Consider the following 144,179-nt stretch of genomic DNA (forward strand, 5'->3'; position numbering starts at 1 on the left):
CTTCTACATCATGAAACTATTCTGGAAGCGATACAGTTCTGTGCTGTAATCAAGGCATTTATACAAACTGACACTCTGGGATTTGTTTGGCCCCTTAAGCCAGATGTCAGTGAAGAGTGACATACACATCATTAGTAAGCATGGGGTCTTCATTTATTCCAGTTGTGCTTCCTTTGGCAGACAGCTGTTATGTTTTACTTTAGTACCATATTATGGATGCCAGAGAACTTGCATTTGCCAAGGAATAGTCTCCTGAGATGCAATGTCATGAAGTAGAATGGTGTAGTCTAACTCAATGAAGTCATCATTTCTTTGCACTTGCTTGGCAGTTTGAATTTTTACCATTTTATACCACGTGTTTTCACTAGAATTCTGCCATATTATATAACCACAGGCAACCCAGGCTAAATGCCAAACTGGCTTCGTTTCTGAAGATATGTTTTCAAAACTGTCTGGAATGTTTTGTGCTTCCAGTGGTTCCTTTATGGATTTGAGTTTTTGATAAAATGTATTATCTTCTTCATCTGGGTTCTTTCCAGTTTCCCCTTCAGATGTGAAACTGACTTCAGGTGCAGTATCTTGTCCCACTGGCAGGTAAAGTACTTCAGCTGTGTAGTTCACTGTCACTTGTTTTTGGATAATTTCTTCCACAGAAAACTTACAGCAATACTTACGTCCTAGTCCTGGAATATCCTCCATGTTGGCTTGTTGGACTGTCTGCACCAGAAACATCTTATCAGGGGTCCCCTGCTGGTAGTTCACGCAGTTCTCCTCCACTGAGGCTACTCTGGAGAAAGGGTAGGTGGTCGGTGGGATTTCTATTCTTGGTGAGTGGCAACCCAGGTGTGCTCCAGCCTAACTGGATGTCACAAGTGAGCCTCCAGCCCCTCCACCATCTGATGCGGGGTTGCTGTTCTGGGTAATTCATTTACTTTTAAAGTGTTTATTGACAGGTACATGTGTATTGTTATTTTACTCTTTATAAATTTTCTTTTTTAAAAATAATTTTTATTGATTATGCTATTACAGTTGTCCAATGTTTTTTTCACCTTTATTCCCTTCTACCCTACTCCCCACTGCCCACCAGCATTTCCCCCTCTTAGTTCATGTCCATGGGTCATACATACAGGTTCTTTGGCTTCTCCATTTCCTATACTATTCTTACCCTCCCCCTGTCTATTTTCTACCTACCATTTATGCTTCATATTTCTTGTACCTTTTCCCCCACTCTCCCCCTCCCTCTCCACACTGATAACCCTCCATGTGATCTCCATTTCTATGATTATGTTTCTGTCTAGTTGTTTGCTTAGTTCGTTTTTGTTTTAGGTTCAGTTGTTGATAGTTGTGAATTTGTTGTCATTTTACTCTTCATAATTTTGATCATTTTCTTTTTCTTAGATAAGTCCCTTTAAAATTTCAAATAATAAGGGCTTGGTGATGAGCTCTTTTAACTTGACCTTATCTGGGAGGCGGTTTATCTGCCCTTCCATTCTAAATGATAGCTTTGCTGGATACAGTGAACTTGGATGTAGGCTCTTCCCTTTCATAACTTTGAATATTTCTTTCCTACCCTTTCTTGCCTGCAAGGTTCTTTTGAGAAATCAGCTGATAATCTTACTCCTAGTCGTACTTCACTTCAACTGATAGTGAACTTCTTTGTAGGTAACTGTCTCCTTTTCTCTTGCTGCTTTTAACATTTTCTCCTTCTCTTTAATCTTGACTAATGCAATTATGATGTGCCTTGGTGTGTGCTTCCTTGGATCCCACTTCTTTGGGACTCTCTGAGGTTCCCGGACTTCCTGGAAATTTATTTCCTTTGCCGGATTGGGGAAGTTCTCCTTCATTACATTTTCAAATAAGTTTTCCATTTCTTGCTCTTCCTCTTATCCTTCTGGCAACCTTTTTATTTGGATGTTGGAACATTTAAAGTTGTCCTGGAGGCTCCTAAGCCTCTCCTTATTTTTTTTTTAAATTCTTGCATCTTCATTCTGTTCTGCTTGAGTGTTTATTTCTTCCTTCTGCTCCAAATCGTTCATTTGAGTAATGATTTACTTCCCTTCACTGTTGGTTCCCTGTATATTTTTCTTCATTTCACTTTTCATAGCCTTCACTTCTGCCTCTATTTTGTGACCATACTCTACCATTTCAGTTAGCATGATGATTACCAGTGTTTTGAACTCTGCATCAGATAGGTTGACTATCTCTTCATTGCTTAATTCTATTTTTTGAGCTTTGATCTGTTGTTTCATTTGGGCCATGTTTTTTTGTCTCAGTGTGCCTGTTATGTAGTAAGGGTCAGACCCTTAGGTATTCACCATGGCAGGGCAACCCATGTCGCTGTGTTGTGGTACTGTATGTGGGGGCGGGGTCCAAGAGGGAACAATGCAGCTTGCTGTGCCATGCCCTCTGGCTTTCTGTCACTTTCTCCTCTATCCACAAGCAAATTGATCTGTTTTGGTGCTGATTCCTGGGTGGGTGGTCCTTTGTATGTTCTAGGTCCCTGTGATACTTTGCAATGAACTCTCCTGTGAAGCTGGAGTTTCTTCCTCCACCACAACCCCCCGAGGTTCTTACACACAGAGGTTTTGAGGCTTTGTTTCCCCATGCTGGAACCCTGGATTTCCCAGTCTGTCTCACTCCCCAGTTGTTCCTTCCCATTTATCCTCACACAAATGTGGGTCCACTTGGTCTGCTATCCTCCACCTCTCAGGCCTGGTTCACCAGCCATTGCCTTGCTTCAAGTCATCTCCCCCCCCCCCCCCCCCACTAGTCTGAATGAATGTTTCCTCTTTAACTCCTTGGTTGTCGGACTTCCATATAGTTCAGTTTTCTGGCAGTTATGGTTATTTTTTGTTTTTAAAATTGTCCTTCTTTTGGTTGTGTGAGGAGGCAAAGTGTGTCTACATACACCTCCATCTTGGCTGGAAGTCTATAATGTTTCTCTCTTCTTTTTATAGAAGTCCCTTTAACAATTTTTGTACTGGTTCTGATGCTTCTTGGGAGGGAGTCTGGTGCAGGTTAGTGTCAAATGCAGCCTGTAACCAGACTGCACCTGCAACCAGGGCTACCTGTCTGGAGTTACCAAGCAATCCACAGTTTATGGCTGCCTCTGTTGTGTCTGAGTGCATATGGGACATGTCCGGCTGTGTACAAAGGTTGTTTCCACTAGCCCCAAGCCTGGAGTCAGGTCAACAAAAGGCTGAAGGCACCCCAAGATCTGCCTCTACCTATAAGCTGCTCTGCTATCCCCTGAGGCTGCCTGTTTTTCCTTGAGAGCCTTTCAGAACAATTCTTTACAGTGGGCCCAGACTGGCTGCAGCCTGCAATCTCCTCCAGAAGGCATGAGCTCAATAGCACAGGGCCACTGGGATTTACAAGGGCAGGGATAGTGAATCTCCTGTGGGGAAAGGGTGTTAAGTGTGTAAGGGAGTGAAATGGCCCCTGCTTCAGTGCCCAACAACTCAGTCTTTCCTAGAGCAGTTTCCCATAATCCTTCCATAAGACTGCCCTGATCTCCTGAAGTGCTCTCTAAGAAAGATCATGCCATGGGCTTAAACAGGGTACAACCAGCAGACTTTTCTGCAGGGCAAGAGCTCAGCAGATTGGGGCCACCTAGAGTCAAAAAGAGGAGGCTACTAGGTCTCTTGTTTGTATGGCACTGTTGAGTTGCACAGGATGGGGGGTGAATGGCCCCCACTGCAGAGCCACACAACTCAGTCTCTTCCCATCTCTGACAATTTCTGAGACCTCCAGGATCTCTTCAAATGCTTTCAAAAGAAAGAGTACACTGTGGGCCCCATATGGGTGCAGCCAGCTGATTTTTTTTGCAGGGTGTGAGCTTGGCAGGGCGAGGTGACCAGGAGCCAAAAAGTCAGGGTTAGTGCACTCCCTAAGGGTAGTGTTCTATGGATGATACTTGATCCAGGGAAGATGGTGTATGTTGTCAATGTGTGGTAGAAATTAAGCATAGGGCCATTGGTGACTGATCCTCCAATTCTCACCTCAAGGCCACAAAGCCCAGTTTTTCTCTATATAGCCTCAATTATCTCTGAGTCATCTTCCATTTGCTAGAGCCCCAGGTGAGTGGTTGATAAGAATTTTTGCACTGACCTTTTAAGAGGATGCCTGAGTTTCTAGCAGACTCTTGTCTTCCCCTGGCAGACAGAATCCCTGCTTATTTTCACAATCAGATATTATGTGGGCTCCTCTTCCTGGCTCTGGTGCTCTGCACTGGAGATCCCAGTTTGGGGCTGAGACCCCCTGCTTTTCAGGGGGACCTTTGCAGTTGAGATATCTCTTCGTATTTTCAACTATCACTTGTGGGGGTGGAGCCAGACATTTTTGCATCTCTGCCCTTCCTACTAGTCTTTATGTGGCTTCTTCTGTGGATCCTTGGTTATAAAAGTTCTGTTCAGCTAGTCTTCAGTTGGTTGTTCTGGTTGATTGATTTATAATTTTGTTGTAATTGTGGTTTGGCACTAGGAGGAGATTAATGTAGCTTCCACCTACTCTGAAACCATATTGGATCTTTTTTTTAGAATATACATTCTTCCTAAGTGCACATTCTGGAATATGTCATTTTAAAATCATTTTAGAAATGCACATTAAAATGAGAAGATATGGTATACACCCATTAAAATGTCTTAGAAAAACAAAACCAAAGTAAAACACAGTTCACAATAATAAGTGCTGGTGAGGATACAAAACAAGAGAAACTCTTATCACTCATGTGAATACAAAATATTATTGCCACTATAGAGAGCAGTTTGGGAGTTTCAAATATATTTTGAAATAAACTTGCCCTGTAAGCCAGAAATGTTATTTCTAAGATATTTTTTCCAATAGAAAACAAAACTTAAATTCACACAAAAATTTGTAAAAGAATGTTTTTATTGACTTTGTTCATAATCACAAATCAAAAGGAAACAACTCAAATGTACTTCAACTTATGATGAATGATTAAACAATAGTACATTCATCCACTGGAATGGCAGGTATTTATCCTAGAAAAATGAAAACTCATGTTCACACAAAAAACCTGTACACAAATACAGCAGGTTTATTTATAATTTTCAAAACCTGGATATAACTCCAATGTCTTTCAATTAGTGAATAAATAAATAAACTGTAACATAGCCATACAATAGAATACTATTCAGTATATTAAAAAAACAAACTACTGATACATGCAGCAACATTGATGAATCTCCAATGTGTGATGCTAAAAGAAAGAATACATATTTAAAAAGGATAAATACTATATTATTCCAAACATATGACTTTGAGGAAAAGCCAGTGTTATTGAAAAATAGATCTGTCATTGTTAGGACTTGGGATAGGTGGAGGACTTGACCACAAAAGGGCAATACAAGAGTTTTTTTTTTTTTTAATGTGATGGAATTGTTGTGTATCTTTCTTTTGTTTTGAGTTGCATTACCATGTGTATTTATCAAAGTTATAAAAATTATAGACTAAAGTAGTAACTTTTACTTAGTTCAAATAAAGTAAGTGAATAAAAAGTACTTATGAACAACTTTATGCTTGTAGAACTGGCAACTTCAATGAAATGATACAATTTCTTAAAAAAAGACAACTTATTAAAAACAGACAGAAGATTAAAATAAAAGTGTGAATAATCTTTATATGTTAAATAGATTGAATGTTTAACTGAATCCTTTTTTTTCCCCAAGAAAACAGATGTAGGTGTACGCACTGGTAATAGCTTTAAAACATTTAAGAAAAAATTATTTACCTATGTTACATAAACTCTTTCTGATAATACAATGAAGGTGAAACATTTTCCAAATTGTTTTATGAGGCCAGATTTAGTCATACCAAAACATGAGAAGGACACTACAAGTAAAAAAAATATAGGTTATTAACTTTCCTGAACATGCAAAATTATAAATAAACTACTTGCAAGTTGAACAATCCCATGGCATGTGGAAAGGATAATACATCATGACCAAGAGAATTTCATTTCAAGAATGCAAGTTAAGGAAACAATCAACAGAGTGAAGAGATGACATACAAAACGTGACAAAATATTTGTAAACCTTATGGGATTAATATCTAAAATATACAAAGAACTCCCACAATTCAACAGTAAAAAACCCCTAATAACCCAATTAAAAATGGTCTAAAAGATTGAATAGACTTTTTTCCAAAGTAGACATAAAATGACTAATAGACATATGAAGAAATGCTCAATATCACTAACCATCAGGGAAACACAAATAAAAATCACAATGAGATATTACATCACACTTGTCAGGCTGGCTATTATACACACACAAAAATACAAATGTCCCTGGCTGGTGTGGCTCAGTGGATTGGGTGCTGGTCTGAGAACCAAAGAGTTGCTAGTTCGATTCCCAGTCTTGGGTGCATGCTCAGGTTGTGGGCTGGATCCCTGGTGGGGGGCATGTGAGAGGCAACCATGCATTGATGTTTCTCTCCCTCTTTTTTGCTCCCTTCCCCTCTCTAAAAGTAAATCAATAAAATCTTTTTAAAAAGACAAATGCTGGTTAAGATGTGGAGAAATTGAAATACTTGCACAGTTGTTGGGAATGCAAAATTGTCACAAGTGGGAACAGGTAACCAGGTTCTTGGTGATCATGGACAAATAATTGAACCAGAATTCTGGCTAAGATGGAGGTATAGGTAGAAACCCTTCACTTCCTTCCACAACCAAAAGGAGAATAATAACCAATCTAAAAACAATAAAGAACGAGAAGTACCAGAAAATCAAACTGCACAGAACTCCAAAAATCAAGGAATTAAAGAAACAGTCAACCAGACCGGTAGGAAAGAGATGGGCAGATGGGCAGACAGAAAGAATCCACGGCAAGGCAGCAGACAGTGAGGGTGGGACTGGCTGAATGGGAAACTGAGACTCAGAGCTGACTGTGGTCTACAGCAGGGGTTGCCACAGTGAAAGAAACTCCCCATCTCACATGAGAGTTTGTTGGAACGTGGGGCTAGAGCCCAGCAAGCAAGCTGTATTGTTCCTTCTTGGATCCCTCCCCCACAGGCAGCACTACAACATAGCAAAGAGGATTGCCTGCCCTGGAGAATACTTAAGGCCACACCTCCTTGCAACTTAATAGGTGTGTCGAGACATAGAAATATGTCCCAAATGAAAGAACAGAGCAAAACTCCAGAGAAAGGGATAAGCGATGAGGAGATAGCCAACCTATATGATGTGGAATTTAAAACATTGTTAATCAAGATGCTCACAGAACTGACTGAGCTTGGTTGAAAAATAAAAGAACAAATGAAGACTCCCCAAAGTGAAATAAGGCAAAATATTCAGGGAACCAACAGTGACAGGAAGGAATCCAGGACTCAAAGCAACAATTTGGAACAAAAGGAAGAAATAAACATCCAACTGGAACAGAATGAAGAAACAAGAATCCAAAAAAAGAAGAGAGGCTGAGGAATCTTTGGGATAACCTCAAATGTTCCAATATCCAAATTATAGGAATGCCAGAAGGAGAAGAACAACAGCAAGAAATTGAAAACTTATTTGAACAAATAATGAAGAAAAACTTCCCCAATCTGGAGAAGGAAACATACTTCCAGGAGTCCAGGAAGCCCAGAGAGTCCCAAAGAAGTTGGACCCAAAGAGGAAGACACCAAGGCACATCATCATTAAATTACCCAAGATTAAAGATAAAAGAGAATCTTAAAAGCAGCACAAGGAAAGGAGAGAGTTAACTACAAAGGAGTTCCCATAAGACTGTCAGCTGATTTCTCACAAGAAACCTTGCAGGCAACAAGGGGCTGGAAAAAAATACTTGAGGTCATGAAAGATGAGGACATACATAGAAGATTACTCTATCTAGCAAAGCTATCATTTAGAAAGGAAGGGCAGATGAAGTGCTTCCCAGATAAGGTCAAGTTAAAGGAGTTCATCATCACCAAGCCCTTACTATATGAAATGTTAAAGGGACTTATCTAAGAAAAAAGAAGATAAAAAATATGAACAATAAAATGACAACAAAATCACAACTACCAATAAGTGAGCCTAAACAACAACAACAAAAACAAATACTAAGCAAACAACTGGAACCGGAACAGAATCAGAGAAATGGAGATCACATGGAGGGTTTTCAGTGGGGAGGTGGAAGGGAAGAATAGGGGAGGAAGGTACAGGGAATAAGAAGCATAATTGGTAGGCATAAAATAGATGGGGAGAGAAGAATTGTATAGGAAACAGAGAAGTCAAAGAACTTATATGTAGAGCCCATGAACATGAACTAAGGGGGGGGGAATGCTGGAGGGTAGGGAGGTAAAGGGCAGAGGGTGGATAAAGGGGGAAAGTTGGGAAAACTGTAATAGCATAAACAATAAAATATACTTAAAAAAAAAGAATTGAACCAAATACACAGGGTTTATAGCAGAAAGAGATAGAGCAGATTTATTAAGCGATAATACACTCCACAGAACATGAGAGCAGGTCAACTCCAAGCAGAGATTGACCTCAGGGGCTGGAAAGATTCTATTCTTATAGGGCGAATCCTTCCTGGCTAGTTTTGGTGGGGTTTTATTGCACATGTATAAGTAGTTGTATTACTTTAAAGATACTGTGAATGTGATTTCCCATGATTTTTCTTGATTGACCACTGGAGAAGGGAGTTGCACAATGTTAATTTATTATAATACTATTATAATGAAGCAGGGGTCATGTAGCATCTTCTTCACAGGTGCATTTATGAGTCTCCATGAGTCAGCGTTTTTCCAGTAAGTGGGAACAAATGGGTCTTAGAACAGGGTTTCTGTCCTGTATCAATGTCCTTTACCTTAGCCCTGGGGCACCTCCAGAGTTTTCTTCTTCATATCTCCTGCCTCAAAATTGTGCAGCTGCTATGAAAAATTATATGAAGATTGCTAAAAAATTAAAAACAGAACTGTCATTTAATCCAGCAATTCCATTACTGGGTATATATCTGAAGGAAACAAAGTCATTATCTGAAGGAAAGAAAATCAATCTTGGAGAAATATCTATAGTCTCATGTTCATTGCAACACTATTCATAATAACCAGATAAATGGATTAAAAATGTATATATGCACAACGGAGTACTATTCAGCCTTAAAAAAGAAGGGAATTTTGAAACATATGACAACATGGATGAAGCTTGTGTAGACATTATGCTATTGAAATAAGCCCATCACACAGAGACAAATCCTTCATGATTTCACTTATATAAGATATCTAGAGACTTCCGGCAAGATGGAGGAATAGGTGGTCGCACCGTACCTCCTCGTACAACCAAGATTAGAAAACCAATAATTTACAACAAAAATTTACTATCAGAATAACACCCAGATCCGGCAGAGGATTTATCTGAATGGAAGTTGGGCAGCCAAGAAGTTGAAGTAGATGCGTTCATCCGGACTGGTAGGAGAAGGCCAGTCGGGCGGGCGCGGGGCTGGCTCGGGTCAGCGGCGCGTGGAGGTCGGGGGAAGGTTTGGCGCGAAATCAGCGCAAAAGCCATCGGGGGCGCAAGAAGGCAGCGGTGATCCCTGAGTACGCAAGCTGCGGCTGGCAGACCCAGAGGGGTAGCGATTGTGGACCAGGGCAGAACTCGTGGCCCGGAAGCCCAGACAAGGGTCTGAGTCCAGGGGAACGGAACTACCGCCATTGTTTTCTCCCGCCCTGCTCCTGCTCCCGCCCCGCCCCCACGCATAACGTCACAATCTAGCGACCGGGGTGCCCTGCCCTGGTGAGCACCTAAGGCTCCGCGCCCCACCGTAACAAGAGCAACCAGACCGGAAAGAAAAAAAAAAAAAAAAGGAGAGACAGGGGGGAAAAAACCATGTATTCAACAGAGCAAATCAGTCCCCCAGGACTCATCCTTTTGAGCGACCAAGAATTAGCCAATCTATCAGATGCGCAGTTCAAAACACTGGTGATCAGAAAGCTCACAGAACTGGTGGGTTTTGGATGAAATTTAGATGAAAGAATGCAGAGTACCATAAAACAAATGCAGGAAGACACGCGGAGGAGAGCCAATAGTGAAAGGAAGGAATATGAGTCTCAAAACAATACAGTGGACCAGAAGGAAGATAGAATCAACCAAGCAGGAAAGCATGATGAAAGAAGAATTCAAAAAATTGAGGAAAAGATTAAGAGCATCCAAGACACCTTTAAACATTCCAATATCCGAATTATAGGGGTACCAGAATCGGAAGGGGAAAAGCAACAGATTGAGCACATATTTGAACAAATAATAAAGGAGAACTTCCCCAATCTGGCAAAGGGAACAGTCTTCCAAGAAATCCAAGAAGCTCAGAGAGCCCCAAAGAAGTTGGACCCAAGAAGAAACACACCAAGGCACATCATAATTACATTAGCCAAGGTAAAAACGAAGGAGAGAATCCTAGAAGCAGCAAGAGATAAGGGGACAGTAACCTACAAAGGAGTTCCCATCAGACTGTCAGCTGATTTCTCCAAAGAGACCTTACAGGCAAGAAGGGGCTGGAAAGAAATATTCCAAGTCATGAAAGACAAGGACCTACATCCCAGATTGCTCTATCCAGCAAAGCTCTCATTTAGAATGGAAGGGCAGATAAAGTGCTTCTCAGATAAGGTCAAGTTAAAGGAGTTCATCATCACCAAGCCCTTATTTTAGGAAATGCTAAAGGGACTTATCTAAGAAAAGAAGATAAAGAAAAGACATGTATAGTAAAAGGACAGCAAACTCACAAATATCAACAACCACACCTAAAGCAAAACCAAAAGAAACTAAGTAAACAATTAGAACAGGAATAGAACCACAGAAATGGAGGGCACATGGAGGGTTAGCAGCAGGAAGGTGGGAGGAGGAGAGAGGGGGAAAAGGTATAGAGAATAAGTAGCATAGAATGTAGGTTGAAAATAGATAGGGGGAGGGCAAGAATAGTACAGGAAATGTAGAAACTAAAGAACTCATAAATATGACACATGGACATGAACTAAAGGGGGAAATGTGGGTGGGAGGGGGTACAGGGTGGAGGGGAGAGAAGGGGGGAAATGGGACAACTGTAATAGCATAATCAATAAAATATATTAAAAAAAAGATATCTAAAATAGTCAAAATCATAGAATCAGAGAGTGGAATGGTTGTTGATAAAGGCAAAGGGTAGGGGGAACTGTGAAGTTACTAATCAAAGGGCATAAAGTTTCAGTTAAGCAAGATTAATAAGCTCTAGAAATCTGAGCTGTACAACATTGTAGCTATAGTCAACAATAATGTATTGCAAACTTACAAGTTTGTTAAAAGGATAGATCTCATGTTAAGTGTTCCTATCACACTAAAATAAAAATAATCATTATTCTGTGGTTAGACTGTAGGTTGTGTGATTTCATTCACAGATATGGGGATTATTTCTTTATTTCTTTTCTTCCTGAGATTTCTCATTGGCACTACATCATACCCAGGCTATTTTTTATGGTTCCACTGGCCAGAAAGACATCAGAGTTTCCATCAGAGTTTTAGCTACCTGTACTGCTCCAATCCATGAGTGGGGCACACTGTCATTGTAAGGCTGAGAAAGAAAAATATTCTGGGGAAGTTACCCTCATGCAGGTCATTTGTCTATGTTTTAACTATCCTCCACCATCTGCCTGCTTTTAGTTACTTCACAGAGACCTCAGGTAGAATTATGTATCTTTTAAAATTTTTGTTCAGGGGAGATCTCCAAGATGGCGGCTGAGGCAATCATGGCTCACCTCCTCTCACAACCACATCAAAATTACAACCAAACTATAGAACAACCATCACTCAGAACCAGCAGAAATGAAGTTGAATGGAGGTCCTGCAATCACGGAATTAAAGAGGAAACCACATTCATTCAGACAGGTAGGATGGACAGAGATGTGGAACTGGCTGGTCCCACATCCATGTATGGAAGATAAAGATCAGGAGGGATGTCTCAGGAGCAAGGGTCCCAGACCTATACTAGGCACCACATCCCAGGGATTCAGTGCCAGAAAGATAAGTCCCCAAAACTTCTGGCTGCAAAAAGGAGTGGAGAATGAGTCGGTGGAAGAAACTGCTGGATTCCCAGGCAGTTCCTCTTTAAGGGCCTGCACATAGACTTACTCAGACTCACACCAGCTGAACTCTAGCACTGAGGCAGCAGCTTGAAAGGTATCACTGGCATACAGGGAGAAACTGAAGTTTCTTGCATCAGGGCAAGAGCTGAGGGATACCTTTCTCCAAGACAGATCTGCTGGCAGGGACCATTGCTCCTCTTATGAGTCCTCCCCACATATGGCCACAGAGCATGGTGGGCACCATATTTGAGACTCCATCAACCTGGCTCACACTGTTTCCCCTGCCTTGGTGATGCCTTGAGACTGTGCCCCACCCAACTTACAGGACCACCGATGTGGTTAATAGTGGCTTTTCTATATGAATGACTTGTCTTGGCTCATGATTCTAGTCTTCCTAAATCCTCTCAAACAAGCAGCAGCTGGCCTCAGCAAGCTCCTGTACCTTGCTAAGTGGTGCCAGGCCTGGTACTAGCAGTAGCTGGCCGCGGTTCACCACCTGGCCTTGCTAGGACACCTCTAAGCCAAGCACAAGAAGCAGCCAGTTGCAGGTCACTTTATAGCTTATGCCTAGTGGCTCCACATAGAACACAAGTGGGCACCAGAATCCTGCTGAAGTAAGCCCTGCTCTGTGGAGTGGGCCCCTGCACAGCTGATCCTCCATGGAGAGTGGAGGGTGGTCAGTGGTCACAGCCAGTCCTCGCCACAGACTGGCCTGGGTAAATCCCTCCCATTGAGCTGCCAATGGCAATCAAGGTTCAACTACAAGAGGACAGTGTACTCAGCACACATGAAGGGCACACCTCAAGTACCTTGCTCAGGTGATAGGGGAGGCTGTGCCACTGAACCCTTCAGAACACCTACTACATTAGGTTATGCTGCCAAAACAGGGACTCATAACAACTCTACCTAATACATAGAAACAAACACAGGGAGGCTGCCAAAATGAGGACACAAAGACACATGGTCCAAATAAAAGAACAGAAAAAACTCCAGAAAAATAACTATACAAGTTGGAGATAAGCAATGTATCAGATGCAGAGTTCCAAACACTGGTTATAAGGATGCTCAAGGAACTTAGCTAGTACCTCAACAGCATAAAAAAGATCCATTTGGAAATGAAGGATACACTAATTGAAATAAAGGACAATTTACAAGGATTCAACAGCTGAGAATAAAATCAATGATTTGGAGCACAAGGCAGCAAAAAACAACAAACCAGATTAACAAGAAGAAAAAAGAATAAAAACAAAAACAAAATCAAACAAGGATAGTGTAAGGAGCCTCTGGGACAACTTCAATTGTACAAACATGATAGGGGTGCCAGAAAGAGAAGAGAAAGAGTAAGAAATTGAAAATATACTTGAAAGAAAAATGAAAGAAAACTTTTCTAATTTAGTGTAGAAAATAGACACACAAGTCCAAGAAGCAAAGAGAGTACCAAATAAGATGGATTCAAAGAGACCCATACTAGGACACTTCATAATCAAAATGCCAAAGGTTAAAGATAAAGAGAATCTTAAAAGCAGCAAGAGAAAAGAAGATAGTTACATACAGAGGAGTTCCCATAAGATTGTCAGCTGATTTCTCAAAAGAAACCTTGCAGGCTAGAAGGGATTGGAAAAAAAGTATTCAAAGTGATGAAAAGCAAGGACCTACAACCAAGATTACTGTATCCAGCAAAGCTTTCATTTAGAATAGAAGGGCAGATAAAGACCTTCCCAGACAAGAAAAAAAACTAAAGGAGGTCTTCATCACCAAACCAATATTACATGAAATGTTAAAGGGACTTACTTAAGAAAAAAGATCAAAACTATGAACTATAAAAAGGCAATTAGTACATATCTATTAACAATTGAATCTAAAAAGCAAACTAAGCAAATGAGCTGAATAGAAACAGAATCATAGTTAAAGAACGGTTTGATGGTGCCAGATAAGAAGGAGTGAGTGGGGGAATAGGTGAACAGATAAGGGAATTAAAAAATACAAATAGGTAGTTAAAGAATATTCATGGGTATGTAAAGTGCAGTATAGGAAGTGGAGAAGCCCAAGAACTTATAGGCATGACCCATGGACATGAACAAAGGTGTGGGGATTGCCTTGAGGGAGTGGGAGGTGCTGGGTGAAGGTACAACTGTAACAGCATAATAAATAAAATAGAATTTTAAAAATATTGTGTTCAGAGTTTATAGATGTAATTAATGGAGAAGTGTTGTCTACTAGGGGGTTTATACTGCCATTTTAAAGGGGAGTCTCCCAAGGGCACTGTATTTTAAGTCTCATTCTAGTTAGTACTCTTTTATTTAATATTACATTGATAAGTCTCCATGTTGTTATATGTATGTTTGATCCTGTCTTGTCATTGCATAAGGTTCTATTAAATGCTCATACAACATTTTAAATATATATTTCATGATTATACAGTCCTAGGTTGTCTTAACTTTTTGCCACCACAACTAATGCTGTAATAAACATACAATACATGTGACTTGATAGGTCTAAGAGAGCTTCTCTGGAGTAGCACGGCTCAATTACAGTGCAAATGGATTCTACACTGCATTTAATACTGTCAGAGTGCTCTTGAAGATGACTTTACTGGTATATATTTTCAACTGAGGTAACTGAAGGTTTCCATTTCTTCATATCCTCACCATCAGCTTACATTATCTGATTTGCTAATTTCCCCATTTCATAGATATTGACCAAAGTCTTATTTTTAAAATTTGCATTTACCTGATTGCCAGTGATAATGGGTGTTTCTCCATGTACTTATTAATTATTAAGTTATATACTTTTATGAAATGTCTATTGATAGTTCTGACTTATTTTGTACACAATTTTTCTAGCAGAAAAAAGATTTTGTGCATCATTTTTTACTTATTTTCTGGAATTCTTTATGTATTCTAGGTATCAGTCAATTTTTAGAGACATTGCAATTTTCTGCCTGTCTTGTACTCATCAGTTTTCTTTATCTATTTCCACCAAAAAATACTTAAATTTGATGCATTTTCATGCATTTTATCATCATAGATTGTGCTGTTTGAATATTGTTTAACAAATTCTTTTCCACCTCAAAAATCATAATATATTTTCTATAATAAAGATATCCTCAAAGACTTTATAGTTGTATGTTCTCACATAAGTATTTAAAACTTAAAATTTCTGTATATAGTGAGACATAGAAATAAGGACTTATTTTTTTACATATATAGAGATCATTTTTCCCACCACCATTTCTTACATAATCTATCAAACCCTCAGTGGTTTATCTCTACTATAAGTCAAGTATCCCTGTAACATGAATCTGTTTCTGGATTATCTACTCTGTTCCAATAATAAGCTATTGATCTGTTATTGTGTTAGTAGCACACTTTTTAGGGAGCGGTGGGGGGCACTAGAAGAATTTAGCCAAATAATGGATAGGCATACATACATAGCCCATGGATACAGACAACAATGTGGTGAAGGCTGGGAGCGGGGCAGGTGCTGGGTGGAGGGGAAGCAAGAGGGAGGAAAATGAGGGACATCTGTAATAGTGTCAACAATAATAAAAATTATGTATTTTCAGTATTCTTTGTATCTGGTAAGGAGACTCTGTCACTTTTGCTTTCTTTTCCAAACTTGTCTTAACTATATGTATCATTATCCTTCTAGATATATATTAGAATTAGTTTGTCTAATTGCCCCTTTAAAAAATTCTTGCTAGGCCCTGGCTGGCATAGCTCAGTGGATTGAGTGCAGGCTGTGAACCAAAGGGTCACAGGTTCGATTCCCAGTCAGGGCACATGCCTGGGTTGTGGGCCAGGTCCCCAGTGGGGGCCACACAAGAGGCAACCACACATTGATGTTTCCCTCTCTCTCTTTCTCCCTCCCTTCCCCTCTCTAAAAATAAATAAATAAAATCTTTTAAAAAATCAGGTCTCTTTCTCTCTCTCTCTTTCCTTCCTTCTTTAAAAAAAAAAAATTCTTCCTAGGATTGTAGCTGAGATGGCACTCAATTTATAGATAAATTTGGGAGATATTGAAATGTTTATAGTGTTAAATCATTTTATTCATAAATGTGATGTATCTTTTTATGTACTCAGGTCATCTTTTACGTCTTTTAATAGAATTTTAGGTTTCACTGTGAAATATTTAAGATGCATTAATGTACAGATTATAATATAACAAAGACTTTTTAACATGCTCTCCATATTTATCAAATCCTAATAATTTATAAGGTTTCCAGAGGCAATATTCAAAATAGTTAAAGACCAGTATGGCATAGACATCAACTAATGAGAACAATCTCTCACTTCCATTTTATGCCAGCACAGTGCCTACTAAGCACTACTTGATTTATATATTATTGAATATGTAGAATATTTTAGAGATAAAGATACTTGGGTATGTCTTTCCAAATTCCATTTAGCTGTCCTTTCTTGTGCATGTTTTCATACTATTACTATATATGTCTGTATCCATAAGTATATATAATGTTGTTTTGCATGTTTTCAAACTTCATATAAATCATTTCATACTGAACATATCAGCATGTAAATATCCATCTTGATACATATTTTAACTGTTTGTAGTATCCCACTGAATAAATATGCCACAATTTACTAATCAAATTGCCTGTTTCTTTGTTTTGAAATTTTAGGAAGCCTTCTAATTCTGTCCTAGTACAAATAGTTCTTCAATAAACATTCATCTTCATGGATCCTTAGGAATAAGTTTTCTTGTATACTACCTAGTAGTGGGATTTTAGGTTCTAGGTTATATTCATCATTAATTTTACTAGATAACATAGTTGGACAAATGTATACCAGCACATATACTCAATGAGATATACTCTCCCCAACACTATGTATTATCAATCTTTCCTTTTTTAGATTTAAAGGGGTTTTTTTTTAGTTGTTACTAATTAGATAAAAGTATTATTTTATAGTAATTTTCATTTCCATAATTACATGCTAATTAGTTTTCACTCTAGCCAGTCTCAGACACAGCTTATTATTTTTGTAAAAACTTTTTTGAGGAAGTGTAGATCTAGCCAACATACTCTCATACTCTACATTTTTTAAAATCCTCACTTGAGGATGTGTTTTCATTGCTTTTAGAGAGACAGGAAGGGAGAGAGAGAAACATCAATGTGAGAGAGAAAAACCAATTGGTCGCTTCCCATATGTGCCCAGACCAGGGATTTTATGAGCTGGGACTGGGGATCAAACCTGCAATGTAGGTAGGTGCCCCAACCAGGAATTGAGCTACAGGATTACACTCCAACCAACAGAGCCACACCAGCCAGGGCTCTACAGTTTTTTTAACTTGTATCTTCTGCTGTAGCCCCTACCAGTAACAACTCGGTACAAATTATTGCGCAAGTATGCTTTTGGCTGCACATAATATAAAATCCAACCTCAAATTGACTTCAAAGGACTGGTGATTGTATTATGTATTAGGAAAGTCCAGGAATAGAACTGGATTTTGGTATAGCTTAATGAAAAAACTGAAAAAATACAATAGGAGAAAGGAATACATAATGGGAACAGAGAGGGGATAAATAGCAAAGGAGGAAGTGAAGATGAAAAGGTAATGTAATATTTCATTCCAATGTATACTTTGTGAAGCAGATCGTGAGTTTTGAGGTCTCAGAGCTAAACCATATCTGCGTGATGAGACTCTCAAAGAGCTCAGAATCCAGCAGATAGGTCAGAGAATAAACCAGTAAGTGGAGAGCTCTCACCCAGTTTGTCAAGTACTCTGACAGATCCGTGCAACAAAGTAAGGGGCAAGAAAAGACTAATTAACTTGGGGTGACCTGAGAAGGTTTCGTGGAGAAAGCAGCATTTGAACTAGTCCTTTTAGGAGGGCAGGCCTTTTAGAGGAAGGCATGGGGGGCTGGAGTGGGGAACAAAGACATTGCAGGTAGAGGAACAGCTTGAGCAAAGGTGTGGCATTGGCAGAAGGCAGAACACGTTTGGGGAATGGTAAGTCATCGACTGTGACTGAGGCCTTGAGAGGCTGGCAAGGGCGGACTGTGGAAGGCCTTGAACAACAGGCTACGGAGCTTGCTTTTAAGTCTGCAGGCCAAGAGATCCCTTGGAGACTGTATGTATGGTCAGCTGTGAGCTTTGAAATATGACTGTGAGAGCCTCTGTGAGAATGGACTGGGCTGGAGCAGACAGGAAGCAAGCACATTAGAGTAGGGTTTGTGTGGGAGCCCAGAGGAATCAAATAGGAATGGGGATGCACAGTGGGGGACAGGCAAATCAACTGGAAAAGAAAAGAGATTGATTGGTGAATAAGAGGTAGTAAGCACAAAAGTGGTGAATAAGAGTTAGTAAGCACAAAAGAGACCATATTGAGGAGAACGGAAAGGTGGGAGCAGGGAGCAGGAAGGAGGTTGACAGGCAGGGAAGAAGACCCCTCTGGAGGCGGAATGAGGCAGGACCACTTCCGGCTGGGGAGGGGGAGTGGACAGGCTTAGACCTAAGGAGAGGCTTGGAGAGAGAAGACGCCTTCTGGACTCAAGAGGACGAGGTGAGCTACGATGCCCAGCTTTAGTGAAAACTGTGGCGCCCTCCGATCAGCAGCTTTGACCTGCTTGATTCCTCACGCCCCTAAGTTTTGAAGAAAACCCGTTAGGCGTTTGGGAGCTAACAGCATGTAAGTGGTTGGGTTTAGAGGTGTCGGGATCCGGTTCGCAAGGGAGAAATGAGGAGGCAGAATTTCCTTTGGGTCACTATATGGAAAGCTGTGGGCAACAGAAAGGATGGATACAGACTCATTTGGTATTGCAGAAAGGAGAGATCAAGAAATAATTCAGGCGGTATAAGGGACGGAGCAGAACCCCATTATGGAGGGAGGTAAGTGATGACAGGAATCCTTAAGCCTGGAGAAAAAAAATGTCAGGGTGATTTGGGCCAGAAAGTAGGGTTGAGAACTTGGAGAAAGGATGAGGCAGAATGCCTTTTGAACAGCTGCAGGGAGCCGGGTCAGACAGGCGAAAAGAGGGGCTAATACGCAGTAGATTCTGGTTTAAAAAGGGAAGGGACAGAACCTGGTAGATTTTGGGAACAAGGAACACAAACGTGTAATACCTTTAGCTTTGTGGGTGAGGTATCCGTGTTGCAGAAATGTTGGGACTGGTCCCTGGGCGATTGCTTTTGGGGAAGGGGCTGTGCAGGGATTTACTGCAGAGCAGAGGGAGGAGGCATATTAAAATAAAGGGGAAGTGCGGAGATGTACTGCAGAGCAGTGGGAGGGGGCAGGTGTTGGAGTGAGCTGAGATGCTGAAGGGGGTGGAGCGTGTGGAATTGAGGTGGTAGAACAGTGTGGTTCTCCAAAGCCGCTTGCGCATTGAGGTCTGGGGATGGGCGAGGCTCGGACTGTTGCGCATGCGCAGTTTCGAGTTGCGGTAGAAGATTTGTGTAGGGTAAAGGGGCGGGGTGGTAGAACTGACTTGTGGTTTCTTAGAAGCAGAAGGAGGTAGGGTTTAGAAACAAGATAGTCTAGGTTTCTAGGTATGAGAACCCAGTAGCTGAAGTGTTTGGGCCCAAGGTTAGATGAGGTTTCTCCCTAATTCAGAAAGTCTGATGAATCTTCCCCTCCCTCTCATTTTCCCCTAACTCAGACTGCTTCACCTCAGGTTCAGCTGTTACTTGGCCTCCCAGAAAAATGGATAGGAGAAATAACTACGGTTATAGGATGCCCCTGTTCCAGGTGAGGCTTCTCTGCATTCTTGCCAGGCCAGCTGTCCCATCTTGAGTTCACTTCTTGCTTTGAGTCCCCTACTACTCTAGTTGCATAATTTCCTGCTCAGCTTGTTCAGTCCTTCCTTGAACGGTGGAGGAAGAGCAGGAAAAAAATACATTATGAGTCTTCTTTTGCTATCTCCCTTTCCCCTCACCCTTCCCTTCAATCACTGCTGAGACAAAGCAGAGAACTTCATGGAAAGGGGTGGGCTGTAAGGAGGTCAGATGGATCAGCAGATGATAATCATAAGTGTATAGGGCCCTCTGCCTCTCCCTGGGAGCTTGGGGCTTCACTTCCCTCCAGATGTGCAGGCTGAGACCACTGAAGAGGACAGTGTCTTGCTGATGCATACCCTCTTGGCAGCAACAAAGGACCCCCTTGGCTATGGACCCACCACTGGCCAACTGGCCTAAGAAAAGCAAGGCCAAGAAGGCCCCTATTAAGGCTATTACTAAGACAATACTTGCTGCCCCTCCACTCCCATCTGCCAATGTGATTACCATCAACAAGCGTAAAATACCTTTGCAGGCTTTAAAACTGCCAATCTCAGATCAAGCAGGTTTCAGCTACCATAGAGGCAGCCAATATTCAGGCTTCTTCAGTCACCACTCAGCCTAAGGAAACCAACAAGACAGAGAGTTACTCCTAAGGCAGCCCAAAGGCCCCAATTTCCAACTGGCAGTGAGAGTGTCACTACACAGATCAAGTCACCCTTGTAGGCCCTAAACCTACCAGTCATCCAACAGACTGTCCAGACTACATTTGCTAGTGAGTCAGCAAATTCCCAGGCTTTCACGAAGCCTAGGAAAGCTTCAAAGGCTAAGAAGGCTGCCAATAAGGCCATATGTAGTGCCACTGAGATCTCATTGGCTTCAAACAGCACCCGTGCAACTACCACCCAAGGTCAAATTATCAATGTACCCAGGCCACAGCGGCCTCCACTCAAACTAAGAAAGCCTCCAAAGCCAAGAAGGCAACTGTTAAAGGCACAAATACTGACACTAAGCTCCTAGAGGCCCCAAACACCACTGAGATAGATATCAGGCAGATTGAGACCTCAGTAGCAGCTATCCGGCCCAAAAAATCCAAAGGAAAGAAGGCTGCCAATAGTGCCATAAACTTGGCCTATGAGATCCCTGAGGTCCCACCTGTCATTAAAATGGTCACAACCCAAGCCCTAACAGACACCCTCTCAGTCCAGAGAGAACCAAGGGCTTAGAAGGCTGCCACCAAGGCCTGGGCAGCTGAAATCCAGACTCAAATTGTTGGCCAAGGAGCCTAGGCCAAGATGGCCAGCTCTCAGACCAACGTAAGTACCCTTGAGACTCAGGTTGCTGCTGCTGTCCAGACCCTGGCAGATGACTACCTGGCTCAGCTGAGTCTGGAGCCCACAACAAGGACCCAGGGCAAGAGGAACCAAAAGGTGAGATGTCTGATAACACCATCCTTAAATTTGCACTTGGTTTTTATTCCTATAATGAACTCTGAGTTTGTTCATTTATTCTATAAAATTTTACTGAGCGTTTTTACTCTGAGACAGTCCTTGTCTTCAGATAGGCTGTGACAGATGCTGAGAAGAATGTGATAAATTGTAGTTCCTGCTCCCTTGCATTTTACAGATTGGTGGGGAAATAAGACATCTATACACTTAGCTACAACCTGGGTATAATGCAATGTATATTTAATTTACATAGTAGTTACCATGTGCCAGGCTTTGTGTTGGGTACAGTCACACAGGCTATGTTTTGAAAATAACACTCACCAGCTAGGGATCACAGATCCAGCTTTACAGCTAAGAAAATTGAGTCACAGAGAGAAGAAAAGACTTGTCCAAGGGGTACAGCTGGCAGAGTTAGTGGTGACCAAAAGAAGAAGAGGAACTCCAGGCCCTGCCTTTGGGTTGTTCCTTTCCTAGCAGGGAAACGAAATTCCTGCCTGGAAGACGGTGAAAGACACCTCAAAGACTCAGGGTGGCCAAAAGTAAGGTCAGGACCTACTAAAGGGAGGATTTAGGGGACTTTCTTGAGGAGGCAAGATAAGGAGACAGAGGCTTTTCTTTCACCTGGTGACTCTGGACCTTCCTTATTTCTGATGATGCAGTTCAAGCATGTGAATGGGAATGAGAGAGGTGGCCATAATTACAGGTGGATCCCATGGGGCCAGAGGTCTCTACCCACCCGAGATGTGGCCATTTTGCAAGAAAGCGTAAGAATCCTATGCTGCTCAGTCTTTTCTTTATCTGCTCTCTTCTCTGTCATTCTTCCAAGTTTTCTGAAAACATACTGAGATTTCTGCCTGTATTCCTTTTCTCCCAGGCAGATAAGTTGGTGAAATATCTGTTGGTTAAGGACCAGACCAAGATCCCCATCAAATACTCAGGTAGAATAATACTAACCCTTTTCCCTGAGCTCTGCATTCCTCTCTCCACCATGGCTTAGGGGTAGTAATTTACCTTTGTGGCCTACTTTTTTTCTCATATGTCTTCCCCTACTCTCCTCACACTATAGTAATGGCATCTCCCACTGAACACAGTTTAAGACTCAGACTACACTGACCCCACAGGGCTAGCATAGGGCTGCTGCTCTGTTGCCCCATCTAAACCCAGTTCCTCCCATCTCTCCCCTTCTGCAGACATGCTGAAGGATATCATCCAAGAATATGATGAATATTTCCCAGAGGTCACTGAACAAGCAAGCTATGCTCTGGAAAAGGTGAAGGGGCAGCCCTGGGGGATGGGCACAATGGCAAAGCCTTGAACTGAACAAAGGTATAAAATGTCCCTTCTGCGGGGACCACAGAGACTCACACCATCTGCCCTTTCACTGTGCAGATGGGCAGACGGTGGCTAGGGAAGGTGCACAGACTTTCCAAGAGTCACACAAGTCAGTGGTAAGGGCACAGCTAGGATATAAGCCACCCAACTTAGTCCTGGCTTCTGTCTGCTTATGGACATGTCCTAGGATGTATTTCAGATGCTCACCTTTCCCTTCCATTCCCCATTCTCTGTCTGCCTACATTCCTGCTAATTACAAGGTTGGTGTTGAATATAATAGCACATTTGTTGCCTGTTTGCTGTGTGCTGGCCTCATAGATAAGCACTTTATGTGCATTAACTTCGCTGATTTCACAGACACACACCCCACCCTGGATACTCAGGGAGCTGTTGGGTGCTCAGGAAGCTCATTGCATAGGCTGACTTTTGTAATCTCACAGGTTATTCTTTTACTTGGCAGATGTTTCAAGTCAATCTGAAGGAAATTGATAAGCAGAGTAGTGTGTATATTCTCATCAGCATTCAGGAATCCTCCGCAGGCATACTGGGAACGTAAGCTGGGGAAGGGCTGGGGTGGGAGGGAGGCTTCTGCTTTTGTCCCTGGTACTCCCCCATCCCTGTCTTCTCTCCCCACACCCTCTTGGAGAGTCAGGAAAGATGGGGCCTGAAAAGCCCCTGTTCTAGCTCCCACATGTAGTTGGAACCCTGCACACAAACGTGGTGCCTGATTATGATTGACTGAAGGGTGTAGAAGCCTGGGATGGGGCATTCCTACTGTCAGGTTGTCTGTCTGGAAGCTTCCCAGGAAAGCAGACCTGTCCTTGCTTGTCTCTTCCTGCTAGCCTTGGGAGAGTGGTTCTCAAGGGAGGGCTTTGTGGTGTGGGTGGCTCATGATGCTCGAAGGGCAGGATCACCAATGGGCTGTGCCTGGAATTCGCTCATGGCTGAGGGTTCTGGGAGAGAAAGAAGGGACTCATACTGACTGAGTGCCTGGGTCATGCCAGGTTGCTAGGATTTCTTCCATCCTCTTTGGCAACCTGGGGAGGGGAGGATGTGATTTTTCCCATTTTGCTGAGGAGGAGACTGAGTCTAAGTGTCTTGCCCAGGTTCACATAGAGCTTGAAGCCTAGACTGGGCAGAACTCTTCTATACCTGAGGAACCTGGGAGAGGCTAGCCTAGTGGGCTGGCTGGTGTGTTTTTTTGCAGATGGCTGTGGGGCATAAACCTCTTTGTCCTATTGTTCCCCTAGAACCAAGGACTCCCCGAAGCTGGGTCTTCTCATGGTGCTTCTTAGCATCATCTTCATGAATGGAAATCGGTCCAGTGAGGGTGAGTGGCTGGGCATGCAGCTGAATGGGTGGCCACTGTTGGAACTCACGTGTTCACTTCCTGTCCCTGTCTCCTCTGCCCCCCTTGCAGCTGTCATCTGGGAGGTGCTGCGCAAGTTGGGGCTGCGCCCTGGGTATGATTGGGCTCTCTCAGCGCTTGCTGTCCATGTTGTCCTTTGGCAAGAGAGGATGGTCCCAGGATTGCATCAGCCTGGTGGTCTGGTGGAGTGGGCTGGGGTGCTGGACTGGGTAGAAGGCCCATGGCTCTGAGCTGGGTGGATGGGGAAATGGTCCTGAACTCCCAGGTCCCTCTCTCCTTTATGTGCCCTTTCTATTCTAAGATGGAATATAAGATAGACATTCAGGGTATCCCTGACAAAGAGCCATTTGGCTTCAGCTGCCCGCTTCTAGTGACCATGTATGTGTTTACTACTTTTCTGGTTTCATTAAGATAGCCACATGTGCTAGAAAGTTCTTTTCCATGTTAGGAAATTCCCCTGCCCTCATCTGGGAAATTCTGATCTCTATTCCTGGGTTATTTCCCCCATTGTCAGGATGAGGCACTTGCTCTTTGGGGAAGTGAGGAAACTCATCACAGACGAGTTTGTGAAGCAGAAGTAAGTGGCGGTTTGGGCCATTATCAGTCCCTTAAGTGTTCTGAGTGTGTTGGTCTTGTTCAAAAAGTGCTTGATAAGCTGTTTTCTACACTAGCTTTACAGGTATCAGCATCCTGTGCCCTAAAACTGAGCCCTGTCCACAATTCCCATGGGTGACCATTCCAGTGCTGAGCCAAATCAAACCCAAGGGCTTTATTTCAGGGTGTGCTCAGAGCAGAGTGCCTGAAGAATGGCTCCTCTGTTTACAACACACCCAACAGGAACTTGGGTTTACTCCTCACAGGTGGCAGGATACTTTGGCCTTCCTGTGACATCATGCCCTATACATGCCTCCCCTGCAGTACCAAGTGACTACCTTGCACATAGCCAATGGGAAATGGCTTCATATTAGAGGCCAAGACCGTGAACTGTGTTTAGAAGTGAATCTGAAGAAGGAGGGTGTTGAAAGTCTTTCTCCAGGAGCTGAGTTTAGTATTTGTTTGAAGGAGGTTGCCACCGGTATCCAGTGGTTAGACAACAGATTTTGTTTAGAAGGAAGTTTCATTTCCTTTCCAAGGTACCTGGAGTACAAGAGGGTCACCAACAGCAGCCCACCTGAATATGAGTTCTTCTGGGGTTTGTGTTTCTACCATGAGACTAGCAAGATGAAAATCCTGGAATTTGCCTGCAAGGTAATAGGACACCTCCCCTGACTTGGTATATTAAGGGTAGGGGTTACCCTTGTTAGGGCAAGTTGTGTACAGGGATGGGCATGTACAGGGCAGCCTGTAATTCATATATAAACATGTGGAAGTTCATTTTGTTGCTCAGCATAAAGTTTACTTTGTTTCATTCATTCTTCATATTTTGTATTAGTATGTTCAGAATGTTATAACACAATAGACTGGATGGCTTAAACAACAGAAATTTATTTGTTCATAGTCTTGGAGGCTGTGAGTCCCACATCAGTCTCTAGCAGTATCAGTTTCTGGTGAAGCCTCTTGCCTGGCTGGCAGATGGATGCCTTCTTGCGATGTCCTCACATGGTGGGAAGAGAACCTCTTCTTTTGGGGACACTAATCCTATTGGATCAGAGTCCCACCATTATGACTTTATTTCACTTCACCTCCATAAAGGCCCTATCTCTAAAAACAGTCATATTGAGGAGTGGTGCTTCCACGTATGAATTTGGGGTAGGGCACAACATTTAACCCACAACATATATGTACTCTCTTATCATTTCCCACATTACAGATGAAGACGGGCTCATTGAGGTTAAGTAACTTATCCAAGGTCACCCAGCACCTAAGTTAATAGAGCTGAAATTGGATCTCAAGACTAATTCATCATAATAGAGCCCCAGAAACTAAGAATTTTAAAATAAACTGCTGTTGGTTTTATACAAAGTCCATAGTATGTGCTACTTACTACATCATTATAATGTTATTTTCCTTATAATGATTGTCATTCCCATTTCAGGTGCAGAAGAAAGGCCCCAAGGACTGGGCTGCTCAGTACCAGGAGGCAGTGGAGATGGAGGTCCAGGCTGCAGCTGTGGCTGTGGCTGAGGCTGAGGGCAGGGCTGAGGCAAGAGCTCAAATGGGAATTGGAGAGGAAGCTGTGGCTGGGCCCAGGAATTGGGATGGCATGGATATCAACTGCCTAACAATGGAAGAGTTAGGCAATGATGCTGAGGCCAGAGCCCAAGAAAATGCAGATGTCAGCACCAACATCGACTTCAGCAGAGGAGATAACACCAGAGCTAGCTTACACAATGGTGCTAGTATTAGCTTATGTGGTGCACCCAGTCCCAGTGGTGGCTTTGGTGATGGAACTGGCATTAGTTTTGGTGGCACATCCACCACCTGCTCCAATATCAGTGGTAGAACCAGTGTTAGCTTTGGTGGCATACCTTGTACCACTACCAGTTTCAGTGGTGGAGTCAGCTCTGGGTTTGGAGGCATACTCATCCCCGCTGCTAGCTTCAGTGGTGCGCTCATTACCAGTGCCAGCTTTGGCAGTGCACCCAGCACCAGTGTAGTCTTTAGTGGTGCACTTAGTACCAGCACTGGCTTTGGTGGCACACTCAGTACCAGTGTCTGTTTTGGTGGCCCTCCTAGCTCTGGTGCCAGCTTTGGTGGCACGTTCACTGCTAGTGTCTGCCTTGGTGGTTCTCCTAGTACCAGCACTGGCTTTGATAGCATACTCAGCACCAGTGTCTCCTTCAGTGGCTCTTCCAGCACTGTTGCTGACTTTGGTGGTACACTAAGCACCAGCATCTGCTTCAGTGGCTCTCCCAGTACTTGTGGCAGCTTTGGTGGTGCAATCAGCACCCATGTTGACTTTGGTGATGCACTCAACACCAGTGCTGGTTTCAGCAGTGCTGTCAGCACTAGCAACAGCTTCAGTGGTGCACCCATGACCAACTCTGACTTTGGAGGTATGGTCAGCACTAGTACTGACCTCAGTGGACCACTTAGCTCCACTACTGACTTTGCTTTTAGCACCAGCATTGGCTTTGGTGGAGGTCCCAGCACCAGCCTCTGCTTTGGCAATGTGTCTAATACCAATCTATGTTTTGGTGGCCCTCCTGGCATCAGCACCTGCTTTAGTGGAGCTACCAGTGTTAGTTTTGTTAATGAACTTAGCACCAGTGTGGGTTTTAACTTTGGCAATGGATTAAGTACTGACACTGGATTTGGTGGTGGACTGACCACCAGCACTAGCTTTGGTGGTCGACTAAGCACCTCTGCTGGTTTCAGTGGTGGACTGAGCACCAGTGCTGGCTTTAGTAGTGGACTGATCTCCAGCAATGGCTTTGATGGTGGACTGGGCACCAATGCTGGTTCTAGCAGCACATTTGGCACCAGGGCTGGCTTTAGTGGTAGCCTCAACATCAGTGATGGCTATGGTGGTGGGCCTAATACCAGCTTTAATGGAGGACTGAGTACTGTCATTGGCTTTGGCAGTGGTTCCAACACCAGCATTGGCTTTGCTGGCGAACTCAGCACCAGCATTGGCTTCAACGGTGGACCCAGTTTTATCGTTGGCTTCAGTGGTGCACTGAACAGCAGTGCTGGCTTCAACAGTGGACTGAGCAACGGTGCTGCCTTTGGTGTTGGAGTCATCAGCCTTGGTGCCTGTAGTTTCTTCTATGGCTAGAGAGGTTTCAGGTAATTACAGCATTTCTACAGCTAAGGCCCATGGGTATTAATATAAGTGTTGGGAGATGTTATAAGAATTTCCAAGGTGGGAGGGCAAGGTGGGGAGATGAGGATAATAAAGAAGTATGAGAAAACAGTATATTTGGTATTAAAATATGCTCCTTTTTGGTGTTTTGTTTTCAGGTTTATTTCCCATGTTTACAGATACCATTAATGAGTTGCAGCAGTCCTTCCTTCTCGTGGAGCCAAGGTACATCCTTGAAATCTTTGTTCACCCAGCAGTCTAAGCAAATACTACCGATCAGCTGAAGTTGGCATGCTATAAAAAATTGGGTTGCCAATCTTGCTTTATTGTTTGCTTTTTGTGTGCTGTCATATTTGGTATCACAGTTACATTAAATTTGCAAAATGACTTGGAGTTGTTTTTTTTAATTGTTCTTAGGTTGTTGTGAGTAATATTATGGGCTCACAGAAGAGCTAAAGATCAGCATAGCTCTTGAGAGAAGGTGGGCTAAAGGGCTAGGTTAGGCTAAAAGGCAAGTATGACTTCAATGGGATAGAGACCTAGGAAAAGCATGGCAGGAAGGGGATAATAGCTTGAACAAAGTGGAGGTGGAAGACCTGGAACAGAATGCAGAGGGACAAGGTTCTGGATAGTAAGTATAGATTCATTTTGAGATGTTTGTGTAAGAATGGAGGGAGGAAGAGGGTGGTCATGAGAAGTGGACATAGAAACAAGGGAGGGTTTTATTGGGATAGGAAAGAGACCCTACCATGTTTCATAGACCATGGGGGCAAAAGCCAATAGAGAAGGACAGTAGATAGAAAAGGAATACTCAGGAATTGACTGAAGTAGTGCATCCCAGAGAAAGTGGGATGCAATAGAGTGCCAGAAAATAGAAGGTGGATTTTCAAAGCCAAAGATCCTGACTTTGAACAGGATTTAAGGGTGGCTGTGGAAGCAGCTCAGTGAAGATTTTCTTCAAGCAGTGATCAGCAACCAAAAAAGCAATGTGGGTTATACAAGGTTTGGGTTCCTGGTGGTTGTGATGGAAGGGCAAAGGAATAAACACAGTGAGTGAATGAATGTTTTTTTCAGCATTGGGTTGCTGGTACCTGCCCAGAAATACTATGTGCATGCCTACTGTGTAGGAGGCATGCTGCTAGGGATCCTGTGGATGACACAGAAAGTTGTAAAGACTAGGGGTCAGTGGTCAGACAGTGGTATGCTTATATTTAAGAAGTCAGACTAGGGAGAAGTCTACATGATGTCAATGTCCATGTAATGGGTGATCAGTGGAATTGAGGAGGGCTGGGAGGCCAAGGTATTGTTTGGATTATTTATATGGAAGGTGATAACACTCAGAATGGCAGCAAGAATTGGAGAAGAAAGGAGTACAGTGGTCCACGTACAGCTTCTCTGAGTATAAGGATGATGGTGTCATGCCCCCAGCCATACTGCCCACTAAAGAACAAGGCCAACAAGCAGTTACAGAGATCTATCTCCCACCTCACTTTTGGAGATGCTACCCCAGAACTCTTTCTTCCAGGAAGCTCTCTCCCATTCCATATCTCGACAGTACCAGAGCCACTTCACAGGGTCAGGATCTTAAGAAGACCCTGTGATAGAAGCCTCACAATGGCCATCTCTCCCCTCTAAAAGGCAGCAAGAGAAGTTTTCATTGATCAGAGAATACAAATTAAGAAAAAAGTTTCATCCAGAGGTAGACAGCTCCTTGGTCGTACCTAGAAATCAAGACCTGTTCTAGAACTGCTGAGGGCATCTTCACTGAGAGCAGAACTCTCTCAGTGAGGCCAGATCCAAAGTCTTCTCAGTGTAGAAGAATAAGGATAGAAGCTTCTAAAGGTGGAAGACAGGAAAGAGGTAGTTTGGACTCCTGGGAAGGACTCAGTAGTGGGCAGGGACGGTGTCCAGGGCTTCCTCAGGTTCTCGGGTAATGTCCACATTCTGAGAGGAGAAAGCCCAACATTAATAGGAAGGAGACAGCAGTGTGGAGCCCCAATTCGTCCCTGTTCTGCTGTCCTCGCTACCACACTCTCTTCCAGCTGAACCTGGATCCTGACCTTTTTCCCAGGCAAGTCTCGAGGAATCTCAGCCTGGGGCCTTTTGGCATGGGCTGCTCTAGCCCTGCATCTCCATCTACAGCCTCCAAGTCTGGGCTGTGATTCCAGCATTTCTGGGTGCTGGCTGTCTACTTGATGGTGTGAAACACCCAATGTCTATGGGACTGGGGTGGCCTTTCAGTGCGGGAGGGTGCTTTTGCCATGTGTCCACTTAGACCACGGAGTCCCTCACTTACCTCAGGCTTCTCCCTGTGTGTGTTTACAGCCTCCACATTCAGGTAGATGGACTCCATTTTGCAGCCTCAAAAAGAACAACCCATGCATCCATGAACCCCCAAGGAAAGCACAGGTCTTCCCTGAGGTGTCATCCCTTACCACCTCCATCACCACCCACACCCTCAGCTCCACACTGTGTGCAGTTGTGACTTCCCTGTGGGGAGAGGAATTTGGACCAGCTCTGTGATGTGTGGGGACAACACCAGGCCTAAGAGGCAGCCAATGGGACATCCTCCCAGCTCTTCCCCTAATAGTCTCAGTGTTCTCCGAGCCTCCGTTGCTCAACTGTCAGTGGGAAGATGGAAAGAGATCATCTCTGGGGCCTCCCCCAACTCCTGTGGTTTGTGAGACAACAATCTAATGTATATAATAATGGAGCTCTGCGGGTCCTCCAAGGTGAGTCAGGTGGTGAAGTGGTAGAAGAGTCCTGAGGCCACTGCCTTGGGACCATCAGTCCCAGGTAAAGTTTATTTAGAGGACAATGGTCATGGCAACATCCAAGGTGTGGAATGTCACAAGGGAGTTTTGGGGAGCCTGAAGAGGAAGGTGGTATCATTGGGGCCTGGGGCTGCCAGAGGAGGCCCAATGCCTGTGGAAACCCCCTCCGTATAACTCCATCTCTGAATTGAACTCTACTCTGGGCTTCAGTACACCAGCTGCCCTGTACACTGTCCAGAAGAGATTTGAGAGTGTCCCCTCCCTGCCCATGAACAATTCACAGCTAACTAATGCCACAAGAGAGAGTCTAAAGTGCCCAGGCTAGTCTTTGAGCCCAATCTTAAATCTGGCCCCAACATACACTTGTTCCTCTGGTCTCATTCAGGGATACCCTGCCACAGCTACAGCTTGGTGCTCTATGCTCAGTGCTCTCGTAAAGACAGAGGAAGTTGCGGCTAGAGGCCATCCCAGTTTTTCCTCATGCTCATCTTGCCACCAACAGTCCTACCTCCACTAGCAGCCAACTACCCACCCAAGAAGCCTCCACCACGACTCTACTGAGGATATGCTATGTACTGGAGGCATACTTATGGCCTATAAGTGCCTTTCCCAAGATGAAGGTGGAGGCTCTTACCATAAGCCACAGGTGTGAGTTTGAGCACTGTGTGCAGAGGGCACTTGAGATATGGCAGCTCATCTGGAAAGGAGAACATGACCATCAGGGACAGAGCACCGGGGAGGTCACCAAGTCCCCAGGCTTGTGGGTTTTCAGCATTCTCCCTTGTCCACACCCCTTCCCCATGGTCAGGCCCCCCAGGGGCCCACTGCCCCGCACCCTGCAGGGTGGTCAGGGAGGAAGAGAGCAGGGAGGAGGCTGGAGGGCCCTGGGGAATGCAGCCAGACTGTGGGCCCCCCAGGACGGTCAGGCTGGTCACCTTGGAGGTGGCCCACCTCCTCACCCACAGGGCAACCTGGACGACAAGGCAGGCCTCCCACCTCCCGCCAGCCCCGCCCCAGCCCCAGGCCTTCCACAGGCTCCCTGGCCACAGAGGCCCACATCACCTCTCCCCGAGCGTTCCCTGAGAACCCACTGTGCACCAGGCCCTCAGAGGAGGTGTGCAGGTACCCGGGCAACTCCACAGCGTTTTCCCCCACCCGGGCCTGTGCCCTCTGACTCCTCTTGCTCTTGTTGACCCACCAGCATTCCTCAATTCACTTGTTTCCAGTTATTGACTATTATGCAAACAGTTTTGTGACTATTCCCTTGCCATTTCTTCCACGGGCTTACATGTTGTTACCAGACATCGCTGCGGGGAGGGGATGATCAGGCCCATTCAACGGTTGAGGAAAGTGAGGCTCCGAGAGTCAAGACACTTGCCCTGAGGCACACAGCCAGGAAGAGGCAGCGCTGGGCCTGGCACCCAGAACCCTCTGAGTTCAGATATGTGACCAACCCACTGCGGTCTGCCACCGCTGCCCCGAGGGGCTCACGGTGTCTTGGGGGTGATGCCCCCACCTCTCAACACTCTCTCATGACACCCACCTGCCCACTCTCCCAAACTGCCCATACCACTCCCCATCTCCCTTCAGTGAGGCAGACCCCCACGGTTCACAGCTTCCCAGCCCTGAGGTTCCTCCTACCCAGGTTAGGGCCCTGCCAATGCCCTCCCAGCCCCCTGAGACATCCGTTTTGGCACTTTCCTGGGCATCTATCCTGCTCTGCCTCCTCATATTTGTCACCATCACCATCAGGCCCTGTGCCCCACACTTTGGCGCACTATCTCCTTCCCTCCCCGCCAATACTCAATACTCTGCAGGAGTTACTGTCCCTTGTGGCACACAGGATGCAACAGACTCACAGTAGGGAACTCACTTGCCTGAGGTCTCTGACTCTGCTCTGCCACCGCCCCCACAAGTGGCCTGGCCCTGTCTTTTCTCTCTCTGGCCCTTAGAGGTCCCACCTCTCACAGCATGGGATTGGACTAGGCTACTCTGAGGGGGCCCCACGTCTGCGGTCCCGTGGTCCAGCATTCCTAGCCACATCATGTCTCTGGGCCTCAGTTTCCTCACCTGGGTAATGAGGGTAGGAGCATGAGCTCAGCCTACCTGGCTCAGCTCCTAGGGCAGCTGTGAGCAGCTGGTGTGGCCCACACATGAAAGCAGGTAGGAGGTGGGTAGTGTACAATCAGGACATGCACCGGCTGCTGACACACTCCATGCATGTCTGGGGTGGGGAACACATCTAAAATTTATCTCGGATTGATGTCCCTGCCAGCTCTTCTGAGGCCCATGGCCTAGGTAGGGTCAGGCACTTCACCTCTCAGAGCCTCCCTTTCCTCATCTGCACAGCTAGGTTACAGCATTCACCTCAGTCTCAAAGAGAACATCAAGCAGTAGATATGTGGACAATATCAGAAATCTGGTAACACAAGGACTCCTACCCCAGCCCCCATCACTTTTTTCCAGTGAGGAGATTATGGACCTGTTAGAGGAAATGATTTGTCCAATGTCAAGTTCTCAAGTTCCTTGGGTTCCAATTCTGGATGACTCCATATTACAAGTGTCCTTGATTTTGAAACTAACTATATAGAAATGATGCAAATCCTCAAACATTGCACAACACTTCAGATATGGCTTTGCTCTGTCCTCAAACACCCTCACAGTGTCCTGGAGATGCTAATACTGCAACATTCACATCACAATGGCAATCTCACACCTGGGGGTGGTACAACAGTCCCTTACCAGGCCATCTGCCCTAGTTTGTGATTCAGTATATGTTGTCAGTGCATAAATACTCTGCAAATTATAATGTTTACACATTTTTTAGAAAAGAAATAATCATTTAAATTTTAAAAAATGAAAACACTATCTTGAAATCACCTCTACAACAAAATATGGAAACCTGTAATCAGAATCATGAGGCCATAAAAGGTCCATTACCACCTGATGACAGCATGCTTCAGAAAAATACTGGCTCAGCTTTTCCAGATTGAGGCAGACTGTAAAGGCCAGGTTGGAAGACATTAGCTCAGATTGGTAATAATACTAATAATAGCAGATAACACTTATGTAACCTGTGCTATGTGTCATGAACTGTTCTAAGCTGTTTACAAATGATGATTTATTTAAACCTCATCATTATTCTCCCCATTTTACAGATGAGGAAACTGAGGTCAGAGATTAAAGTAATTTGCCAAAGCTAGTATGTGATAGACCAAGAACTTGAGCTCAAGCATCTTTGTCCTAGTGTTCCTATTCCTGTGTTCTTAACTACTAAGATATAAACTACCACTTGCTGGTGTCAGGGTCTCAAATCACACCCAACCCCCCATGCTAGGAACAGAGAGAACAGTGGTACCTGAGCTCTTATCCAGGAAGTAGGCTAGGAGGCACCGCATGACAGCTTGGTGACAGATCACCAGTACATTTTCCTGCCGTTCTAGCTCCATTATAACTGGCTCCAGACGCTGAACCAGATCCTCATAGGACTAAAAATAAGAAAAATACTTGAGTAAGAAAGGGACATGAGGCACATTTGCCCACAGGAGAGGAATTCTAGGCTAGGAATCAGGAAAACTTGTTGTGGTACCAGTTCAGTTGTTGACTCAGCAGTATGACCTTAGGCAACTCACTACCTTCTTAGGGTCTTGGTTTGTCATCTATTGAATGGGAGGGGCAATCAATATATTCAACTAGGTATCAATAACAATAACAAAACTTCCCACTACAAAAATTCCTAGAAAAGCCAGATAAAATAAATTCCTGTGTTGCTGACTTTTCAAGAAAATAAAGGAAATATCATAGAGTTCCACCAAAACACTAATTTGAGAGAACATAAGCTCCCCTATGTTCATTGCAGCATTATTTACAATCACTAGGATATAGAAGCAGCCAAAGCGCTCATCAGTAGATGAGTGGATAAAACAACAATGGGACATTTACACAATGGAATACTACTTGGCTGTAGAAAAGAAGAAAGTTTTACCCTTTGTGACAGTATGGATGGACCTGGAGAACATTATGCTAAGTGAAATAAGCCAGTCAGAGAAAGACAAATGCCATATCATTTCACTCATATGTGAAATCTAATGAACAAATTGAACTAACAAGCAAAACAGAGACAGATTCATAGATAGAGAGCAGATGACAGCTATGGGGAGATTAGGGTGTAGAAAGATTGAGCAGAAAGGAAAAAGGACTCATGGGCATGGACAACAGGGTAGTGATTGTGGGAGGAAAGGGATATAAGGGGAGTAAATGGTGATGGAAAAATATAATAAGAAATAGAAAATAAAATCAATAAATATAGGCTTCCAAAATGAATAAAACCTTGGGGAAAAAGAGTGATAAGCGGATGTGGAAGCTACAACTACCCTGGGGGCACTTATCAATCATGCTATACAAGATGCTTGAGTTTTTAAAACCTTTTAGAGACAGGCGACAAGCCTTAGGTATGCACAAGTTAGGGAGTTGTGACTGAAATTCTCAAATAAACCTGAGAACCTCAAAGGGCTACATCCTCAATAAAGGTATAAAATGAAAAAAAAGTATATACAGGCAAAGAGAAACAATAAGAGCATGTATCTGTGTCTGCTTGACTCTTAGTACAAAAAATTAGGAAATGCTTCCTGTAAGAATGTACAACCACAAGTCTGCCCTCCAGTCGGTTTGTGGTTGAGCATTACACTATCCACGTGTTTTAAAAAATGTTAAGTTGAGATTTTAATAAGAAGTGATTTCCAATTATTAGCACCCAGGAGTGTTTGGAAAAAGCAAACAGAAATTTTCTCTGGACTCTCTCAACTCAGATTGCATGGGATTCCCACAGTTAAATTTTTATCAAACTGAAGATCACATAGTATGCAAGGAAAATAAACTATTCTGACTGAAAATAAGCAGAAGAAAAACAAGAAGGGAACCTTAAAAACTTAAGATAAATAATGCAAAATATAAAACAAACATGCTTAAAATTTTTAAAGAAATAAAAGAGGGAGTAAAAAATGTTAGGAAGAAATGAGCTGCTACCAAATAAATGATGTAGATTTGAAACAAAACTAAATAGAATTGTAGAAACAGAAAATCCATCAAAATTGAAAAAATGGATGGAGTAAACAGAAGTTTAGATACAATTTAAGAAATAGGAATTTGGAAGATAGATGAAAAAGTTACTTCAGTTACAACAAAGAGGTCAAGAATAAGAAAAAAAGTAGACCTTAATAATAGAGACAGGACTAACACACATCTTTTGCATTTCCAGAAGGAGATAATACAGAGCATGTGAGAGAAGAATAGTTAAAGATATAATGTCTAAGAGTTTTTCTGGAACTGATGAAGAACCCCAATACTCAGATTCAGGAGTCCAAGGCAAGCAAGATAAATGAAAATAAATTAATAATTAGACATATCAGACAACAGCTTAAAAGCAATAAAGATAATAAAGACCCTAAAAACAGCCAAGAGAAAAGAAACATCAATTAGACTGATAAGAGACATTAGAAGTTAGAAGACAGTGAAGATAATATCTTCAAAGTACTGAGAGAAAACAACCATCAAACTAGAATTTTATACCCAAAATATCATCTAGGACTGAGCCTCCACCAAGACCTTTTTTAAAAAATATTTTATTTTTATTTATTTTTAGAGAGAGGGGAAGGGAAGGAGAAAGGGAGAGGAACATCTATGTGTGGTTGCCTCCTGTGTGCCCCCTACTGGGGACCTGGCTCCCAACCCAAGCATGTGCCCTGACTGGGAATCAAACCAGCAACATTTCAGTTCACAGTCCAGTACTCAATCCACCGAACCACACCAGCCAGGGCTATAATGTCATTTCTGAGGATGAAGATAAAAATGTGAAAATGCTTTCACACTGGATATCAATTGTTTTATCTTCTCTGATGTCCACCTTTTCTGATAAGTGTTCCCAGGAATTTGTATCAGAAATGGAATATGACTAACAAATAATCTAAAATGTAGAACTGTCTAAATGGAGGTTGGGTAGAAAGCAATGAGGATTTACCTCAATGGGGATAGGGAACCATTAGTTCTGGTTCATGTAGTAGCAAAGAAGTGGGTTAAAATTTTAGCCATTGCCCATATGGATTCTAACCCACTGCCCAGAAAGCCTGGAGCTTTATACAACTTGACAATAAAATGTCAGGAAATTAGAGTATGTTGAACTATTTCAAGTGCCTTTAGTGAAAGGATACTAGAGACAAAGTCTATGATAAAGTGAGTCCTCCTAAAAGCAGAGAGGAAATAAGCAGGCAATTATGTAGCTTTTAAAACAGAGGAATCTCTTGCCTATAGGCAAGAATCTGAGACATCCAAGGGCCAGATAATCATGTGCCTTGTGAGATGGAAGTTGCTGAAAAGTACACTTTACCTTGTTTCTAAAGCAATCTAGGAAACTATGGAACCTAACCACTGGAATGGAGACTTTGGGGAGGAGTTCTATGAATCAGCCCATCCTTCAAACCTTACCTCTCCCTTGGGATAGCGGTAGCGATATTTATCTTGGTCCCTTAGTGCAAATTCTTCAGGGTAATGTTCCTGAATTTCTTCGTAGGTCATCTCCTCACACACACCCTGAGGAAAGTTATTTGGGGACAAAAATATTTACAAGGTGAAATCCACACAGTCTTTAGCATAGTTTTGAGGCCAAATGATTGTTGAACAGTAGCATCTAGGTTTCTGTGAACACAGCTCTGGGTTTGTGCCCGCTGAGTGTGTGTGTGCACAAAGTGTGTGGCTGTGCAGATGTGAGAATGAGTGCAGGTGCATAGGTGTGTTCAGGGTGAGTATATGGTAGATCTCTGTGATATGTCATATGATTGTCCTAATATGTTTTTAGGTGCACATTGTACATATATGTATGGGTTTGTATCAATAGTTGAGCTTAAGGATGTGTGACTTTGCATGTGTGGATGCAGCATTTTTATGGTGTGTACCTGTGGTATGTTGAGGGACCTATGCTTTGTGTTTGTGTATTTATTTCATTATATGTAGTGTACTTGTGTGATTGTGTGTGTACAGGGTGTCTGAGCATCTGACAATGTGCCTGCATGGTTGTTTCTATGGTATGTCTTTCCATGTGTGTCTCAGTGTATCTGTGGCATATGTATTTGTGAATCTGTATGTCCCTGATTATGTTTCTAGTGTATATGTGTGAATATATGTGTGCCTATGTCTGATATCTGTGTGAATTTGTGGTAATATGCTTGAGGCTGTGTGTCTGTACTGTGTATGTGTCTATGGTATGCCTCTGTGTTCATGTGATGTAGAAATATGCAAAGATAGCACGTGTGTCTGTGGTGATTGTGAGTGTGTCTATATGTATCTCTGGGTGTGTCTGTAAGTGTGTATGTGTGCATGCATATGGTGTAGGTGTTATTGGTAGATATGTCTGAGAGAGGGCCTGTGTCTGACTAGTGGGTCCATGTGTCTGTGAAGTGCATGTCTGTGATGGTAAGCATACATGGGGTGTGTGTATGACTGTGTATGCAAGTTTGTGCATCCACAGCAGGTTCTTCCATTTTATAGCATTTCTCATCCTTCCTGCCCCTACCTCTGCTCTAGAACCTCTGGCAGATAAAGAAACAGCCATCTACGGAAATCTCAGAAGGCAAAGATTAGTAAATCCCTAACAATTTCAGAGTGGGCCTAGGGGAGATACACTCTCCCCACCCAAAGAAGAAATTGGGAGCCAGAGATTGTTCCTCAGGGGCATATAAGAGCTCTGAGTCCACTGAGAAGTCTCCAGAAGTGATGTGGCTGCTGCTGGAATAGGAAAGTGATGTTGGGTTTATGTTTTCCTTCTGGATTCCAAGGATTGGACCTTCCTATAGGGAAAGCAGAAGGCTGTGGCTGTTGTCTTTTGATCAATCTACCAGGTTTCCCTTAGGGGTGAGGCTCACCTCTGCCCTAGCCCACAAACAACTTTGCATTGTCAAACTTCTCCAACTAACAGTGCCCATGAGAGGAAGTGTGCCTTATGGAATACCCAAGGTCCTTCTAGATTGGCTTCAGCTTTATTCTGAAGCATTCTGGCAACCTGTTGCCTGTGGAAATAGTCACTGATTCCCTATTGACTTAAGGAAAATTGCCTAATTTCTCTGAATTTTATTTTCCTTAGCTGCAAAATGAGGAGAATTACATTATCCCACAAAAATGTTTTGAATATTAGAGGTAGTATGTGCAAAAGAGACTAGTACAGGATGTACAAAGCACATTTTAAAGACTCAATCAATGGAACTGATTATTAATATATTACTGATCATGGAAAACAAACCAGAAACCTAGGCATCATTCTAAATTCTTGCCTCTTCCTGACCCACCCCCTCATAATGGATTACTGATACTCTACCTCCTAAAATTCTCTCAAACCTATTCCTTTTTCTTCCCTCTTACTCTCCACTGCTCCAACTTTAGCAGTTCTACATACACACAATACCCTCTTTGCTTAAGCTGTTCTCTCTGCTTGGCAGCCATTCCTGATCTCCTCTACCTGGCTCAATATTAACCCTCCAAGTTAACACTGGCATCATTTCCTCCAGGCAGATAGTGGTTGAGCCAGATGCCCTGCCCTGACATCAGTGTACCTATAGCAGCATGTCAGAACCTGTATTACACATACTGTTGTGTACTCCTTTGTTTATTTATCTGTCTGCCCTGTTTAGTCTGAAAACTCAGTGAAGACAGGAACCAATCTCCATCTCCAGTACCACCCCAATGGTGAAACAAAGTAAGTTTCCATGAAATGTTTACATCATGTATGTGCTAGAAACAAAGCATAACTCTACTCTTATGATGAAGCACTTACATGTTTTCTTGCATGCATTTTATAGCAAATACATGTGATATCTAGAACAATGCTGTACATACCTTTTCTATGTATGTGTATCACTGTGCATGTATAGTTAAGTACATATGTGTGTATGTATGTATGTATGTATACACATATACTTGTCTGTATTTGTACAGGTATATTTAGTAGAGAAGCAAGTTAACCTACCTACATTCAAGTTATCCACACCTGTGTTGAAGCTTTTACTCTGAGATCTAACAATCATAACCTGTGCACTGCTACCTGATGTGAACATATATATAGTGCAGGTGAGACAATGGAGAGGAAACAATGCCTTTTTCAAAGAGCTCATGAGAAAACCTGAAGAGAGATTGCCATGTCATGAGGGTCAGATGACATATTTCCTAAGTGTTTATTCTTTCCATCTCCAGTGCCACCCTTGCCTCTTGCCTGGACTAATGCAGCCATCTCCATACTGGTCTACATGCTCATTCTGGCCTTCTTCCTACCTAGTCTCCACACGTGGCCAGAGTGGTCTTTTTATTTGAAAAAATGTGAATCATGTTCAAGCCACTCCTCCTTGACTTAGACCATATCAATGGCTTCCCTTTTATAGGGTAGCATCCAAATCCTTCAACATGATATAAAGCCATATAAGCTGCCTTCCTTTCTAACCTTTTCTCCTTTATTTCCAGACCTTACAATCATAGCCCCAACCTCTCTACTATTCTATCCTCAGTTCTTTGTACATACCATGCTCTCTTATCACCTCTTGGCCTTCACATGAGCTGTTCCTTGCCACTGAAATTAAATTTATCCTCTCCAGCCCATTTTGCCTGTTTCTTTTCTCACCTCTAGCTTCATGTAGGAAGCTTTCCTTGTAAACCTCCCATCAGCAAGTCTTGTCAGGAGCACCCTCACCTTCTGAGCCTCCACAGTCCCTTGTACTTCCCCTCTCACAATCCTTTGCACATGAGATGCAGTGTCTTATTTACTGTCTGCCTTTGGGCTCCATGAGGAAAGGAAACTTGTCTGTTCTGTTCTAGCCTTCACTGGATCCTTAGCATACAGAATGGTGTCTGGCACATGGCTGGTTGTTAAGAATTGTTTGTTGAATTAATTAGGTTACCATAGAAGCCAAAACAGAGGCAACCCAGGGTATAAGCCCAGAGTCAAGTCCTGCCATCCACCAGGAAATGCATTCCCCTACATCTCACCGCATCAATCTCGTTCAGGGCCTTCCACTGCTCATAGGGGACGCCGAGGGCCTCAGCTGTCTGGATAGTTCTCTTCATGTGGCTGGTCCACACTTTCAGGGAGCTGATGCCCTGGGACTGAATGAAGTTGGCCAGGGCATAAGCATACTGTAAAGTGGGGGTACAGTTGAGGAGAGGAGGGGAGAAAGAGAAGAGATGAAAGAATATAGGGTAGCCATGAGAACAAGTTCAGATCTCACAAATGGTAGAATGATGATGTACAAGCATGAATACAGAGTTTAAATATTTCCAATTTTTAAAAAGGTCATACTCTTTCCCAAGAGAATAGAAAAGAGTATATGTGTTTATGTGTGTAAATGTGTGTATGTTTGTTCACTGATGCTTGGTCACTGAACCCTCTACTCAGTTATTCATTTGTACAAACAGCCCACCTGTAACATTTGTAGAGACTAGGACAAGAGGACAAATGAAGGCACTCTACCAGCAGTCCACCTCCCTTCTCTTCCTGCCTCTATCCCACCACTCATAGATGTTTGTAGATCATCTAGTCACATCACCAAGTTCTGTCCAGCCCATATCTTCACCAATTCTCCTTGATCCACAAACTGATCCTTTGGCCACCCCTTCACCTAGGGGTGAATACTCCTGTTATGTGGCTTACTCTTACATGGACAAATCCTGGAATAAGGTTTCATGTTTTCTAGTAGAAACACACTAGACCACAAGGGCAGAGATTTTCTAGGGTCTGGGTACTCAGAGTATGGTGTGGATATGGTATGGTAGGGATTTGGGGGAATTTCTCTTTGATCCTTTGAATTCTTATTGCTTTAGTAGGGGTCCAGGTACCCAGGTTCTAAGAGCATTCAAACATGTACTGAGTGTATGTGGACCTATGATGGGTAATAGGGTGTCCTGTTCTCAAGACACAATCAGTGCAGGGAGGGAAACAACAACAGCACCAAGAGAAACCACACAGGGCCGTGGGAGCCCAGATGAGCAAGGGATTCACTCTCCTTCTGTGTATACGCATGTTACTAGTCACAGATGGTGTGTGAGGAACATCTTCACAAATGCAGAGACACAGGCACACATTTAGAAGCAGAAACATGGGCATTGTGTACACATATCCTAATGGTGCATTCTGAGTCAGCAGGCAGTGTGTTCTGATGGAAGGAGCCCTTGGCTGGGAGGTAGGTGATGGGGTTAAACTGCTCCAGCTCCCTTACACAGTCCCCATGTGCCTGGGATGCGTCCCAGCACCTCTCTGGCCTTGGATCTCCTGCCTGTAAGATGTGAACAGCATGAGGTCGCCCAGCCTGGTCTCTGTGAGTGGAGATCAGAGAGTGTATGGGCAGCACCCAGAGCTGAGAGCTGCTGTGACTGATGTGGGTGACAGTCCATGGGAAATTGCATGGTGCACTGTGCCCATGAGCGTGAAGGTTGGGCTAGGCAGTGTGTGCACATGCTCACATTTGTGTGGAGGGAGGCATGCCATTTGTAGATGGCCACATGTCCAAACTGGGTGCTGAGCTATGCAGGCAAGGCCATGGCCAGCCCCAGCTAGGAGACCCCTGGCTGTTGGTGGTGCCACAAGGTGGGGCTGATGCCTCCAGTGGCCTCTGACTCTGCTGTAAGGAGTGAGAGAGGTGAAGAGTCAGAGGTCAGGGTCCATCTCGAGAGGAGGCTGGCAGTCTGAAGGCAACTGAAAGGGAGCCACAAGGATGCAGCTGCTGGTGAGGTGCCTTGCCTGTGGCACCACCACCTGTGGCAGTGGGGGATGCTGAGAGGCAGGCAGAAAGGCCTGGTTTTCAGTCCTGGCTCCAGCTGTGTGTGACCTGGGGCTGCTCTCTACTCCTGTATGGGGCTCAGCCTCCTCATCCACAAACCGGTGACAGTACTGTCCAGCCTGCAGAGCTGCCTCAAAGATTAAGTGAAGCCACACAGGTGGAAGCAGATGGTGCTGCGACTGTGCACAAGTGTCCCATAAAAGAGGGTACTCACTCCATCCTGCACCCCACTTCCCACTTGTCCCATCCCCAAGCGATTCCCTCCAGCAAGAACCTGTGCTAACAAGCCCACGTTCAGGGCTGAACCCTGGGGAGGATGTGTCCCTTGAGCCAGCACCCATAATGTGCAGCACCCATAATGCTTGGCTGAATAGAAGGGGCTCATGCCATAGAGTCAGAGATTGGCCAGTACTGGGAGAGATGGTGCCCAGGTCCTGGTGACCTGCCTGGGGGCAGGAGAGGACAGGGGAAGGCTTCCTGGACCAGATTGGGGAGCAGGAACTATACTCTGCAAGGTGGTGTGGAAGGTAGGGGAGGAAAGAAGCAGTGACTAATGAGAGGTAAGTACTGACAGTGTGATGACCTGCAGTGGCGGGGGGGGGGGTGGAGGTGGTGTAACATCAGCCCTGGGCAACAGAGGAAAAGATGGATTCAAGGATGGGGCACTTCAGCACAGCTGTCTGTCCAAGTAATAGCCACTAGCTGACAGAGGAAGGTAGCCTAGGTGAGGAAACTGCACAAGTGAAGGCGCATAGTTGTCAGAAAGATGAGGGGACCAGTCAGGTAGGGGCAAAGGGAGCTCATCATACTGGGGCTGGAAGAACAGCTAGATCTGGGCAGGCCTGGAGTGCCAGGACCAAGTTCTCAGACTTGCAGCTCCTATGGGCACATGATTACCCTTCAAGTATGGGTCAAGACAGAGTGGCTGACAGAGCAGAAGAATGGGAGTGACCTGTCACTGAGTACCCCCATCCTCAAGACCCAGGCAGTGGCCACTCCACTGCCCATGGTCCACCTAGCTCAGTTCAGCTAGTGCCTTAGTGCACGGTGTACTCCCTACCTGCTTGCCCCGAGCTGAGAGGCCAGAGTCACCTCCAATGCGGCCTCTGAGATTGAGTTCACTCTCACCGTGCCGGCATAGGTAGATGGAACGGGGTGTGACATGGATGTTCATAAGATAGTATACTGTGCGGCTCTGGATGTGGTCCTGTACTCGATTCACCATGTAGCGCGTGCCCACGTCGAAGATCTTGATGTAGGATAGGTGGCTGGGTCAATCCAAGCAAGAGCAAGGAAAATTCAGGGGCTGAAGGTGGAGAGAGTAATCCCAAGAGAAACTCCCAACACCTACCCGACTTCAAGCCTCCCCCACAACCCAGCTCTCACCTACCTTTCTTCTAACAAGATGCTATATGTTGTCTTTTTCTGGGTACCTGTTCTAGAGACTTGGTTCCTGACCACCTTTAGGAGCTCACTGCCTACTACCATCTCCCTCTGTCTCCTTTTCTCAGTCTCAACTTGAGCCAGGTTGTCTTTTCACCTTCATTCATCACACTCCAGGCATCTATGATTCCCTTTTCTGTGATTCACATTCCTGACATTCTCGGAGAGAAGAGGTAATCCTCTGTGTCCCTGGATACCTCCAACATCTCATTGGCAGCTCCAGATTTGTCCACTCCCTTGCTCTTTCAAGTCATGAGCCAAGCTCTGCCTCTCTGTTCTTTGAACCTCTGCTATGATATATTGTACTTTACACTCTGTAGGCAGTTACCAGATTATGTATTTGTGTGCTTGTGTCTCTGTGTATGTCTCTTTCCTTACTCAGAAAGGAGAGTAAGTTGGGTTCTTTACTTATCTTCCATGAAGTCAGCACACACACCCTTGTCTGTTCTAAGCATTGTGCTTGGGCTGAGGACTCAGCATTTGCCCTTTGGGAGCTGTTAGGCCAGGTGGGAATACATATTTAGAAATGCATGATCAATGCTCAACACCTATTCTCCAAACAGTCACTAGTGACTTACTTTAAGGTGTGCCAAGTGCTGGCATGTGGGAATACACAGATGGTTTACAGCATCAGGGGGAAACTTGTGGTCCTTGCTTAAAGCCCCTGTTTAATCACCTCAGTTCTGTGACTTGTCATAAACTAACTACTATAAACAGAATGATAATCAAATTATTCAACAACCTCTTTGCTGAGAGCTCAAAATGGGAGACATTGACTAATCAGAAGACTAGAACCATGGAGCAAGACTTCTGAGGCACTTGCTGTGCCAGGCATTAATTCCTAAATTGTCTGATTATAAGGAGTTCAGGGTAATCACTGTAAACAGGTGGGGGAGGCTGGGGCAATGAGGTGACACACCAGGAACCCTGTGTGCACAGTAACAAAACCCAGTGAATGGGAATAGCTGCACTAACCCAAAACAGGTAAGGCTGATGGGTTTGGTTTCAGAAAATTTCTCTGATGTTCCTAAAGAAAGCATTTCTATCTGCACCATGCTCATCATGCCCATCCCTATCATTCATGTCTAATGGGTCCCACAGGGCATTCATATTTGCTAAATATTTTGGGGGCTTCTGGCAGGGAATGCAGAATTTCAAGTACATGAATCCATATAACAATCCTAGAAAGTGGAGATTATTATCTGTGTTTTATGGTTGAGGAAGCTGAAACAGAGAGAGGAAGTGATTTGCTTAAGGTCATCCTCTCCAAGGACTCTCAGAGTTTACAATTAGAAAATAGATAATGTAGCATTGTTGCATGGTTACTGTCTGTTCCTGACACTAGGTTCTTGGTGGCTCCAGGAGAATTTCCAAATCCTTCAGCTTAGTCTGATATTCTAGGTGCCTTCACATACTGGTCCTACTTGGCCTCACCTCACTATTCCATGCTCACGCTCATAACTTCTTTGTTTCACTGCAGCCTTTATGCCTTTGCTGGAATACTCTCTGTACTCCTCTACTCTTATTCAGATTTAACTAGGCCATTATGAAGTGCTATTCTCTTTGCTTGAAAACGTGTTCCTTGCCTGGCCTCCAAAGTTGAGGTCCTATGCCTCCATCTGTCAAGAGCCAGTATGTTCACTCTCTCTAGAAGGCTTCTTTGAGCCCAGGATCAGAGGTGCTTCACACCAAAAGTATTACAGTAGCTAATACTCATACATACCATGTAAAATTTAAATAAAATTATAAAGTCTATTATAATATCAGGAGGTTCTACCAAGTTCTGATTTCATTTTTTTTTCCATTTTGACTAACTCATGCTGGAAATATAAAATATTAAAATATTTCAAGATTATTTTCTTCTTATTTTTGGTAGCCTCTGCTTTGCTGGTGCCGTAAACACATCTAGTGTACCTACTAGGTAAACTTGCTCTTCTAGACCTCTTCCAAAGAGCCAGGCTGGGTCCCCTCCTCTGTGTTCCTCTAGCACACTTGTTCTACCATCACCACTATTCTAATCAACTGCATACTCACTGTCTACCAAGTGGTCATTCTATTAGAGCAGGGATGGACCTTTCTTCTTTGGGTTCCTAGGACACAGATTAGGGCTGGGCCCTGAGGCATGGGCTGTAATTGTCTTCTGATGGAAAATAATTAAATAAAGCCAACCCTCATAATCAGTCATCTTAATGCCTGAATTGATTCATTAAACATCTGAACACCTGCAGAAGAATAGGTTGAAGGCTATGGGGCTTTCTCAATATCATTATTTACCTTGAGCTCTTCTCCTTCAAACTTCTTCCACCATGTGCTTCTAGCCCTTTTGTGGAAATTTGAAAAGGTAACACTTTCCTCAGGGAAAAAACAGCCCCACTCCAGCATACGTGCTATGGTGAAAGAAGTAAGTGCACACTTGGCCTAAATGCCCATGCACAGAGAACAATCCTCACACTTGTACATAAGGTCTTGACTCTTGTACTGAGTGTCTAAGCCTCATGTGACACTTTTTATGATGATATTGAGATGTGATAAATGAAGAACCAGGATGGAAGTTTGAAGATAAGGTTTGAGTATATATTCTGCTATTGATTCATTATGTGGTCTCAGGTAAGCCCTTTCCCTACTCTGGGTTTCCATTTCCCAATTTGAGGATTAAGGCAGTAACAATGCTCACCTCTTAGGACTTCAGTTAGACAAAGCTGGAAAGATATTCTTTAAACTTCCTAGTATAGTATTGACTGTTGAAACCTCCTTACCCTTCTTACTTGGGTTCCAAAAAATCTGAGTGATGTGAGTCTCTTCTCATCAAAACCCATTTTGAAAGAGAGTAGGGTTCTGGGAATACCTTGTGTCTAAAACTTAACATCTTCCCTATACTGTCAGCTAACACCTCTCCTATATTTACCTGGTATTTTGAATGAAAGCTTCAAATTTTTCAGGTGTCTTCCCACATTGCCAGGCACTATGGAAGCTACCTGAGGATAGAATCCACTTCTCTTGTCCTTATTTACACTTCCTATGTATACCACAGCCAAGAAGGATGAAATACTTATTTATTGAAAAGGTATATGTGGGTACTGTAAGAAGAGACATGGCTAGGAGACAGAATATGTGGTTAGAATCCCAGCTCTACTATTGAGTTATGGTGGGAGCTTTGGCAAGTGTGTTCAGCTCTCTAAGACTCAATTTCCTCTTCTTGAAATTTATGATCATAAGACCTATTTCACCCCTATTCTACAGGGGTGCTTAAGGGATTCAATTAAACAAGATGAACATATTTGAAAACTGAAGTACCATTCATGAGTAAAGAACACTTTTCAAAAAATAATAGCTATAAAGACAGGAGGGAGGCTCCCCCTGCCTCCTCACCCTGAGATCAGGTCCCTGATATGTCCATATTGGTCAGGAAAGCACTCCTTCAATCCTCTCATGAACACCTTACACATCAAGGAATGACCACCTCATTGATAAGTAGAGCTAGGAGCATCCTTGACAAATCATCAAGTCAAACTCCCTAATGTTACACATAAAGAAGTTGAGGCCAAGAGAGGGAGGAAATTTTCCTAGGTTCTACAGGACATCAAAACATGGCTAAGGATCCCGACCTGGATTTTGGGGTTCTGGGCTCTTACCTGTCCAGTTCATCATCCAAGGGTTGGTAATTGAGCTCATAGCATTCAATTCTTTTTAGAAAGTCTTCCAGAACCTTTTCTCGGTCACAGTCTATGTAATCAGGGCTTCCGAGTTTCACTTGCTGGGAGGAGGGAGAAGGACAGAGGGACCGTGGAAGACAGAAACTCTGGCAGTGTCCTTGGGAAGGGCCTTTAGAGATCATTGAGTACAACATACCTCATAATAAAAATGGCAAAATTGAGACTTGGAGAAAGAGTCTTGCTTAAGTTTATAAAATGCATGCACCGAAAACCTGGATTGTATAATTCTCACCACTTATATATCTGTGTAGTTGAACAAGGTATGTTACATTATATTCAGTTCTATAGTGTACAATGTTTCAGAAGAATGTTTATAAGAGGACTGGAAATTGTGATGTCAGAAATGGTTGAAGAAGAGGAACACAAGATCTTGGCCAGAGGTCATAATGGCTTAAATGTATCAAGTGTTTACTGGAAGCACATGGCATGTTGGGTTTGGTTTTCTGAAGGGCTGGTATCTCCAATTCCCTCCATTTCTACTCATCTTAGTGAGTGGTGCTATCTTCCACTCAGTTACCTGAGGCTAAAGAAATCTGGAAGTCACCTTATAATAGATGTGTCCCTTTCAAACATTCCCCACCTCTCAGCAGGCACTGAAATCCTCTCCACTGTATCTTTTAAATATCTCTCTAATTGGCCTTCATTTTCTCTTGCCTGGATGTTCATGATAGCTTTGTGACTGATCACTCTGTGTAAAATCTTGTTATTTCTAATATATTCCCCATACCAGCAGCCAGAAGAATATTTCTTTTTTGTTGTTGTTGTTTCAATTTTTTATTATTATTCAAGTACAATTTTCTAAGAAGGATATTTCTAACATGCACATCTGACCATGGAATTCCCTTGCTTAAAACTTTTTACATTTTCTCATATATTTTAGGACAAAGTATGAAATATTTTAGCAACCGACTCATGGTTTGTCATGATTGGGCCCCAAATAATTTTTTTCATCCTCATCTCCCATTGTTCCCCTCTTCCTCTACATGCTATTCCCTTATTTTCCATTCTTTGCCTGCCAAATTCCTATGCATTTTTCAAGGTGCATGTAAGCTATTACTTTCATTAAGAAGATTTCCTGATATACCCTATTCCTCCCATGCAAGGTTAGGTCCTCAAGCTTCCTTTATTCCCTCATCTTAGCATTGATCTCACAGAGTTATGTATATAAACTTGCCAGGCTCTCTTACTAGACTGTGAGCTTGGGAGCAAGACTCTTAGCCCTGGCTGGTGTAGCTCAGCGGATTGAATTCAGGCCTGTGAACCAAAGGGTCACTGGTTCAATTCCCAGTCAGGGCACATGCCTGGGTTGCAGGCCAGGTCCCCACTTGGGGACACGTGAGGGGTGACTACATGTTGATGTTTCTCTCCCTCTCTTTCTCCTTCCCTTCCCCTCTCTCTTAAATAAATAAATAAAATCTTTTTAAAAAAGAGCAAGACTCTTCTCTATCAATTTCTATGTCTCTAATACCTGGAATGGCCTGGCACAGGTGTATGGATTCATTTTCTGTTAAATCAATAAATGGATGGCTAGATGGATAGGTGAAGAGGAAAGGGAGGGATTGGACATGTTCTTTGCTCCTAGAGGCAAAAGTAGGACCATAAGTGGGAATTACAAGGAGGTAGATTTCAACTTGATTGGACTGTATTTGATGAAGGCGATGAGCCTCTTGTCACTAGATGTCTGAAGAAAAAAATCTATACAAACATTTACCTGAGATTTCAGGTATCTGATGAAAGGTTGAAGGAGATGACTTTTAAAGTCTTTTCTGCCCCTGAGCTCCAGTAATTTGATGAAATAAGAAAGAGTAAAATGTGTTAAGTGATCTAGTTCTAGACCACATGCCTAGAATCTAAGAGGAGTGATAATTCTGATATGAATTGTGAGGTACAATAAAGATCTTTTGAGGCAGATAGCCAAACCTGAGGTCCAGTCCCATTTCTACCTCTTTCTGGCTGTATAAACCCTTGACAACTCACTTTCCCTCTTGGAACCTCAGTTTCTTTTTTCCGACACTGAAATGATTCTTAACATGCACATTTGTTGTGAAAAAGTCAGAGTCAAGCTTGGTACCTGGTGCATATTAATCTCTATATATATTGGCTTCATTTAATTCTATAGGAAAATTGTAGGCCACAATCATCAGGGAATGCTTCCTATAGAAAGTGGGAAGGGAACCCTGGAGAAGAATGCCTTTTTTAATCTCATAGATATATTTTTAGGCATGATCCAAGCCTGAGGCAAAGTAAGGAGGAAGGGTAACTTGGGCTCCTTACCCTGATGTTTTCTGCAATGATGCCGGGGTCATTACAGATGGACTCAATAAAAAACACCTGTAAGAAAAACAAAAGAAATATTTCCAGCAGGGAATTATGTTTGATAGGAGCCAATCATAGTTTGACCCCTTCTAAATGTTTCTGAGTCATCCTTAGAGCATCTTTGACAACATAATTTCATACAGTAGTGCTTTAGGATTCTGATTTTTATGAGGCAGATTGGCTGTAAATTGAATGACTCAAGATTATTGCTTCGTGTTTTTACTGTTTTTTTTTTTAAGTAGGATCCTATAAATAATGTCTACAAAATGAATTTGGTTCTTAGACATAATGCTCCAAGAGAGATGGACATGCTAAGGTAGTAATGGGAATTTAGCTCACCTGATACCATTTCACCTGAAGCCAACTTTCCTGAGGCCAATTCACCCAACTAATTAAGCTAAAATTATCATTTTCTAGAGCAGTAGTTATTTTCTTTCTTTTTTTGCAAATAAAATCTTTTTATCCCCCTTCATCTTTTACACCCATCTCCTTAACCCCTCTCCCCTCTCCCCTCTGGCAATCATCAGTTTGTTTTCTGTATCTGTGGGTCTTTTTCTGTTTTATTTATTCATTTTTTAGATTCCACAAACAAGTGAAATTATATGGTATTTGTCTCTTTTTGTCTGACTTATTTCACTTAGCACAAAACCCTCTAGGTCCAACCTTGTCGCAAACAAGATTTCATTCTTTTAATTGCCAAGTAATATTCCATTGTGTGTGTATATATGTGTATATGTATATGAGAGTATACACATTCCTTTTGGAACATTATGGCTTTCTAGGCACCTAATTGTTCTCTACCATATCTTCTTTATTCATCTATTGATGAACACCAAGGTTGCTTTGGCTATTGTAAATAGTGCTGCTATTTATAGCACTTTTGAATTATTGTTTTTTTCCTCTTTGGATAAATACCCTGAAGTGGTATTGCTAGGCTATATGGCAATTCCATTTTTAATTTTTTGAGGAATTTCAATTGTTTTCCATAGTGGCTGCACCAATTTATAATCCCACCCACAATGAATGAGAGTTCGCTTTTCCCCACATCCTCACCAACACTTGTTACTAGTTAGCTTTTTGATGATAGCCAGTCTGACTGGTATGAGGTGGTATCCCATCGTGGTTTTGATTTTCATTTCCCTGATGATTAGTGATGTTGAACCTCTTTTCATATGTGTATCAGTCATCTGTATGTCTCCTATGGATAAATAGAAATTCAGGTCTGCTACTCATTTTTTAATTGTATTGTTTTCCTGATGTTGAGTTGTATGAGTTCTTTGTATTTTGGATATTAACCCTTTATCAGATATATCACAAATATCTTCTCCCATTCAGTAGGTTGTTTTTTCATTTTGATAATTGTTTCCTTTGCTGTGTTTACTGGTTTTTAATTCACATGCTTTTTGTAGTGGTTCTCTCTCCTCTTTCCTCATCCTTCTCTTACAGTGCCAGCCTGTCAGCAGTCATCTTCAATTGCCTAATGTGGCACCTTTCCTTTCCTGTTCTGTTGTGTTGCTTCTAAACATTATCTGGAAAGCCATCTCAAACAAATTAAAATGTTGAGCCTAAGGTAGCTGATTAGCCTCTATGAGTCCTCTGCTTTGCCTTTCTTTAGGATTTACACCTGGATAAGTAGGTTCTAGATAAGAGTAGCAGTGTTACTGTACCTTGTAACCATGTTCCTTAGCAAACTGCAAAATCAGTGACCGTCGTTCTCTGGTAGTGTTGGTGGCATCAAAAACCTAGAGGCAGATGATGAGACTGGTTTGCTGTGAGTCTGGTGCTGATAGAATGCCTACTCTTTGACCATCCTTGTGGTCAGCTAATTGGAGTGCTACCAGAAGGGGATAGAACTGGGACTGGGTGATGAAGGATAGCAAGGATTTGTAATTGGCTTGTATCAATTTCTCACACTTATTGAGCCCTGCTATCTACCCAAAGTGTAGCAGGCTCTTACAGGAATAATAATGCAAGAAAACAATTGTGGGTTTTTAGTAGGGTGAAGTAGCTGAGTCTTAGAGGAAGGATTTGCTTTAACCAAGTCCCTGAGAGTTGCTGACAGAGCACAGCTAGAACTGATTTCTCAACTCTTAGGTAAGGCTTCTTCCTTCCCTATCACTTTGGAGCTCTTTAAGAACAGGAAACAACTCCCTATCCTCAGCACCTTAGATGGGACAATTTGCATATTTGAAGATCTTTTTCATTTTTCAAATTTGCAAATCCTATCTCCAGGGTCTCTATGAGAATAAATTGACTAAGATGTTTAGGTAAATCTCAGAACTAAACAGTTTGTACTTTAGTTTTAAATTCTATTGTAGTCCTACTAAATTCTTGGGAGTGGAATGGTAGGTATAGTAGCTAAAAGTATAGATTCTGGAGCTACACAACTTGGATTTCAGTTCTGTTCTGCCACATTCATACTATGCCATAATGGGAAATTATTTAATCTTTCTGTGTGTCATTCTTCTGGGATATAAAATGGGGGAATACTTATAATACCTTCCTCATGGGGTAAGATGGAATTAAATTAATATGTACAAAGTACTTAGAATAATGTGTGGAACATAGTAAATATTCAATACATATTAGCTGTTCTCCATCCCAGCAGAAATCCTAGGAAAAATGCAAATTTCTTTACCGCAACATGACCTTCCTCATGGCTGAGATAATCATGGACATCCTTAAGGGCTGCCAAAGCACATTGCCTGAAAAAGATGGAGGAAAAAAAACCAGACAAGACTTATTCCCAAGACTGGTTCCTCTCAATTTTTCTAAGTATCTTTTGCACCATCTCTCACATGTCCTGCATTATATTATTTGCCTAGTAAATATTTATACATGACCAGCACAGAGAGGTCACACAGGTGACAGTGGATCTGTGTATACATTTTAAGAGCAGGTATAAAGTGGCATACCTAGGAAAAATTGACTGACACAGCATAATATTAAAGGCTCCAACCCCTGAGTTAATAGACCTGAATGGGTTCTTGAATTCAGTTAGAGCCTGAGTATATGATCTGTAAAGTAGAAGGCATTCCTGGCACAGGTAACAGCACAAGCACAGATATGACATTGACAATGGTTTATGGTTTTGGAAAAAATCTATTTAGTGATTACTCTTTTCAAGGTTCTATTATCCTCATGGGCATGGATCAATAAGTGAGACACAGGCTCTCTTCTAAAAGTGTTCAGAGTCTTGGAGAGGAGAGAGACTTTGAGATTGAATGGATAAGATTGAACAGACTGTAGTATGCCCAACTATTAAGACTCTTGTCTCAAATGCTAGGCTGAGAAATTTCCATTCTTCCCTGTCAGAAGTAGGAGAGTGTTTAAAGTTCTTAAGCAGGGGATAGCTATGACTAGAAACAGGCTTTGGGTAAGATGGCTATCCAAACCACCATTTGAGAGTCTGGAGGGCCTCCTTGCTAACCCTAGTGTCTCTGCTCTAGTCTATCAACATCTGAACAAAGCCCTCCCTCAGCCAGGGGCCAGCACAGGTCCTCAAAATGTTAGGTACTTACTTCCTGATATGTAGAGCTTCCATGTTGTCTGGGAGAAAGAATTCATAGTTCTTGTAGCTAACTGCCTCTCTTCGATATTGACCTAAATTAAACACTGAAAGCAGGGAACACTGGTGAAGAGGTTAGGAAGATTTCAGCGGCAACAACAACAAAAATTCCCATGTCCTAGTTGGGAGGGATTTTAGAGGTAGGTAGAATAAGGTATAATTTGTAGCTATATAATGTGCTTACAAAGCTTCGAATTATGGCTACCAGATCATTTATTTTTTACAATAATCCTGAAAAGTGGGAATCACCATTCCCATTTTACAAATGAGAAAACTGAAGTTCAGAGATAGTAAGTAACATTCACAATTACTGAGGAGCTAGGATTCAAACCCAGGGCTATTTGGCTCCAAAGCTGGTGGTTGATTCACAATTCCATTTTATCACAAACTCCAACCCTTTTCATGCTCTACTCCATTAGAAAGATAAACTTAGATCCAGGGAGTAAAATCAATCACTAAGGGTCCAACAGTGGGTCAGAACTAGTTTGGGCTTTCTGAACCATAGTCCAATGTTACCACATTTTTCTGTATCACAATAGAGAATCTAAATTTATGCCCTCTCTAGGTCATACCTTCTCATTTGTAATGGTGTAAAACTAGAGAGGAGGGAAGGGAAGGAAAGGGGATAATAAGCAAAGAAGTAATATAATATTTCATTCATTCAACCAATAAATATTTTCTGATGCTCACTCTGTAAAGCCAGATGTGAGTTCTGGGGTCTCAGAGCTAAACCATATCTGCGTGATGAGACTCTCAAAGAGCTCAGAATCCAGCAGATAGGTCAGAGAATAAACCAGTAAGTGGAGAGCTCTCACCCAGTTTGTCAAGTACTCTGACAGATCCGTGCAACAAAGTAAGGGGCAAGAAAAGACTAATTAACTTGGGGTGACCTGAGAAGGTTTCGTGGAGAAAGCAGCATTTGAACTAGTCCTTTTAGGAGGGCAGGCCTTTTAGAGGAAGGCATGGGGGGCTGGAGTGGGGAACAAAGACATTGCAGGTAGAGGAACAGCTTGAGCAAAGGTGTGGCATTGGCAGAAGGCAGAACACGTTTGGGGAATGGTAAGTCATCGACTGTGACTGAGGCCTTGAGAGACTGGCAAGGGCTGACTGTGGAAGGCCTTGAACAACAGGCTACGGAGCTTGCTTTTAAGTCTGCAGGCCAAGAGATCCCTTGGAGACTGTATGTATGGTCAGCTGTGAGCTTTGAAATATGACTGTGAGAGCCTCTGTGAGAATGGACTGGGCTGGAGCAGACAGGAAGCAAGCACATTAGAGTAGGGTTTGTGTGGGAGCCCAGAGGGATCAAATAGGAATGGGGATGCACAGTGGGGGACAGGCAAATCAACTGGAAAAGAGATTGATTGGTGAATAAGAGGTAGTAAGCACAAAAGAGACCATATTGAGGAGAATGGAAAGGTGGGAGCAGGGAGCAGGAAGGAGGTTGACAGGCAGGGAAGAAGACCCCTCTGGAGGCGGAATGAGGCAGGACCACTTCCGGCTGGGGAGGGGGAGTGGACAGGCTTAGACCTAAGGAGAGGCTTGGAGAGAGAAGACGCCTTCTGGACTCAAGAGGATGAGGTGAGCTAAGATGCCCAGCTTTAGTGAAAATGCTCTGGGTCCCTTCTGGCTGCAGCTTCAAAGTGCTTGATTCCACATGCTGCTAAGTTTGGAAGAGAACCTTAAGGTTGTGAAGGAATGGTAATGCTAATGAAAATTTGTATGGTAATAATAGAAATAGCAATAAAAATAGTATCCTAGCCATAGAGTTGTCTTGAGGTCTTGCAAAAATGGAGCTCTTTGGGAAAGAAATGTAATCGTACCAGTTTTCCTACCTAGCATGGGATTGAACACAGCATATGTGCTCAAGAAATTTTAAAATTTGATAAGAGTGTAGTGGTAGTGATAGTAGTAGTAGCAGTAGCAGTAATAGTCCACATTCTGTTAATAATTGAGACTTTCCTGGTACCCAGGGCATTGTCCCTTCGGAGGCTTGCTACCTTACTGTGTTTTCAGCCAATGGCCTGTAGGGGGCTATATAACAAAAGGTTTCAGAGACTTACCTTTAGTTGGTGTTCCGATCCAGTTCAGATATCGGGTGAGCTTTGTAGAGATGTAAGTCTTTCCTCGAGCTGGTAAACCCACCATAATCACCATTGTGGGGGAATTGGTAAACTGGGGTATGGATGCTGGAAGACAAACAGAGCCTCAAAACCTTATCTCCAGATTCACATGATCTTCTGGTATCACCACAGGGATGTAGAACTGGAAGGACCATCTTTGCCCCCATTATAACTATATAAAAACCCCTGAAATTGCAAATTGACTTCTCTTGAATTCATCAAAACAAAACAAAACAAAACACCAACCCTGAGACTGCAGTACAAACAGTTAATCCAAAATCTGTAGAGACAAGCATTTGCAGGGAGCAAGAGTGCCCAGATATTTATCTTTCACAGATACTACTGAACAGCATATAAACTCATAAGAAATTCAGCTAAGAATGATTAAGGAGTTGCATAATGTTGGTTGTGGGCTAGGGTAATAATGTGAAGACACTGGGGGCTGTAGACGTAGGTGGTCTGGCATCCTCTTGTAGACTTTTCCTTTAGAATTCCACCAAGTGCTAATAGGGAAGACTGAGAAGAATCCTGAGAAAGATATCCTGTAGTTCTGGCTTTGGGATGGAAACAAAACAGCAGCCATTGCTGAAATTTTTCCCAGGCCATTCTACCTACATATCCTATGGAACAAAAGCCTTAATCATCATGGAGAAAGACAATAAAACTCTAGCATAAGAGCACTGGTGGAAATTCATTGCAGCTGGCAGAGAGGAGTGGCTACACCACTGAAACTCTACCCAGACCAAACTTCTGTATCTCCCCTAAGGAAAATAAGCTTTAATCTGCAGAAGGAAGGACAGCAGGAACTGAAGGCAATGGTGGAAACTCTATACAGCTGGAGAAGAAAAATGGAAAAATGTTCTAATCCAGGAGGAGCAGGAATATGTGCTAGGCCCACCGTTATATTTAGAGGAGGGGCAGAATGCTGGGGACGTTCACACCTCTAAGACTCAGGGTAAGCCTGTCTAAGAGTTAGGCTTAATCAGAATAGCATAAAATGTCCTTAGTTCCCTATTTCCCACTACCAGGCTAAAAAAAAATAGGTAATAATGGACTATATCTTTAAAGGATGCAAGAAATAAATTGTCTCCAGAGAGAAGCAAAAAGGGAAGAATCAAGGCAAGAAGAAACCAAAGTCTGAAGAGACAAATCATCAGCACCAGACTCAGTTAAAACACACAGATTGGAATTATGAGACAAGGAATTTAAAATATCTATGACTACTATGTTAAAAGGTTTATTGGAAAGGTAGACAGCATGCAAGATCCTAAAGGTAAATTTAGCAGGGGAATGGAAAGTATAAGAAATAATTAAATGTAAATACAAGAGAAAAATGGTAACAGTATCAGATCTGAAGAATGCCTTTCATGTGCTCATCAGCGGACTTGACACAGCTGTGGAATCACTGAACTTGAAGATAGATCAATAGAAATTATACAGACTGAAATGCACAGATAAAAAAGAGTAAAAAATAAAACAAAATGAGAAAACCAAAAACTTGGGAACACTATTAAACAGTGTAATATATGTGCAATTAGACTTTCAGAAGGAGAATGGGGAAGAAGAAATATTTGAAGAAGTAATTGCCAAAATCTTTCCAAATTTGTGATTGATACCAAACCAGAGAACTAAGAATCTCACAGAACACCAAGCAGGATGAATAAAATTTTAAAAAGAACACATTGGCATATAACATTCAAACTGCAGAAAATCAGCCAAAAATAAAATATTGAAGGCAGCTGCAACTGAAATGTACAATAACAAAAAATACCCTCACTGAATGCATTCAATGACAGAAGACACACAATCTAATTAAAAAATAGCAAAGGACCTGAACAGACATTTCTCCAAGGAGAACATACAAAGGGCCCAGAGACATATGAAAGGGTGCTCAGCATCACTAGCCATCAGAGAGATGCAAATTAAAATCACAGGGAGATGCTACTACACACCAGTCAAAATGGCCATCCTAAACAAATCAACAAACAAGTGCTGACAAGGTTGTGGAGAAAAGGGAACCCTAGTACGCTGTTGGTGGGAATGCAGACTGGTGCAGCCACTATGGAAAACAGTATGGAATTTTCTCAGAAAGTGATAAATGGGACTGCTTTTTGACATAGCAATTCCACTGCTGGGGTTATACCCTAGGAATCCTGAAACATCAGTTCAAAAGAACCTATGCACCTCGATGTTCATAGCTGCACAATTTATAATAGCCAAGTGCTGGGAGCAACCTAGGTGCCCATCAGTAAATGAATGGATCAAAAAACTATGGTACACTTACACAATGGGATACTATACAGCAGAAAGGAAGAAGGAACTCCTACCCTTCTCAACAGCATGGATGAAACTGGAGAGCATTATGCTAAGTGAAATAAGCCTGGCAATAAAAGACAAATACCATATGATCTCACCTGTAAGTAGAACCTAGTCGACAAAACAAACAAGTGAGAAAAATATAACCAGAGACATGGAAATAAAGAACAAACTCACAGTAACCAGAGGGGAGGAGGAGGGGGGTAATGGGATAAGAAGGGGAAGGCTCAAGTCAAGGAACATGTATAAAGGACCCATGAAGAAAGACAATGGCGGAAGGCAGAGAATTGAATGTGGGAGGTGGGGGCAGGTAGGGCAGGGGAGAGTGGTGGTGGGAGAAAATGGGGACAACTGTAATTGTGCAACAATTAAAAAAAGAAATGATAGAGAAAAGAGTAAAAAAACTCAAAGATCCACCATTAGCAGTCATCTAATATGAACAAGAGAGAAATAAAATGTAAAAAATAAAAGAACAGAGATTTGGGGGCCTGTGTAAAAAAAAAGGCTAATATTCATGTTATTGGTGTTCCAGATGGAGAGGAGAAAGAGAAGGGCTTAAAAAAGTATTTGAGAAATTAAGACTGAAAACTTCCAAAGTTGATGAAAAACACAAACTCAGAGATTCAAGAATCTGAGTAAATCCTAAATAGGATAAAATCATAAAATCCATTCAGACACAAAATAATCAAATTGGTAAATACTACAAAAAAGAAATTATCTTGAAGATTACCTCTGTCATAATGCCTATGTCATTCACCCCACTTTACCTCCCCACAGAGGCACTGTATCATCTCACATCATCACAAGAAAAAGAAGGGTGAGTATAGTACAATAAGATATCCTGAGAGTGAGAGAGAGACCACATTCACATGACTTTCATTACAGTATACTGTATAATTGTTCTATTTTATTAATAATTAGTGTTGCTATTCTCTTACTGTGCCTAATTTATAAATTAAACTGTATTATAGGCATGCATGTATAGGGAAAAACATAGTATTTATAGGGATCAATATTATCTGCAGTTTCAGGCACCCACTGGAATTCTTAGAATGTATCCTCTGCAGATAAGGGGGGACTAATTTTCTCAAAATAGTGTGGTATTGGCGAAAGCATAGAAAAATAGATTGATGGAATACAACAGAGAGCCCCAAAATAGACTCACTCAAATATAGTCAACAGATTTTGGACAAAGGCAATTCACTGGTGAAAAATAAAGTCTTTTCAACAGATGGTGCTAGAACAACTGGAAGTCCATATGAAACAAATGAACATCATCACATATGTCTTATCTTAGGCAAAATGTAACTCAAAATGGATCATTGGCCTAAATACAAAATATAAATCAGTAAAACTTCTAAAAGTTAAACATAGGAGAAAATTTGCATGATATTGGGTTTGGCAATGAGTTGTTAGATACATCACAAAAAGCACCATCCATGAAGAAATTAATAAATTAAACAACAAAAATTTAAAATATTGACCTGTGAAGGACACTGTTAAGGGGATGAAAATAAATGCTTCAGATTAGGAGAACATATTTGCAAATTACATATCTTGTGTATCCAGAATATATAAAGAACACTTAAAATTGAACAGTAAAAGAGAAAATATAATTTTAAAAATTGGCAAAATATCTGAAAAAATATTCCACCAGCCCTGTAAAGATGGTAAAGTATCATATTAAAATATGTTCCATATTATCAGTCATTAGTAAAATGCAAATTGAAACTGGAATGAGTACAGAATGAGATATAACTATTAGAACAGCTAAATTTTATTATATATATTATATATCTATATATGACAATATCAAATGCTGGCAAGGATGTGGAACAAAAGGAACTCTCATTCATTCCTAGTGGGGATATAAAATGGTTCAGGCATTTTGAAAAACAGCTGGGCAGTTACTCATAAAATTTAACAAATGATTATTATATGAGCTAGCACTTCCACTGGGAATGAAAGATATATAGGAAAAATTAAGGAAAAGACATATATTAAATGGAAAAGAAGATATGATATCATATATGTGTATATATATATCTGTATAAACTACAGATACATAGGTATAAACTTGGCCATATAAAAGAATAAAATTGTTTGAGACAACAGGGGTGGACCTAGAGGGCATTATGCTAAGTGAAATAAGTCAGATAGGGAAATACAAACACAATATTAATTATTTCATTTATATGTGGAATCTAAAAAACAAACTAAACAAATAAACTAAACAGAAACACACTCATAGGTACAGAGAACAAACTTATAGTTGCCAGATGGGGGGGGCGGATTTGGGGACTAGGTGAAAAAGGCAAAGGGATTAAGAAGTACAAATTGACAATTACAAAATAGTCATGGAAATGTAAAGTACAGCTTAGGGAATATAGTCTATAATACTGTAATAACTATATATGGTGTCAGGTGAGTGCAGAACTTATTGGGGGTATTGCTTTGTAAGTTATATAAATGTCTAACCATTATGCTGTACACCTGAAACTTATATATTAAATGTCAAGTGTAATTTTTAAAAATTAAGAAATTCAATGGCATCAATTACAACAATAAACATAAATAGATTAAGCAATCCAATCAAAAGGTGGAAAAATCTCATTGGATTTTTAAAAGACCTAACAAGATCTAACTGTATGCTTTCTGTGGAAATTAAAATTTAGATTCAAAGATACAATAGGCTGAAAGCTAAAAAAAATAAAAAAATACACCATGCAAACAGCAACTAGAAGAAAGTTGGAGTGCTATACTAATACCACATGAATTAGATGATAAAATATTGCTAGAAATAAGTAGGTACTTTTTATAATGGCAAAAGGATTGATCCATCCAGTAGATATAGTAATTGCAAATATATATGCCTATGAACAGAGTCCCCAAATATGTGGAGCAAAAACTGATACGATTCAGGAATAAACAGACAATTCAAAGACAGTTGTTGGAGATTGCAATACTCCACTTTTAACAATAAATAGAAGTACACAGATCAACAGAGAAATAGAGACTTAAAAACACTAACCACAAAATAATCCTAATAGTTACTTATAAATCATTCCAACCGAAAACAGCAAAATACACATTATTCTTAAGGGCACATTGGGTATTTTCCAGGATAGATTATATTCTGTTATAAAAACAAGCTTCAATAAATTTAAAATAATTGAAATCATATAAAGTATGTTCTCCAATCACAGTGGAGTGAAAGTAAAAATGAATTTCAGAGTGAACTTTGGGAAATTTACAAATATGTGAACCAGAAGGAAGGATATGATAATTAGAGAATAGGAAAACATTAGAAAAAATGAATAAAACCAAAAGTTGGTTCATTAAAAAGATTAGCTATGGCTTCTCAGCCTTTTGGCTAAGATCATGTGTAAAAGGATTAGCAAATTCAACAAACTTTAGCTAAATTGAACAAGAAAAAAAAAGAGAAAACTCAAATTAATTAATTCAGAAGTGAAAGGGGAAATATTACTACTGATCTTACAGAAACAAAAAGAATTATATGGAAGTATTTATTATTAGCAACTATATGTTAACACAATAGATGATGTAGATGAAATGGACAAATTATTAGAATAACAAAAACTTCCAAAATGGACTCAAGAAGAAAAGAAAACTGAAATGCTCTATAACAAGTAGAGACTGATTGAGTAACCGAAAAAAAACAACCCCAAAAACAACTTGCCGCAAAGAAAACTCCGGGCTTAGATGGATACACTGATAAAGTCCACCAAACATTTAAAGAATTACTGAATTTTTTGGACCGTAAGATGTATAGGATCATAAGACACACCTAGGTTTTAGAGGAGTAAAATAGGGAAAAAAATGTTGATGCAAAAAATGTGGTAAAATATTTAATAACATAAATAACACAGGCCACCACCCCCTCCCCTAACAGCGAGCCAGCGAGTCTGTAAGCTACATTCAGACTATAAGATGCACCCCCACCCCCTCCAAATTTGGGGGGGCGGTGTGTCTTATAATCCAAAAAATACAGTAACACAATTCTTCAAAAGCTCTTTTGAAAAATAGAAGAGGAAGAGAATATTTTCCACATCATTCCTTGAGGCCTGTATTTCTGTGATACCAAATGCAGATAAAGATATCTGAGGGAAAGAAAATTACAGAGCAATATATTATTAATATAGATGCAAGAATCCTTAACAGTATACTAGAAATTGAATCTAGCAAAATATAAAAAAGATTATATACTGTTGGCAAGTTAGCTTTATTATAGGAATTCAAGAATGGTTAGATCTCTGAAAATCATGTAATGTAATACACTTCAGAAGTTTCTCAATCTAATAAAGGACATTTATGAAAAACCCATGGTTAATATGGCACTTAATGGTGAAAGATTGAATGTAATTCCCCTAAAATCAGGAATAAAAGAAGAATGCCTGTTCTCACCTCATATTTTCAACATTGTACTAGAGGTTCTACTTAAGGAAATAAGGTAAAAAATAAATAAAACACATGCAGAAAGGAAAAAATTAAACTACTCCTATTTGCAGATGACATGATCATATATACGGAAAATCCCAAGGAATTCACTAAAAAATTCTATTATGACTAATATGATTTTAATAATGTTGAAAAGCTACAAAACATGATGGCTAGAGGGAAAGGGGCTGGGAACTGGGAGGAGGTGGGCAAATACTGTCAACAATAAAAATATAATTAAAAAATGACTGATCCATAATGAAACATAAATAAAAGAGGCCCTGGCCAGGTGGCTCAGTTGGAGCATCAGCCAAAAGGTTGCGGGTCTGATTTCTAATCAGGGCACATGGGTACTGGTACCTAGGTTGTGGGTTCATACAGGAGGCAACCAATCTATGTTTCTCTCACACATCAATATTTCTTTCTCTCTCTCTCTCTCCCTTTCTCTTCGAAATCAATAAAAATGTATCCTCGGGTGACAGGGTGGGAAAGGACCTAAATAAATGGAACAACATCCCATGTTCATGCACCTAAGACTTAATTGTTAAGATTTTGATACTTGTTGACCTACAGATTCAACAAAATCCTTACCAAAATCCCAGGTGACTTCTTTGCAGCAATTGACAAGTTGATTCTAAAATTCGTATGAAAATTTAAGAGGCTTGGAAGAGCCCAGATCATCATGAAAAAGAGGAACAAAATCGGAGGACTAACACTTCCCAGTTTAGAAACTGAACTGAAAAACTATAATATTACAGTGTGGTGCTGGCATAAAGATAGACATATAAACCAATAGACATAGAGACCAATAGACATATAGACCAATAGAACAGAGAGCTCTGAAATAAACTCAAATTTATGGTCAATTAATTTTCATCAATGGTTCAAAACAATTCAGTTCTTTAATCTTCAACCAATGGTGTTGGGACAACTGGCTATCCACATGTAGAGAATGAAGTTGGACCTCTAACTCATACCATATGGATCAAAGACCTAAATGTAAGAGCTAAAACTATACATAAATCTTTGTGATTTTGGATTAGATGTTTTCTGGGATATGACACCTAAAGCAAATCAACAAAGGAAACAATGTGTAAATTGCACTTCATCGAAATGAAAAACTTTTGTGCTTCAAAAGATATGTCAAGAACATAAAAAGAGAACCCAAAGAATGGTAGTAAATATTTGCAATTCATAGATCTAATAAGAATTTACTTTCCAGAATATATAATGAAGTCTTACAAATCAACAGAAATAAAAAGACAACTTAATTTTTTTAATGGGCAAAGAATTGGAATAGACATTTCTCCAAAGATATAGAAATGGCCAACTAATACACAAAAATGGTCAATATCATTAGTAATTAATGAAATTTAAATTAGAATCACAATGAGAAATTTATATACACTCAAGATGGTTATAACAAAAAGTGGACAAGTGTTAGTGAGGATGTAGAGAAAGTGGAATCCTCATATGTTGCTTTTGGGAATGTAAAATGGTGAACCCACTTTGAAAAATAGTTTGGCAGTGTCTCAAAGTATTATACAGTAGTCCCATTAATGCTGGGTTTTGCTTTCCATGATTTCAGGTACCCATGCTCAACCACCATCTGAAAATATTAAATAGAAAATTCCAATAATAAACAATTCATAAGCTCAAAATTGCACACTATTCTGAGTAGCATGATAAAATGTCACACCATCCAGCTCCATCCTGCCTGACATAAATCATACTTTTGTCCAACATCTCCACACTGTGTACTCTATCCGCCTGTTAGTCACTTAATAGCCCTGCCAATTATCAGATTGACATCATGATATCAAAGTTCTAGTGTGCAAGTAAACCTTATTTTACTTAATAATGGCTCCAAAGCACAAGAATAGTGTTGCTGAGTGGTGGGGAGAAAATGCAGACAACTGTAATTGAACAACAATAAAGTAATTAAAAAGAAAAAATAAAAAAAGAATAGTGTTGCTGGCAATTTGGATATGCCAAAAGAAACTGGGAAGTGCTTCCTTCAATGGACAAGGTAAATATAGTGCAATAAGATATTGTGAGAGACCAAATTCACGTAACTTTTACTATGATATATATTATAATGATTTTATTCTCACTAGCCATTGTTAATTTTTTACTGAGATTAATTTGTAAGCTAACCTTTATCATAGGCATGCATGCGTAGGGAAAAATATAATATATATAGGTTTTGTACTATCTGTAGTTTCAGGCATCCACTGAAGTATTAGAACACATCCCCTGTGGATAAGGGTGTACTACTGTAGATAGTTACCACATGATTCAGTAATTCCACTCCTAGGTATATATCCAAGCAAAGTAAAAACATATGTTCAAACAAAAAGTTGTATAAGAATGTTCATGGCAGCATTATTCATATAAACCAGAATTAAAAACAACCCAAATGTCCATCAGTTCATGAATGGAAAACAAAAAGTGGTATATACATACAATGAAATATTATTCAGCTATTAAGAAGAATGAAGTACCTATATGTGTTACAACATGGATAAACATTAAAAATATTATGCCCAATGAAAGAAGCCAAGTACAAAAGGGTTGATTCCATTTATATGAAATGTCCAGACTAGGCAAATCTATAGAAACAATAAGTAGATTAAGTGGTTGCCAGGGGCTGAGGGGAGGGGAGAATCTGCAATAATTCTGAAGGGTATGTGGTTTCTTCTGGGGTTGATGAAATGTCCTGGAATTAGTGGTGATGCTATACAACCATGTGAACATACTCATAACCAAGAAAGCGAAGATGGCAGGGTAGGTAAACACAGCTTGCCTCTTTGCACAACTACATCAAAATTACAACTAAATTATAGAACAACCATCATTCAGAACCACCAGTAATCAAGCTGAATGGAAGTCCTACAACTTACAGAATTAAGGAAGAAACCACATTGAGACTGGTAAGAGGGGTGGAGATGTGGAAGGGGCTGGTCCCATACCCATGTGTGGTAGGTGAAAGTCAGGAGGGATATCTCAGGACCAAGGGAGTGGGGAGTGCTTGGTTGAGGGGGATAAAGGGGGAAAAATTGGGACAACTGTAATAGCATAAACAATAAAATATAATTTATATTAAATATATATACTAATAACCACTAAGTTGTACTTTTTTTTAGATTTTATTTATTTATTTTTAGAGAGGGGGGAAGGGAAGGAGAAAGAGAGAAAGAGAAACATTAGTGTGGGGTTGCTTCTCACATGGCCCCCACAGGGGACCCGGCCCACAACCCAGGCATGTGCCCTGACTGGGAATCAAACCAGTGACCCTTTGGTTCGCAGGCCTGCATTCAATCCACTGAGCTACACCAGCCAGGGCTAAGTTGTACATTTAAAAATGGTACTTTATGGTATGTAAATTATATTTCTATTAAAAAATTAAAAATGTATATGAAAAGATATATCAGGCAAATATTAAGCTAAAGCTATAGAAATAATATATGTTTATTAATATCAGAAAGAAACTGCTGCAAGGCAAAATGCCAATGATATTAAACCAGAAATAAATAAGCTCCTTATACATCAATAAAATCTTCAAGTCGCCAGGAAGATATAACAATTCTAAACTTATGTGTAATTATTTACAAAGCTTCAAAATTGACGTAGTTACAAGAAAATATTAACAAAATTTGCATATCAATAAGCAGCCAAAACCACAGAAAAATATAGAGCATTTGTACCAGATAAACAAACACGACTTAAGTATATACTACAGTGAACTGAACTATAAAATGTACATTCTTTTCAAATGCTCATGGAACATTCACCAAAAACTTTCAAATGTTAGAGTCTAACAGTTAGACCATAAAGCAAATGTCAGTAGATTTCAAAGAATTAAAATCATACAAAATTTGTTCTGTGAACAGAATGAAATCAGACTGGGAATGGAAAGGGCACTGATCTGTTAAAACAGAAGCTTGTCTTGCACAAGGTCTGGCAGAGATTATAGGAAGCCTCCTGCTGTGCTAGAAATTAACCCTTTAGTTGCAAGATGATAAGCAAGCCAAATGCTCATGAACATTAAGATGGATAAATAAGCTGTGGATATGCACAAAATGTAATATTACACAGGCAAGAAAGAATAAACAAACTACAGTTGCATCCAGTGATAATACAGATGGCCAACAAAACATAATTGTGAATGAGAAAAACAAGTCACAGATGAATATACACAGCTGTTCAAATACTTTATACATGTTAATGCATTTAATCTTCAGAACGACCTCATTAAGTGATTGCGTAGCTCCCCTCCCCCACGACCCTCTTTGGGGCCAGGCAGGTCTTCTGGAGAGGATAGAGTGAAAGTAACACAGAGTGACTGTTTTTACTGAGCATCCCCATGTGCCATGTTCTGGGTTTGATGCTGGGGATACAATGGGAAAAAGACCACACACCCACCTTCTTACTTAAATAATAATAACATTTATTGAGTGCTTACTATAAGCTGGGCACTCTTCTAAGGGTTTTATAAACTGTAGCTATCTAATCTTCACAACAACACTGTTACTAACTTCTTTTTACAGATGAGGAAATGGAAGCACAAAGAAGTTAAGAGACTTGTCTAAGGTCACAGAGGCAGGAGCTAGGACTCAAACCTAGGCAGTCTAAATCCAGAACATCTGAATCACTGAATCAGCCCAACAATATGGGAAGGTAGGTAGGTATTAATCCTGTTTTACAGTTGAGGAAAGAGGCTCAGAACTACAGTGAACACATATTTTTTTTGCATCCTTTATGTGACAGAGACTATATTAGGTGATTGATGTATATTATTTCTCCAACCTGGAAAAAGTTCCCAGAAATCTAAGGATCCTAACTCTGGAGAACACAGGCATGCCAGCTCAACCCAACAGTCCCTTAGAAAGGATCAAGAGTGACCAGGTGGGTAAGAGTGAGATGTAATTCTGTCTCATCCAGGTTCCTAGATCTCCAAATGAGTGAGTAAAACTGCCAGTGGAGAGGAGGAGAAAGAAGAACATGAGGTTCCCCCCCTTTCTCTTCTTCCTCCATCTACACCCTATATCCTACATACTGCATTTAACATCCTACATCTTCCTGGATCCTCTAAGCAACTACCTCTCCCCCCGCCCTGAGCAGACGTGACCCTGGACCTTCTGTAGCATTAGCATAGTGGAGGCTTGGTCAGCTTGTCCTTGAGTTGTCTCGGTCCAACAGTCCACAGCTGTTTTATCTCTGCCCACCTTATGGCTCCTCAGGCCATAATCCTTGTGCTGGAAGTACCTTGGTTCACAACTGTTCCCCATTATCTGTGAGAAATGGTATAATGCAGTTTTCAAAAAATATTTTATAAGTTTCATTTGCTTCTCCTTTGCCCCTCCTTTTTCTTTAATTTTCAAAGTAAACATTACACCAACAGGCTGTCCCTAAGAAGACTGAGTGTCTTCTCCCTCTCTGGGGAGAGCAGCAAGTGTCCATATGTGCCAAGAACACAATGCAGGAGATCGGACACCCAGCCTTTCCCAACCAAGTCAGGTATAGATTTATTAGAAGAGGCTTGAGAAAGGGGAGGAGCAATGCTGACCAATGACATGGCACTGTTGTGTACCCAGTACCTGTCCCCGAGAAACAGTTCTAGGAACCATCTCCTTATATCCACCCACTATGAGACAGGACCAATTTCCAAAAATTTCACTGAGATCACCAAAATGGAACATTCTAGGCTAAGCACTGAACAGTTCCAAACTAGAAATGTCAAATTTCAAACAAGAAGCATTCTAAATAAGCTGGAGATGGGGAAGAAAAGTTTCTAGGCAAAAATTCCTCTGATTAAATGATCTTGATCCAATCCTCATTCTTTCTGTCTTTATCTCTCTCTTTTTGTCTTTCTCTCATTCTTTACCTTTTCTAACATTAGCCTCTTGTTATCTTACACCTACTTCATCTAGCTGCTCATGTATTCCAATGCTCAGGTTGGGGTGGGAGTGGATGGGGGGCATGCCTTTGCTCTTTTTCTATACCCACTTTACCACCACCACCTTGAAGCCTATGGAAGCAAACCCCACTTACAGCCCCTCCTCCGTTGCAGCCCACTGCTGCCGCTGCTGTGTGGAATCCAGATCTTCTGCAACCTGGTTTGGGTGAGTTCTTCCATTTCTTGAGACATTTTAGGTGCCACAGCTAATGACACCACTGTCCATAAGATACCGGGCCTTGTGGACTGGGACTTCTTGTCTTGCTAACTGTCTCTTCTGTTGCTGTGGCCACAGCAGCAGGTAGACAGAGTTGGGACAGGGAGATGAGCTGGCTTCTGAACCCTCTGGCAGCCTGTCTCCAGCCTCCTTTCCTTTTTCCTAGTCCTTGCCTGCCTTTGCTCTTCTATGTACCAGTGAGGGCTTAAGTGCAGAGAGGGAGAGGTTGGGCAGAGGTCAGCAGAGGCCTCTGAACTCCAAGAGCTGTGTACATAGGAGATAAGTGCCTTCCAGCAAAGGAGGGCAGCCAGCAAGACAGCCGAGGTCTGGCCAGCCACTTCCCTCCAATGAAGACAGGACTACTAGAGTATGCAAATAAAAGACCAAAGATCATGTGCTTACACGCTGTGTAGAGTGGGGAGGCAAAGGTGTTGGAAGTGGGTCTCAGTAGCTTTCACAGCTTTGAAATAAAATACAGGCCCAAGTAGAATGTCAAGTTCCAATCTGGAAACTGAGATCCATATCAGAAATGCAAGGTTCCCAAGTACAAACATACATAGTCCCTAATGAAGAATGCAATGTTTTGATCTAGCAGTCAAAGGCCCAAACTGGAAGTGGAAGATCCACTGCCTTACTGGCCCACCCTCCCCTACAAAACAAGGGCCTCCCCTAGTTTGAATCACAGCACTTGTCTTTCCCTGAATTCTTCTGCCTTTCCTATTGGAGGCCCTCTCCTCTTAAAATGTGCTGCCTGGGGTACTCTTGGAGAGATGGGCACTATTCAATCATCTCATGCTCTCTTCAGCCAAGGCTAAATAAATCAGAGTAAACCTGACACCTCTGGGAAGAGGAATGAGTGCAGCCATTGCTGGGGGAGAGATGGCAAGCGCTGCCCACATGGCTGCCAGCAGCTATCAGGTGGGACCTTATTCAGAACCTGGCTAAAGTTCCTCATGCCAAGCCATAAGAATGGAGGTTTAGAGTGGAAGCTGAAGCAAGCTGAGTATGGGGAGCAGGAAGCAATGGATTCAAACTAGGACACCCACCCTGATATCTCTATTTTACCCTCTTTCTTCCCCTGGTTGTATTGAGGCTTTTTATGAGTGGATCTCATCTAAAAGTACAGCTTACCTGGAAGATGTCCAAGTGTTCTCTTACTTCATTCTTTTGCAACCTTCCCACCCCCTGGTGAACCTCTGTTGATTGGCTACGGGAAAGCTCAACTTTCTTCCACTGAGTTGGGTTACACAGGGGCAATCTCTTGGGGCTAGAAATCTCCAGTCCCTACCCTCCAATGCTCTTAGATACACTTTGCCTTTTAAGAAGTCCCTTAATGTACATTCTCAGTGTCCTAGTCTACACAAGGGTTAGATTCCTTCCACTTGTTGTGTATAAATCATACCAAACTCTCAATATATTTCATAGCCTGCCCATGTAAATCAATCCCCTGAAGCAGTGGATCAAAGTGATTAAGAGCAATGGGCTCTTGGAGCCATACTACCCAAATGGAATCCCACCTCTGCCCTTTGTTATGAGACCCAGGGCAGAAGACAAACTTCTTAGTACTTCAGTTTTTTGCATCTGGTAAGAGTACCTACCCGTTTATGGTTGTTGAAGATTCAACATGGTAATACATGTGAAGCAACCTGGGAAACACTCAATATATATATCACCTAACACTGTGATCCCCTTTGTGAAGTAGATGGCCAAACATGTCTTTGGCAAAGGTAATGCTGAGCATACAGGAATCACTGGTTAAAGGAAATTTACGACATTATGACAAAGGATTAACATTTATAATAAATAAAGAAATCCTCCCGATCAACTAGAAAAATGAATTCACTTTTATTTTTTTGGTTTTTTGAAGCCTCCTAGAAATTTCTCATCCAACCCTCTCAGGTGAGGAAATGGAGGCCTAGAGAAGGGAAGTATTTTCCTAAGTTCCTATAGCAAATAAGTCACCAAGTCAGGAGTAGAACACTGAGCACTGGATTTTTCCCAGTCCAGGGCTTTTCTTTGGTTAATTAATCAGTCTAGCTTGATTTAAGAATGTGGTCTTCCAGATTACCTTGGAATGTTTAGTCTCAGAACTAGACTTTGAAAGACATATAACTCTCTTAAATTCAAATAAGTCTCTTAATAAATATCACTCTGCTAATGCTAATAATATTAATAACTCTTTAAATGTATGTTTTCTAAAGCAGCAACATATTTCTTATCCTAGTTGCTTCTTATGAACATTCTCACTAGCCTCACAGGGAAACTGAGGTCTAGAGAGGGGAAGGGGCTTGTCCAAGGTAATCAAGCCAGTCACATGAACCCTCTTCTGTTTATAGTTTTGTCCTTATGATCTTGCCAAGAGGCAGAAAGATAATTTTAGCACTAGGAAATATGATATAGGGAGCTAGCAGGCTGAAATGGTAAACCTAGGATCCAGTCTTGAAACCCCAACTTAAAACTGCCTGAATTTGGCTATTTATTGATTTATTTTTACCACTGTTAACAATTCTGATCCCAGAAGCAGAAGAACTAAACAAACTTTATGGAAAGGCCTGATCCTGGCTCTTGTCAATCAAGCCCCAACCTACCTCTCCAGTATATATCTCTTTAGATGCCCATGCTTAAACTATGCTGGCTGACTCACTGGGCCCAAAACATGCCATGCGCTAATTTTTGCCTCTAGGCCTTTGCTTAGCCTGGAATGCCTTCTGTTCCCTTCCATTCTCAGTAAGATACAACTCACTCTTCAAGATCTGGCTCAATGTTCACCTCCTCTTGAAAGGCTTCCCTGTATTCTCAGGGAAGAATGTCTTTGGTTCTCATATTGTCTATATCCTTCCATCTGTCTGAGCAAGTATCCACCTGTGTTTCACTGGTCTACTCCCCCACTAGACTGTGAGATCCTTGAGAATGAGAATTGGATCTCAGCTATCTGTGATCTGTTTCTCCAGCATCCAGTTAAAGCTCTGGCACAGAGGAGACACTTGCTCAATGAGTGTTTGTATACTTTAGAACATCTCTTTGCCCTAGATGAGATAAACACGTAGACAAATAATCCCCATTTAACAAGGTAAATGTTATACAGAAGGCTATGCAGGACCCTGGGTGGGGGAACTAACTTGGTTGAAGATAGAAGTTGGCATCTAGAAAGTTTCTCAGCCTTGAATGGGGCAGAGCAGAATACATGAAAGAAGGACATCTTCCCTGAAAAGGTCCAATTAACTGGTTAAAGAACAAGGGTTCACTCAGTACCAGAGACTCACTCAATACCAAAAGCTGAGCCACAAATTCTAAAATGGGGTTAACTCTGGGGAGGAAAAGCATACAGTGTGACTTCCTGAGGCCCACAAATCCTGATTATCCTCCCAAAGTACAAGGTATGTTAGAGAATCCCATTAAAAGCAGTATCAAGACAGGACTGATGGGTAGCAAAATCACCAATGGGGTCTCCCTACTGGTAATTCTTGGAGTGTGTGGGTGTGAATGCATTTGGAGAGGGGAGATTGGCCACATGCTTACAGGCCAGGTGCCTATATGTAATTATCAGGTCTTCTGTGGCAGCAGCCTAGGATCTATTTTTTCCTTAGCTACCTCCTTGGTCCACCATCCTCCACTACTTTCAGCCCCCTGCCTTGGATCCAAGCTCGCTGCATTCTAGTTCTAGGTGTGGCTTCACAGACCATAGTCACTCAGGGAGAAGAGCAACTAGAGGGTTGTGGGTGGTACTGCATGCTGAGGCTGCAGAAAAGTCGGGATCACTAATGTCAGGCAGAGCATAGAGGTCTTGAAATATCTCCAAAGAGCATCAGTTCCTGTCCTTCCATTCCTCTTCACCTTGAGACAGTCCTCTAGGGGGATAAGTTAAAGACTTCAATTTCCATTTTAGTGAGGAGGCTATCGAAACCCAGAGAAGCTAAAAAGCTTGTTCAAGTGCCACAACAAACCAGCCCTACCTCATACACTGGGGGAAGAAAAGAAATCTCTATCATCCAGGTCATTCAAAACTGAAGTAGACCAAGTTAGACTTCTGAAAGCACTAGGGAACTATCCTTTGGACTAGTGTCCCACAAAGATAGGTCAGAAGGATGATAGGTAGATAGATAGATGATAGATAGATAGGTAGATAGACAGATAATTAAATATAAGTATCATCTTTTCCCTAACTTTCTCACAGCCTTTAATGCACACTTCAAGTGATCACCTATGTAAAAACAAACAGACAAACAAACCCAAAAACTTTCCAGACAGCCTAAAGGATGGATTTGGATTTGTGTAACTCATTTTTTTCTGTTTTACCTACCTGTTCTCCTAAAGGTTTTTCCTTCCATTGCTATTTATCCGGACACACAGTCAGTCCTCTTCTATTTAGAACCCCCAAATGGGTCCAGTGGGTGGCGTCAAAGAGGGAGCCTGGAGCCTTTCGTTGGTTTCCTGGGAAGGCTGGGGAAGTATCCTTGGTAAGAGGTGTGTGTGTGTGTGCTTTGTTGAAATATCAGCTGTTGTAGTTGCCAAAGAAGTTCCTGAGCCACCCAGAGCCTTTTCTCTTCAGGCTAACCATGTGTTCACATTGCCCCAAAGGTCAGAACTAATATTAACAAGCCACTGTAGAAAGGGGAAATTAAAACCAGCAACTGAGACAGGCAAGATCTGTATTTCCTTGGGGCTAAGTTTCAGACTGTTCTTCAGGGTAAGTAGGCATGATCTCTTACTGGAAAGTGATTTGGCAATATGAAGTAAGAGCAATAAAGAGGTTCATTTCCTTTGTCCCAGTTATCCCACTCCTGGGACTCAATCCTGAACCAATAACCACCAGAGCATAAAAAAGTTCAAAGCACTAAATTTTACATTATAATTGCAGAGCTATTTTCTGATGGCAACAACTGGAAGGTAACCTTTAAGACCTCCAGGAGGAAAAGCATCTCTTTGGGTCTTTTCTGCAGACATTGAGGATGATAAATCTAAGGCTATAGAATTCTGGGAGGGAAATAATTATGCTGCAATTCTGGGTGAGGAACCTAAGGATGGAAAGTTATGCTTTTCCTGGACATTGGCTAGGTCTATTATTTCTATTTTTGTATTCTGAAAAGTTGTTAACCTGTTGGTGCTCTTGCTATTGTCCTTTGTTCATTCATTCAACAAATACTTATTGAATCCTGTAGTATATGTTACCCCTTATATTAGGGAATGGGACTAACAATATGAATCAGATTGGTCATTGCTGTCAAATTGCCGGCAGTCTAGTGACAGAAATAGAAATCAGTGGTTAGCTGTGCAAGGTGACAAGTGCAGTGACAGAATGGACCCACCACAGTGTGCCGCGGGGGGCTGGAGGAAAAGATCCAACTGGGAAGGTGTGTGGTTAGGAAAAACTTACTCCAGATTATATTCCTTAAGCTGATTAAGATAGAGTTTGAAAACCGGCTCCATCGCTTTTCTGGCACTGGAGTGAATTCACTCCACCTCTCTTACTTAGTCTTAATGTCCCTTAAAGAGTTGTCCTGAGAATGAAATGAGATAATGCATATGGAAGAGGGATGGGCTATACTGAGAGACAGTGCTATTTTGGAGCTTGGGTAGTCCACTTAAATTCTCTGGGCCTCAATTTTACTCATCTGAGAAATGGAGCCAAGAGCATGTATTTGCCAAACCATGTCCTTAGGGATGCTGTAAGGCTGAATACAAATGACTGCAGTGCAGGCTTGAAACAGCCTCCTCGCGCCCACTCCCTCCGTCCAATAAAACCAGAGACTCTCTCCCAAGTCTTTTTTTTTTCTTTCCAAGTCTTAAGCGCTTCTTAGTCTTCCCTCCTGAAGCAGCGAAGTTCCTTTCTCGAGTCCTGCCCGCCCCTCTCCCCACTCAGCGAGCACAGTTAACCCAGCTACTCCCAGGGAGCCAGCCCCACAGCCATTTGCTCACTAGCTGAGCGGGTTGTCACGTTAGGGGCGGGGCTTCGGTGGCCGCGCATTTCCGCTTAACATTTCTCTATTTAAAAAGTGGCGAAATTTCATTTGTAACTAATTCGAAGCACGAGCACAACTTTTGAGCAAGCAGAAACGCAGTCAGACTAGGGTGCATAGCCTAAAGTGCAGCAAGAGGAGACCAACTGGAGGCCTTTTACCCGCCATTCATTCCTCCTAGGCGTCTGCACCGCCCCCTTCAGCATCCCCTCCTCCAACCAATGGGAACTGAGGGACTTGAAGCCCCGCCTTACGTGCGTCCCACCCTTCCGTGGCACGCAGGAGAACGCCAACGTAGCAGCGCGCGGAAGGCCGGTCCCGGCGGACTGGGGATCGTCCAGGCTTTCTCTTATCCCTAGGTTCAGCACCAGCTGAGAGGCGTTAGCGGTTGTCAAAATGTTGCGCGTGGTGAGTTGGAACATTAATGGGATCCGGAGCCCTCTGCAAGGGGTGGCAAACGAGGAAGCCAACAACTGTACCGCCATGGCCATGGCGCGCATTTTGGACAAGCTGGATGCTGACATCGTCTGTCTTCAGGAAACCAAAGTGACCAGTGAGCGCTCAAAAATCCAGGACCCCCTACCATACTTGCCCGTTTCTGCTAACTTTTGCCCGCTGCTCCATCTCTTTTCACTGTCTTTAGAGTTCTCCCATTAGAGTCTAATGGGGTGTCAAACTCTTTTTTGGGGGGAGGGGGCACATCAGCCTCGCAGTTGCTTTCAAAGGGCCAAATGTAATTTTAGGACTGTATAAATGTAACTACTCAACAGTTAAGTGAGAGCTCGGCGCTCTCTCCAGGTAGAAACAGGGTGCTTGGTAGGATAAAACAAGGTGGAGGGCCAGATTTGGCCTGTGGGCCTTGTCTTTGCCACCTCTGCATTAGATCCTGTTCAGAATCCTGATCCTCTCCCCTTTAAACCCCTATTTCTCAGTTCACCTGGGTTTCCTAATTCCCAACTCATCTTTCCTCAGCAGAACCTTAATTCCTTCCCCCTTGCAACCTCTAGCCTCGCTCAGATCTTCTAATTCCCACTCATTCTCCCGCCCCAGGTCAGCCCCTATAATCCCCCCAGACTCCTTCCTGCCCCCAACACAGATACTCTAATTGCCACTCCATCTTTGCCTCCAGATCGGACTCTAATTAATTTTGCCTTTTTACACCTACAAATCAGATCCCTTGGTCCCCTTATATCTATTCCCATCTCTCCTCCCCAGCTTAGAGCCTCTCATCATTTATACCTCAGGTCCCATCCCAAGCTTAGTCCTCCTAATTCCCTCTCCTTCCCACCCATCTCCCACTCCCAGCTCACTCTCCCGATCCCTTCACTCCCCATGCACTACCTTCTGAGACTCCCTAACTACTTTTCCTTCCATCTCCAATTCAGATCCCTCTCCTTTCTCCTATTCCCAGGTCAGATTCCCAGTTCCCTCTCCCATGTCTCCATTCCCCACCACCAGCTCCTTCCTGTCACTTAAGTCACCTCCCTTCTCCCACCTAATTCTCCATCTTCCATTCAATAGTTCCCCCCTGCTTCTAATTCTGGTATCAACTCCCTCTCTAGTCTCCACCTTTCTAGCTCCTCCTCTAGTCATAGATACTTCATGTTCTTTTTCAACTCTGACTCTAATGTATACAAGGAATTAACCTACATCTGTAATTCCAGGCCTTTGTGTGTCCTGGGTCTTAGTTTTATCTCTGACATGATCTTTTTTTCAGGGGATGTGCTGACAGAGCCCCTGGCTATCATTGAGGGCTATAACTCCTATTTCAGCTTCAGCCGCAACCGGAGTGGCTATTCTGGTAAATGGGGGCTTCTGGGGAACTTTAGTGATAAAAGCAGGTAGGGGTAAAGGGTTTTTAATATTTGATTAGAAGGTAATAAGAATCATAGGATTTTAGTCTATAGCGCTAAAGCCACATAAAATTATGTGTAAATTTTTATGTATAAAATTACACTTTGGACCTCAGAAGCACAATAGTGCGGTGGCTAATCCTATGAGCTCTGGAGTCAGACTACCTGGGTTGAAATCCTAGCTGACTTCCTAGCTGTGTACCCTCTGGCAAGTTACTTAACCTCTTTATGCCTCAGCTGGAAAATGGGGATAATTCCTACCTCCTAGGGCAATTATAAAGATAATGATGATAACTAATACTTGTTGAACAGTTACCATCCATTTGTGTACAACACTTAGAACATTAGCTGTTGTGGATGATGGGATTGAGATTTCAGGGTTTGAGTAGAGTTTCCTTAGGCTCTAGGGAGCCATAAATGGTCTTTGAGTTGGGAGAGGTGTCAGTACAGCACACTTAATGAAGATGAACCAGGTGACTTGTGTGGGGGCAACAGGCTGTTGGCTACCAGGCCTGCTCAGAGTACCCTGTCTGTCTCCAGGTGTGGCCACCTTCTGTAAGGACTGTGCTACGCCAGTGGCTGCTGAAGAAGGCCTGAGTGGCCTACTTGCCACTCAGAATGGGGATGTGGGTTGCTATGGAAACATGGATGAGTTCACCCAAGAGGAGCTTCGGGCTCTGGATAATGAGGGCCGGGCCCTCCTCACACAGCACAAGATCTGGTAATAGCCCACCTCTTCCTGTCACTGAGCACTGCTGGTTCTACTCTTTTAGTCTGGTGATTCTGAGGCTAGCCTTTATAACTTTCCAAACTTGCCTTTCCTGGACTCTAGTCCTACTTGGGTTACTCACTGTGTGACCCTAGGCAAATCATGTCCCCTCTGAGCCTTGAGTTCTCTGTCTCTACAGTGGAGGCTGGGAGGTCCAGCTCTCCTATTACCACAGCCAAAGGTAACTTAGCCTAGGTTGAACTCATTGCCCCAAGATGCTGTCTCTCTGTGTGTCCTATCTTTGTGAATGGCAGCACCCCCACCTGGTTTACCGGGGTGTCATCCTAGATGCCCCTCCCCTTGCTGCATCCTTAGTCAGTCCCCAGGTCCTGTGCATGTCAGCTCATTCATGTCTTTCTGTCCCCTTTGCACCCATTTCACAGACAAACATTAAGTGGAGGCCACATTGTGTGGGAAGGAGAGGCTTGAAAATGACTTTTTTTCTCGCGGGGGGGGTCTCTTCTTCCCAGTACATGGGAAGGTAAGGAGAAGATCTTGACCTTAATCAACGTATACTGCCCCCACGCCGATCCTGGGAGGCCTGAGCGGCTGGCCTTTAAGATGCGCTTCTATCGCTTGCTGCAGATCCGAGCAGAAGCCCTCCTGGCAGCTGGCAGGTACTGCAGACCTGGGCAGCAAGGCTTCCTTGAGTTTGTCTTGTGTGCCCAGCCCTATGTCAAGCTCCATTGGAAGGGATATGGGACCTTTGTCTTTGGAGGTTTTTCACAGCCTGGTTACAGATACCAGCATGCCTACCAGAACAGGCTCTGCTCTGTAAAGCTGTGAGGAACAGGTAAAGTGACACAAGCATGGGTGTTTACTCAGATACCTCTGAGCACCAGTCCTGGCTCCTCCTCTTACTCACTGTAAGCCCGAAGGCTAGTCCTGCCTCTGTTTTCTCTTTAGTTAAATGAATGGCTGCATCCCTACCTCACAGAATAGTTTTAAGGATGAAATGGGTTGAGGAGTATAAAGTTCCTGGGAGCAAATAGTAAGTGTTATCCCAGGGAGGGACAGGAAAGTGAGGGTGGGTTAGAGTAATCAAGGGCTGCTTCCTAGAAGAAGTGGTACCTGAGTTCACCTTTGAAGGACCCGAAAAATACCATTAGGTAGAGATTAGTCAGAGAGTCATGTCAAATGAAACAGTGTCACCTTTGGAGATCAGAATTAGGTTGCCCAGGAGTAAAAGGAGCAGGGTTACGATAACATTGGAGAGGTAGGCAGTTATGAGTTGCTGCTGGCTCTCACCTTGGCCTCAATTTGGGAGGTGGCCTGAGCTCTTGAGCCTAGGTGAAAGTAGATGGGCCAAGACTCCTGCTTCCCTCTTGAATGTCCACTCAGCAATCCCACCATTGTGTTTTCCAGCCATGTGATCATTCTGGGTGACCTGAACACAGCCCACCGCCCCATCGACCACTGGGATGCAGTCAACATGGTAAGGCTCCCTCCAGGGCCCTGACCTCATCTCTGACTATGGTTCTGTTCAGCCAGCCAGCTAATGCTGTTTTTTTGGTCCAGGCACAGCTTCCCTTCATGGAAAAGCAGAATTAAGTTTGAAATATTATTCTCAAAGCACAGAGGATTGTTTATTCACTCAAAATACGTTACTGACCCTACCTATGGCCTAGCCCTGAGTCACCTGCTAGGGACCCAGTTACCACTCAGTTTGTGCTCTTGGCCCCTCAGAGCTCTCAGCATGGTGGTAGGCTATGGACACATGACCAGCCAGTTATAGAATGGTGTCTTTTAGGCGGAGGCAGAGATGGCAGTCCAGGCAACTAGGGAGCTCAGAAATGGGATTCCTGGGCCAGCCTGGATATCCGGGGAGGTATCTGAAAATGTCTGAATTATAAAAGATGAGTAGAATAGAGCTTTGGGGTGAGGAGAGCAAAAGATTCCAGCATGAGACAGGGTGCACATTGAGATTTTTCCTGGTGTGCTTAGGGAATTGCAGGTCCCATTCCTGTTAGGGGGCGACCTGGGAGGGACAAGAGTGGGAGGAGATAAGGCTCTTTTGGGAGCCAGATTCCAAGGGCCTTGAACATCACATTGTCTTGATCATTTTCCTAATACACTGTCTCCTGCTTGTGAGCCTTCGGTACCTCCCTGTTACCTCTGTGATGCAAGAGAAAACATCTAGGCCTGGCTCTCAAGGCTCTTTCTGCTGTGTGCCCAGTATCTATTTTTTTATCTTCAGTATCTTTACACACTGTCCACTCTAGCCAGGTCATCTTCTCTCTGCCCATTGAAAAGTTACTCTGATTTTGGCTTTTCTCACTATACCCTGAATTGGTGGTCATCACCTCGCTTCTGTGTTTTTTCTTGTATGAACCTCTTATTTCTGAGTCCCGCTAGGCCAATGATTCTCATCACATCAGAACAGAGCTTTTCCAAAAAAAGAGATCAATACCTTGACCATTTAAATCAGAAACTGTCAGTAGCAGTACGTTTTAAAAGCTCCCAGGCTGATTTTATTGTACAGTCAAGTTTGAGAACTACTGCCCCACAACCTATAAGGCTTTCTTGTCTTGCCTTATTTGTTGTGGTGGGGGGGGGCGGGATTAGTAATTTATGCTGGTATAGTTCAGCTCAGCACTGAGCTTGGCTCAAAAAATGCTGTAGGAAGATTTCTTGATTAGTTTATGGAAGACTCATGTAAACATAAATGTGGCTCCCAGTTTAAAAAAATGAGCAGAAATGAGATAATGGTGGTGGTGTGCTGGGGAAGGGGGTGTATACTACAAAGTATGAGCCTTTAGTCCCTCACTGTCTTATTCCTCATCAGGCATTTACTCAGGCTGTTCTTGCTGCTTCCTGTGATAGTGTCATAGACCTTTGTGCCTTCCCTCCTTAGTTCAGAACTATTCTAGATCCAACTGCACCTCTTACCTCCTTTCTTCCAAGACAAGAGAACTAATAGTACCGGGTCACATGACAAACACTGTCCAAAGCAGCAGAATATGTCCACTTCCCACCAGACCAGCTCTTCTAGTCTTCCCATCTCCCAAAAGACCACTATGATCTCCTTGGTTGCTCTGACTGGAAGCCTGGGAATTGTGTTAGCATTGTGCTTCTTCCCCCACTGCCACCCTTCCCCCATTTAGTTGGTCAGCAAGTACTATAGAGTCTAGCTCCAAATCATCTCTTAATTTCATTTTTCTCTGTTTTCTTTGGTACTACCTTAGTCTAAGTGACCATCATCTCTTGCTTGCATGAACTGAAATAGTCATTTGCTGCTGGTTTTCTGGCCCCCAGTTTGGTCTCCCCTCAGGTTTTCGGGCATGGTGTCCCCTTCCTCCACAGGCCCATCATAGAGGCTGTTCTCTCAATTTGTAACACCCTGTGCCTGGGTTAGTCTTGCTTAGCCTTTACTTTTCAGCTCCAGATCATCTCCTAAAAGCCTCATTGGTCCCCAGAATGAGATCAGGTTCCCACTTTGTCCTAGCATCATATCTAGCACATGATTGGTGTTCTTTGATCATTTGTTGCATTGAATGAGTGAGTGGGTGGATTGGATGGATGAATGAATTGGGGAGCTGAGTCAAAAGAAGTGTTCAGACCTGGATCCCTGGAGCCTGTCAGTTCAGGAATGAGGGATGGTCATCAAGGGCTCTGACACAAAAATAAGCCAAATAGTGCCAGAGCATTTAAATAAAGGGCAGCAATCATCTTAACTCTGGGCCCCGGCCCTACTTTCTAATGGAAGCCACTTTGAACATTCTAATTTCCATTCTTTCCATGAGCAGTTCTAAGTATTGCTTTGATTAAGTAAACAATGTATCAGCAAGGATGGAAATTGAATCCCTGTGCTGGACTGTGTGATCTTGAGCAGTAGTCTTTGGAACAACCACATTTTCTTGTCTGTAAAATGAAGCAGTTAGTCCCTTCCAGTTCCAGGCATCTAGTTCTGCCTCTCTCTCTTCGTCCCCCTTCCCCTTCCCCAGGAAAACTTTGAAGAGGACCCAGGACGCAAGTGGATGGATGGCTTGCTCAGTAACATGGATTGCCGAGCTGGGTGCCACGTAGGGGCCTTTATTGATAGCTACCGCTGCTTCCAGCCAAAGCAGGAGGGGGCCTTCACCTGCTGGTCCACACTCACCGGTGCCCGCCGTCTGAACTATGGCTCCCGTATTGACTATGTGCTGGGGGATAGGACCCTGGTCATAGATACCTTCCAGGCCTCTTTCCTGCTGCCTGAGGTAATGGGCTCTGACCATTGCCCTGTGGGTGCAGTCTTGAACGTGTCCTCTGTGCCAGCGAAACAGTGTCCATCTCTTTGTACCCGCTTCCTCCCTGAGTTTTCAGGCACTCAGCTCAAGATCCTTCACTTCCTAGTTCATCTCAAACAAGATTCTGTGTGCAAGCAGTCAACACTGCAGCTCAGCAATCAAACCCAAGTACAGATACGCCAAAACAAAGCCCGCATGCGCTCAGCCAGGCCTCGGGCAAGTCAGGCTGGCTCCATTAGAGGCCAAAAGAAACTGATGAGCTACTTCCAGCCGTCCTCCAGCCATCCCCAAGCTTCTTCTAATTTGGAGCTTCCTACCCTGGGTGCCCTTGTGACACCAAAGACCCCAAAAGACAAGGTGTTGGCCAAAGTGGTGGAGGGGCAGGCCAAGGCTTCAAAGTCCAAGGATGAGAAGGAGGTACAGATTTCATTCTGGAAGTCGGTGCTGGGGGGCCCCTTGCCCATGCCCCTCTGCGGGGGTCACAGGGAACCATGTGTGATGCGAACTGTGAAGAAACCAGGACCCAACCTGGGCCGCCACTTCTACATGTGCTCCAGGCCCCGGGGTCCTTCCACTGACCCCTCTTCCCGCTGCAACTTTTTCCTCTGGGGCAGGCCCAGCTGAACCAACCTAGGCCTAGGGATTGTGGCTTGGTCAACCCTGGGCATGCCCCTCCTGAGGCTAGTGCCTTCCTAAGCTGTCACTTCTTCCCCTCTCCCTCCTCCCACTTCACCTTCCTCAAGGATCCTTTTGTTTCTCTTCCTCTAAGTCCCCTCTTCTTCCTGCCTATCTCCTCATTGGTGTACTTCTTGTGCCTTAATGCTGCTACCCAGGCCCCCACCCTACTTCCCACCTTCCTGTAAGAAGTACACAGGAACCAGTTGCTCTAGGACATTTGAAAACCCTTCCCTTCCTTGCTGGGAAATGTATGTATGCCTAAATAAAGTCTGTGTCTTTGTTTTAGTGCACCATGTCATTTGAACATTTTGGATATACTCCATGAGATGTTATCTCAACACTGGGTTTGCCAACTACCTGTAGCCTGATAATATAACTCAGGAAGAGGAGAGGAAGGAGGAATGGTGCTCACCATAAAGGGTTCTGCTGAGTTGTAGGGTTTCCTGCACTGCTGAGGTTGGGTCAGCAAGGGAGGTGGGTGTGGTGTGACAGAAAGCTCAGGTGGGCTGTGCCAGCTATAAATCAGCACTTCCCAACTGGTATGTCTAACAGCTGCCATAAATGGCTTATAGGGTGGAAAGAAATGGATCTGTCAGCTCTAGAGTTGCCAGGCAGGGTCAAGAATTGCACAAGGGTCAGGAAAGATGGCCTCCTAGGCAAGCATTATCATTACTTCACCCAAGTGTGCCATACAAATATTTTCTTTGTGCTGTGAACTGGTAAGGTTGGGAGCATTGCCTTGATCAAGTTGCTTGCTATAGTCAAGACTGTTTCTCGGCTTGTAAAATGGGGCTGGTAAGTCCTGTTCTATAAGGCGTTGTAGGAACAAAAGAGGATAATGGATTGAAGAGGGCATCCATTCCTTCTGCTGGAAAATATCTCCAAAGGTTTGGTAAACTACTCTCCTCCAGGTAGTTGGTTGGAGCTGACTCTCTCCTGGTTTCAGGGACTACCTGAGATCCAGGTTTCCAGGTTGACCAGTGATGAGTCAATCCCTGGATTTTTCTTGAAACCATTGGGTAAGAGCCATTTCAAATAAACCTGCCATGTGTCTCAGGTCTTTGTTCAACTTACTCTGTGGTTTTTGCTTGTCTCCTTTCTGTGTTTCAGTTTTCCTATCAGTAAAATGGGGTGGTCAGATCAACAAGTGATCTGTGGTTCAGAGTCAGGAATAGTGCAGTTTATTCTCTGACCAACAGAGGGCTACAAATGCTGCAGTTTGCTCTTTATTTGTTTTCAGACTCTAGTCAGCTGGAGGCACACAACAAAGCAGAGGACCGGAAGAGGCCCAGCCCCAAGTGCAGTGCAGATAGGGTGGGGTTCTGAGGCAGCTGGCTTCTCATGCATAGGTGGTGACATATTGGGGCCCCATGTTCCCAAAGTAGGAGCGTTCCCACTCACTCATGAGCTCAAAATGCACAGGACGGCGACAGAAATTGCAGGCAGTCATAGACACATCCTGAAGGGGCAGCCCCACCTCAGTCCAGGCTGCCAGCAGCTTCTCTGTGGGTAGTGGGAGGAGGAGAGGGAAAGAATTGGTTAGACTAGGTTTTCTTAATCCCTATATCACAGTACAGATGTGCCAAAATATAGATCCCTTGAATCCGTTGAAATGGCTGAGAACCAGAAGTAGCTCCTGGTTTGTTCCATTGTGTGTTATGAATGTTACTATTTGTGTATGGGTCCTGTGATGTGTAAAATATTTGGAAGCATCTGTTTGACACAATTTATAGCTGTACTGGCCTGGCAGTACACATCGTAAGTACAGGACATGCTGTGGCCCAAGAAATGAGTACATCTACTTGGAAACTCCTAGCCTCGGGAGGAAAACGACCCTGACAGTAACTGTACAGTGTTATTGTGACCTGGGAGCCTGGAGTGGGGAGTGTCCTGGAGGGGATAGGAACCCAGAGGAGAGAACCTGATCCCGCTGTCAGAAATGCCTCAGGTGTGTGCCACAGCTCTGCCCATGGCTTTCTAAATGATTGCTCCTTGGGTGATCCCATCCATTCTCATGGTTTTAAAGACCATCTTTATGCTGATGATTATGAAATTTTCATCTCCAGCCCAGACCGTACTCCTGAATCCTATACTTGTATATTCAGTTGCCTTCCTATATCTCCAATGTCAAATCGGCATCTCTAACTTAACATGAACACAACTGAGCTACTGATCCTCCATACCCTCCACCAAAGCCTACTCTACTTTCAGCCTTACCCATTCAGTAGATGGCAATTCCAATTGTTCAGTCCATAAATTTTAGAGCCATCATTTATTTTTCTCTTCCTCTTACTACACATCCAATCTATCAGCAGATATCATTGGCTCCACCTTCAAATCTGACCACTCCTCATCACTTCCAATGCTATCATCAGGCATGAGCCACCATCATCTTTTACCCGGAATATTACAGAAGCCCCCTGTTGACTCTCCCTGCTTTCACTCTTTCTCCCTTTCAGTCTATTCTCAATATACAAATTGGAGCAATTCTGTTAAAACCTGAGTTAGATATGTCACTCTTCTCAAATCCTTCAAAAGGCTATCCATTTCAGAGTTAAAGCCAAAATCCTTCCAGTGGCCTACAATACACTGCCCAGTCTTGGCCCATATTGCCCCTCAGTCCTCATTTTCTATCTCCCTCTACACCACTCAATCTATACTCATTGTTCCTGAAATACAAAAGGAATACTCCTATGTTAGGGTCTTCACTCTTAGGCCATTCCCTCTGCCTGGGATGATCTTCCCTTAGATATTTGACCAGCTAACTCCTTCACCTTCATATTTTTGCTCAAGTGTCATGTCAATGAGCTCTGCCCTTAACACTCTATTTAATGCTACAACCCTCTTCCAATCTAGCCCTTTCCCCCCACCACCTCATTAGCACTTCCTATCCCTCCTATCCTGCTCTGTTTTTTTCATAGTGCTAAGAACTACCAGGCTATGTACAATTGGCACTTGAACAACGTGGGAGTTAGTGGCACTGAACCCTGCACAGTCAAAAATCCACATGTAACATTTGACTCCCCCCAAAACTTAATTACAGTCCCTCAGTATCCACAAGGGATCGATTCTAGGACCTCCCGTGGGTACCCAAATCTGTGGGTGCTCAAGTCCCTTGAATAAAATAGTGTAGAACAATGCATACAGTCAGCCCTCTACATCTGCAAATTCCCAACCACTAGTCAAAACTACTGTTTTTTTCTATGGTTGATTGAACCCACAGGTGTGAAACCTGGGAATACAAAAAGCTGACTATTTAAAAAAAAAACTTTAGAGAGAGGGGAAGGGAAGGAGAAATAAATGAAGAGAAACATTAATGTGAGAAAGAAACATCGATTGGTTGCCTCTCGTATGACACCCCAACTGGGACTGAACCCACAACCTAGGCATGCACCCTGACGACAAATCAAAGCAGCGACCTTTCGCTTTGTGAGATGATGCCCAACCTACTGAGCTACACTGGTCAGGGCCCCACTTTATTTATTGTAAAAAATCTACATAAGTGGACCTGCACCATTCTAACCTGTGTTGTTTAAGGGTCAACTGTAATTTACTTATTTTAAAATGTGTTTTGACTACCTCCTTCCACTAGAATGTAAGCTCCAGAAGGATAGGGATTTTTGTGTCTGTTCTGTTTACTACTGAATCCCCAGCACCTAGAACAGTGTCTAGCACACAGTGGGTACTCTATAATAAATATTCGTTGAAAGAATGAAAGGATACCTGATTAAGCCAAGAAGATGAAAGAAAATGAAGTAAGCCAGAGGAAGGGTTTGAGGAAGGGCATTCCAATTAGAAGGTAGTGTTAATTATCAAAGTCCCAGAGGTAAGGGAATAGAGCAAAATGAGGCAAATACAAGTCATTCAGTGCAGCGGTAGAAATAAAATTAATGTGAGGGAAGTGGTGAGGATATAGAGGTCACCATGTTGAAGGCATTGAATGTCATTCCAAGGAGCTTTGACTGTTCTATAGACCAGTAGTCTCCAAGTTTTGGACTATACATTCTATCAGTATAAACATTTTAGCATGTAGCTCCAATCTATGTATGTTTGTTTATATACTCTTCACATATATCATTGTCAGTCTATATATTAAAGATCCAAATCAGTAATGCTGAATTCCCAATTTTTAAGGTAAAAAGTAAACATGAAATCCTAGGTATGCTGTGTAATTTCCAGGACTTGTAAGTAATAAACCTGTACCTTTAAAAAAAATTCCAATAAATTCCCTCCCCCTATGGATCATTTTGCATACCTCCCTGACACTGGAGACCACTACTCTGCTCCAGACAATAAGGCAACATGAAGAGGTTTAAGCAAGGGAGCTATATAGCTATACAGTCAGACTTTTACAAAAATTCCTCTGTGGTCGGAATGGATAATGGATTAGAAGGAAGCAAGAGAGAAGCAGATAAATTAGGAAGAAATCACATTGATGAGGATTTAAAAATTATGAATGGAGAAAAGAGAACAGATAGAGATTGTAGAGAACATTTGCAAGATTTTAAGATGGTTTGGTTATGGGTTTGAAGGACTGGTAGAGTCATGGTGGATACCACTCATATTTCTTTCCAGAAAAAGCCCAGCATAAGTGGACACTCAGTGAACTGAGGGTGCCTAGAGCTCTATAATGGAAGCTTAGAGCAACTGAGAGGACTGAGGCAAAGCTCCAGACGTCTGGATCGTCAGCTTAGGCAGTAGACCAAGTGGTTATGACCATGGCGGTAGACACAAACTCCCCAGTTCAAATCTAGTAACTGTGACTTAGGCCAGTTACTATATATTTTTGATGCCTCAGTTTCCACGTATGTAAAATGGGAATGCTAATATCATCTCTACCCCATGAGGATTAGATGAGTTAATACAAGTAAAGTTTTTAGAATGGTACTTGGCACATGATAAATACTTAATAACTGTTGGCTAACATTATTTGATGCTTTTAATCAATGAATGAGTGAATGGCAACCACCTATCTTGTATTCCTTGAACTCTCATACTGTCTATGCTCCAGACAAGCAGAATGACTGTTGCCATTGCATGCTCTCTGTTTTCCTATCTCTGGGTCCTTGCTGATGGAATCCCCTTATTCTGGAATGTCCTTATACCACACCACAAACACTTCAAGGTGCTACACAAGGACTTCCTCGCACACAAAGCCTCCCTAATTTCACCCTCCCTAATTTTGCCCTCTCTAGCCATAAATGAGCACTCCTTCTCCAGCTCCCAGAACACTGTAGCTCATCACACTGGACCAGTACAATCCATGCCTATGCCTGTCTCCTCTGCTAAACCATCAACTACCTACATGTCTTTCACCCAACAGACCTGGAATGAGCACCTTCTGTATGCCAGGCCCTGTGCTTAAAAACTGTTCCCTATAGGAATCCAGCAAGCTTTAGGTGAATTGACTAACCTGCCACCTTTCAGGATAAAAACAAAGCTATTCAGTTAACACTATAAATCTCTCAATCCAGTCCCTGTTTTGTGTTGTCTTTATAGACTCATAGATTGACACTCCCTTCCCACTCCCTTACCATGTCCTACATTCCTGTAACACCTGCTGTTGTTCTTGATATATCCCAGGCTGCTTCTCGCCCTCTCCTTCCCTTTCTTAATGTTCTTCCCTCTACTAGGAATACCCCTCCACACCATCTTTCTTCTCTTGGTCCAGTACCATTCATCTTGAAAGACTCAGCTCAGGTGTCATCTCCATTAGGAAGCCTGTCTCACATTGCATATGTTGGATCAGGTCCCCTTTCTTTGTTCCCATGATGTTCACATTCACTGTCTTTGTTGAATCCCTTGAAATCATTGTTTGTGTCTGCTATGGCTTCCTCAACCAAACTGGAGCCCTACAAGTCTAGGGACTGTTCCTCATTCATTGATGACCCTAGGATAGAGTTTGGCACACATTAGATGTTTCAGAAATATATTTTTAAAGTGAGTGGCATCCATTCTCTCAACTTCTTCAAATCCTGGGGCTGAAAGGAGGGAGAGTACTATAGGCAACAATATTGAGAGCTTACCCACAAAGTCTTCCATCATCTGAGGGCTGTGATGGGGGGAGGGTGCCAGGCGCAGCAACTCCTCACCCCGGGGGACAGTTGGGTAGTTGATGGCCTGCACGTAGATGCTATGCTTGGAGAGCAGGAGATCACAGATCTTGCTGTTCAGTGCTGCATCACCCACCTGGGCTCACAAGAAAAACCTGTCAGTATCTGCCACATTGGCCCCACTATTACTAGCTCCATGAAGCAGGTGGAGGAAACAAGATGAAGTGACAACATTGAATTTTTGGACAGAATTTTTTCATAAGGGGCTCAGTCAGTAGCAGCTCCAGAATATTTATCAAAGAGTTGCTTAGAGGCAGCAGTCAAATTTTAAGGAGTGGAGTGGAGGTGGTGCTAGGGACCTTGTCTTGAAGGTGTTTGCAGAGCAAACATACTGGTTTTACTTAGCTCATATGTTAATTTGGGGTGGTCATGGATAAGAAGACAAATCCCTTAAGCCCCCCCTGGGATGCTGCCATTGGGGGTAATTAAAAAAACCCCACAAATATTTACAAAAGCAGTCTTTTAAGGGAATATTGGGTTGATCCAAAGAGCAGTTACTATTTTTTCTCATCCATAAAATAGTCACATAAAATTATCTCCCTACACCCATACCAACACACACAAATAGATGTTGTTTAATAAAGAAGTTGCAGTTCATTTTTAAAGCCAGTAAATACTCTAGTGTAGTTGAGAATTCAAAATAGCAGCTAGTTTCATGGCTTTTGATTTTAAATTTTCTAACTTCAATTCTTAGTAAGAATACATTTCACGCCCTGATCATACTATGCATATATACACATACATACATATATGTGCATATAATTGTATATAAAACTGAAAATTCCCACAAAATAATATCTCAACTATATGTGATGTACTTTAACATTTTCTTTATTGTTTTCTTTGTAAGCAACTATATAGCCACCATACCATAGATGTGATGAGTAAGCCAATGGGCATTCCTTCGTAAAATACAAGAATTTTCATCATGTATAGTTTACAGGCTCATTAACAGGCAGTCTCTTTAAGAGGCTGGATGTTCAAGAAAGATTTGTTAATGCTAGTCATAACCTATTAAGATGATGTTATGACTCACAAATGGTCTTGATGCACACTTTGAAAAACACTGAATTATATATACGTCATGGAAACTCAATATTGTGAGGGTCAGGACAGTCTGATGGGGATGACATAATAGCTAATGAATGGGAAAAGAAGACTGGTTAATTCATAATGGCTGATAACTTTTCAAAAATGATTAGTGAGAAAGCATCAACAGGAGCTGGTGTCAGTTTTCTGGGTGTTGGAAGGTTTCCAGAAGAGATAGAAAGGGAGAGCAATGGGAAGGGTGGGGCTCTCACCCGGATGGGTATGATGTGGCTGGGACAGGGGATAACAGGAAAGCCCCTGTCCATTAGTAGCTGGCGCATGTGCTTGACATTGCGCTGGTGGGCCCGCCTCAGGGCTTGGCCCTCCTCTCCCTTGAGCAGCCGCACAGATTCCAGAGCCCCAGATAGCACCATGGGAGGCAGTGAAGTGGTGAAGATGAAGCCAGCAGCATAGGAGCGCACCATGTCCACCAAGTCACGGGAGCTGGCGATGTAGCCACCCACACAGCCAAAGGCCTTGCCTGGAAACAGGGAGGAGGAGGATATGCACAGACCCCATTATCAGTCCCCAAAAGAATAGGATCATGCCCCAGGCAACAAAAGGACGTTCACCAGACGGTGGAGCTCTAGACGCCAGAAGATGGAGCTCTAGACTCCCTTCCCAGGCCTCTGGCTCAAGACAGGAGAATTGGTATCAGCAAGAGCTGATAATTCTGTGGCTTCAAGATAGTACTTTCAAGGCCTGCCGTATGCAGTGACTAGATAGGCAGGAGCTGGGTGGGGATCTTAAACTGGTTAGGCCCAAAAGTGGAGCAAAGATGAAGCTTGGGGCTGAGTGGAAAAGGAGATTAGAACTACAACTCTCCACTTACTGAGGGGAACCTGGCTATTTGGCCCAGCTCAGGGGTCATCTTAAAAAACCCAGATTTTTTCAGCAACTCTTTAGTGAAGAAGGAGAGAGGGAGTTCAGGAGTTTTATAGCCTGAAACTGAACTATACCCAAATAATTCCTGCAGCTTTGGGGAGGAGGTAGTAAAGGATCTTTCAGGGGCTTCCTTTCTAGATTGTATGTAAGGGAAGTCCAAGTCACTCACTCACCAAGAGTTCCAGAAATGATGTCAATTTTGTGCATAATTCCATCACGTTCCCCAATGCCAGCACCCCGGGAACCATACAGTCCTACAGCATGAACCTCATCCACAAAGGTTAGAGCTCCATACTGGTGGGCCACATCACACAACTCCTCGAGGGGACAGATGGCACCTAAGCAAAGTCAAGGAATAGAGATATCATAACCCTTTCCCACTTCCAGCTCCAGTGTGGAATTTGTAACCCACAAGTACTTTGGGACTATTTCAAACTTCTTTATATGTATTGACTGCCTTCACTTCATTGCTACCGAAGCTTGTTTTCTCTCTCTCTCTCTCTCTCTCTCTCTCTCTCTCTCTCTCTCTCTCTCTGTTTTCCAGGCTATGATCAAGTCTTGCTTCTCTATTTTTTTTCTATTTTTACTTTATTCTGACAATATATGTTCTCTTGTTTATGCCACTTTCCAGCCTCTCTTCGCTTCCTTTTCCACCCTGCAAGTATGTGTATTTCCACTTAGGGTTGGCACTACCCTACATGATACTTTTGTTTTAAAAAAAGTCACCTTTCACTCCAGATTAATATAGTCCTGATTTCAGATCCCACTCATTTCCTCAGCCAGGTGCTGTTGGCAACCCTGTCAATATATTTATTCTTCACCTGTCCTTCCTGTTTCTATCTTTCTGGCTTTCTGTCACTATCTCTCTTTTTGTGGCCATTTCCATCTTTGTTTCTATACCTCTATTTTTCTGTCTCCCCTCTCATTCCTTCCTCTTTGTCTCTCTCTCTCTCTTCCACCCTCCTCCCTCCTTCACTTCTTTCTTATTGTGTCCCTTTGTCTACCTCTGACTATCTCTCTGCTTCAGACTTTCTTTCTCTATACCTTTGTGTCCCTTTCTGTGTTTCTTTGTGCCTCTGTCTATGTCTTTTCTGTGTCTCTGTGGGAGTGTATTTCTTATCTCTCTCAATTTTGTTATATGAGGGCACCTCTCCACACATAGACTTAGTCTCAGTCTATTGAATGAAAGTGAATTAGAAGTGATCTGTAGGGTCCTCTCCATTTCCATACAGATTACCATTTTCCATGTTATTCTAGACATCTTCTATGTTTACAGTTGTTTATAAGGTCTTCAAATGGCTGTGAATCTGATATGTAGACTTTTTGGCTACTCTGCATATGCAACAACCTACACCTTCTCCATTCCTGGAAACTACTGAGATGCAAAGAGTTGGAATACAGAAAATTTTTTTCATGTGGAAACAGGGACTCCAGGCCAGGATTAATGTGAGCAACTGGTGGGAACAACCACAGGAAGTATAGCCGAAGACAAAGGGGACAATGTGATGGCTCAAGCATCAATTCAATGAGAGAAACTCTGCCCTACGATTGACAGTTTTAGAGAGTTTCTGTAAAAAAAGAAACCATTCTCTTATAAATGTAAGGAAGTAGGATGACCCTAACACAGTTTCCATTAAAGAAACAATGAATTAGAGTAGTCTCTGTAGTAGAAATATAATCATGGGATGGTTTAACTTTATTGCTAGTTGTAGAAATGTGGGAGTGGGCACAACAACTTTTTTTTAAGAAAAATATTATTTATTTATTTATAGAGGCGGGAGGGGAGGAGAGAAATAGCGATGTGAGAGAGGAATATCGATTGGTTGCCTCGTGCACTTGCCCCCCCAGCAACCAGGAGACCTGGCCTGCAACCCAGGCATGTGCCCTGACCAAGAATTGAACCGTGACCTTTGCTTTGTGAGATGATGCCCAACCAACTGAGCTATACTGGTCAGGGCATAAGTTCTTTACATATATTAATTCATTTAATTCTCACAGCTACTCTATTATTATCACCTCCATTTTTCAAATAAGGCAACTGAGACACAGAACAATTACGAAACTTGATCAAGCCAAGTACCATATTTTGCTGTGTATAATGCTCACTTTTGCCCAAATTTTTGAGGGAAAAATAAGGATGTGCATTATACATGGATAGAACCTGAAATACCTTGTATCTGTTCTTGTGTTTTGTAATTATTTGTTTAATAAAATTTCTTGTACCATAATATGTTCAAAAATAAATGCTAAAATTCCTTTATAATCCAAAAAAGTATCCTAATAGTTCAATTTAATTCAATTTTAAATTGAATTTAAAAAATTAAAACAAAAGATTTTTTCCCTGAAAGTTTGGGCCAAAAACGTGGGTGCGCAGTATACATGGGAGCGCGTTATACATGTCAGGTGAGTTGTCATGCTGGGATTTGAAAATGGGTAGTCTGGTTGCACAGACTCTGCCTTATCATTATATGATGCAGATGGCACATATGTTAGCTAAATCAGAGGATACTATGGACTCTCTTTTGTTTCCACTGGAAAAGTAACAAATTGAAATGAAGTGAGGACCTCTTCCCTTTAGAAGGTGTGTTCTAAAACACATGATTTCTGCTCAAGAGGGGCAACAATAGAATGATTTGGGCATTGCTTCAGTTGGGGGGAAATGAGGTAGGAGTGTAAAGATCATTTATATCTACTTAGATCATAATAAATGGAATGACTTTCATCATCTCTAATTCTTACGACCAGGTATTTTACCTTTGGGTAAACTGAGGCTCAGAGAGTTAAAGAGTTACCCAAGGTCATAGAGCCAGTAAGTGCCTGAGGTGGGATTTGAACCCAGATCTGTCTTATGTAAAAACATGTTTTGATTCCAATGCTTCATACTGGACCTTGAAAAAACTTCCAGGCAAAAATTTGTGAAATTTTCCATTGCAGAAGCCAGACACTGAGATAATTGATTTGTGTACATCATTTATCATGGAGGGAGCCTTGTGTGACAGAATTGGAATCATACATCCTATGGTACAAATACTCACTTTGGCACCAATTACTAAAGTCATGAAAGATAAATTGGGAGCTGTGCCTGAACTTTAATTTCTTAATCCGTAAGATCACTGTAATAGCTGCCTCTGTCTTTTGGCATTACTGGCTGTGTGATCTTAGGTAAGTTACCTCATTAGCCTGTGTCTCATTTTCTTCATGTAAATGAACAGAAACAATAATAGCACCTACCCCCATAGAATTGTGAAGATCCAGTAAATTAATATATATATATATATATAATACTAATAATTTTGCTTGGCATGTAATTAGCACTCTGTAAATATTAGCTGTTATCATTATCATCATGGTTTTTGTGAGACCAATGTTAGTAAACATACACTTACACATATACATACCATCCATGGAGTGAACAGTCTCAAAGGCCACAATTTTGGGTGTCTCAGGGTTGGACTTCTTTAGAAGTTTCTTCAGGTGGTCAGGGTCATTGTGCCTGAAGACAAACTTGGCTGCTCCACTGTTGCGGATACCTTGGATCATTGAAGCATGGTTGCCTGCATCTGAGTAAATCTCGCACCCTGAGGAACCAGATGTATACTTCATAAGCTTCTGTCCCAGAATTCCCACTTTAACCTCAGGACTGACCTGGCAGGGGTAGAGGAACAATCCTTTCCTTCTTTTGAAGACCCTGCTCTGCTTCCTCCTCCTCTAGAAACTTTCATGACCTCTTGCTTCCTCAGAAGAACTCCCCTTTACTAAGATTCTGACCCCACACCTGTCCCTCTAGTCATTTCTAACCCTTGTCTGGCCTCTGACTATCTTGGAGTAGAGGAAATTTTAATGTTTCCCAAGAAGCTCTAGAGTTTCCTGAGGACAGGGCCTAGGTTCCTGTTCTTAGGCACGTAAGATCAAGCCTTAGAAAGGAATTTATCCTGGAGAATACTTGTTGATTTGTACTAACGCTAGATTCTTCTTGGTCCAGATGAAATCCCACCATTTCCAGGTAGCAATCCTCCACTTACAGTGTGGGTAATTATCAGATGTTCACAGTTCAAATAATAAACTCATGGCACATGATAGCTGAAAGGACCATTAATGACCATGGAATCCAGTTCCTTTAATGTACAAGTGAGGAAGCTAAGGTCCAGAGAGGGGAAGACCTTTTTCTACAACCTGAGGAATTAGAACTTTTACTGGGCAATACTGGGAGGACAAGTAGAGGGGGGGAAGTTGGTGGAGGGAGTTGAATCCTGGCCCATAAATTGCACTAATATCAAGGAACTGTGGATTTTGTTAGAGTAAGGTATCACTGGTGAACCTACTATAAAGGAGAAGTAGACTGGAAATTTCTTAAGAGCAGAAACCACATCTTTTTATCTTTTGTTCCTGATACCCAGTATAAGGCTAGGTACACAGTAGCTGATCAATAAGCATTTCTTGAACAAATGGATGAATAAACATAATTCATATACAAGTGAGTGAATGAATATATAAATGAATATATTACTGAATGAAAGAATGAGAAAAGGGGTGTCAAAAATGAGGCTTAAGAGGTAGGTAGAGGCCAGATTATTTGAGGCTTTAGAAGCCATGATATGGAATTTAGAATTGGTCCTAAGTACAATGTTATTCTATGAAAGGATTTTGGGCAGGAGAGTAACAAAAATGTGTGTGTTTTTAAAATATCATTCTGCCTGATGTGAAGAATAGATTGCAGGAGGACAAAGGTGAAATCAAGAGATTTAATTGGTCTAGGCTAGGATGTTTGCAGTGGAAATGAAAGAAGTTGAATTGTAATGATTGAGGAGGAGATTCATTGAAAAAATCACAGGATTTTGGACTTAGTTGGGGTCATATGTGATTTCAGAAAAAGCTTCTGAGAAGCAGTGGTGATGTTTATAGTGTGCTAAAGAATCAGCAGGAATTGAGGAAGGAGACAGCAAGTCTGGAGACTTCTCTCAAGCAGTTTGCCAGTTATAAGGAGGAAAGAGGTAGGGCAGTAGCTAGAGTATAATGAGGGGAATTTTTTTTGTGTGTGTGTGAGATGCAAGAGACTTCAATATGTTTAAAGAAAGGGAGAGGCTGAAGATATAGGAGAGAGGGAACTTTAAGGACAAAGTTCTTGAGGAGGTAGAGGGAAATGGGACAAAGAGCACCAGCAGCAGAATTTGTCAACAAGGAAAAGGGCATTTCTTCCACTGTGACAGGAGAGAAGAACAAGGAGAGGACATGTGGAGATGCTAATGTGGGTGAGGTAGAAGTGTAGAAGAGCTGAGGAGAATTAAGATCGGCAAAACTGCCCTGGAGACTTAGAGAGCTGACCATGAAAATGGATTGCCAGAGAGCATAGAGGAGCTGTTACAAGTTGGGGACTAGAAATTTTTAGTGACTCCCATCTGAGCAATTATACCAGCCCAGGATTGACAGAGAAGGTGGAAAGTTATATTCATCTACGTTTGGGACTATGATGGAAGGATGACAGGCATGTGAGTTGAGGATATTATTGACTGGAGAGTGGGAGAATGGGAAGATAGGATCTAGATAAGATCCAGTGTACAAGGGAAGGGATTGACTTGAGGCAGGAGGGATGCACCTTCAAAGCGTAAAAGAAAAGAATGGAAGAAGAATAGATGAACAATTAGACAAGTTTGTAGGTTTGGTGGCTATAAGTTAAAGGAGTCCATATCTGGTGGCTTCTTTTTTTCTTTGTGGTGTATGATGTAAGGTTATTTACTAAGAGTGAAGGAGGAGGTAGTCACAGGTTTTATAAGAGGGAAGAAAGTTTTAAAAAGTGGATTTGGAGACATAAAAGGACTGTTTATGAGAATTAAGAGCTCAGTTGAATTGGGGGCTGACAAATTTATTGTGTTACTCTTCTGTGAAGTTGGGCAACATTTCTTAGTAGTGGTCTTTAGCCTATGTGTGGAAGAGAAGAAAGGAGAGGAATATAGTCAACCAGTGAATGTTGAGGATATGCAAGATAGGTGAGAAAGAATGGCAATGGGAGCAAGTGGACTCAGAATAGAGGGAAAGAGTGATTAAGACAGTGAGACTGTATGCTGTAGTGTACAATACCAGCCCTGAAAAAAGCTTAGGCCATACATAGGCTTACCTGGCAGGATCTTGGCCAAGGTGAAGAGAGTAGAATCATTTGCCACAAAGCAGGAGGAGAAGAGCAGGGCTGAGTCCTTCTGGTGCAGCTCAGCCAACTCCTGCTCCAGCTCCACATGAAATTTACTGGTACCTGAGATGTTGCGAGTACCACCAGCTCCAGCTCCATGACGCTGCAGGGTGTCCCTAGTTAGGAAAAAAATAGAAGGGAGACAAGCAGAAGAGGAAACCCTTGTCAGACACTTAGGAAATGAGTAGGTTTCTCTTCCTTAATTGGGGTCAATGTTCACTCAGTGGTCCTGTGTGAGCTGTGTCCTAAGTGGCCAAGTAGAGGGCAGTATGGGGGTGGTGGAGGGGCACAAACCCCCTTTTTTTAGTCTACAGGCACTCTGGGATGGAGGGAGAAGCTGGGTTGAGCTTGAGCAGCTTGGAAGATTTTCTAGAGGTCACATGCCATCTCTGGAAATACTCACTCTGCAGCCAGAGTGAGAGTTCATGGACAGTGGGCTTGCTTGTCCTCTCATCCTATTGTCTATATCACTGGACAGCCAAGAGTTTAGAAAATATGGTTTGTTGACTGACTGAGTTCATATCATATCTGAGTATTAAATATGCTGGAGGGCCTTGTACAACAGGGGTGGTGGGTGGAACCCAGGTTTCCACTTCCAGCTCTGCTTTCTCTTTCCACATGTGGCTTTGGCTCTTCTCTGGATTGTCCCCACAGCTCATGTCCCAGACACTACTACTCACTGTGTGGCCTGCAAGACCCGAGGGTGCCTGCTCATGCCCAGGTAGTCATTACTGCACCAGACAGACACATCCTTTGCAGACACAGATTCTTCAGGGAAGTGTTGGGCAAAGGGATATGCATCAGCCCAGCGATTCACGGTCTTGAACACACGGTATGTGTGGTCCTGCTTCTTCTCCATGATCTTGTCCCTGAAAAATTGCTCATAACCAAAGACATGGTTTCCTGCAGGAATAGAGATTGGGACAAAAAGAATTCATTTAAAAATCACTTCCTGGCTAGTCCATATTTTATTTATGCTATTGATTTTGCCTTCTCTAATTTTCTTTACATGTATTCCTTTATTTGACCAGCTATTAACTTGCTAGGCCACAGTAACTCTCCACTACTTCATTCAACCATCTCTTTGCTTACTCACTCATTCACTCAGTAATTTATTCATAATTCACTCAGGCTTTCTACCCCTGGCATGGACTCATCTCTTTTCCTGAGGTTAGTGTGGAAGCCTCCTTACTGGAATCACTACTTCTAGTTTCAGTGGAAAGAGTATTGATAGATCTAGTTTCAAGTAATTACTCTGCCACTTCCTACTTGTGTGACCTTGAGTAAGTCATGAATCCTCTCTCTTAGATTTAATTTCCTCATCTGTAGAATGAGGCTAATAACACCTTCATGCAGGACAGAATGTAAAACCCCAAACTAATATTTGGCATATATAGTATTATTATGACTAAAGTAATAGTGTAGTGGTAATAATAATAACTAATATTTGATCATATTATTATAGCCAACACTTAATTACTGCCTATTACATGTAATGCTCTGTCTAATGAACTTTACACCTATCATTTTATTTATTTCTCACAACAACCTTATGTGGAATGTTCTATTAGTATCTTTATTTTAAAGGTAATGAAACCAAGGCATAGAGAAGTTAGGTAACATCTTATTTTGAGGCTAGGTAAATTGACCATGGTCATACACCAAGTAAGTTGTCTACAAGGATGTAATCTAGAGTCCATTACTTTAACCACTACCATTACTTTACCACTGCCCCACTACATTGCAAAATGGGGCAGCCCTACTTTCAGAATAAATTTAAATAACATATGCCAAAGAACTTGTTAAACTCCAGAACTCTATATATGAGCCAGAAATCATGATTGTTGCTGATGGTAACTTATGGGGTAGGGGTGTACACTAGTAACATATTTTGCTGCAGGGATGTTAGGAAATATATATCAAAAAAGTTGTTAAAATGTACAGACCAACATACCTAGAGAAACTTTGTAGTACATTTAACAGAAAAATTATTGATATCCAGAATTTATTTTTTATGAGTTGAAAGACTGCTATGAAAAAATTTCAACCCAATAGAAAAGTAGGCAAAAAATATAAACTGAGAATTTAATAAATATAGAAAAAGGTGCTTAACCAGGGAAAATCAAACTGTACAAATACATTTTTACCTGTCACACAGATAAAGATTTAAAAGTTTGATATTATCAAGTGCTGGAGAGGATGTGAGAATATAGATAGTTTCTCTGATAACTGTTACAACGCTTTGGAGGGCTAATTGGCAGTATTTACTAATATTGAAAATGTACATACCCTTACATCCCGAGAATTTCTACCTCTTAGTGTGTATCCTAGAGAAACACTTCGCTATGTGCATGGGAAGGTACAGTCAATGAGGTTTGTTGCACCACTGTGTGTAACAGGAAAAATTGGAAGCAACCCAACAGAAGAGTACATAAATTATCTAAAGTATATTCACAGTAGGTCTAAGATAATACTATATATTCTATGTGGGTACATTTATATGTATGTAACACCAACAAACAATATAAACTGGAAAAATATGCACAAAAACTAGAAACAATACTCTGAAATATAGGTATTTGATTAACTGAATGATGTTGCATCCATGCTACAGAACAAACTTCAATCCTTAATAATTAGTATGCAGCTCTATGATTAGAGACATGGAATGATGTCCATGAGACATGGTTAAGTAAACAAGGAAAAGTAACAAACTGTGGGTAGAATAAGATCATATTCCTAATACAAATATGTGTGGACGAGAATGTAGGAGGTCTGTGTGTGTGTGTGTGTGTGGTCATAGAAAAATATCTGAAAGAAAACACTGCAGAAAATAATGGTGGATAGTAGAACTCTGATTTTAAATTTCTCTCTTTATACTTTCCTGTATCTGATGGAAAATATTTTACAGTGAATTATATTCCTTTTATATTAGAGAAATAAAACAAACTCCATTATGAAAATGGTGATAAACACATACAAAAGAGAGAAAAGGCTCTCTATGAAGGATGAGAATTTCTGAAGGATGAAAAAGAAATAATAAGAATTAATGTAATATTTAATAAGGCCTCATATAAAACTAGAAACATGTCCATAAATATAATTTTATTTCCTCCTCATGATAACCCATTGAAGCAGGTACTATAATCCCACTGAAAGGAAGTGAATTACTTGCCAAAGCACACATGTCCAGCAAGTGCCAGCATTAAAATTTCAACTCAGACTCCCTTTGGTTTCAAAGTGCTTCCTTGCCATTTTCTCTACTGTGTCAGAAGCCATTTCCATATTTCTACCTCATTTATTTCCACCTCAACACATTCAGAAGTCATGTTGTTCTGTATCAGGTATGTGACCTTCTTTGAAATTTGTCCTGGCTCCTGGGAAATGGAGAATGGATTCCTCAGGCTGGTTGATGGAGCTGGGCAGATCTGACAGGGAGAGTGGATTCATTGGCTATGAAGGTGTGTGTAGGGGTGCAGAGAAAGCATTTGTCGTCCTTTTTGACTCAAAAGAACATACGATAAGTTTATGAAGTAGATAAGCCTTCTGCAGAATGGGGGGCTGGAAAAAACCTCTGCAAAGAGCACCTATTCATCTACCCAGGTGGAGACTCCTGTGTCAGGAAACCTTCCATAAGGTGAATCACACTTCTCTCTACTAGAATTTTTCTTTGGGTGAGGTAACTGGTGCAGTCACTCTGGGTCTTGCATGCAGGAGGTAGATACAGGGCAGTGTATGTATCTTACTCTTCTTTTCTGAATGTCATTAAAATTCAATTTTGAAAATTTTACCAGTAATGATATCCCAAAAGGGCCTATGAAAGATGTCAACAAGTGATCATGTCTCAAGTGTGATTATCTTGAGTGATCTGTACCATTTGAGTTGACTTGGGACTCCATATCATTGTATAGTATGTACCTGGTTCTAACACTTACTCTTCCATGTAAATCCAGATTGTCATAGACTGGTATTGCTTAAATGTGGGATCTCATCCTGTTGGGATCCATTTTTCCACTGGGAGAAGAGAGGAACTCTAGAGGCTCATTTTAGATTAATGGCCAAAAGTTACAGGAGCATGTATATGTATATGTATATGTATATGTATATGTATATGTATATGTATTGGGAAGGATGAGCTTCAGTGCCTGGTCTAAGCTACTGCCTACCATGGTTCCCCTGGAAAGACTGGACTCCCCATCATGGGATGAATACTAACTGTCATTAGATTAGCCTAGCTCAGGAGTGTAGTGAAGTGAGTTCAACTGTGAGGAGTAGAGGTTGGATGATATGGAACTTGACTCCAACCTGTCTTGAAAGTCTTCACATCCTCCTGGACTTCTGGGGCTGCCTTCTGTACAATCTTGCTCTTCCCATCCTGGAGTTCTGAGAGCATGAAGGGACAGTGGCTCTTGGCCCAAGATGGAGAGTCTATGCAAGGTAAGAAAGTAAATGGTAGTGCATTTCTAACCATAAGTTCAGTATAACGATTATTACTGAAACCTACTGTATCCCAAAATGCTATATTAAGCTATGGTAGAGACATATAGATGGATGAGCCTGGTCCCTGTGCTATGGGAACCCCAAAACTGATAGGAATGGCACACACTGAAGACATATTATGAACAGTGCTGGGATGGGAGAGAGGACTTAGGCTATGGAAATCTAGAACAAGGAAGACACATGATCCAGAATTGGAATTGGACTGGCTGCATGTCTAGGCAGGCTGTGCAAATGAGATGATGCAAAAGTTAACTGTCTCATGAGAAATATGGGATACTCTGGTAAATAATATGGAAGAGGATCATTTGACAGGAGCAAAGGCTCAGAAGGTTGAGATAACAGGCAATTTTAAATAGTTTCAGAATGACTGGAGTAGACAGAGTATGAGAGGCATGAAGAGTGAGACTCTTTAGAGGTACTGGGACAAGTCAGATCCCAGGTATATTTTTAGGCCATCTCATTCTGCTTTAACACTTTTTACATAACCCCTACCAATTATTAAGCAATAATGACCAGTATGACTTAGAACCTTGTCTCTAGGACATTCTCCACTTTTTCTGGTAGCCCCTTCTTACCTCCTCCAGCCTTGGTTGCCTTAAGGTGGATTTGAGAACAGGTAGGTCCTTGGGTGGCCAGAATGGGACAGCATCCAATACCAAAAAGGAACTGATGAGTCTTAATCACTTTGCTCAGGAGGCCTGAGGGGCCACGGGCAAGCACTGGGCAGCGCTGTAGCAATATGGCTGCTGCCACCATCTTGAGCCCAAAGTCCTGCAGAAGATGTGGAAGAGATGAGATCCCATTATGAAGGGTCATCCCTGTGTTTGATCCTTTGCCTTTAGCTTTTGACCCAATGCTTGTCCTTATTTCAGGGTAAGAACTTTCCCAATGTTAAAATGTACCAATAGGGCATCAGAAAAGAAGAAGAGACTGACTGTTAAACAAAGATATGAAGGAAAGAGTTCCAACTGGAGGTCAGAAAGCCTGAATTCTGATTCAGACTTTGCCACTGATCCCTCTGTGATATAGAGAATCATGAAGTGTGATTGTGTATGGCAGGATAAGAATTGATAACCCACTAAACCTTTAAATCAACACTTAAGGCCAAGAATATTTTAAAGAATATTGGCTTCAGCCAAGTGGAGATTCAGCCTGATAATGCACACAGATATGGTTGACCAGGGCTTGTGAGCCTCAACCTGGAGTTTTCCCTGAGCAGGCTCAGGCAGAGAAAGAGAATGAGTTTGAGGTCACAGACACCAGCTTAAGTACATTCAGGGAATAGGACAAAAGAGCAGGCTCTAGGTCCTACAGAGCCTAGAATTCCAAACTGTTCCCCAAGACTGGAATTTTGCTGTTCTTTGACATGCCTCTACAGTTTGGAAAAGCACAGATAGAGAAAGAGGTAGACTGGGAAACAAGTCTATGGGTGAATGAAAGAGATGGAAGCTAACACAGAGGAAAGCAAAGGGACAGAGAGAAGATCCTTAGAAGGAAACCAGAAGCCAATGTCACCCCAATAAATTTAATAAACAAGCAAGCAAGCAAGCAAGCAAACAAAAACCCAAATATACATAATAGGTATTCAATAAGTATGTGTTGAATCTGGAAGTAAATTAATGCATGAACACAGACTCAAATAGAAAAAAGATGAGAGTAGGGAAAGAGTCAAGAAAAGAAAGAAAAATTAGGAAAGATGAAAGAAGGAAAGTGAGAGAGAACAAAGGTAGAGTGGCAGTAGTGGATTTAGAAGTACAGAAATTGTGGGAAAGAGGTCAAAGCCAGAAGAGAAGGGGACAGGGGACAGATAAGAAAAAGGAGAGGTGGACTGCTCCAGAAAAAACAGAGGACAAAAGGATGATGGGAAAAACAGGATAGGGAAAAAGACTGAGCTGAGAGAAACAAAGAGTGGAGAGAAAATGGGAGGAAGGGATGGTGAGGGAGGGAGAGAAGGAGGAGAGAGAGATATTAGTGAGAGAGAAAGAAGAGGTAGAGGCAGAGACAGAAGGACAGGAAAAGGAAATGAGATCAGATCAAGGAAGGTACAGGAATATACAAAGACTCAGAAAATTGAAAGCAGGAATGGAAAGAATCTAGCAGTGGCAAAGAGTCAGTCAGGCATAAATATGAAGGAGAAAAGCATCTGGAGATTGTGGGAGTGGGGGAGAGCAACAGAGGAGTTAGGGGAAGAGGAGCTCTGCCCTGATGAGGGAGATGAAATAGAGACTGAGTGACTGAAGGGAGTAGGGACAAGGTCAAACAATAGAGACAAAGAGGTAGCAGAGGTGGATTAGGGGTTGGGATGAAGGAAGGCTGAGAGATACTCAGAGAAAGACAGCTAGAAAGAGCAAGAGGGAGGAACAGATTAAAAGACAAAGGGCAAACTGGATATCCAGCATCAGTGGATCAAGAGACAAGATATGGGACAGGCCAACAGGAGAGATATGAAAGAATGTGGGAAGACTAAGGCCCTGGAACCACCAGGACAGCAACTGAGTAGAATCTAATAGCACCTTTAGTGCTATTAGATATAGGGTATGATGTTGTGAGGGACAAGTGAACAGAGGAGCTCGTGGCCCTGTTTTCATATGGCAACCTCCTTCACCTCTTACAGAGCAACACTCCTCCCTTCCAGATCTCACAAAGCAAGCATGCTCTCCCTAACTCACAAAGCAATCTCTTCCCCTTTTTACACCCCAAAGAAAAAGCATCCTCCCTCCAACTCTCATAGGCTGTCATATGAGCAAAAGTTAGTATGTGGGGCAGGGTGTGTGGGTCCTGAAATGGGGAAAGGACAAGAGGGTGTTTAAAGAACTAAATGAAGCTCATCATATTAAGCCTTTGAAGACACTGCCTGGCATATAGTTTCAATAAATTCTAGCTTTTCTTATTTCAGTTCCAGCTCCCTGACTCCCTGTTGGATATTCTTGAAAAGTCACTTCCCCACTCTGGGTCTCAGCTTTCATTAGCTGTCAAATGTAAGGTATTTATACCTACCTCCTATGGTAGGTAATGAATTGGATCCAACTCCTACATCGTATCTGGAGGTATGAGTTTTCCTTTCCTTGCCTGCCTGCAAAGGTTAAAGCACTTGAGGCTGGGCCTGCAGACCACAGATAAAGCTCGCCAAGTTTATCACCACTGAGGTCTGACCAGATGAGACCAGGGTGTGAGAGAGAAAGGGAGCTCCTTTCTAGAATCACGTCTGGGCATCTGGCTGGGGCTGATGCTGACTATTGGTGGTGAGGAGGGGTGGGTAACCCAGGGAGAGGGAAGCAAAACAGATGGCTAGGTTCAGGCTCCTAGAAACTCCTTTTTTGACATAAACACTGACAGCTATGACAACAATGGGGCATGTAATGGTAAGGAAAGTACCAAAGATTGGAAGCAAAGTCAAGTCCCACTTTTGGATGATGGTGGATTAAGGCCTACTCCCATCTCCCTTATAAAAATGGAAGAAGTGCCCTGGCTGGCGTAGCTCAGTGGATTGAGCGCAGGCTGGGAACCAAAGTGTCCCAGGTTCGATTCCCAGCCAGGGTACATTCCTGGGTTGCAGGCCATAACCCCCAGCAACCGCACATTGATGTTTCTCTCTCTCTCTCTCTCTCTCTCTCTCTCTCTCTCTCTCTCTCTCTCTCTCTCTCCCTCCTTCCCTTCCCTCTCTAAAAATAAATAAATAAAATCTTAAAAAAATGGAAGAAGTACAATATACTCATCACCTCTAATGGGTTTTTGGCCATGTTGTTCTCATAGACCTAGAAAAATATACACTACTTCTTGGAATTTGTTGAACTATCATAATCTTTCAAGCTTCAGTTTCATTTTCTCTGCTCTGATACTCCTTTCTTGGAATTTGTCCTGCCTCACTCTGCCTGTCCATTTTTATGACCCATAACCTTATAGTCTAGTTACCTTGGGCTCTGTTTAAATTCCATCCCAGTACCTGTCATTGAACTGGAGTGAGTGAAGTTGAATAAAAGAAGACTTTTAGCAATTTAGGATATTAAGAACACAGCCTCTGGTGCAAGACTATATGTTTTTTAACCCTGGCTCTACCACTCACTAGCTCTGGGACCTTAGAAATGTGACACCTCTGCTCTGTGTCTTATATCTGTAAAATGTAGATAATAACAAGGACATTCTACTTCACAGGGATGTTGTGAGGATTTAGTAAGATAATCTATATTAAAAAATATATTAAGAGTGCCTATCCCATAGTAAATACTGAAAAACTGTTAGCTATTTTTTTTCTACATTTCCTATGTAGGGAAAGTAAAGGTACAGCCAAGGGAATTTACATTATGAATACACCAGACTAGGTCTGAAAAGTTGATTCTTGTCTCAATCCTGATTCTTGTCCTTATCTGTTATAATTTACTATATGAATTTGGGCCCTGTACTTTCTATCCCTGCACCTCAATATCTCTACAGAGATTGGACAAGAGAACTTCATAGATTCCATCAGATTCTAATAGTCAAACACTCACAGAGTACTCATTGTTGGAAAAGCTTCACATGCATTGGCTTATTTAATCTTTGTGACAACCCTGTGAGGTAGACACTAATATCAACTTTATTTCAAAGATGAGGAAACTGAGACTCAAAAAGATTAAATAACCAGTCCAGATCACAGAGCTACTGAACAGAAGAACCTGGGCTTGAACCCAGGTAATCTGGTTACAGAGCCTACTAACTTAACTACTGTGGATCTATGATTCAAATATTACTACAGGTACTCTTGACTGAGATGCCAACTCTAGAGGTCAATGCCTCCGCTGCACTATGAGGTCCCTTTCTGGGATATTTGATTTTGAACTGTGATCAATGCCTTTACTAAAGGAACAGATTTCTAACTGAAGTAGAATTTCAGGCACTGGTAAACATTCATTCATTCTACCACTTAACTTATACACCCATTGTATGGCAGTCCTTGCCAGGGGTATTCTTAAGACAATGCTTTTATTTGTAGAGATAGTGGTAAAATTTTGGGTCAAATGACTAGAAGGTTTTCCTTGCACTTGAGATTCTCTCTCGTCAGCAGCCAATCTGTAATCCCAGATATCAGAAGGCCAACCACAACGCTACTCCAGCAGAGAGCCAGAAACCACTAACTGCAGCATTCCTTGCCCCCTCTCTCCCCTTTATGGCCTGTTTTGTAAGAATCAGGTCTGAAATAGATGCATTCACTTCATTTCAGGAATTTGAAGCATCAGGCTTTATTTACCTTCCTAGTACCCTCTCTCCGTCATAGAAGAGTCATAGAGGATTTTAGATAACTGGAAGCAGAGAATCAGAAATTCTTAGAAACAAAAATTTAGGAGACCATAAAATCAAAATTCAAAGAGGCTGTGGAAATCATAGACCAACCAGCTCCCTTTTCAGAGGGTCTCACAATGAATTAGGGTGGGAATACAAATCTATTGACTTTCAGCATAGAGCCCTTTCAGTGATACAATATTCCTCTTTCACCTTTTCCATCTTACTTCTGCTAATTATTCATCTCTCGATTCCTTCACATGTATCTCTCCCTCCACAATTCATTATTTCCATCATCTCCACATTCCCTTTGTTTCCTCTTCCTACTTCTGCCCCCCTACTCTCTGACTCATTGATCTCTGCTGTCAGCCAAGCAGAGTTAAGGAGTCAAAGTGAGGGAGGAATGGAGAATTGCTGTAAGAAATATGAAAATGTCTTTTCAGGAGACAGAAAAGGAGAGGAAGAGAGAGACAGAAAGAGACAGAGATACAGAAAGAAGAAATAGATGGAAAGCGTGAGATTGAGAGAGAGAGAGAGAGAGAGAGAGAGAGGATACAGACAACTCAGATGAAGGGAAAATAAGAGAAAGCTAGTGTGTCAGAGAGTGACCTTGAAAACTGACAAAGGAAAGGAAACAAGGGGGAAAAGACAAAGGAAAGCTGAAAAGGAAAAGCAGGAAAATACATAGGGCAAGAAGAAAGAAAATAACAGAGACAGATTCTAAGAAACAAAGTCAGATCTAGACAGGCCAGAGAGCTGGCATGTGCAGCTTTAAGGTGGGAAGACAGACCAGAAAGAGGGCTCCAGGCTGAAAGTGACTCTTACCTGTTGCCCTGCACTGAGGACGAACCAACGACGGGGTGGGTGCTATGGGTCAGGACCTGGCATTTATCCCTTCCTCTTTGGCTCAGCTCCACCTACCCTGCCTTCTGCTGGCTTGGCCTCAAAGTTATCTTAGGGCCTTGTTAGAGATAAAACCCAATGTAGTACCCTCTCACCTCCTCTCTCTCCCAACATTGGCTCTCTCCTCTCAATTTTCTTTCTCTTTTTCCTCTGAAGTAGTAAAATGAACTTACTGGGCTTTGGAATCAGGTCATCCAAATATAGCTAAGGCACCTTGAACAAAATTACCTTTCTAGCCTCAGTTTCCCCAACTATAGAAGGTGGGCAATAAAATTCAGAAGCAACTATAGCACAAGTGGAAAGGGCTCTTGCTAGCAGCTTCCCATAGGTGATATCTGGGCTGCTGTAACAATTCAATAGCATTGTATACAGAAAACACTAAGCACAGTGCCTGGTCCAAAGAAATAACAGCTAATGTTGATTGAGTGCTTACTATGCACCAGACCCTCCATTAAGTGCTTTACATGGATTAATTTAGCCTATCTTCATAAGGACCTTACATGACACGTACTATTATCCCCATGTTACAGATGAAGAAACGGGCTCAGAGAGATGAGGTAACTAACAGAAAATTACCCAGCTAGTTAGTACATGGCCCAACTATGAACCCAGGCTGTTTGGCTCCAAATCCAGACTCTTATCTCCTGCTTAATCCCTTTGCCTTTTTTCCACCCAGTCTCCTAAACACCCTCACCTCTGACAGCTGTCAGTCTGTTCTATGTATCTATGCCTCTGCCTATTAAATTATTTTTTTTCATTAGATTCTACACACAAGTGAAATCATATGGTATTTGTCTTTCACTGACTGGCTTATTTCATTTAGAGTAATGTTTTCTAGGTCTATTCATGCTGTCATGAGAGGTAAGATTTCCTGCTTTTGTATGGCCAAGTAGTATTCCCTTATGTAAATAAATGTACCATAGCTTTTTTATTCACTTATCTACTGATGGGCACTACGGCTGTTTCCAGAAGAGTCACACTCTTTAAGCATTACTCTGCCTTTCAGAATAAACAGTTTAAAAATTTGAAGTTCTCTGTTCTATCACCCTCTCCTTATATCTTTTTAATTGTTCTTCCCTTCTTGTCACTGTCTTCTTCTCCTTCCCTTTTCAATCTTACAGGTAAGAAGGGGTTGGAGAAAGTATTCAAAGTCATGAAAGGCAAGGACCTACATCCAAGATTACTCTTTCCAGCAAAGCTATCATTTAAAATGGAAGGGCAGGAGAAGTGCTTCCCAGATAAGGTCAAGTTAAAGGAGTTCATCACCACCAAGTCCTTATTATATGAAATGTTAAAGGGACTTATCTAAGAAAAAGAAGGAGATCAAAACTGTGGACAGTAAAGTGACAACAAACTCACAACTATCAATAAGTGAACCTAAAAAAAACACAAAAAGAAATACAAAAATGAACTAAGCAAACAACTAGAACAGGAACAGAATCACAGAAATGGAGATCACATGTAGGGTTATCAGCGGGGAGAGGGAAGAGGGAGAATGGGGGAAAAGGTACAGGGAATAAGAAGCATAAATGGTAGGTACAAAATAGACAGGGGGATGTTAAGAATAGTATGGGAAATGGAGAAGCCAAAGAACATATATATACAACCTATGGACATGAACTAAGGCAGGAGAATGCTGGTGGGAAGAAGGGTACAGGGCCAAGGGGAATAAAGGAAAGAAAAAAAATGGGTCAACTGTAATAGCATACCCAATAAAATATATTTTTAAAAAGATAGTCTTTCAACAAATGGTGCTAGAACTGTATATCCACATGCAGAAAAAAATTTATCTAGATACAGACATTACATCTCTCATAAAAATTGCCTTATAATATATCACAGACCTAATTGTAAAACACAAAACTATAACCCCCCTGGAAGATAACATAGGAGAAAATCTAGATGACTTTGCGTTTAGTGATGATTATTTAGATAAAACACTGAAGGCACAATTCATGAAAGAAATACAATAAGCTGGATTTCATCAAAATTAAAAAGTTCTGAAAAAGACAATGTCAGGAGAATGACAAAATAATCCTTAGAGAGAAAATACTTGCAAAAGACATATCTGATTTAGGACTGGTATTCAAAATATACAAAGAAACCTTACAGCTCAATAATAAAAAGAAAACAACTTGATTAGATAAATGGGAAAATGTCTGATTAGACATCTCATCACAGATTTACAAATAATAAATAAGCATATGAAAATGTTCTCAACATTTTATGTCAGTGCGGAACTACAAATTAACAGTGAGATACCATTACACTTTAGAATGACTAAAATCTGAAACACTAACAACATCAAATACTGGTGAGGACATGGAGCAAGAGGAGCTCTCCTTCATTGCTGGTGGGTATACTAAATGGTACAGCCACTTTGGAAAGCAGTTGGACAGTTTTTTTTCTAAAGCTAAATATATTTTTACCATATGATTCAGTGGTTGAACTCCTTTGTATTTACTCAAATTAGTTAAAACCTTGTGGCCACACAAAAACCTGCACATGGTTATTTATAGCAACTTTATTCTAATTGCCAAAACATGGAAGCAACTGAAATGTGCCTGGATAGGTGGATAGACACCCCCAAAATCCTTTTATATATCTATACAGTGAAATATGTTGGGTTGGCCAAAAAGTTTGTTTGGTTCTTTTTTTGTGTACGATAGCTCTAGTAGAACTTAGTTGTCTTTAACTTCATTCAAAACAACTTTGTTAGATTGTATTGTGACAACTGTCATATCAGCATGCATTAAAAAAACTTATCAAAGTTAGTGGATTTTTGTGTAGCTATTTTAATATTGAAGATGGAAGATAATACACTTTTTCAGCGCATATATTTTATTATTTCAAGAAAGGTAAAAATGCAACTGAAATGCAAAAAAAGATTTGTGCAGTGTATGGAAAAGGTGCAGTATATAGAGAAGGTGTTTTTGAATGTGTCAAAAGTGGTTTGTGAAGTTTTATGCTGGAGATTTCTCACTGGATCATGCTCTATGGTTGGGTAGACTGATTGAAGTTGATAGCAAACAAATTGAGACATTAATTGAGAACAATCAATGTTATACCTCACAGGAGATAGCTGACATACTCAAAATATCTAAATCAATAAAGTCATTGGTGCAAATGAAAAATGTGTCTTTTATTTTATGGAAAAAACTAAACAGATTTTTGGCCAACCCAATAATTAACTTATGAAGGAAATGAGCTATCATGCTACAAAAATATACAGAGGAACTTTAAGTGCATATTGCTAAGTGAAAGAAGCCAACATTAAAAGAGTTCCCTCTTTATTATTATAACTATAAGATTGTCAAAGGGACAAAACTATGAAGTCAAAATGAAGATCAGTGGTTACCAGGAATCTGAAGGGAGGTAGGCATAAATTACTCAAGCACAGGGAAATTTTAAGGCAATAAAACTATTTTGTTTGATACTGTAATGGTAAATACATGTCATTATACATTTGTCAAAACCCCTAAAATATACAACAGAAAGAATAAACCCTAACTTTCTGGGCTTCCAGTCAAAATGGCAGTGAGGTAAATGCAGCACTCCCATCCTCCCACAACCACATCAAAATTACTACAACTAAATTACAGAACAACCATCGTTCAGAACCACCTGAAATCTAGCAGAATGGAAGTCCTACAACTAAGGATATAAAAAAGAAGCCACATCCAGACTGGTAAAAGTGGCAGAGATGAAGAACAGAATGATCCCACAGCCCTGCTATATCATAACTGAACTGTAACACTATGAAACTGTCTCACAACCATGATGTTCTGCAGCTGCGATGTATCACAACTGAACCATTTGCAATGAATAAAGTTTCCTTCTTCACAGCATTCCAAATGAGGATTCCTGTTGGCATTGAATTGGTGCCAATGAACATCACTTAACAATATCAAATCAAACACTTTATAATAAGAATTATATACCAAGTCCAAATGGGATTTATTCGTGGTATGCAAACATGATTCCATATTTCAGTAATCAATCAAAGTGATTCACCATATCAACAGGATGAAGAGATAAAGCCACATGATTGTATTAATTGATGTTAACAAAAAAACTGACAAAATCCAATACCCATTTATGACAAAAGTTCTGAGTAAGTAAAGAATAGAACTACATTAACTTTGATAAAGACCATATACAAAAATTAATAGAATTAATAAATGAATTCAGTAAAGTAGCATGCTACAAAATTAAAATATAGAAATCTGTCATGTTTCTATACACTAATAATGAATGATCAGAGGAGAAATTAAGAAAACAACCTCATTTACAATGACACCAAAATGAATAAAATACCAAGGAATAAATTTAACCAAGAAGGTGAAGAGCATGTACTCTAAAAACTGTCATTTAAGAAAAAAATTAAAGATACAACTAAATGGAAGGATATACTGTGCTTATGGAATGGAAGGATTAATATTGTTAAAAATGCCATGCTACACAAAGCAGTCTACAGATTCAGTGCAATCCCTATCAAAATACTAATGGCATTATTCTCAGAACTAGAAAAATCCTAAAATTTATATGAAATCACAAAAGACCATGAATAGCCAATGCATTCTTAAGAAAGAAGCACAAAGCTGGAGGTATCATGCTCCCTGATTTCAAACTATAATACAAAGCTAAAATAATCAAAACAGTATGGTACCAGCACAAAAACAGACACACAGTTCTATGGAACAGAATGGAGAGTCCAGAAATAAACCCTTGCTTATATGGTCAGTTAGTCTATGACAAAGGAGGCAAGAGAATACAATGGAGAAATGACAGTCTCTTCAACAAGTGATGTTTGGAAAACTGGACAGATACATGCAAAAAGAAATGTAACTGGACAACTCTCTTACACTATATACAAAAATAAACTCAAAATTAATTAAAGACATAAATGTAAGATTTGAAACCATAGAACTCTTAGAGGAAAATATAGGTAGTAAACTATTTGACATGTCTTGGTAATATTTTTATGGATATGTCCCCTCAAACAAGGGAAACAAAAATGAAAATAATCAAATTGTACTTCATCAAACCAAGAAGCTCCTGCCAGCAAAAGAAACTACCAACAAAACAAAAAGACATCCTATTGAATGGGAGAAAATATTTGCAATGGCCTACCTTATAATGGGTTGATATCCAAATTACAGGGTCTGGCAGTAATAATGCCTGCTTAAATGTGGTTGCTAGGGTAGTAATATGAGTGTAATAATTTATAGTTTTAATTTGAACATTTCACCTAAAATGTCATATGGTGTGATTGAGTGTGATATTGTTATATACAGAATTACATGCTTATGATTTTGTAATAAAAGATTTTGTAATAAAAAGGGGCACTGTTTGTGCCAGACCCTGTATATAAGGAACTCATACAACTCAAATAACAACAACAAAACAAAAAACAATTTGATCAAAAATGGGCAGAGGACATGAAAAAAACATTTCTCTAAAGAAGATGTGAAGACAACAAATAGACAAATGAAAAGATGCTCAATATCACTAATCATCAGGAGAATGCAGATCAAAACCACAATGAGAAACCACCTCACACCAGTCAGAATGGCTATTAGCAAAAATTCAACATATAACATATGTTGGGGAGGATTTGGAGAAAAGGGAACCCTAGTACATCATTGGTGGGACTGAAAACTGGTGCAGCCACTGTAAAACAATATGGAATTCCACAAAAAAACTAAAAATTGATATTTCATAGCAGTTCCACTACTGGGTGTTTATCTGAAGCAAAATGAAAACACTAATTTGAAAAGATATATGCACCTCTATTTTCATTGCAGCATTATTTACAATAGCCAAGATGTGGAAGCAACCTAGGTGTCTATCAATAGATGAGTGAATAAAAAAGTGGTACATATACGCAATGGAATATTACTCAGCAATAAAAAGCAATGAATTCTTGCCATTTGCCACAACATGGATGAATCTAGAAGGCAATATACTAAGTGAAATAAATCAGACAGAAAAGGACAAGAACCATATGAATTCAATCATGTGGGATATAAAACAAAAAGCACTGAATGAACAAATAAAACAACAAAAGAAAAAACAAACACATAGATACGTATAACAGAAAGGTGATTTCTAGAGAAGGGGGATGGAGAGAGAACAAAGAAGGTAAACAAGGTCAAATAAATACATGGTGATGATATGAAACTAGACTTCAGGTGGTGTGCATACAATAGAGTATACAGATGTCATATTGTGTAATTATATACCTGAAACTTATAAATGTTATTAATTAACCCAATGTAAATAATTTTACCCAAATAATTTTAATAAAAAAATCAATGAGTTTTATTTTGTATATTTCCAAAGTGTGGCAAATATTTTTAGTTTGTCATTTGCATTTTACATGTTTATTTTCTTTCAAAAATATTTTTTATTGGATTTGTAAAAGATTTTATTTATTTATTTTTTGAGAGAGGGGAAAGGAGGCAGAAAGACAGGGAGGGATACAATGATGCAAGAGGGAAATATCAATCAGTTGTCTCTTGTAGGCGCCCCAGTTGGGGACCAAACCTGCAACTCAGGCATGTTCCCTGACAGAATTGAACTGGTGACCTTTTGCTTTGCAGGACAATACCCAACCAACTAAGCCACACTGGTCAGGGCTCCAAAACCTTTTTTATTAAAGTATTATATATATATATAATACTTTGTGTATACTTTATATATATTATATATATTTATATATATGTAAAAGATGTATACATCTTTTAATGAACACATATACTACAGGAAGAATGTTGGCAGTAATATCCTTATCCTGCATCCCCCTTGAGGCCCTGTGGGGGCTGTAAGTAGGAAAGCTGGCAGTTAGAAAGGATAGGGAGGCATGAGAGAGAATTTGGAGGCTCTGAAGTCCAGGCCCCTATAAGGGTAGGAGGGTTTTTTTTTATGACAAGGAAAAGAGGACTTGAGTGTATCCTTGAACCCCATGGCAACTAAAAACTAGAATCCAGAAATGAAGAATCTTCAGGCCAGGACTACAGAGCCAGTCTGAGGGCTATATTTGGGGTTGGCTAGCATTGAAACTTATCTCACATAGTTGGATTTCTAGAAAGCCCCTTCAGAGTGTGATAAGGACCAAAGTGGGAAATTATGGAAGGGTTCATAGTAGATGTTGGGAATTGGAATGGTGGCATGGATCCCAGTGGGGATGATTTAGAGTGAGAACACAATGCTGACTGGCGAAGGTGAAGGCAAGTCTCCAGAAAAAAAAGCCTTCCTTTAGAATGCAATGTGGAAGCATTGAAAGGAGTGCTGAGAGCCTAGGTTCTGAAATAGCTTGCCACTTAGGAATTCCGGGAGTAGTGCTGGCCCCTGTCTTTTCCATGGGTCTAATTTCTTCTCTGCCAACACTCATTTCAGTAGACATAATAGAATAGGAGAGCAAGAAAGTATGGATCCTTTTTCTATGATTAGTGACAAGAATCCTATTTTATATTTCAGAAACAGAGAGAGGTAGAGAATTATTAGACTGTGGTAGGGAAAGGCAAGGGAGGTAAGAAATAATATTTTCTGGCCTCCCTCCCCCATTCTTTGTTTTTGCTTTTCTCTCTTTTCATGAGCAGAAATCTGGACAAGAAACAGAGTTTGGTTACCAAGGCAACTGAAGCAGAATATGCTTGATTCCTCAGCTTGTGAAATAAAAACAAAATTATTATTCAAAATGCAAGAGCTTATGGAGGATGGTATTTTAAAAAATTATTAAATTTATTTGGGTGACTTTGATTAATAAAATTATATAGGTTTTAGGTGTACAATTTTATAATACATCATCTGTATATTATATTGTGTGTTCACCACCCAGAGTCAAGTCTCCTCCCATCACCATTCATCCCCCTTTTACCCTCTTCTACCTCCTCCCACCCTCCTTTCCCTCTGGTTATCACCATACTGTTGTCTGTGTCTATGAGGGTTTCTGTTTGTTTAATCCCTTCACCTTTTTTACTAAGCCCAGTAACCCCCTCCCATCTGACAGTTGTCAGTTTGTTCTATCTATGAGTCTGTTACTCTTTTGTTTGTTAGTTTATTGTGTTCATCCTATTCCACATATAAGTAAAATCACATGGTACTTGCCTTTCTCTGTCTGGCTTATGTTACTTAGCGTAATGATCTCCAGTTCATCAACAAAATGAAAAGACAACCCACTGAATGGGGAAACATATTTGCTTGTGATACATCTGATAAGAGATTAATATCTAAAATTTATAAAGAACTTATAAACTCAACATAAAAACTCCACAAACAATTCAAGGACCTGAATAGACACTTCTCTAAAGAGGACATACCAATGGCCAGTAGACATGAAAAAATGCTCAGTGCCGCTAATTGTCAGAGAAATGAAAATAAAAACCACAATGAGATATCATCTCACACCTGGAAGAATGGCTATCGTCAATAAATAAACGAACACTGGTGAGGGTGTGGAGAAAAGGGAATCTTCATGCACTGTTAGTGGAAATGCAGATTGGTGTAGCCCCTATGGAAAGCAGTATAGGAGTTACCTGGAAGATGGGTTTTAGCCAAACAAGCACAGACTCATTTATCCTTATAATTCTTTTACATACACAATAAAATACAGAAAAATAAACAGAGGGTTTTTTTAGAAGTTTAATTGAAAATCACTCTGTGGAATGGCCTTGAATCCTGCCCTTGCTGTTTTCTACTCTCTTAATTGGCCCCATGCTGCCAGGTCTCATGCTGAGAGGCAAAGAAGGCATCATTTTAACTAGCTTCTAAAGCATAAAATTACATACTACACCAATCAATATCTTTCCCTAGAGGTCCTCCTCAAATCCATGAAAATTAGTCCCAAAATATCAGTCTTTCCATGTCTAATTAATATGCATTTGTTTTGGGCGAAATATCAGAGTCCATTGGCAATGTCATGGGAGAACAGTACTATTCCTTATATGTTGCTGCCCCTAGTGTAAAAAATGTAGACTGCGCTCTCTTGACAGCTGCAGGCAGCTCTGAGCAGTTTTTCCATTTGAACGTTGTTAACACAGTTTTAGCCTAGTATCTGTATTTTTCCAGATATATAGTTGAATAAACCTGTTAAAGTTTTTGATTACAGAGTATTGAAACAGGTTATCTACCACTGGCCATAATATTCTTCTGATGGTAAAATAGATTCTGTTCTGTGGAAGCTGCTTTTTGATACAGTCTTTTACTTTAATACAAACCATTCTCTGCTTGTATACTCTGAAATGATTTCAGAAATTTCACATGGATGTCAAGTGGGTTCTAATCATGTGATCTCCACAGAGACCTTATAATTTAAAGTGAGCTGCCTTTAAAGTTTAAGAAGGGAGTAAAAAGGGGGTATTTATATCTACCTGTAATCTCTTCTAAGACTGGAAGATTTTCCATAGAAAACAAAAAAACATACATTTGAATAGAATTTGTGTGTGTGCATGTGTGTGTAGAGGAGATAAGGAAAGGGTGGTAGGAACTTGTATGCATCAATATTTATTGAACACTACTAGGTGTGAGATAATTTGCACTGTTTATTTCATCTAAGCATTACTAATGTGCAATTGGTTGGGTATATGGTATCTTTACAGAGCTTTTCACAGACTAACATGGGAGGTCTCATTAAGATATTTCATTGTATAGGAGCCAAGACTGGTGGAATGTCCCATTATAGCCCTCCACATAGATTCTTGGCAAGATGCTCTGAAATGTATGGTCCCTAGGAAGGTGTGAGGTTGCTGAGATAATTGCCAACTTTGCATCCTTGCTCCAAGGCAGCTCTTCCCATATGGGATGAACTTCCTTATGCAGGAAGTTCATCCCATATGGGAATGTCCTGTCCTCTTTCCTTTTGAAATGGACTTTTTCAATCAAGTGCCTAGGTGTGCATCTGAAAAGCTGTGTCAAAAGAGCAGGAAACACCAAGCTGTGGCATTGTGGGATGATTCTCTTATTGGTCATCTCTATGCTCAGCAGTATCTCAGAATTGCTGCAGGATCCCTATGCAAGAAGCTCTTACTAGACTTGTTCATAAAATCTTTATATGGAATGTCAAATAAATGAGTGATCTCATTTCTATCTATTCTTGTGCAGATGAGGGCACCTTATGGTGAAAACCTGAAAGCTATTATTCATTTTCTCTTGCTGGACATGTCTAAAAGCCTGGTTACTATATATCTCTTGTTGTCTCCTGAACATGTCTTATGAACCATGGAAATAATCGTAGGCACTGACGAGCCAAGCAAGGATTTGGGGAAAATAGACTAGAGAGATATGAGCCTGACAAGCCCATGGTTTAATTGTGTGTGTGTGTGTGTGTAGAGAAAAAGAGAGAGACAAAGAGAAAGACTTGGAGAGAGAGTTCTGACAGTGTATATTGACTGAAAATTACAGTAAGAGTTCAAATCAAATGGTGTTCAGAGAAGTCCAGAATATTATATCCTAGCACAGCAGCCAAAGGAAATCTAGGGGCTAGGAGGCAAGATCACATCAGGGCCAAGATGGTGCCTGAGACTTTTGGTGGATTGTTGGTGCAAGTTAAATTTGGTTTACTCTGATTGGGAGATTGCAAAAGTTCCTACAGTCTGACATATCTGAATAGGGGAGCTGTACATGCCTTTTTCTCCCTAAGGTGTCCTGAATGAAAAGCAACCAAGTGAAGTAACTTCTTCTGGATTTCAGGTGCTATGTTTCATCATGCTCTGGATTCCCAGTCTGCCTCAAACCATCAAAAACCTAAGAGCTCAGAGAATTCTTACTGCAGTTATTTTTAAAAAGGCATCTGTAATTATTTTTCATGGGAAGTTAGTATAGAACAGGTACTTGGTCTCTTTTTCATACTCCACTTTTCTCCTCATTCCTTCCATATCTAACTCCATCTGAACATACAGATGATAAAAAACTGGGTTTAATATTAAAAATATTATTAAAATGATATAAAATAGAATACACTGTGAAAAAAATCAAGAGAGGTGAAATGGAGTGTCTGCTTGTGGGTCTCTACTTCAGCTGTATATCACAATCTCCTATTGAAGGTTTTTATCTATTTACTTATTTATTTATTTTTACATGAATATTCATAGCAACTTCATTTGTAATATCAAAAAATTGGAAACAGTTACAGCAATGGGTGAATGGTTAAACAAACTGTAGTACATACACCATTGAATATGATCCAGTGATGAAAATGAATTACTTATTGATGATATACACAATAATCTAGATGCTCTGCCAGGGAATTATCTAAATAAAAAGAGCCAAAACCACAAGGTTACATACCATATGATTTCATTTATATAACATTCTCATAATGACACAATTAAAGAAATGACAAACGGGTTAGTTAGTGGTTGCCAAGGATTAGGAATGGGGGTTGGGAACTGGGAGGGAAATGTTCATGATTACTAAAAGGTATCAAGAAGGATGCTTGTGGTGACGGCACAGCTCAGTGTCTTCACTGTGGTGATAGATACATAAGCCTACATATCTGATTAAATTACATAAAACTACACACATACATATACACACATCCATAAATGATTACAAATAAAACTGGGGAAATGTGAATAAGATCAGTGGATCATACTAATGTTAGTATCTTGATTGTACTACAGTTTCCAAGATGTTATACTTGGAGGTGCCTTAGGGTATATGAGAGATCTCTGTATAATCTCTTATATCTGCATGTGAATCTACAATTATCTCAGTAAAGATTTCAATAGAAATATATTATAAACTGATAGATAATTATAAAACCAAGTCTGAATTTTTTGAAAAGGACCTATAAATTGGGGAACCAAGTTGTAAAATTCCCAGGTCACCTCAGATCTTTTGGCAATTTGTGCCCAGAGTACCATGTAAAGAAGCCTTATCTGAGGTTCTATTTAGGCTCAATGGGACAGAGTGCCTCATTTGTGATGGCTGCTCTCCATGCAGGAGGTGGGGTCCTCATAACAAGTGCTACATATTTGCCATTCATCCTATGAGGAGTGCATTTCTAACTGGAGATGTGGCATTGTGACATCTAGGGTTGGAGAAGGGTTTTGAGGCAGTGGCATCTGGGCAGTGCTCTATAAATCCCACCATTATAGGCCACTGACTACAAGTCCAATTGGGGTCCCATTGGTGAGCAAGGCTTTACACTGCCTGGCTCCTTAAGGGGAAGGAACCATGCTAATGTAATTGCAGCTGATACTCACCAAACATATCTTAGTGGCCAGGGCTTGTGCTAAGTGCTTTACATGAATTAATTTACTTAATCCTCATCCTGGCACCATTGCTTACTTCTGAAAACCAAGCTTTATGGTGCCCAGATACTTCAATCCTGGCCTTTTAGGTTTTCTGCATGCCCAGTAGGTCCTTGGTGGATACCTTGTTCTTCCTAGACTAGATGAAAGGTTCTTGGGAGTGTGCTCTGATCATCTCTCCCCCTCAAATATTGAGCATTATTTTACTAAAAAATTATTTTAGTAACAAAGGAAGAAATGATGAGAGAGCTTGAATAGGGTGGTAGCTTTCACTTACTGGAATTGTACCATTTCTACACTAAAGGTCATTTAAGTTTTGCACCAAAGCACTGCAGGAAATCCACCTGCTTTGTCTGTGCTTCAGTAACCCTATTTCATTGTCCCATTGGGGAGAGCCAACTGCTCCCTTGATTCTGTCCAGTGGGTGTGGGAGTTTACAAAACTTGTTGAGGAAATTTGTCACATATTTACCACATTCTTTTGCCATTAGACTGTAGAGCTTCAGTTTTCTTATATATGTAATTATATGAACGTTGACTGTGGTTAAGAAAGAGGAAAGAAGAAAGAAAGAAAGAAAGAAAGAAAGAAAGAAAGAAAGAAAGAAAGAAAGAAAGAAAGAAAGAAAGAAGGAAAGAAAGAAAGAAAAGAAAGAAAGAAAAAGAGGCAGAGGAGAAGGGAGGAGAGGAGTGGGAAGGAGAAAAGGAGAAGAAAGGAGAGAAAGAAGGAAAAGAGGGAGGGAAGGAAGGAAGGAAGGAAAGAGAGAGAGAAGGAAAGAAAGAGAGAAAGAGAGAAAGAGAGAGAGAGAGAAAGAAAGAAAGAAAGAAAAGAAAGAAAGAAAGAAAGAGAAAAGAAAGAAAATGAAAGAAAGAATTACCAACACAGCATTCACACATAACCATTTTCCACATCTTCTGTGATTGAGAAAATCTTTCTCTTTCTGCCCTGGCTAGTGTGGCTCAGTGCATTGAGTGCTGGCCTGAGAACCAAAAGACCACTGGTTTGATTCCCAGTCAGGACACATACATGGGTTGGGGATGGGCACATGAGAGGCACCCATGCATTGATGTTTCTCTCCCTCTCTTTCTCCCTCCCTTCCCCTCTGTCCAAAAATAAACAAATAAAATCTTTACATTTTTTTTCTCTTTCTGTGTTTCCAAAATTGATGAAATATAATATTTGACATTGAATCCAGATGGCTTTGCCTGACCCATCTTACATATATAGCAAAGATGTATTGTCCCAGAGTATAAAAACCTCCTGGTTAAAAGACAAAGGATGATTTTAAATGCTGGTATCAGGAAAATACATTTAGCCAAGGCATCACCCAACTCATTAATAGATGCAGGGTAATAAAATTGACTTCACATGATTAAAGATAATCTATGAATTCTTGTCATAGTTTTAAAAATATTTTATTTACTTATTTTTAGGGAGGGAAAGGGAAAGTAAACATATTTCTTTCAACCCTTTATCTGTTTTTATGTGTAGCTGTGGATATATGTATAGTTTATACTGCTGAGGTCATGCTCTCTATACATTTTTACATCAAGCACATTTATGCAACCATTTACTGTCCCTTTTCTAATCATAAATGTAATTATTTAGAATATAAAATAAACAACAAAAGGATTGAGAGTGGGATGTGGGGATGGGTGGGGTGGGGAGGAGCAGTGTGGGGGAAATGGAGACAACTGTACTTGAACAACAATAAAAAAGAGAAAAAAGAAAAAAATCATTTAGTAATCTTATTAACAGTAACATTACTATTGTTATTTTAAAAAGAAAATAAATGACAACAAAAAACAGGCAAAACAAGGATTGTTTGTAAGAGAGTATAAGTAATGAGGTAAACCCTAAGCAAATATAAAAACATACCGTAAAAACTATGAGAAATAAACACTGTGTTACTAGCTGACAAATAACACCATTGATTTTAATGCATATGATTGTTTACCTAAGAAAGGGAAGAAAATTTAAATAACTCTTTCAATAATATACTGATAAACCTTAATGGAAAATCTGAAAAATTTAGAAAAGGAAAATTATAAAACTCTTTTGAGCATTCTATTTGAAGGTGTTAATAAATGGAGAGAATTTGAATCTGTGTAGAGGACAATGGACAAGGTGGCTGTGGGTGAGGAAAAATACATCATAATAAAAAACCTAAATATAAGACCTGAGACAAAAAATACATAGAAGAAAACATAGGTACCAAACTTACAGAACTTAGTATTAAAGAGGATTTTATTAATTTGACCTCAAAAGCAAGAGAAGTAAAAGCAAAAATAAACAAATGGGACTACATCAAACTAAAAAGCTTCTGCACAGCAAAACAAAGTGCCATCAGAACAAAAAGCAAGCAACCAAATGAGAGAAATATTTGCGAACATCTTTGATAAAGGGGTTACATCTCTGATAAGGGGTTACTATCTAAAATATATAAAAAATTCATACAACTCAACAACAAGGAGAAATAAATAATCCATTTAAAAGTGGGCAGAGGACCTGAACAGACATCCCTCCAAAGAGGACATACAGATGCCAATAGATGTGAAAAGATGCACAATTTCCCTAATCATCAGAGAAATACAAATTAAAACCACAATGAAATATCACCTCATACCTGTCAGAATGGCTATTATCAATAAATCAACAAACAAATGTTGGCAAGGATGTGGAGAAAAAGATACTCTCATACACTGCTCATGGGAATGTAAATTGGTGCAGCCACCATGGAAAACACTATGGAGGTTCCTCTAAAAATTAAGAATAAGGTTACCATATGCTATAGCAATCCTTCTTTTGGTTATCTATTAAAAAAATTTGACCTTCCATAGATGATAAACTAAAGAAAGTATAGTACATATATACTATACAGCAGAATACTACTCAACCATAAGAAAAACTGAAATATTGCCATTTGTGACAACATGGATGGGTCATAAAAATATGCTAAGTGAAGTTATCAAATGGAAAAAAGTCAAGAACCGTATTATTTCAATCATATGTGGGCTATAAAACTGAAAGCAACAAATAAGAGAAACAAACAAACCAAAACTCATAGACACAGACAATAGTATGGTGGTAACCAGAGGGAAAGAGGAGTGGGGAAGGTAGGTAGTAAAAGGTAAAGGGGGTCAAATATAAAGTGATGGAAAGAGACTTGACTCTGATGGTGAAGACACAATGCAATATACAGATGATGTATTATAGAAGTGTTCACTTTGATACCTATATAATTTTATTAACCAATGTCACCCCCCAAAATTTAATAACATTAAAAAAATAAACAAACTTGGAGATTGGATCCAAGATAGCAGAGGAGTAAGTAGAAGCTATACCAACCTCCCCTAGGACCAATCTGGAATTACAACTAAATTATAGAAAAATCATCCTGAATAACCAACTGAATACTAGCTGGAGAGAAGCCTTATAGCCACAAACAGATAGAAGAAACCACTTCTTCACAACATGACTGGTGAGTGCAGAGGAGACCAAGGGGGCTGGCTGGGCTCCCATGGGCAGCAGCTGAAGTGCCAGAGGGATATTTTAGTGGCCAGGGAGTTCTACCTGAGAAGTGTGGGGTCTAAACCCCAAGTTGGGCTCCCTAACCTACAGCACCAGTGCTAGAAAGGAACCCAGATAACATCCAGCTATAAAAAGCAGCAGGGTTTCTCTCTGCCAGGGAGAGAGGGCTGGAAACACAGAGAACCTGTTAAAGGGCCAGAGCACAAAATTTCATTCGTAGTCACTTACCCTGGGTGCCAGTAAAGGGAGGTCAGAGTGGACTAGAGATGATTGAGGAGAGTCTGGGGTTGGTGGCTCTGGGGAGAGAATTGAGGGAACAGCCACCAGGATCCCTGTGCTGAGTCATCCCCCATACTGCAGGAGCCATCTCTCTCAGGCAGAGCACTCTTCTCTGAATGGCATCAGCCTGAGGGGAAGCAATAGCCCCATCTGCAGGAAATAATCTGCCCTACTTGTGGTATTTAAGCCAGGCTGCTGATTACAGCTCACTTAGATTAACAAGACAAAGTCATTAGTTTACTGGATGATTAGTTTAACAACTAAGGCAAAAAATACAAAGCAGCCAAAATGGGAAGACAAAGAAATAGACCCCAAATGAAACAAAAAGTGATTTTTCCAGAAGAACTAGATGAAATGGAGGCAAGCAATTCATCAGATAGAGAGTTTAGAGTAATGATTATAAAGATACTCAACAACATGAAAAAATACATAGAAACCATAAAAAAGGACCAGTCTGATATAACAAATGTAATGTCTGAAATAAATAATACACTGGAAGGAATAAACAGTAGGTTAAATTAAGTAGAGGATAAAATCAATGTTTTGGCAGACAATGTAGAAAAAAACACCCACGCAGAGCAGTAAAAGTAAAAAAGGAATTTAAAAAAATAAGGAGAGCTTAAGAAACATTTTGGATAACATAAAGCATAACAACATCCTCATTATGGAAATACCAGAAGGAGAAGAGAGTGAGCAAAGGATTAAGAACCTATCTGAAGAATTAATAACTGAAAACTTCACTAATTTGGTAAAGGAAAAAGTCATACAAGATCTGACCCAGCATGGCTCTAGAGTAGAGGGCAACTCACAGTGGAGAATTTGAGCCAAACCTCCTGTGAGAGAGTGGCAGGCTCGGGTTTGAAAGGCAGAAGCTGAATGTCTGAGCAAGACTTGCTGCAATCAGGCAGTCTTTCAAAGACAGGCAAACCAACCCCTGCCTGAGGGATTATAGGCAGATTGGGGAGGCCAGGCTCAGGAGTTTCCTGCTGTGTACATTGCCTTAGGAGGAAGAAGAAAATGTGCTGATAGACAGCCCTTCACCAGACACTACTCATCAGACATGTGCTACACAGCTCCTTCGGCCCCAATTTACTAAACCCAGAAGAGCAGAGAAAATACAGACAGGCACAAGGCACTATCTTCTGTACTGCAAAGCTGTTTAACATTCACTTCATATCCTTCAAGTTTGGGGATAATACGGCACCAGGTTTTATAATATAGCTTATTTCAAATCTCACATATTGCTCTTCCCTTCTCTTATTCCATACTACCTCCTACCTCCCTCTCCATGTATTTGTTTTAAATTCTATTTTGTCCTTTGCTATGACTTGTTTCTATTCCACAATCTTACTATTGCTCCCCCCTCTACCCTCTCAAAACCATTTGTGATTGTCATTAGTCATCTCACATTCCTTCTCTAGTTCTTAAAGTACCCTTATTCTCTCTCTGCCTTTATCAATTTTTGCTCGTAGGTTGTGGATAAGGTGGTTGTTGTTACAGTTCTTCAATCTTATTTTTAGATAGTGACTATCTTTGTATTTCAAATCTCAAGTTTCATTGTTCCCCTCTTCTACTCAATTTTGCCTTCCTCCTGCTCTTTCCTTTTTTGTTTTAAACATTAATTTTCCCATGACTTAGCCAGGTTTTCAGCTCACACTCTTAGTATTCCTTCTCCCTCTATTCTCTCAAAATAACTTCTCTTTCCTGTAGACATCTAAGTGCTTCTGTCTTTCTTTTTGCCCTCTTATTCTCATCCCACCTATATAAATCATAGCTCATTGGTTGTTGATGTTTCTGTGGTGGAGCTTTTTCTGCAGTTAGGTCTATATATATATTAAATATATATATATATATAAATTTATATATATTCTTGTGGTTGTCTGTTTTTTTTCTGTCATTACATATATACATATATTTTTTCTTTATATAGATATAACCTAATACTATATGCCACCCTTCTTTTACTCCATTCCATCTTCCCACTACCCCTTATTAGTTATGAAGTAAATTTTATTTTCTTTCCAGCTTTGCCTTGTCTTATTCCCTACACTTATTGATGCCCCTCCCTCTACCCACACAAAATGTCTTTCCTTTCAGTTAGTCAACTCATATTCATTTTTCATTTCTTATAATAGTCTGAATCTCTTTATATCTTTACTAATATTGGCTCATTTGCTATTGATAGTGTAATAGTGGGTGGGGGTTATTTTTGTGGGTATGGGTCTGTTTCCTGGGCTGTTTGATTTTTGTTCTGGCAGCACCTGTAAAACAGTATATAAGACGTGGAGGGGCCCAGGTTGGTGTGGCTCAGTGGATTGAGCACTGACCTATGAACCAAAGGGTCACAGGTTCAATTCCAAGATCAGGGCACATACCTGGCTTGCAGGCCAGGTCTCCAGTAGAGGGTGCATGAGAGGCAACCACACATTGTTTCCCTCTCTCTTTCTCCCTCCCTTCCCCTTTGTCTAAAAATAAATAAAATCTTAACAACAACAACAACAACAACAACAACAACAAAAAAGACGAGGAGGGCAGAGTGACTCTCAGTCACTCAGTCAGAGAGAAAAACCCAGAAAAGGATGAGCAAACAACAACAAAAACCAAATTACAACCAGAGAGCCTACATAAAAGGCATAAAGGTCAGTACAAGACCATCAAGCTCAGGTGATCAAGGAGAGTGCACCACTGAGTCCTACAGGTCTCCTACCACAGAATATCATACCTCAAAAACAAGGACTCAAAACAGATCAATCTAACATGCAGAAACAAGCAAGAAGAGTCACTTAAAATTGGGAGACAAAGAAACAACACCAAATCAAAAAGAAAGGAGGTAGCTCCAGAAAGACTGCTACACAAAATTGAGGCAACCAAACTATCAGATATCAAGTTCAAAATAATGGTTATAAGGATGCTCAAGAAGCTTAGTGAGAACTTCAAAGAACTCCAGGGAAGCTTCCAAGAACTTACTGTGAACTACACCAGCATGAAAAAAGATATAGAAACTATCAATAAGAGAGACAGGAGGAAATGAAAATGGAATATCTGAAATGAAGAACATAGAAGGAATTAAAAGCAGGTTAGATGAAACAGAGGATCAAATCAGCAAGCTTGATGACAAGTTAGAAAAAAATTCCCAGACAGAGCAACAAAGTGAAAAAAGATTAAAAAAGAACAAAGAGGGATTAAGGGAGCCTCATGACAATACAAAATATAATAATATCTGTATCATAGCGGTACCAGAAAGACAAGAGGAACAAGGGAATGAAAATCTACTTGAAAAAGTATGACAGAAAACTTCCCTAAATTGATGAGAGAAAAAGTCATGCAAGTCCAGGAAGCACAAAGGGTCCCAATCAAGAGGAACCAAAAGAGGCCCACTCCAAGACACACCATAATTAAAATGGCTAAATTTAAAGACAAAGAGAGAATCTTAAAAGCAGCAAGGGAGAAACAGGAAATAACATACAAGGGGTCTTCAATAAGGCTATCAGCCGATTACTCAACAGAAACACTACAAGCCAAAAGAGAATGGCAAGAAATATTCCAAGTACTGACAAGCAAAGGCCTGTGACCAAGACTACTCTCCCCAGCAAGGTGCTCATTTAAAATGGAAGGTGAGATAAGGAGTTTCCCAGACAAAACAAAACAAAACAAAACAAAAAAAAAACAAAGACTAAAAGAATACACTCCCATCAAACCAGCACTGTAAGAGATGGTAAAGGTACTGCTTTAAGAAGATGAAGAAAAACAGTAAGAGAGAGAGAAAGGAACACAGATACAAAGAGAAAAAAACAATGAATACTTGAACAATTAAAATTTTAAAATGTTAAATTTTTTTTAAAAAGCAATGAATAAGTACCTATCAAATATAACCTTAAATATAAATAGATTAAATGCTCCAATCAAAATACATAGGGTAGCTGAATAGATAAGAAAACTGGACCCATATACATAATGTACAAGATACTCACCTTAGAACAAAAGATCAACACAGACTGAAAGTGAAAGGATGGAAAAAATATTCCAATCATACAGACATGAAAAAAAAGCTGGGATAGCAATGCTTATATCAGACAAAATAGATTTTAAAACAAAGGCCATAAAAAGAGATAAAGGGGGACACTTCATAATACTTAAGGGAGTAATCCATCAAGAAGATATAAACCTTATAAAGATGTATGCACCCAACAAAGGAGCACCCAAGTATAGAAGGAAAATCTTGCAGAATTTAAAGAAAGATATCAACACCAACCCACTCATAGTAGGGGATTTTTTAAAAAGATTTTATATTTATTTATTTTCAGAGAGAGGGAAAGGGAGGAAGAAGGAGACAAAGAGAACATCAGGCCATTGCCTCTCACACGCCCCCAACTGGGAACCTGGCTTAGAATCCAGGCACGTACCCCAACTGGGAACTGAACTAGCAACCCATAAGTTCACAGGCTGCCACTCAATTCACTGAGGCACACCAGTCAGGGCCATAGTAGGGGGTTTTAACATGCCATTGTCGACAATGGATAGATCTTCCAAGCAAAGAATCAACAAGGATATTGTGGCATTGAATAACACCATAGATCACATGGTCTTAACTGATATATACAGAAACTTCCACCCTAAAGAAACAAAATATACATTCTTTTCAAATGCACATGGGGCATTTTCAAAGACAGACCACATGGTAGGACACAAAACAAGCCTTAACAAATACAAGAAAATTGAAATCATATCAAGCATCTTCTCACATCGTAATGGCTTGAAACTATAAACCAACCCCAAGGAAAAAACTCAAAAACATTCAAATGCATGTAGACTGAATAACATGCTATTAAATAATGAGTGGGTTAACAGTGAGATAAAGGAAGAAATCAAAAACTTTCTGGAAACAAATGAAAATGAACACACAAGAGCCCCAAACCTATGGGACACAATGAAGGCAGTCCTGAGAGGAAATTTCATAACACCACAGACCTACCTACAAAAGACAGAAAAATTTCAAATAAAGAACATCTACATGAAGTAGAGAAACAACAACAAACAAATGAGTAGAAGGAAGGTAATAACCAAGATCAGAGCAGAATTAAATGACATAGAGACTAAAAGAACAATTCAAAGGATCGATAAATCTAGAAACTGGTTCTTTGAAAAGATAAACAAAATCAACGAGGCTTAACCAGGCTCATCAAGAAAAAAAGAGAAGACCCAAAGTAAACAAAATCAGAAATGAAAGAGGTGAGATTAAAACTGATAACACAAACATACAAAAAGGATTATAAGAAATTATTATGAACAGCCCTGGCTGGTGTGGCTCAGTGGATTGAGCACTGGCCTGTGAACCAAAGGGTTGCCAGTTCGATTCCCAGTCAGGGCACATGCCTGGGTTGTGGGCCAGGTCCCCCATGGGGGCGCACGTGAGAAGCAACAACACATTGATGTTTCCCTTTCTCTCTTTCTCTCCCTTCCCCTCTGTTTAAAAATAAAATAAATAAAATCTTAAAAATAAGAAATTACTATGAACAACTATATGCCAAGAAATTTGAACCCAGAATGAAATGGACAAATTTCTAGAAAAATATAATCTCCTAAAACTGAATTAAGAAGAAGAAGAAAGCCTGAACAGATCAATAATAGCTGATGAAATCAAAGTACTAATAAAAAAAACTCCCAGCACACAAACACCCTGGACCAGATGGTTTCATAGCAAAATTTTACAAAACTTTAAGGAAGAGCTAGCCCCTATCTTTCACAGACTATTCCAAAAAATCCAAGAAGAGGGAAGACTCCCAAACTGTTTTATGCAAATTAAAATAACAATGAGATACCACTTCAGGCCAGATCAGAATGGCCATCAATAAATAACAAACCAACAAACAGCAAGTGTTGAAGAGGTTGTGGAGAAAAGGGAACCCTAGTGCACTGTTGGAAAGGCAGACTGATGCAGCCACTGTGGAAAACAGTATGGAATTTCCTCAGAAAACTGAAAATGCAACTGCCTTGTGACCCAGAGATCCCACTGCTGGGACTATACCCTAAGAATCCTGAATCACCAGTTCAGAAGAACCTGTGCACCCCAATGTTCATAGCAGCATTATTTACAATAGCCAAGTGTTGGAAACAGCCTAAGTGCCCATCAGTAAATGAGTGGATCAAAAAACTGTGGTATATTTACATAATGAAATACTACACAGCAGAAAGAAAGAAGGAACTTCTACCTTTCTCAACAGCTTGGATGAAACTGGAGAATATTATACTGAGTGAAGTAATCTGGGCAGTGAAAGACAAATACCATATAATCTCACTTATAAATGGAACCTAATGGACAAAACAAACAAGCAAGCAAAATAGAACCAGAGACATGAAGAACAAACTGAGAGTGACCTGAGGGGAGAGGGGAGGCTGTAAAGAAGTGGGAGTGACTAGTCAAGGAACATATGTGAATGACCCATGGACCTGGACTCGAGGGTACTGATTGACTGTGGAAGGCAAGGGTGGGACAGTGGAGTGCAATGGGGTAAAAATTGGGACAACTGTAATAGAACAACAATAAAATATTCAATAAAAGATAATTTCACCATTGAGAATGATGCTAGCTGTTGGCTTGGCATATATGGTCTTTATTTGTTGGGTTACATTTCTTCTGTATCTAATTGTTCAGAGCTTTCATCAATAATGTATATTAAATTTTGTTAAATACGATTTCTGCATGTAATGTTATAATCATATTGTTTTACATTCATTTTATTAATGTGATATATCACATTTAATGATTTGTATATGTTGAAATATCCTTGAATCTCAGGGATGAATCCTACTTGATGATAGCATATGATCCTTTTAATTTGCTGCTGAATTTGGTTTGCTAGTTTTTGTTGAATTTTTTGTATGTATGTTCATCAGGGATATTGGTCTGTAGTTTTTTTTCTATACTGTCCTTATCTGACTTGGTATTCATTTAATGATGGCCTTGAATATTATTTTGAGTGTGTTTTTCTTTCTTCAGTTTTTCTTGGAAGAATTTGAGAAGGATTGGCATTAATTCTGTAATTGGTAAAATTTACCAGTAAAGCAATATGGTTCTGGATTTTTATTGTTGTTGGGAGGTTTGAAATTAATGATTTAATCTCCTTACTCATTATTAGTCTATTCAGACTTTTTATTTCTTCTTGATTCAGTTTTCATAAATTGTATGTTTCCATAAGTTTATTCATTTCTTCTAGACTGTCCAGTTCATTTATATACAGTTGTTCGCAGTAGTCTCTCATGTTCCTTTGTATTTTTGCAATATCAGTTGTAATATCTCCTCTTTCATTTATAATTATACTAGTTTGGGTCCTCGGTTTTTTTGTTCGCTCCTTTTTTAGTTAGTGTAGCTAAGGGTTTGTCCATTTTGCTAATCTTTTTAAATAACCAACTCAGTTTTGTTATTTTTCTTGTATTCTATTTTACTTTTTTGGCTCTAATTTTTATTATCCTCTTACTTTTGCTAAATTTTGGCTTAGTTGATTCTTTTTCTAGTTCCTTTAGGTCTTAAGCTGAGTTGTTTATTAGAGATATTTCTAGTTTCTTCATATAGGCATTTATTGCCATAAGCATTCTGCTCAGACCTGCTTTTGCTATAACCCATAAGTTTTGATGTATTATATTTTCATATTTGTTTGTCTCAAGAAACTTATTTATTTCCCTTTTAGTTTATTTTGTGATCCATTTGCTGGTCAGGAGTGTGTTGACTTCCATATATTTGTGATTTTTCAGGGTTTTTTTCTGTTATTGATTTATATTTTCATACCATTGCAGTCAAAAAAAGATACTTGGCTTTCTGTAACCTTTGTCACATAGAATTTTTGATATATTATCTGATTTAATCTTCACAATATACCTATGAAATAAATATAATTATTAAACTTAATAAATGAGGAATAGGAGACACAGAGACATCAGGTGACAGACTACACATCAAATTGTTAATAAATCACCAAACCCGGGATGCGAATCTAGGTGTACTGGATGCCACAGATCTTATTTTTACCACTAAACTGTAAAGCTTTCTGACATCTGGCATTCTGATTATTTTAAAAAGAAGAAAATATAAAGAAAGAAAACAGTCAAAAGTGGAAGGATTAAACTTTGTGCAGAGACTAGGATATTCCCTTGCCAAGAGGCACAGCTACAGTTTGCTGTGGACAAAATGTGTAGACAGTATAAAGAGAAAGTAGCTGGATGATGAGTGCAATTGCTAAGCAACAGTTTATGAAATCCAGGGAAACCATGGCAACGGAACACTGTGGTCCCAGCCATGCACTTAATTTAACATTCAAGTGTAAAAGCACAGTTATTGGAAACATCTGGTAAAAAAAATCAGGAGTGCTTTGGAAATATACAGCAGCAGCAGCATCATTATTTTTGTCACTATCACCACTGCACATGAAGCAAATAATCCAAGCAGTATCAGTGCATATCAAAAAATAAATGCTCACAGACTTTTAGAATTAAAAAAAAATCATTGTCACATATAGAAACTGTAGGACAGTTTCTGCACATGTAGAAACTGTTATTTTTACATACGAAAGGTATTGACATCTGCATGTTCATTTTCTATGCTTCATACCTAATGAGTTCCTTAATTTTTTAAGATTAATCACTAATTCTTTGGAGCAGAGTTTCTCAATCTTGGAACTACTGGCATTTGAGTCAAGTAATTATTTTGTGTATGGGTTGTGGAAGCTGTCATGTGAATTGTTGGATGTTTAGCAGCATCCCTGGCATTTATTCACTAGGTCCTAGTAGTAACTTACACTCTCCAGCTGTGACAAAAGAAAATTTCTGCAGATGTTAAATATCCCCTGTTGGAAGGGACATGGGATACTGGCATTGTCTCAATCAGTGAATGAATCAATCATTTTCCTATCTCTCTATTCCCTCTCTCTTCTCTCTCTGTATCAGGTCCACCCTTCTTCCCTCCATCACATTCTCCCCCATCGCTTCTTTTTAAAAAATCTAGGTATTTTGGTTCCTCAAAAATAATTTTATTAAGAGTTTGAACAGTCATAATTCCTATTCTTTTATTTAGTTTATCTTTTGTTTTTATTGATCTTTCTAATCAAGGACACTATCATTACACAATTCTACTTACTGTTTCAAAAAATTGTTGTTCAACTACACTTGTCCCCATTTTCCCCCCAACATCCTCCCCCGCTGCACCCACCCCCACCTCCCACACTCAATCCTACTTGTCTGTTGGCTTTGTCCATGGGTCCTTTATACATGTTCTTTGATGACCCTTCCCCTCCTTTTCTCCATTATCTCCCTCACCCCTCCCCTCTGGTTACTGCCCGTTTGTTTTTTATTTCAATGTCTCTCATTGTATTTTGCTTGCTTGTTTGTTTTGTCCATTAGGTTCCATTTATAAGTGAGATTATATAGTATTTGTCTTTCACTGCCCAGATTACTTCACTCAGTGTAATATTCTCCAGTTTCATCCAAGCTGTTGAGAAAGGTAGAAGTTCCTTCTTTCTTTCTGCTGTGTAGTATTTCATTATGTAAATATACCACAGTTTTTTAATCCACTCATTTACTGAGGGGCACTTAGGCTGTTTCCAACACTTGGCTATTGTAAATAATGCTGCTATGAACATTGGGGTGCACAGGTTCTTCTGAACTGGATTCAGGATTCTTAGGGTATAGTCCCAGCAGTGGGATCTCTGGGTCACAAGGCAGTTGCATTTTCAGTTTTCTGAGGAAATTCCATACTGTTTTCCACAGTGGCTGCATCAGTCTGCCTTTCCAACAGTGCACTAGGGTTCCCTTTTCTCCACAACCTCTTCAACACTTGCTGTTTGTTGGTTTGTTATTTATTGATGGCCATTCTGATCTGTCATGAAGTGGTATCTCATTCTAGTTTTAATTTGCATCTCTCTGATGGCTAGTGATGCTGAGCATCTTTTCATATGTCTCTGGCCCCTTTGTATGTCCTCCTTGGAGAAGTGTCTGTTCAAGTCCTTTTTCCATTTTTTTAATTGGGTTGTTTGACTTCTTGGAGTGGAGTCATGTGAGTTCTTTATATATTTTGGAGATCAAACCCTTGCCTAAGGTATCATTGGCAAATACATTTTTCCATATGGTTGGTTCCCTTTTCAGTTGCTGATATTTTCTTTAGCTGTGAAGAAGCATTTTATTTTGATGACAGCCCATTTGTTTATTCTTTCCTTTATTTTCCTTGCTCTAGGGGACATATCAGTGAAAATATTGCTACATAGAATATCTGAGATTTTCCTGCCTATGTTTTCCTCTAGGATGTCATGTCATAACTTATATTTAAGTCTTTTATCAACCTTTAATTTATTTTTGTATGGTGTAAGTTGGTGATTGAGTTTCATTTTTTTGCATGTAGCTGTCCAGATATCCGAACACCATTTGTTGAGGAGGCTATGTGTCCTCCATTTTATGCTTCTTCCCCCTTTGTCAAATATTAATTGACTGCAGAGACATGGATTTATTTCTGAGCTCTCTATTCTGTTCCATTGACATATGTGTCTGCCCTTATGCCAGTACCAGACTGCTTTAATTACAGTGGCTTTGTCATATAGTGTGACGTCAGGTATTGTGATCCCTCCTACCTTGTTCTTCTTTCTCAAAATTGCTGCAGTTATTCGGGGTCATTTATGGTTCCATATAAATTTTTGAAATGTTTGTTCTATATCTGTGAAAATGTCATTGGTATTTTAACAGGGATTGTGTTGAATCTATAAATTCCTTTGGGTAGTATGGATATTTTGATGATGTTGATTCTTCCAATCCATGAAAATGGTATATGCTTCCATTTATTTGTGTCTTCCTTGATTTCTTTCTTCAGTGTTGTGTAGTTTTCTGAGTACAGGTCTTTCACCTCCTTGCTAAGTTTTATTCCTAGGTACTTTATTTTTCTTGTTGCAGACTTTTTTCCTGATTTCTGTTTCTGATATTTTGTTTTTGGTGTATAAAATGCCTTTGATTTCTAAATGTTGGCTTTGAACCTTGCTGTTTTGCCAAATTCGCTTATTAGGTTGATTAGTTTTTTGGTGGAGTCTATAGGGTTTTCTATGTACAATATCATGTCATCTGTAAACAATGACATTTTTGCTTCCTCCTTTCCAGTTTGGATGCCTTTTTTATCTTTTTCTTCTCTGATTACTGTGGCTAGGACTTCCAATACTATGTTGAATAGAAGTGGTGAAAGCGGACACCCTTGTCTTGTTCCTGATCTCAGTAGGAAAGCTTTTATTTCTTGCCTGTTGAGTGTGATGTTTGCTGTAGGGTTCTCATATATGGCTTTTAACATGTTGAGGAAGGATTCTTCTACTCTCACTTTGCTGAGGGTTTTTATCATAAATGGGTGCAGTACCTTATCAAATGCTTTTTCTGCATCTATTGACAGGATCATGTGATTTTTGTCTTTCCTTTTGTTCATGTGATGTGTTATGTTTATTGATTTGTGAATGTTGTACCATTCTTGAATCCATGGGATGAATGCCACTTGATCATGGTGTATTATCTTTTTAAAGTATTCCTGGATGCAGTTTGCTAATATTTTGTTGAGGATTTTAACATTTATGTTCATCAATGATATTAATATTGGCCTGTAATTTTCTTTCTTTGTTGTGTCTTTATCTGGTTTTGGGATTAGGATGATGCTGGCTTCATAAAAAGAGTTTGAGAGTCTTCTGTCTTGGATTTTTGGAATAGTCTGTGAAGGATAGGGGGTTAGCTTTTCCTTAAATGTTTTCTAAAATTTTGCTGTGAAACCATCTGCTCCAGGGTGTTTGTGTGCCAGGTGTTTTTTATTACTGTCTCGATTTCATCAGCTATTATTGGTCTGTTGAGGCTTTCTGCTGCTTCTTCATTAAATTGTGGAAGATTATGTTTTTCTAGAAATTTATCCATTTCACCTAGGTTTTCAGATTTCTTGGAATATAGTTCTTCCTTGTAATTTCTTACAATTCTTTGTATTTACGCATTATCAGTTGTAATCTCCCCTCTTTCATTTCTGATTTTGTTTATTTGGGTCTTTTGTCTTTCTTCCTTGATGAGTCTGCTTAAAACCTGTTGATTCTGTTTATCTTTTCAAAGAACCAGCTCCTGGATTTTTTTATCCTTAGAATTGTTCTTTTAGTCTCTATGTCATTTAATTCTGCCCTGATCTTGGTTATTTCCTCTATTCTGGTTGCTCTGGGCTTTGTCTGTTGTTGTTCCTCCAGTTCTTGTATTTTTACAGTTAGGTTGTTTATTTGTAATGTTTCTATCTTTTTTGGTAGGCCTGTATCACTATGAACTTCCCTCTCAAGACTGCCTTTGCTGTGTCTCATAAGTTTTGGAGTGTTGTATGTTCATATTCATTTGTTTCCAGAAAGTTTTTTATTTCTTCCTTCATCTCATTATTAACCCATTCATTGTTTAATAGCATGCTATTCAATCTCCTTGAATTTAAGTGTTTTTTAGTTTTTTCCTTTAGGTTGGATTCCAATTTCAGGCTCCTGTGGCCTGAGAAAATGCTTGATATGATTTCAATTTTCTTGAATTTGTTGAGGCTGGTTTTGTGTCCTATCATGTGGTCTATCTTTGAAAATGTTCTATGTGCATTTGAGAAGGGTGTGTATTTTGCCTCTTTGGGATGAACATTTATATATATAGTCAATTTGATCTAGGGCATTTTTCGATGCTCCAAAATCTTTCTTTTTATTTTGTTTGGAAGATCTATCTATTTTGATAGTGGGGTGTTAAAATCCCCTACTATAATTGTGTTGGTGTTTATTTCTTTCTAAAAGTACTCCAAGATTTTCCTTATATATTTGTGTGTTCCTATGTTCAGTGCATATAGTTTATAATGTTTATATCTTTTTGATGGCTTCTTTCCTTGAGTATTATGAAGTGTCCTTCCAGGTATCTTTTCATGGCCTTTGTTTTGAAGACTATTTTGTCTGATATAAGTATTGCTACCCCAGCTTTTTTTTCCTGTCCATTTGCTTGGGATATTTTTTCCTAACCCTTCACATTCAGACTGTGTAGGATTTTTTTTTCTGAGGTGGGTCTCTTGTAGACAGCATATGTGTGGGTCATGTTTCCTTATCCATTCATCTACTCCATATCTTTTGACTGGAGCATTTCATGGATTTAAATTTAAGGTTATTATTGATAGGTACTTATTCATTGCCATTTTACTCCCTTTGTACCTGTGTTCCTCCCTCTCACTCTTTTTCTTCCTGTCTTAAAGCAGTCCCTTTAGGATATCTTGCATTGCTGATTTGGTGGAGGTGTATTCTTTCAGCCTTCTTTTGACTGGGAAACTCCTTATTTCATCTTCCATTTTCATTGATATCCTTGCTAGACAGAGTAGGTTTGGATGTAGGCCTTGGTTTTTCATTACTTAGAATATTTCTTGCTATTCCCTCTGGCTTGTAGTGTTTCTGTTGAAAAGTCAGCTGCTAGCCTTTGAGGGGTTCCCTTGTATGTTCCTTCCTGTTTCTCCCTTGTTGCCTTTAAGATTCTCTCTTTACCTTGGAATTTAGCCATTTTAATTATGACGTGTCTTGGAGTAGACCTCTTTGGGTTATTCTTTATTGGGACCCTTTGTGCTTCCTGGACTTGTGTGACTTTTTCTCTCATCAAATTAGGGAAGTTTTCCTTCATTACTTTTTCAAACATGTTTTCTGTCCCTTGGTCTTCTTGTTCTCCTTCTGATATCCCTATTATATGGACATTATTCCATTTCTTGATGTTCTGAAGTTCCCTTAACTCTCTTCATTCCTTTTGAGACTTTTTTCTGTTCTTGTTCTCTCTGGGAGTGTTTTTCTACCTTGCCCTCTAGCTCACTGATTTGATCCTTTGCTTCATCTAGCCTGATTTTGATTCTTTCTACTGTGTTCTTCAATTCAGAAATTGTTTTCTTCAGTTCCTTTTGGCTCTTGTTGATAGTTTCTATTTCCTTTTTCATGTTGATATAGTTTGCAGTAAGTTCCTCATAATTTCCCCATAGTTTTTGGTAATTCTCAGTGAGCTCATTGAGCTTCCTTATAACCATTGTTTTGAATTAAATATCTGATAGGTGACTTGCCTCTGTTTTATTTAGCATTATTTATGAGAATTCCTTCTTTCCTTTATTTTGGGGTGTGTTTCTTACTCTTCCCATTGTCTGTGAGACTCTTCTCAGGGGGATCTAGCCTGCCATTTAATTAACCATCTGGTTCTGCCACCTGTGGGCTCCCACCCAGCCTTCTTGAGTCTCCACCACACTCCTTACCAGTCAGGTTGTGCTAAAGTTGATTCTTCTGTCTGCCCAAGGTTATAAGGCTTGTCTCTCACTATTGTTAAGTTGTTTATTCCAGGTGATTTCTCCACATTTTAGTTGTAGTTCCATATTGGTCCTGGGAGGAGGTTAGTGTGACTTCCATTCACTCCTATGCCATCTTACTGCTCTCTAGTTTCTTATTCTAATTCCATTTACTATAGAAAAAGAAAAAATAAAGTACCTAGGAATAAATTTAACCAAAAAGGTAAAACACCTATATCAGAAAACTACAAAACACTGAAGAAAAATTAATGAAGATATAAATAAGTAGAAACATGTACCGTGTTCATGGATTAGAAGAATCAACATAATTGAAACATTCATACTACCCAAAGCAATTTATAGATTCAATGCAATCCTTATTAATATACCAATGACATATTTCACAGATATAGAATGAACATTTCAAAAATTTATATGGAACCATAAATGACCCTGAATAACTGCAGCAATTTTAAGAAACAGGAACAAAGTAAGAGGGATCACAATACCTGATGTCACACTATATGACAAGACCACAGTAATCAAAACAGTCTGGTACTGGCATAAGAACAGACACATAGATTAATGGAATAGAATAGAAAGCCCAGAAATAAACCCAAGTCTCTATGGTCAATTAATATTTGACACAGGGGTCAGAAGCATAAAATGGAGTAAAAATAGCATCTTCAACAAATGGTGTTTGGAGATCTGGACAGCTACATTAAAAAAAATTAAACTTGACCACTGACTTACACCATACACAAAAATAAACTCAGGATGGATAAAAGACTTAAATATAAGTCACAATACCATAAAAGTACTAGAGATAACATGAGGATGAAAATCCCAGCTATTCCATGCAGCAATATTTTCACCAATATATCCTGTAGAGCAAGTGACATAGAGGAAAGAATAAACAAATGGGCTCTCATCAAAATAAAAAGCTTCTGCACAGCCAAAGAAAATATCAACAAAATGAAAATGGAACCAACTGCATGGGAAAATATATTTGCCAATGATACCTCAGACAAGGGTTTGATCTCCAAAATATATAAAGATCTTGCAGGACTCCACTCCAGGAAGACTAACAATCTGATTAGAAAATGGGCAAAGGACCCAAACAGACAGTTCTATAAGGAAGACATATAGAGGGCCCACAGACACATGAAAAAATGTTCAACATCACTAGCCATCAGAGAGATCAAATTAAAATAGATACCACTTCATACTGGTCAAAATAACCATCATAACCAAATCAACAAACAACAAGTGCTGGTGGTGTTGTAGTGAAAAGGGAACCATAGTACACTGTTGGTGGGAATGCATACTGGTGTAGCCACTGTGGTAAATAGTATGGAATTTCCTCAAAATCTGGAAATGGAACTGCTTTTTGATCTAGTGTTTCCACTGCTGCAATTATACCCTAAGAATCATGAATCACCAATTCAAAAGAACCTTTGCACACCAGTGTTCATGACAACACAATTTACAACAGCCAAGTGCTGGGCACAGCTTAAGTGCCCATGAGTAAATGAATGGATCAAGAAACTATGGTACATTTACACAATGGAATACTATACAGCAGAAAGAAAGAAGGAGGCAAATACACTTATTATATGAAATATTAAAGGGACTTATCTAAGAAAAAGGAGAAGATCAAAACCATGAACAATAAAATAATAATAAACTCACAACTATCAACAACTGAACCTAAAAATAAAACCAAGAACAATCTAAGCAAACAACTAGAACTGGAACAGAATCACACAAATGAATATCACATGTAGGGTTACCAGTGGAGTTGGTATGGGGAGAGAATGGGGCAATAGGTACAGGAAATAAGAAGCATAATTTGTAAGTACAAAATAGACAAGGGGAGGTTAAGAATAGTATAGGAAATGGAGCAGCCAAAGAATTTATACGTATGACCTATGGACATGAACTAAGAGGTGGGTAATTCTGGAGGGAGGGTGGGTGCACAGTGGAGGCTGATAAAGTGGGGAAAAATGGGACAACTGTAATAGAATAACCAATATAATATACTTAAAAATTAAATTAAAAGAAAAGAAGGCAGGAAGTCCTATCTTTCATGATAGCATGGATGGAAGTGGAGAATATTATGCTAAGTGAAATAAGCCATGTGGTGAAAGACAAATACCATATGATCTCACCTATAAGTGGAACCTAATTAACAAAAAAAAATGAACAAAATAGAACCAGAGACACAGGAAGAAAGAACAAATTGAGAGTGATCACAGGGGAGGGAAGAGGAAGATAATGGGGAAAGACAGGGAGTGGGCAAGTTGAGGTACATGTATAGGGGACCCATGGACAAGGAACACATGGTGAGGATTGACTGTGGGAGTTGGGGGGGAGGGGTGGGACAGGGGAGAGCAACAGGGAAATACATGTGACAACTCTAATTGAACAACAATAAAAAAGGAAAAGGAAATAAAAGACTTTGTGAAGGATTAGTGTTATTTTTATTTAAGCTTTTGGTACCATTAACCAGTGAGACCATATGGTCCTGGGCTTATCTTGTAGAAAGGGTTTTTTTGTTTTTAAATATATATTAAAGATTTTACTTATTTTTTTTAGAGAGGGAAGGGAGGGAGAGAGAGAGAGAGAAACATCAATGTGCGGTTGCTGGAGGCCGTGGCCTGCAATCCAGGCATGTGCCCTGACTGGGAATTGAACCTGCGACACTTTGGTTCACAGCCCACACTCAATTCCACTGAGCTACGCCAGCCAGGGCATGGAAAGGTTTTTAAATCTATTTTGAACTTATAGTTGATATATAGTATTGTATTAGTTCCAGGTGTACAACATAGTGATTAAAGATTTATATACCTTATGAAATGATTACCATAATAAGACTAGTACCCATGTGGAACAATACATAATTATAAAAATATTTTTCACCATATTCTTTATGTTGTATCTTACATTCTCGTGGCTAACTTTATAACTGGCTCTTTATACTTCTTAACCCCTTTTTTATTCATCCCTCACCACTGTGGCAACCATCAGTTTTTTCTCTGTATGTATGAGTTTGTTTCTGTTTTGTTTTGTTTGTTGATTTATTGTTTTTTAAATTCCACTTATAAGTGAAACTACATGGCATTTGACTTTTTCTGTCTGACTTATTTCTCTTAGCATAATATTCTCTAGTTTCATCCATGGTGTTGCAAATGGTGATGTTTTTATGGCAATGTTTTTAATAGCTGAGTAATTTAGTATTGTATAAATGCACCCTGTCTTTTTTTATCCATTCATCTATTGATGTATACCTAGGTTGCTTCCATATTTTGGCTATTGTAAATAATGCCGCAATGAATATATAGGTGCATATATCTTTTTCAATTGTTGTTTTTAACTTCTTTGGATAAACATCCAGAAGTGAAATTGCTGGGTCACATAGTATATATCTTATGTAATATGTATGGGCACAGAAATAGCTAGAAAATATGTGCAATTCTCCATGGATATAATAATCACTGGATTTGTGATAGCAGATTTCACTGAGGAAGACAGAGTGGCATAGGATCTGGGTAGAGGTAAACAGAAGGCTTGACCATATTTATAAAGTAAAAGATAGGTTGAGGTAAGGTTTAATTTTTAAGTTTGAGACATAGAGGCACTACTTATGTAGGTCTTCATAATATTAATCTTTATTCTTTTACCTAAGTTTGAAATATATTCTCAGTGAAAAAAAATTTCATCCTAAAACCCAGCAAACAAACCTCAAAAGTTATCATAGGACTTTTGTTTTATGACAGTAAAAGTTCACATGCTGTAGACTTCCTTGCAAGACCTTAATTTGTGGAAGTTATAAAATAAGTCTGAACTTGCACTGTGAAATAATTCAGAGGAATTATCTGTAGACTGGTAATAGTAAGGAGTCCCTGAAAGAAGGACTGCAGATGGGTCAGATTCACTTGTTTGAGTAAGCTGTGGCCCACAATGTGTGCAAATGTTGCAAATGGGGTGACTGGGCCAAGAGTGATCTATACCCTGGGAGGTGTTTGCTGGAATCAGAAGAGAGCCCACAGGTAACTGAAAGGTGATCAGTTAGTGTATTGCAGCAAGGGTAGTGTGAACTGATTCCTGCACTTCCCTCCCTATACCATTCCCAACACTTACCACTGGTGGTGGCTGTGGCAATGGTGAGATCTATGTCTATGGAAACTTGGATATACAGACAGGACAGTGCCTGAGACTGGTGAGTTAGCCGACAGTCTCAGGGAAGAACACCCACAAGAATTACTGCCAAGTTATCCAGCCTAATCTCATACCCCACCCTAATCTTTCCCACTACTTTCACTGAAAATATGGCATTAAAATAAATCCACATTAATAATAATCATGGCTCTTATTAACTAGGCATTCCTTATTGTGAGTCACAAATATACCTTGTGCATTAGTTTCTTTTTGCTGATGCAACAAATTATCATACATTTAGTGGCTTAAAGCAACCAAATTATTTTTTCGCAGTCCTGAAGGTCAGAACTCTGAAATGTGTCTAGGTCTACATTCCTTCTGGAGGCTCTAGGGGAGAACCCATTTCCTTGTCTCTTCCAGCTTTTAGAGGCCCCTACATTCCTTGGCTCAAATCCTCTTCCTGCATCTACAGGGCCAGCAGTTTAGCATCTTCTCTCCTCTTCGATCTCTGCTTCTATCCTCACAGCATTAACTGACTCTAACTCTATTGCCCTCCTCCTAAAAGGACTCTTGTGTTTACCTTGGGACTGTGCAGATAATCCAGGACAATCTCCGCATCTAAAGATTCTTAACTTAGTTACATCTGCAAAGTTCCCTTTTGTAGTATAAGGCAACATATTTATAGGTTCTGGGGAAAGGACGTGGACATCTTTGGGGTCTGGGGAGAATTTTTCAGCCTACACCATATTGCATGAGCATTTCCATTTGATTTTCACAACACCACTGTGATATATACCCATTCTCAGATTAAGAAACTGAGGCTTAGAAAGGTTAAGTGACATGCTGGACATGAGACAACTAGAAGGGGCAGAACTAAGTATGAAAACCCTGGTAATGTGAATAATGCCCTCCTGCCTTGCTCTTCCCCACATTTGACTCTTTTATTGTCTTTCTTCTGCTCCTATCGGAAGTGAGCAAAAACACTTCCTTGCATGTTAAGTTTCTTTGTGCTACCAAACATGCACTCAGCTGGAGAAGCTGTGAGGTATGTGATAGCAGAAACCAGGGCTTGAATCTGAAGATGTAAAGCCAACTGTTCACACCCACCAGCAGTGTTATGACCTTGAGCAAGAGAGTTCACTTTCTCTAACTTCACTGGTAACCTAAAGTTGTAAAGATTCCAGTTTGGAGGTTAGTTTAGGCACCTGGTCTACTGCAACATTAGTTTCCCTCCTTTGTGTGTACTTACAGGGCTCTCACAAACTAGTTGCCCTTGCTTTGTCACGTGCTACTTACTTCAAACAGTTCTGTCATCACAATGTCCCAGGGCATGGTTTTATGATTTCTTCCTGTTAATAACATGCCTTGTGATGTTCTGGCTATTAAATACATGGTGTTTATAGACTAATAATCTCTGTGGCCTGTCTAATATAAATGTGATTTCTGTTTAGATTTGGGGAACACTGAGAGCAGCTCACAAATTAAAACCTGTTTCTGATTACTCCTTTGAGAAAATGGTTTGAAAGCCATAGCCCTAGGTTGTATACTATTAAGAAAAGTCTCTGATGTACTCAGAGTGCTTTGCAGAGCTGTGTTGTTCTTGTTGTGGAGTGGAGTAAAGGTTTACCAACATGAAGGCAGTAACTGGGAACTGGCTCCTCATCCTCAGTCAGCTGGTTGGTGAGCAGAGGCAATGCAGCAACAAGCATGCGCTGCCTCAGACTGGATTATGACTAGGCTTCCCCAACAGGAGGCGTTGGTAGCCTCTGGATATAAAGAATATTGCAGTTAGAATGTGACTGTTGGGAAGAAAATTAGTTTCCTGCATTATATTCCCATAAAATCCCATCAGAATGGAGAAGCTATTTGAAATAACAGGTAATTTTGCAGTCCTCTAGGCACATAGATTTACAAAGAGCAAACATAAAACAAATACCTAACCAAAACAAAAAAGCTGAACTCAAAGGAATCTGTTCTAACCCAGAGTCACTGGTATGTGCTGTTAGATTCCCAGAGAGCCTCACAACAAACCTGACAGACAAGACTGGAGCAATTTGACTTTTCGTTTTGTTTTTGTTTTTGGTTTTGTTCTTTTCCAGAGGACACAGAGGCTAGGAAAATCATCAAGGTCAAGGAACTTGTAAGTGACACGGGCTGGCTCAAAACTCACATTCCCAGCTCTGAGTTCAGTGCTCATGCCTCTGTACGAGGCATCCCCCTTCTACACAGGTACAGAGGACTTGGCCTCATTGGGTGCAGTTCAGCTGGCCATTCTGCTTTATGAACAGGTCACATTGCCCCACCCAAGAATTAGTTCACCAAGCACAGAACTTATTCCAGGAACTCTACCCAGGGCTGGGAGACATCAAGGGGCTAGATAAGAATCTTTCCCTCAGTAGGATTACTCTTAGGTCCTGACAAGCAAGCGTTTAATTTTTTCCAGCAAAACTGGTAAAGAGTATTCACTTGCTTTTAAAAGTTTGGCTAAAAACACGCAAAATCTGTTCTATCGTGTATTGCTTCAATGTGCATTTGTTAAACGCCACTCTCACACACTGCTGAAACTCCTTGAGTGGCAAAGACTGTTCTTCCTGTGTGATAAGCGCTTTTCACTCATTATCTCATTTCTCACAATCCTATGAGACTGGTTCTTTAATTAACCTCACTTTAAAAATGAGGAAAGGGAGGCTCACAAACAAATAAACAAAATAGAAACAGACTGACCGCTGCTAGAGAGGAGGGGTTTGAAGAGCTGGGTGAAAAAAGTGAAGGGATTAAGCAAAACAAAAAACAAAAAACAAACACCTCACAGACACAGACAACAGTACGGTGATTACCAGAGGGAAAGGAGGGTGGGAGGAGGTACAAGAGGATAAAGGGGGGGG

General features: G+C 40.8%; 5 protein-coding genes and 1 non-coding gene across 14 annotated transcripts; 3 read left to right on the forward strand and 3 right to left on the reverse strand.

Annotated features, from left to right (window-relative positions):
• Positions 1-172: 172 nt before the first annotated feature.
• LOC114505273 (latexin-like) lies at positions 173-787 on the reverse strand. Its single transcript, XM_036016626.1, has one exon. The coding sequence runs from the start codon at positions 730-732 to the stop codon at positions 211-213; it is 522 nt and encodes a 173-aa protein (XP_035872519.1). The 5' UTR covers positions 733-787; the 3' UTR covers positions 173-210.
• A 17,673-nt stretch (positions 788-18,460) lies between these two features.
• On the forward strand, positions 18,461-28,056 carry LOC114505040 (trophinin-like). Of its 5 annotated transcripts, none has more exons than XM_036016618.1 (13): positions 18,461-18,567; positions 19,676-19,749; positions 21,107-21,205; positions 21,883-21,987; positions 22,098-22,161; positions 22,414-22,493; positions 23,016-23,107; positions 23,806-23,885; positions 23,976-24,018; positions 24,439-24,501; positions 25,058-25,172; positions 25,960-27,653; positions 27,828-28,056. In XM_036016618.1, the coding sequence occupies exons 2-12, from the start codon at positions 19,705-19,707 to the stop codon at positions 27,640-27,642; spliced, it is 2,469 nt and encodes an 822-aa protein (XP_035872511.1). In that variant the 5' UTR covers positions 18,461-18,567; positions 19,676-19,704; the 3' UTR covers positions 27,643-27,653; positions 27,828-28,056. The 5 variants fall into 5 exon arrangements, with proteins under 5 accessions (XP_035872511.1, XP_035872513.1, XP_035872514.1 ...); XM_036016620.1 differs by having other exon boundaries at positions 21,113-21,205; XM_036016621.1 differs by having other exon boundaries at positions 21,131-21,205.
• Positions 24,701-24,829, forward strand: LOC114505896. Its single transcript, XR_003685347.1, has one exon. It is a non-coding gene; the product is annotated as a small nucleolar RNA SNORA11 (small nucleolar RNA).
• PFKFB1 (6-phosphofructo-2-kinase/fructose-2,6-biphosphatase 1) lies at positions 27,977-73,037 on the reverse strand. 3 transcript variants are annotated; one of them, XM_036016624.1, is made up of 14 exons: positions 72,661-73,037; positions 55,351-55,476; positions 53,244-53,337; positions 52,361-52,427; positions 51,390-51,464; positions 49,681-49,737; positions 47,326-47,447; positions 43,311-43,518; positions 40,464-40,610; positions 36,924-37,028; positions 33,802-33,931; positions 31,078-31,140; positions 29,966-30,030; positions 27,977-29,613 (listed from the first exon to the last, which is right to left on the reverse strand). In XM_036016624.1, the coding sequence occupies exons 1-14, from the start codon at positions 72,686-72,688 to the stop codon at positions 29,554-29,556; spliced, it is 1,347 nt and encodes a 448-aa protein (XP_035872517.1). In that variant the 5' UTR covers positions 72,689-73,037; the 3' UTR covers positions 27,977-29,553. The 3 variants fall into 3 exon arrangements, with proteins under 3 accessions (XP_035872517.1, XP_028378491.1, XP_035872518.1); XM_028522690.2 differs by lacking the exon at positions 72,661-73,037 and adding an exon at positions 68,239-68,959; XM_036016625.1 differs by lacking the exon at positions 72,661-73,037 and adding an exon at positions 59,211-59,224.
• Positions 73,038-74,587: 1,550 nt separating this feature from the next.
• APEX2 (apurinic/apyrimidinic endodeoxyribonuclease 2) lies at positions 74,588-82,900 on the forward strand. 2 transcript variants are annotated; one of them, XM_028523114.2, is made up of 6 exons: positions 74,588-74,870; positions 76,035-76,118; positions 76,711-76,891; positions 77,410-77,556; positions 78,305-78,374; positions 80,884-82,900. In XM_028523114.2, exons 1-6 carry the CDS (start codon positions 74,714-74,716, stop codon positions 81,790-81,792), a joined length of 1,548 nt encoding a protein of 515 aa, XP_028378915.1. In that variant the 5' UTR covers positions 74,588-74,713; the 3' UTR covers positions 81,793-82,900. The 2 variants fall into 2 exon arrangements, with proteins under 2 accessions (XP_028378915.1, XP_035872955.1); XM_036017062.1 differs by lacking the exons at positions 74,588-74,870; positions 76,711-76,891.
• A 156-nt stretch (positions 82,901-83,056) lies between these two features.
• ALAS2 (5'-aminolevulinate synthase 2) lies at positions 83,057-106,786 on the reverse strand. 2 transcript variants are annotated; one of them, XM_028522615.2, is made up of 10 exons: positions 106,696-106,786; positions 101,190-101,385; positions 100,420-100,542; positions 96,795-97,017; positions 96,046-96,230; positions 93,332-93,511; positions 90,107-90,271; positions 89,261-89,529; positions 87,873-88,035; positions 83,057-83,349 (listed from the first exon to the last, which is right to left on the reverse strand). In XM_028522615.2, exons 2-10 carry the CDS (start codon positions 101,368-101,370, stop codon positions 83,186-83,188), a joined length of 1,653 nt encoding a protein of 550 aa, XP_028378416.1. In that variant the 5' UTR covers positions 101,371-101,385; positions 106,696-106,786; the 3' UTR covers positions 83,057-83,185. The 2 variants fall into 2 exon arrangements, with proteins under 2 accessions (XP_028378416.1, XP_035872954.1); XM_036017061.1 differs by lacking the exon at positions 106,696-106,786 and adding an exon at positions 103,612-103,677.
• Between the last annotated feature and the right edge of the window lie 37,393 nt (positions 106,787-144,179).

Source organism: Phyllostomus discolor, chromosome X, assembly GCF_004126475.2.
Source record: "Phyllostomus discolor isolate MPI-MPIP mPhyDis1 chromosome X, mPhyDis1.pri.v3, whole genome shotgun sequence".
NCBI lineage: Eukaryota > Metazoa > Chordata > Mammalia > Chiroptera > Phyllostomidae > Phyllostomus > Phyllostomus discolor.

What these genes read in the sequence shown, in the direction of transcription:
- LOC114505273 (XM_036016626.1), bottom strand. Translation starts at nt 732, where the DNA reads ATGTTTCTGGTGCAGACAGTCCAACAAGCCAACATGGAGGATATTCCA.
- LOC114505040 (XM_036016618.1), top strand. Translation starts at nt 19,705, where the DNA reads ATGGATAGGAGAAATAACTACGGTTATAGGATGCCCCTGTTCCAG. An exon ending in AGGGCAAGAGGAACCAAAAG is followed by an intron (nt 21,206 to 21,882) that starts GTGAGATGTCTG and finishes CTGATGATGCAG; the next exon opens with TTCAAGCATGTGAATGGGAA. An exon ending in TGGAAATCGGTCCAGTGAGG is followed by an intron (nt 23,886 to 23,975) that starts GTGAGTGGCTGG and finishes CCCCCCTTGCAG; the next exon opens with CTGTCATCTGGGAGGTGCTG.
- PFKFB1 (XM_028522690.2), bottom strand. Translation starts at nt 68,335, where the DNA reads ATGTCTCAAGAAATGGAAGAACTCACCCAAACCAGGTTGCAGAAGATC. An exon ending in CTAAGGAACATGGTTACAAG is followed by an intron (nt 49,738 to 51,389) that starts GTACAGTAACAC and finishes TTTTTCTTACAG; the next exon opens with GTGTTTTTTATTGAGTCCAT. An exon ending in ACCGCTATCCCAAGGGAGAG is followed by an intron (nt 33,932 to 36,923) that starts GTAAGGTTTGAA and finishes TCTTATTTTTAG; the next exon opens with TCCTATGAGGATCTGGTTCA.
- APEX2 (XM_028523114.2), top strand. Translation starts at nt 74,714, where the DNA reads ATGTTGCGCGTGGTGAGTTGGAACATTAATGGGATCCGGAGCCCTCTG. An exon ending in CAACCGGAGTGGCTATTCTG is followed by an intron (nt 76,119 to 76,710) that starts GTAAATGGGGGC and finishes GTCTGTCTCCAG; the next exon opens with GTGTGGCCACCTTCTGTAAG. An exon ending in CTCACACAGCACAAGATCTG is followed by an intron (nt 76,892 to 77,409) that starts GTAATAGCCCAC and finishes TCTTCTTCCCAG; the next exon opens with TACATGGGAAGGTAAGGAGA.
- ALAS2 (XM_028522615.2), bottom strand. Translation starts at nt 101,370, where the DNA reads ATGGTGGCAGCAGCCATATTGCTACAGCGCTGCCCAGTGCTTGCCCGT. An exon ending in TGTGAAGACTTTCAAGACAG is followed by an intron (nt 97,018 to 100,419) that starts GTTGGAGTCAAG and finishes CTATTCCTGCAG; the next exon opens with GAAACCATGTCTTTGGTTAT. An exon ending in CTTGGCCAAGATCCTGCCAG is followed by an intron (nt 93,512 to 96,045) that starts GTAAGCCTATGT and finishes CTGGTTCCTCAG; the next exon opens with GGTGCGAGATTTACTCAGAT.